At 43.5% G+C, this 144,179-nt stretch overlaps 4 protein-coding genes and 1 pseudogene across 6 annotated transcripts in view; 4 read left to right on the top strand and 1 right to left on the bottom strand.

Annotated features, from left to right (window-relative positions):
• The first annotated feature begins 35,708 nt into the window (after positions 1-35,708).
• On the top strand, positions 35,709-87,023 carry tiam2a (TIAM Rac1 associated GEF 2a). The gene is made up of 26 exons (XM_053433923.1): positions 35,709-35,783; positions 36,564-37,741; positions 41,144-41,597; positions 42,127-42,299; positions 43,249-43,473; positions 49,554-49,739; positions 50,041-50,184; positions 54,291-54,347; positions 59,012-59,188; positions 59,621-59,725; positions 59,820-59,898; positions 60,031-60,120; positions 60,219-60,437; positions 62,390-62,484; positions 74,042-74,269; positions 75,608-75,676; positions 76,661-76,786; positions 77,230-77,338; positions 80,511-80,690; positions 81,470-81,588; positions 82,000-82,108; positions 82,403-82,461; positions 82,578-82,680; positions 82,938-83,031; positions 84,547-84,701; positions 85,052-87,023. The coding sequence occupies exons 2-26, from the start codon at positions 36,566-36,568 to the stop codon at positions 85,753-85,755; spliced, it is 5,235 nt and encodes a 1,744-aa protein (XP_053289898.1). The 5' UTR covers positions 35,709-35,783; positions 36,564-36,565; the 3' UTR covers positions 85,756-87,023.
• Positions 87,024-90,240: 3,217 nt separating this feature from the next.
• On the bottom strand, positions 90,241-116,334 carry tfb1m (transcription factor B1, mitochondrial). Of its 3 annotated transcripts, none has more exons than XM_053435273.1 (8): positions 116,266-116,334; positions 115,096-115,240; positions 114,396-114,547; positions 114,090-114,198; positions 113,848-113,999; positions 113,134-113,253; positions 92,074-92,201; positions 90,241-91,082 (listed from the first exon to the last, which is right to left on the bottom strand). In XM_053435273.1, the coding sequence occupies exons 2-8, from the start codon at positions 115,226-115,228 to the stop codon at positions 90,803-90,805; spliced, it is 1,074 nt and encodes a 357-aa protein (XP_053291248.1). In that variant the 5' UTR covers positions 115,229-115,240; positions 116,266-116,334; the 3' UTR covers positions 90,241-90,802. The 3 variants fall into 3 exon arrangements, with proteins under 3 accessions (XP_053291248.1, XP_053291249.1, XP_053291250.1); XM_053435274.1 differs by having other exon boundaries at positions 116,257-116,321; XM_053435275.1 differs by lacking the exon at positions 116,266-116,334 and adding an exon at positions 115,614-115,834.
• LOC128451442 (claudin-20) lies at positions 99,884-104,964 on the top strand. The gene is made up of 2 exons (XM_053435276.1): positions 99,884-100,212; positions 100,783-104,964. Exon 2 carries the CDS (start codon positions 101,088-101,090, stop codon positions 101,814-101,816), a length of 729 nt encoding a protein of 242 aa, XP_053291251.1. The 5' UTR covers positions 99,884-100,212; positions 100,783-101,087; the 3' UTR covers positions 101,817-104,964.
• A 6,850-nt stretch (positions 116,335-123,184) lies between the features above and the next one.
• The window catches only part of LOC128451498 (filamin-A-interacting protein 1), a 24,242-nt gene continuing 3,247 nt past the window's right edge, over positions 123,185-144,179 (top strand). Inside the window, exons 1-5 of the mRNA XM_053435361.1 lie at positions 123,185-123,396; positions 135,075-135,369; positions 136,225-136,398; positions 136,818-136,996; positions 143,012-144,179. The exon at positions 143,012-144,179 is cut by the window's right edge and continues 1,632 nt beyond it. Coding sequence (XP_053291336.1) covers positions 135,082-135,369; positions 136,225-136,398; positions 136,818-136,996; positions 143,012-144,179 — 1,809 coding nt within the window. The 5' untranslated portion in view covers positions 123,185-123,396; positions 135,075-135,081. The remainder of the gene's footprint in view (positions 123,397-135,074; positions 135,370-136,224; positions 136,399-136,817; positions 136,997-143,011) is intronic.
• Positions 127,267-127,640, top strand: LOC128451100 (60S ribosomal protein L27-like; annotated as a pseudogene).

Genomic DNA, 144,179 nt, shown 5'->3' on the forward strand with positions numbered 1-144,179 from the left:
GCTTGAGGTTGTTAGACGCATGTGATGACTGAAAATAAAGACAATTAATATCGATACTTCATGCAAAAAAAAGTATTTTAATAAACTTTGCTGCACATTAGTGTACTGTTGACACTAAAGCAAAGAAAAATATAGTTTTTGTCCATTTAAAACCAAGGACAGGCAAAGTGATAATAGCAACAAAAAAAATCTAATTTAAGTTTCCCTTTTTCTGTGAACCAAGAACAGGAAAAGTGCTGATACTAAAAGTATATTAAATTTCAAAAATCCAATTTTCTTGTTAACAAAAAGGACAGGGAAAGTAGCATCAACAAACGAAACTACAGTCTTCTTTGGACTAAATAATTGTAATTAAAAAAGACGTTTGTCAGGCACTAGGATAACATTACGCTTTTAAATTCGTAAAAAAAAAAGTTTAAACCATATTTTTTGTAATGAATTCTAGAATCCTGCGCACAGGTATATACCTTTATGTAGCAAGCTAGCTAACAGGCTATTTTACCAAGGCGAGTCTGCATCGTTTACGTTACGATGTCAAACCTCCTCCTCCTCAAATGCGCGTGTCCGCCATCCCGCTCGTCCGGCCCGCCTGTACGCGGGTCCGACGAGCGGACCAGCATTAAGCGGGTCCGGTCCGGTCGTCCGGCCCGGCTGTAAGCGTTCCGACGAGCGGACCAGTGTACAGCGGGTCCGCCGTACACATAATGCAGGTAGTTTTTTTCGGGCCATGTTGAGGGTGAAGTTCTCCCGAATTATGGACTTCCTGTTGCGCGATGCTGTTGCAGCGCACGCCGCCATTGGCCAATGTGTTGTCACTACTGCACATGCGCGACTTTCAGAGATAGGAAGGAAGCGAGATGGCTCACTCCTCAGCGGTTTCCATCAGAACCTCCGATAAAACAACGTTTAGTTCATCGGCACGGCACGAACAACACGCGCTATGACGTAACCAACGACTCATCGACGAGTATATCCGTCGTCGACTACTTTTGTCATCGAATTTTGTCGACGACGTCGACTAATCGTTGCACCCCTAGTGTAAAGATCACAGGCCTAAACATATACACGACCTGACAACCCCCTAAAAGTGAAGCCAAAGCGTCTTGATAGTTACCTGATGGTTGGCTGCAGTATAGTTCATTAACCCTGCTTCCTCCATGTTAGTGAATGGGACATGGGCCAAAATTAAAAGTAAATCTCAAAGACAGTTCCTGTCAATTTAGCTAGTTTTCACCTCACCGATGTTTGTCAAGTGCTGGTTTTCCTTTAAGTTGGGAATCAGTTATTTGATTCTGTAGAAACATGGTGTAACTTCATGATTGACAGCTGAGACTGACTCACGATTGGTCAAGTGTGTGTCAGGGGGACCTCGCTACCGGCTCCATTTCCTGATCGCTACTGCACCTTTAATGTACAAAATACAGACATTCGCTTGCAATCCCGGCAACACCTGCTAACTGCTATGAAGATGTAGGTGTTCAGTTTGGATCAGAGGAGTGAGGCAACGTTAACATCAGAGCATTATGATCCTGTAGCTGAGTCTGAACGTGTGAGTGCTTGAAAGGAAGCTAAATTCAGAAGGAACCAGTAATGACCTTGGTGGGGGGGCAAGAAGACGAGGGTCAGGTATGAGTGTGGGAGTTTTGACAAGGTGAAGGAGGGAGTTGTGACTCATGAGTGAGAGGACAGCCTGCTCCTCCGCAAACCTGTGTGGCCTCCACCCTTTCTCTCTTTTCTTTCTTAATTCCTCCCCTGCTTTTATCCTTCCCCCACCTCTCTCAGTCTTTCACACTCCAAGCGTCACATGGGACACCAGGGAGAAAATGAGAAACATGGATCTGCGGCTCCTTTTGAGTGTAACAGGAGATAAGCGTGGGTTGGGTCGGTCCATACCACTCTGGGATGGGATGGGTGTGGATAACCGAGACTGTGTCTATTAAGTAAGCTGCCAGCGACTGGACTGAAGCCTGGGCAGAGAGAAAGATGTGGTTCATCTGTTGAACTGGCTTTTTTATACACCAGTTAAAGTATAATTCCACTTTACTAAAAACGTATTTTCATGCCATCAATACACAGCGAAACATTGGAGATGTACAAACTCACATTATACATGATGCATATAACTTTACTTATCATATCATCATAATTACAAAGTCACCTACACAAGCAAAGTAATCACTGTACCAATTAGTGGTGTGTGTCGGCTGTAACAGGGTTAATCACCCTTTAATAAGGGCTTTGAGGGTTTTAATACGTGGGTTGCGGATTACATCATTTTTAATTTTCTATAAAAGCCCCATATAGCGGATGTAGCCGCTGTTTATATTTGGAACCGTTTCAAGTCAGTAATGACATTCTTATCTGGTTTTGAGTGCAACCTCTACGCAAACAGGGACAGAACAAAGATAGTTTTAAAGTAGAGCAATATTTGCATCACGCTTGTTTTTTGGGAGGAATTTAACTATATTTAATTTGAGTTCAATTCAAATGGCTTTGTGTAATCTGCTCAAGTGTTAAAAATGGAGCACTGCAACCATATAACTTGAGTGGGAACACAACCCGCGGAGAAACTGCCAAAAGTGCTGCCAGCAAAGATCGACGAGTAAGACTTTATCAACATGGATGAATACGTGTAAAAAAAAAAACGGAGAGTTACTTAAAGGTTATTAGTTCATAACAAAAACAGGTCAAGGCAGGTAATGCAGTGGATTTGCAATGAAAATAATAGGACGGATTAACTTGCAGTGGGGGGGGGGGGGGGGGGCTCAGGACAAAATATTTAGCTGTTGGACCCATAAACCTGCGGTGTTTGTGCAACGTGCGCAGTTTTCTGACCCTAGGTTTGCGGCGAGGTTATTAAATCAAACACATTAGGAATGTGCAAATCTTAGAATCCTACAAAACTAAAACTACGAAAGTCTTCACACTAGACATTTTCTCAAGTGATGCTGAACACAACATCGGATGCAGAGTGAAACCGGGAGCTTTCAAGGCCACGCGGGGCTCTGACGCCCTGTGGCAGTTGGCAATATTGCCCCGTTGGTAATCCAACCTTGGAAATGTATGAGCCATTTTCATTAAACGATAATTCGCACAGCTAAACAAATTCAAGAATCAAATGAACACTTGGATGAACTCAAATTGCTTCCCATGACCTCCCAGACCACCAGACCTAAACGTCATTAAACCTGTCTGAGATGCTCGGTGCTCAGGATTTGTTTATGAAGCCGCCTCTAAAACCTCACTTCATCATAAACTCTTTTCCACTTACTTCGTCCATTACCTGTACATGCGAACCACTCTCCATGTTGTTTGCATAGTTACAAATTGTATACACACACACATACTTTGTTATCAAATCTGACATGCATATGCAGATGCAAACACCCACACACCCACATAAACACACACACAACGCAGCACTCAGGAGAAAAAATCTAATTTCACAGGCCAAATGAAAAGAGTCTCACATGCAAAGATCTATCAGCTATTTGTAGCCCAATAAGCTAATAGGTAAACACACAGACACCCACCCACACAAGGGCTGCTGCAGTGTACCCTAACACCCTAACAAATGTGCTGAGTGCTTTGCTTTTGTTCACAGCTCTGTCGCGCAAATACACACAACAGTCCAGGGTGCACGTCCTCTGAAATGGATCTAAAGAACTAAATGTTGACCCGACCTTAACTTACATCCGTAAAACTGAACTTTTCCAGCTTTTCATTTTATCACAAACTCTTTCATAGGTTCATAATTGTTGTCATTGTATATATATATATAAATAAAATATACCTGTCTCTACACTGGACATTGAACATCAATCTCACTACAGTCCAATGCACAGAGAACAGAAGCTTAACAAACCTGTAATATCTTATTACACTAAAGCTTTTTTCAGATATTAACTTCGTAAAATGTCTGAAAAATTGATATCTTCATTCGCCCTTCTTTTTTTCGACCTGAAATCGTTTGTATTAATTTTGTTATTTAAAATGTCTCACATGGGCTCCCTCTGCCATGTTGTGGACTTTGGGTGCTGGTTTGAAAAGTTCTGGATAATGTCTGGAGCAACCGACTGGGACATTCTCGTTCTCTCATACAGACCCTCAGCACAACTTCATGTCTGAAAGAAGTTTATGAATGGACAAGTTTGGCAAAGGGGTTGAGAAAATGATCAACAAGTATGGAATGTGTACCCAACTGGATCCCTACATTTAGCATTATGAATAATAATTCTACTGAGGTAACCAGATTTCTCTAAGGGATTAACTGAAATGTATTTCCAAGGAAACATTTAAATCTGTTTATGAGCCTCCATCATTGCTATGCCTCCATGCCGCCACGGGACATGTCACCAAACCAGTCAAGACAGTTTGGGGGGGGGGAGTATCAGCTTTCCATTAACAGCTCCAGGTCAGTTATTTCCTGCTTAGTTTAAAACTTGAGCTGCCAGACAGAGAACCGCCCCGCTTTGGTTCTGGTGCTTTCTGCTCCGCTGCATCGTACTGGTGGGTGAGGATTTTGTGGGAAAGACCCGGAGCAGCGTGAGTGTTTCTAATTAACAAAGTGAAATGAGCAGATTTTAACAAGGTCATTTTAACAGCCCCGTGCTCTACTTCCTTCACACGGGTGTGAAAGTGTTTCTCAGCGGGGAGTGGGGAGGTAATAGATGTGTGGGAATGTCACCTTATTGGGCCGGCTGAGGGACAATCCCGGTTCCTGATGGAGCAATAACAGCCCATTTGTTTCTGACACCTCCGATGTCGCAGTTGTAGCTCAAAAGTTGTTGCAGTTAAAGAAGGTGATTAAAGAATGTAATTAACACATTTGTCACTCTCCGCCTTTAGCTCTCCGCTCCGGGTTGTTTGTGTCTGAATCGCCCGGCTTGTTTTCAGTTTGTCCCCCTCATTGAGTTACAGTGAGCAGAATTTATCCTCGGCGTGGCCCAACACAAATCACATTACACTTCAGAGTGAACGATTGCATTTGGCTCATTGGAATCAGTTCTTACCGTTTACTTCACTGAATAGAGCTCTGTGTGTGCTCGTTGGCCTCGTAGCGTGTTCTTCTCATTTGACTCGATTTTAAGCTTCTGATAACTCAATCAGGTGTCCCTCTGTTTGCTGTGGATTCCCCTCGGCTGGCCTCTGGCTGCAGGGGCTGTGGTTGTAGTCATTTGACCAGGAGTGAAGAGATTTGAAGGAGCTTAAACTGTCACGCCAGCCCAGAGCTACACACCGCTTCCTCATTCTCTTTCAGTGGGAGTCCATAAAAGAGCAGACTTGTCCAGTCCTGATCTTTCTTTCATAAAGTAATCTCCCCACAGTCTCTCAATCATTGATGTCCTCCCCTCTCTCCTGTGGGTTATATTTAGCTACTTACATACTCTCTACTTTGTCATTGTCAAACCTGCCCCATATGCCGTTTGAGCAAAGGTAGAAACTTCTTTGTCTGTTTTCTTTTGGTGCATATTTTAGATGGGGGTCTTGTGTCACGCTGACCTCATCTTTAGCTGTCCGCTACCAGTCAATCAGTCACATTTTCTCCCTCCGTGTTTGGACATGGCACGGTGCCTCCGTTTGCCAGACTTGACCCGGCCTGATGGGAAGACAAACAGGGCTTTTTTGGGACAAGCTATTTTCTTGTCAGTCTGCAAAGATGTGCAGCCAAATGTGTTTGACTTAATGTAGGTGGTGAATGTTCTCTGAGAGGAAATTGATAAAAGGGAGGAATTCATTTCAGATAAAACATAAAGGGGGAAAAAAGGGGAATAACAGATTAAACAAAACTGTGACTCACAGGCTGTAGTTTGTAACTTTCTAAATCAAATTTCACTTGTTTCATACAGACGCTCATATGCATGAAAGCTTATCTGAGGGAGAGAGCAATCGGTTATACTGTGAACTGAATTAGCCCCGTGGTAAATACACATATTTTGATTCCTCAATCACCTACCTTGCTTATCATGGTAGAATTAATTATATGGTATAGTGCATATTTGCATTATGTGTTTGTCCTATCTTTTGTCACTTGGCTGTTACTTCACATGCATGTGAGGTACCACAACAACACAAAAACTACCCTATTTTCTGCCACAATAAATGCACATCCTGGCTCATGTCCTGCATGAAATTCGGAGCTAAAGCTGTGCAAACACATGTTTGTCTCGGAGTAGATGAATGAGTGCACATGAGGATATTTGTCATTAAAGTCAAAATATCCTGCGGCAGCCTTGGCTAGTAACTACTATTACACAGATTTAATGCTGCATATCACTTGCAACAATGACTGTATAATCCTCAATGTTAACATCCTGCAGCTTAGCATGGTTTTATTTTGTTTAATACATTGTGCGAACTGATGTTGCACAATTTGGAATTTCTCTAAGCGGCTCAGCGTAATCTGGAGTAATCTTGAACTTGTTTGCCATTTCTCAACAGAGACGGCCGTGAGGACCGAATGGCACCACAGTGCTGTGTTGATAATCACTGTTTGATGGGGTCCGAGAGGTAAAGGTATCCGCCCTCTTAAGCCTCTTGTCCTCCAGGCAGAAAACCTACTTATATGTGGCTTTTGTCTGCAATGGGAATGGATACAACCGGCATTCACTGGTCTAAAGACTCAGCAGCAGACACAAGTTTTCATCGGCTCCAGCTCTGATCTGCAGTGATAGAAACATGAAACTTAGGTGAATGCGTTAATTCTTCTTCTTCCTCTGCTTCTTCTTCCTTTTAGTAGTCATGATGTGATGCTGCACTTTTTCTGCGTGATGTTTCGAAGCACATTGAACTTCGGGACGTTGGCACGTACACATTTTTGTATTTGGTGATTTTCTTTGCCCATGTTTAAAAAAAAGTGTGTATGATCAAACATTTTCATATAAAAGACATTGAAACGATTCATTTGACCTGAAACATTCATCACAAGTGGATTTTGTTGACAGTTGAAGAAACCACACCTTAAAAAATGAGCCTCTTTGTGACAATATGAACTTTTGTTTTCACCTGTAGAGTTTATATTTGATCAGTTCAATAACACGCTTTCCAGGTTAGTCTTTCTAGCAGAGGCCTCATGTGCAAATGTGCTCTTTCATTTACACATTCCCAGATGCACTTCCCACAGGTGCAGCCTCACCTTATAATCCCATTCTTCTCTTTTATCACATCTCAAATCTTTTCCCCAAATGCAGGGACACAAAAACCTAATTCCGCCCCTCATTCTCTCACACCCCTGTGACACTTTCCTCACCTAGAACTCAAGTAATCAACAGCTGAGGCGCATCCATCCCCCGTCCCTGCTCTGTGTTGCTCTCACTCTCGTCTCAGTAATGACATTTCCTCGTGGCAGACGGGCAGCCAGTCAGACGCCCACATGAGGCAACTTGTTCGGAGCAGATCCATCACATACTGTGCATGTGGTCTCCCACACCGATATATCCAAAGGTTTAATATGTCCTTTGATACCGGCGCAGACAGCTGCTCTATCAGGAATCAATCTGCTCCATCAGCCATCACTTTCAGCTCCTACCGCTGGATTGATTTCATCACACGACGATGTTGTTGACGTCTCTGTCGAGTCATTTTCACAGATCGAGGAATTCATTTTGAAAGCTTTTCTACAGAATCACATTAAAGGGACTGACTTTTTCATTTAATGCTAATCAACTCATATGTAGTGGGAGATGAACCTCGGGCTTTACAGTCCCCGTACTGTCCAAAGTCCTGAATATAACTGGCACGAGAGGTTGGCCGCTGTGACACACAGTTCACTCGTTGTCATCATTGATTTCTCATTAGTTCGACCCTTAAGAGCGGGCGGGCTATCGCTTGGATCAGACCTGTCGTGTTCAGTTAAAAGCTTTTCTAAAATAGCCTCTTTATTTCTTACAGCACCTTATCATCATCCGTGCCCTTCCACTGCCTTTCCCTGCGTAAAGATTTCCTTTTTCACCGCTGCCGCAGTCACCTCTTTGTGATGGTGGACGCTTTAATGTTGGTGGCTGTATTTAGAAACAAGAAAGGAGTTGTTTCAGGGTGTGGCGTGAGAGTGTCTGATTATAGCCCTCCCTCTGTCTGTCTCACACACACACACATACACACACACACACCTTAAGACAACTCTGTCATTGTATTCACCGGACGCCGTCACGTGCGAGCCCATCTTCCCGTGCAGACAACCGCAGAGGACCTGCCCCACCGGCCCCCGGGCCTTTCCAAACGACTGTATATGACAATTTTCTCCCAGCTGCAGTGAGCCATTACAGGCTACATGACAAATGAGCGGGATAATTCCATGTGGACACTGGGCAGGCAGCTCAGAACCTAACACAGTGGTAATGATGGCTGGATCACATAGTACAATGGGCGGCAGTAAGAAGGGTGAGAAAAAAGGCTTAGCGGGGGGATCTGCTGAATCCCTCCTATTCTCTCACATACAGTAACCCCCACACTCTCACACATGCACACAATTGCTATGACGACCCTATTAGAGTGGCCATAATGGCAGAGCAAAGTCAGCGTGGCGGGACCAGAGGTGTTGAGAAGGCTCATTTAAGGGACGGAGGAGGTGCTGAGGTGTTGATAAGTGTGTACAAGTGTGTGAGTCCATATCTGTGTGCGCATTTGTGGAATAGTTGTTTAGCGTCAGCACAAAAAATGGAGAAAAAAAACACGAGCTGAGCTCACAGATTTTCTGCTCCCTGTTGTGTTTCGGAGCATTGAACTGGCAGGACTGACATTTCAGCTCTCCTTGGTTCTTGAGTCTTTTCTTTGCAAGTTCATGGGAAAGGCCTGGTCAGTCAGGGCTGTTGTCGTGTGTCAGACCGAGAGACGGACAGAACGGGAAGACGGGTGGCAGGATGTCATTCAGAGTCAATTATATCTAATGAGATGCGGAGCTACCAGAGACTCCTTGTGGTTGCCAGATGACACAGAACCTCAGTGAGGCTTTGAAGGATTCCAGACTGCTGCACTGAACCACATTACAAACATGGCGAGGCTCTGTGGCTCGTCACTCATGCTCCTGATGACATTTGCCCCGTGGATCGATTTCAGTGATGGTTCCTCTGGATGGTTCACGGCCCTCATTCGTATGCATGATCCCCTGACACTCCTGAAGACACACAATTAGATATTTGGATGATTTGCTTTGGCGAACTGGAGTTGAAACCAGAGTTGAAAACCTGCCGAGGGGGAACGAGAGGCTGCTCGTTGTGCAGACAGATCTTGATCAGCCTGTGATGAAGGAACAGAGCGTTACAGTATCTGCTGCTACAGTGGGCAGCAGGCAGATAGGCATCTCCAATCCAACTCCACTGTAGCAGCTGTAAAGAGGCCGATATGCAGATTGCTGTAGATGGGTCTGGCTAAAGCGCCACATTACGGAAAAAACACAAGGTTTTTACGAGCAACGCAAAGGAGATTGCAGGAAGGGAGGCCTTCTTGTCGCAACGGGGAGCACAGAGGCATTGGAATGAGGATGAGAGAGAATGATAGAGATAAAATGAAAGAGAGGAATGTGCACTTTAACGTCAGGTCTGAGAATAACAATGATCTTTGTCTTATCTTGAATGCTGTATGATTGTCTGTGGGGACCACACCTGTGTTCCTATCAGTCTGCTTATCAGTTCAGTCCATGTGACAGACAGGTTTGCTGCTCACCTTGTTCACCTTCAGACAAGCAGCTGGGTGGAAACCCGAGGGCAGGAAGCCGTTCACAGCAAGGTCTAACAAACAGATTCTCACTTGTTGATCTTGAGTAAAGCATTATTCTGTCTAAGGGTATTCTATATTGCTTGAATAACACAATATCACAAAACTTTAAATAGATATAAATAGGTTCCGAATATTGTCTTAAGCTTGATTTATTCTTCCTGCACCTGTATGTCTAAGGGTGTCTGCTAAAGCCATCTGCCCTTAGCTGGCAGAGTTCGCGTGGAACATATGGCACAACAAACATGAGGATGCATCTGTTAAGTAGACATGTAAACACAATTGTGTGTCCTTCAGTCTTTGCTCTATTTCGGTGTCTTAAATGTTTTAAATGTACTCTCAGCGATATAGTTTTTCACCACCGTTATATTTAATGACTGACAAGAGACAGTGAAAAATCTTCTTTTAATTAAAGCCGCATGGATACTAGTATAAGTATGATTCCTTAGAATAACTAACTATAACAGAGTATAAGGAACCTTATTAAAGAAAAATATATGAGATTTTGAGAATACAATTACAATATTATGAAATTAAAGTAAGAATTGAGTAGAAAACTGCAATGCTACAAGAAAAAGTAGTAATTTAATGAGAAAAAAGTAAACATGAGAATAAAGTTATCATTCAATAAGAAAATAAGTCATATTTCCAGAAAAAAAACCTAAAAAATACAATTTGTAATATTATTACTCTATTTTCTTAATATTATGATTATATTTCTTGTTATATTACAGCTTTATTCTGGTAATACTATGGCTTTATTTCTTGATGTACTGCACTCAGATGGCTTTTTTCATTCATTCTCCCCTGTCGCCTAAATGCCCATTATCTCCAGCTCATAAAACAGGCTTTCTGTTAAAAGTAATAAAATAATAAAAGCATCAAGAACACAAAATGAAAGCAACGTGTAAAACCAGTGGAGGGAAAGTGCCCCTTTAACTAGGATGAAGCAGACACATAGATGACCTTTATATGAACAGGACCCTGGACATATCCCTTGGGGACCTCTGTCAGGTCCACGAACCCTGGTTTGGGTGCACGTGCTCCACCTGTTTTACCGTATACATAGATCTACACGTCATTATTAATCCCTGGATACACAACCACCTCCACCCCCCCCTCACTTCTCCTCAGTGTCCGCGGGTAGGAGGAGTTTAACCCCACAGTGTCTGGGAGGAGTCCGCTGCCTCTTGGCGCTTCGTCCCGTGAACATTTGATCCGGAGACGAGAGGAGCCGTGGAACTACTCGCTCCAACAAAGTCCCCGTGTTTTTTACGTTTTCTGTCCCAACGCGACCTCGTTGTATTCCGCGGCTGTGAAGAGGGAAACACGTGCTCACTTGCGCGAGTCCGTCGCGTTAAAGGAACCGTCAGCCGGTAAGTTGCGAGCGAACTTGTTCTCCAGTCAAAGCCGACTCCGCTCATCTCTGTGCGCGCTTTGTCCGCTTTTACGCGTAGACGCAAACCCCGTGATCACCTCAAAGGGGTCCGGCGGACAAAAGTTGTGAGGATGTTTGTGTAGTACGCTGAACGAATCCCACCGGTGTGTAGTCGGTGGTCGTTATGTGTGTTGTAAATCTGTGTGGGAACCTGCGATAGTCGTCAGTGGGTCCGGGGCGCAAAGGGGGTTTCAACAGAGGACCCATCCGTCTTAGATCTATCATCAATTAAAACTAGCAGCCTGGGTGCTTATTTTCACTTTTCATATGTCACTTCAAATTTTTTTGGGGGGGGGGGCTGATTTGCTATGATGAATGAAATAAATTGCGTCCTGTCATTTTTCTTTCACCCTCCATACTAAGGGCACAGGCTTCATTGAGTGTGAGGATGTTCAACATGCAGCCCCCAGCAGGGTCATCGCTCCCCTTTCTTTGCTCTGATTTATGAACTGAGAGATTGCTAGTCAAGACCCTTCCACTAACTGTTGGGGCATGTTCCGCTGCTGTTGTTGTGCTGGGATGTGATTTACCCTCCACTTGTATTATTGTTGGGCCGTGTGCTGGGGTGGAAGGGCTCCTTGGCCACATACAGAAGCAACAAAAGGGACCCTGAGACCCCTGGAGTGAAGGGGGCCCGCCCAGTGCAAACAGAGGAGGAAGGGCCCGGGGAATGCCTTTTGGCACTCGGAGGGCCCTCCTGTCATGGAAACCCTCACGTGAAGGTGTCGGTGTTGTTGCCCCTGCTACCTCTGCCACGCTGCAGGGGAGGGTTGTAATAATAAAAACTCAGGCTAATGTTTGACCTGGAGAGGCTGGCCTGCTCATTGATCTGTCTGAGGGCCGGAGTCTGTCTCATAATCTCGCAGCTGTTGGGGGTTGAAGTTAAGTCTTGAGGAAATGTGACGTGTCAAAACCTCATTAAGGTGATTAACGGTTATTGAACGACAGATTTGATAAGAGGATGCACAGTAAATTCTTAGCAATCATTCACTGGGAGCAGGATTTCGACTCGACCCAAAAATTAGCCTAAGAGAAAAAGACGCCCAAGAATGTGATCTGTTTATGTTTCTGAAGGGGGGGAAGGCATGCTGTGTGGTTGGTTTATATTTCATCAGCCATTTCAGCTCCCCTGCCTGTTTAATGGACTTGTACGTTTACATAATTGCTGTTGTCCTCATGTGTGCACCCTGGCTCTTTCTTTTTCAGTAACAAAATCGCCGGGTCAGAAGCCATGGCCCTGTTTGGATTCTCTGTCTTTTGCGGCTCACATATTTGTGGCCACGAAATCCTCAACCACAGGGAACATTATGTTTTTATTATTCTGTTTTTCCCCATTGGGGCTGGGACGGGGGTCTGTCTTGAACCAAGAGTGATATTGATTCAGTGTGGTCCGTAATTTTCCTTCCCAGTGGAAAATATGGGATCGCTTTGCTGGTTCACTCTCTCCTCCGGTGCCACGAGTTGCACATTTTGCAGGAGATGCCACTTGTCAAAGTTGTTTACGAGTGACAAAAGAGAAGTGTAATGCTACCCCCCCCCCCCCCCCCCCCCCCCCCTTCTGGGTGGCATGGAGTCACTTCACAGGCGTCCTCGGCTCATCGCTCGTCTAATTTAAGATGAAGTGCCCGGTAAAATCATCAGATGGTGACATAATTACCACAGGAACTTCCCCTTTTATGAAACAGTGTGTTCCGAAGTGAGTTGATTGACCGTGTGCATCTTTGTGGAGTAAAAAAGAGGAACTGTCTCACCGATTTGGAAAAACTCTCCTTACTTTAGAATCTAACTTTGATGCTCTGTGTGATCAACTTTTGCAGAGTGAGAAAGTGATTTGTTCTCTTCTCCGGGCCGTGTCGTTATTTCTCAAGTGCTAGAACACTGGCCGAGAATCACCAATGTTTCACGTCTTCTCCCCCGGCAACATTTTTCTCCATATAAGGTGGCGTGCATGTGACTTATCATGCAGGGGTAACATCTGTGCTTATTGTCACACGGGGCTGAAGGCCTGTCTCTAGGTAGAGAGGCGCTGCAGGGGAAACATGACTGCTGCATCTTTCAAGACAAAAGGATTTGAAGTGGATCAAGTCCAGATCAACAAAAAACTTGATATTTTTCCACTTCGCCACATATTCACTCTGACTCTAGATTATAATGAAATGCCCTCTCCCTGCTTCTATTCCAGTTAAAAACAGCCCTGTCAGGCAACTATAATAGTAGCTTGTATGCTTCTATTTTTCACTGCTGCGGTTGAGATTATCTTTGGCTTTGGAAGTGTTTGCTGGTAGTGCGCGGCCTGCAGCGTCTGGACTGTCTGCTATAAAAAGCTTGACAGACTAAAAGCTGGTGTTGACAGCAACTTGGCCGAGACCTTTCATTTGCTCCCGCACTCTGCGAGGCACAGGGCTGGTTTTGACCCCATCCTGGTGCCACCAAGTGCAGGTCAGTGAGCCTTTACCACTACAACGCTGATATTCCCAAATTCAGTCATCTAGTCGCACCTTTCACAAAAAATAACAAAACTACTGAATCAACTGAAAAGAATAATTCTCCACCATGTTTGCAGCACAATTCAGTTATTCTTAATTTAACTTGTTTGTTTTTTTAAAGCCACTGAGCTGTTGGACACACAACAACACAAACCCACTTAGCCCCATCCACTTTGAGGGATTTGTTCACTCCGATGCGTTTTGTGTATCTGCTTCAACACGATGCGTTGCTCTGCTGCACTCACAGGAACTGTCCAGCCCAGCAGAGCGACGTAGAGTAACCAAGATGAACCCATGCACCCATTCACGCTCTTTGTGAACAACCAGAACTCCACTGCCTTTTGAGAAGATTAATGTGTAGGTCTAAATTGAATTGAACCCCTTCTGGGTCCCCTGCTCGAGAATAGCCCACACGAGGTATACACACACACACACTCACACAAAAATGAAGATTAAATGTAGACAGGGGTTTTTACAATGTGTCAAACGGTATCAGATTAAGAGTTACCTAGCTGATGATTGGGGTTTAGGTGAACAAGGAAGCAAGGTGGCTCTTAAGTGCCAGACGACTTCACTATGTGATTCAGATTTTCATTAACCCCGAAAGAAATAACTGGAAGACACACCCATTACCATTCTTTTATTGATGGTCATATAAATCAAATGGCGATTGGTGTACATGAGACAAAAGGCCCCCATGGTAGCTGTTGAGTAGCAGTGCGTGTAATTCCTGTGAGCTCAGACGACATAAAATATTTCCGTCTGGTAAAGGTGCCGTTACAGCACTTTGAAGTAATTTATACGCAGTGGACACACATGAAGTAGTTTGATTATCAAAATATACGGACAATGGCATGGAGAGGACAAGGAGATACAGAAAGTACTCGCTGGTATCCACACATGGGTCTATATCTTGATCTGCCTGCTATGGAGAACTCAGTGTGAGCGCGTCTGATCCTATATTCTGAAGGTGTATTCTTTCAGCCCATAAATCCAGTCTGAGCCTCCGCGTGTGAATTCAAGCTGGTAATTGTCAAATTGCATCAAGCATGTGTGCAATGCATCTTTTTATATATTTCATTTACGACGCCTGCTTCAAACGGCAGCACGTGTTGCCGCATTGTTTTCGGACAATTGGCAGCGCTCTTTGAATGGAACTAATCCATTTTGCACCACACACTACCCCCACTCCTTCCTCCACCGGTCAATCCTTATAACAATAGAAATTGGGATTGATTTGCCCTACCCTGGTCCAGTAGCCATGAGGTCTAGCTCGCAGTCCTTGCTCTATTGGAAAGGCAAACACAGCTGGTACCACAGGCCAAAGTGCTCGGTGCTCTGATGTTCAGTTGGTGCCGTGTGTCTTGTATTGTCCTCCATGATCGATGGAGAAAACTGTGGGTCCACGTTTACTCCTTCACATCCCATCTGCCCATCAGTGGGTGGAGTATTGATCGGAGATTGTTTTTGATGAAAGTTAGGAGACCCACGCTCTTATTTCTTTTGTACAAGTGTGGCGTCAAATGATGCTAAGACATTCAAAGTAAATGTCAAATAATCAAAGCTGTGATTGATCAGCATGGTAAGATGGATTTGCTTTTCATACTGAAATAAGTTTACCCATCTCTCCAACACCGAAGCATGTACAACATCTGATCATAATATGATCTTCTAAGTAAACGATAAATCTTAGTTCAGTAAGTTATAAAGAGCAGATGGGAGAGAGAGTTGTGATGTGCACAAAATCCATTACTGGCCACACATGGATCCAACTGTATCTAATCGTCCATTCATCACTGTCTTATCTTAAGCAGCCATCTCAAAACGAAACTTGCTATAAATCTTTAGTCTCATAAGATATTGATGTTGTTTCCCTTTTTTTTTTGCTTGCGCAGTAGCTCGCTCCAGTGAGCTGTGTGCACACTACTCAACCTTATCCGCAGACTGTCCTGGGCTTTGTGACAGACGTGAAGTGCTTCGGATAGTGTTTGGCAGCCAATGCATTTGTGTTATGTTGAGCGACATTTTCAGGCTCATTAGTACTCCTCTTCCTGTCCAGCCCCATCCCTGCCTCAGCAGTCGGTGGGTTTGATCTCCGAGCAAGATTAGCTCTTTTCTCCATTTCAGTCTCCAGGCTTTTGTCATGTTGGTTCAGTCATTTGGCGCTTGGCCAGTGTAAACAGAGAAGGGGTCCCGATTGCTTTAGGTCAGTGGCAACCCTGGCATCCACTTAGTGAACATGCTCAATTAAAGCTTTCTCCAAAGAAGTAAATGTATCCAAATAACCTGTTTCCCGAGGCAATATAATCTTCAAGGCTTAATCGGCCAACGATCCTCAGCTGTCAAAAGGAAAACGTGTGTGCTATTGAAAGAACTTATTGCAAAACATGTTTAGATAAGAGCAAGGAAACAGTAGTTGCAAGAAGATTTCATCATTCCATCAGTTTTTGCAGTCTATGCCTCTGAAATAGCAGGGAAATGGTGTGAAATATGCATCATGCCATCAATCTAATAGAAGCCGCTTGGTGTACAAAGATTGACAAGCCTTTTCCATTTACCACTACACTTGACTTGGGTTTGCCCCATCTTCCAGAAGCTTCAAGAGTCTACATTTCTCTGCTCTACTATCGCCAAGACATGCTTTCTGCTTGGCTGTTGCTTGAGCTGTTTAGCAGGGTTCACCCTTTCTTACCAAATTGCCCAGCCTGCCTTGTTAGTACTCCATACCACCTTGGCAGCACAGTCCACAGCAGGTGTGGTTTTCACAGTATGATGGAAGCACGTACAAAAATTAAAGAGAAATCTTCCCAACTTATGTACCTCCAGGTTCAGTCATGTAGCACAAGATTGCGTCCAGGTTTTCAAACTGAATCAATGTGATCAAATAAGTTCACCATCAGCACACGTGAGTACTGTATTACAGGGAGCTGGTTTCTCCATGGGTCAATGCCAAGTCAAGCAGATAACGCAGAGTGCAGGTTGGTGCTCAGCTTGTTGCAACCTGAGCAAGTCCTGCAATATTAATGCAGCATTCTCCCCAAACGGTGTCATGGCAGATGTCACCAGGCTCTCATAAATGCCACGTTTTAAAAGTTTTAGCAGTCTAGCCCACACCGGTTCCAAGCCGTGTCAGAGGATTATTAAATCTCGATGAAACGAGACCGAATCTCTGAACCTTACGGCTGCTGGTCACCAGGCTGCGGTTAAAACAGCAGGCACGTGTTTGCTGTGTGTACATGATGATATCAGAGGCTATTAATGGTATTTGACATTCAACTGTCATTGGAGAGGCTGACTCGCAAATTGTCTGCAGCTCAATCCTAATGTTATTAAAGGTGCTGGAGCCAAGAAAGAGACCCCCGCTTAGGTTAAGAGACTACCACTGATCTTTATAAACTTTGCGTACACATCTTTCGGACCCCATCTTGCGTGTACACCAGTTCTCACGCAAACGTTGGGATCGACAAAAAAACTAAATTGACAGGAGAATGTGTGCACTTATACACAAACTCCGACCCATGCGTACAAACATTGTGGAGACGGGATAGTGGTGATGCAGACATGAAGGAAGTGATCTTAAATCAGATTATAGATCCACTTCATCATTAAAACCAACAGCATTATTTTTACTTGTGCGACCTAACTGTTCAATTGTAAAAGAAATATGAAACAAAATTAGGGTAAAATAGCAAAAAAGTTACATTATGGTGATTAATAGTCTTTAATAATATCTTGTATAACACAGCGCCTGTGTCACCAAGTACGACTGTAGTTTTCATGCGTGTGTGTAAAATCGCATTTATTTTACAAAAAAAACAACCGGTGTGTAGGGCTGGGCGATAAACCGATTTTATCGATTAACTCGAGTGTGTAGCTCACGTCGACTTGTTTAAATGAAAATCGGTTTTCTCTTCAACATCCGCGAACGCCCTCTCAGCTCCCGTAGTTCGGAATGAGCTCACCCCTCCCCCCGCACAGAGCGCGCATTTACCAAAGTGATACGCAAACATGGCAGCGAGTAGGGAAGAATATGTTCCTAAGAAAGGCACGGTGTCATCCGTCATTTAGAATTGGTTCGCGTTCGAAAGGTCAGATTTAGAGCAGACAACACCCCGCTGCAAAGTCTGTTTGAAGTCTGTTGCTAGCAAAGGCAGCAGTACGACAAATTTACTGCAGCACCTCAGGCAAAAACATCCCGGCGAATGGGAGAAATGTTGCGCGCAGCGGAATGAGAGAGACCGCGGCACCACAAGCACCACACGCACAGCTAGTAAAATACAGACAACCCTCACACAAACCTTTGCCAACTGCATCCCATATGAGAAGAATTCGCCCCGCTGGAAAGCCATTACTGATGCGATTGCTATGTATATAGCAAAGGATATGGTGCCGATGTATACGGTGGAAAAGCCAGGCTTCATTAATATGCAAAAAGTTGATTTATTCACTGATTTATGCTGATGGATGCTTTGTTGAATGTTATGTTGGCACTTTATCAGAACAACCTCCTATTGTTATTAATATTTCATGTTTACAGAAATATTTTATTTTATATTTTATGTATTTTACATTTTATGTTATGTTACATGTTACACTGTTTACAAGGGCAGGGCCTGCCATAATGCCTGCTTGGCTAGTTGTTCGTGATTGCACTTAAACCCCAAGGGGGGAAATCAAAATAATAAAAGGAAATATATTATTTTGGAACAACTAATTATTTGTCCTCTGCATATGATTTTGGGGGGGGGGGGTGTAAATCGATTTAAATCGGAAAATCGGGGATTTTTTTTTTAGGCCATATCGCCCAGCCCTACCGGTGTGGTCACCTTTTTAAACTTCCATTTCCTAATGATGTCCCAGAGTAGAGGTTAGGATCCCTCTGATACACACAGTATAATTTTTACTTCACTAATTAAGGCCCTTTTGGGAATAGAATGATTTGGTTTAATTTTATAGGTTGGGGAAATCACAGCTGTCTCTAAATTGAATCATTCCTGCAGTTTTGGATCATTAAAAAACATATTGATGAAACAATTATTTTTTGCATCCACCATTAAATCTGAGCACTTATTTATTTCAGACACTGTCCCCTCTGTGGTATTCACTCTCACTCACTGCAGTAACAGCAGCAACACGCTACCACTTAGTGCAATTTCTTTTATTAATGACATCACTGCTGTGACCACCAAACCAATCGGTTGCTTTTTACCCCCACGTCAGGAACAAACACCTCAATGTCGCTGTTAGAAAGTTGAGCTTCTTAGCGTCGCATGATTCACCGTAGAAACCCGTTGGTCAGCAGGCCCATTTAATATTCATTAGTTGCTTTGCATCGACCGTTTATCGTTGAATGTTCTCGTATATAGATCCACGTACGCACGTATGCAGGTGGAGTGTGACTTATATCTTTTTAAATCCTACGTGCTTTTTTATAAATGAGGCCCCTGGTCCTGGTTCCTCTGTCCAAGCACTAAACCTCCAATCCAAGAAAGCTTCTCAGACACAGAGGGAAGAGCAAAACAACATAGGTTTGAAGGAATGGTTTGATTGTTTATGCTAAGCTAAGCTAACAATCTCCTGACTCCAGCTTCATGTGTACCCAAACATACGTCATATCACTCTTCTCATCTTACTATTGGATCAAAAGCAAAAAGTGCACTTCCCACACTTTTGAACTATTCAATTACAAAGATCCATATTATGAAAACTGAAGTTTCCTAAGGGCTAGTTAAGTTTTTTTTTTGGCACACAAAGTAGAACAGTATCGAAGTACATTTTGAATACTGCAAAATTTAAAGCAGTGTGACTTGGCTTTAGGTTTTATGAGCCTTGCTGCGCAGTGATCCCACCGCTTTCTATTCAGTTCTGTTTTATTTGCATTGTACCAAATCACAACACAATGTTAAGCCCAAACTATATTTTGTCTTCCAGTCTTGTTGAGACTGTATGACAGGGTAGGCACAGTAGCTAGAATGGGTCGTCTCACTCGACCCCACAAAGCTCCCTGGTTTGACTTACTCAACTGTTGGTGTTTCCAGATGGATCTCTCTGGATGTGGTTGTGAGAGCAAGTCGTGTACAGTTTGGACTGTCTCTCTGTGCGGCCAAATGGAAACGACTGACTCACAACTCACAATGTGCATCTCCTGTGTGTGTGTATATTACAAAAAGATCACTGCTGAGACATGCGGGGGCCACTGGGGTGCACGTGTTGTATAGCAGCTCTTCTGGTCGCATTCTTTCTAGCTGAGGGTGACGTGTCTCACGGCATTAAACTACCTCATAGCCTTTCGCCATCCGTGTTGATGGAGCAGCTGTGTGTGAGCAGCCTGTTGGCATTTCACACTGTGGAAGATTTGACCTGTAGCTCATCTGCTTTCATGACAGGAATCTTTTTGCCAGCTTATCAAAGGAGAAAAAAATGCCCCCTTTCACCGATGCTTCATTTTTTCTTCTTCTCTATCTACAGCAACCACCCTTTTAATAATACTAATTGATAGTCACCCTGCATGTGACACAATCTGGTGTAAAGTGAATGCGTACAGCGCTGAAGTCATTCATTATAAATCATTTACCATTTTGAAGGGTGAAATCCTTTATTCACAGTTTTATGAGATTAGTGATCCGAGGAGCATGTCCTGACTGGTGACTAATAGGTGGTGGATGTTGTGTCACTCAACCCACTGACCTGGATTGGATAGTATTCAGTGTGTGTGTGTGTGTGTGTGTGTGTGTGTGTGTGTGTGTGTGTGTGTGTGTGTGTGTGTGTGTGTGTGTGTGTGTGTGTGTGTGTGTGTGTGTGTGTGTGTGTGTGTGTGTGTGTGTGTGTGTGTGTGTGTGTGTGTGTGTGTGTGTGTGTGTGTGTGTGTGTGTGTTTTACTGGATTCCATATTCTCCATCAATACAAAATGCTAAAAGATTAATTTCGCTTTTCCTGCCTCAGGTGTCTGCACTCAGGCTTGGCTCCACCATGACACTTTTCGCCAGTGATTGCCAATTTCTCAGTCCTCATGTCTGCGTCTGCCTGGCACACACTCCGACTGTAAAAGAATGACTTTAATAACCTGTCCTACTTTCCTGAAGCTATTTTAAAAACCCACCCTTGTCTCTTTAGGCTCTCGTCCTGCTCCTCAGTAGTAATTTAGTGTGCTTGCGAGCGAGCGGTCTCGTCTCCATCGACATGCCCTGTGGTCGGCTCGCGTGGAGAAATCGACCTCACTGGAAACTTGTGGTTGACTTTCTTTCTAATGCTAATAACGACATTATACAGAGCGTCAGTTCGTACCGCCATACATAATAATAACAATGTTCACAAACGCCAGGAACTGGTGTTTCCTGACAGTTGAGAAGATTGTTGCAGTTCAAGGAGCCGGGGAGCTGCACTTACAGAGTCATGCTGTATTATTAGTCTCATGTATCAGTTCACTCTTTCCTGTGACTCCTTGAATCAAGGGTCCTTTATGTGCTGAGATTTTTTGATTAACAGATATAAATCAACACAACTTAAACTTGTTTTTCTTTGGCTTTTTTAATCAATTTTCAATGGGACCATATTTCTTAAATGATGATACAGTGTGTGTGTGCGTTGTAGACATGCCTGCTGCTTTTGCTAATCATGCTATCATGCAGCGCCGCAGGCTTTTTTTTTCTAAGCCAAGAAGTATTTTAACAAGCTAGAGGACTGCAGTCATTTTTTCCAATCTTTTACCAGCATCCATATCGTAATGCCTGGGCCTTTTCAGGCGGGCCATGTAATACACTCTGGCTAGCCACAGGAGACCAAGGCCAAGACACATCCATGCATAGCGTGAAAAATGTTGAAAAACCTTGCAATCGTCTTCTATGTGCTGTTTAAAGAGGAAAGTTTGAGCCCCTTTGATGTGATCTGAGACAAAACAGTCTCCCAGATGCTGCAGACAAGTCGGATCAGGTTAGATTGTTTAAACCACTATATGCCTCTGTGGTCATTATTGCTGTTTAAAGTGGGTTACAGTGCATGAGTCTTGGCAGCGGGTGTTATTCTTTTCACTTACTATCCAGCCTGGGTGGCAGCGCTTTCTCTTGATCATTCAGGAGTCACATAATCTGTGAATATCTGGGTTTTGAGTGGGTGGACCATTAGCTGCATCTCTACCAGCAATGACAGAAACAGTGGATGAATTGTACAGGGCAGTTTGCCTCACGGGTTAAGTATCCATCTCCATTCCCTCTGGGCCCGTCCCTACTTAGAAGGAGAAGGCTGTGAATAAATACCACCCTTGTCCTCTCATAATGGAACAGCTTGACCCTTCGTGACCTCTGCCGGTCAGAGCATCTGCCCGTCGATTCCTCCAGCCTGTCCTATGGGACATCACCAGCTTGTCACATCTGCCTGAGAGCAGTAATTCAATTGGTTGAGGAATTCATTTTGCAAGATAAAAATTAAGGACTGGCCTATCGGAGCCCGAGTCACAAAAGAAACCCTGTATGATGGAATACCTTGTAGATTTACAGTCTGCAACTGTAAATTGAAAAAGGGCTTGTTTCCTTGTGCATGACGAAACCATAATGACTCCTCATCGGCATTCTTCCGCCTCCCCTATATGGACTGCATAATGATGAGCTTGGCAGGGGCCTTAATTTAATCATGTCGGTAAAAGTGGTGCCCATGTGGCACAGCTGCTAGCGCTTAGCCGAGCCTCGCCATGTGTTTAGGAGAGGTGCCACTGAGTGCCCACACTGGCTTGTTTCGGTGTTGTCACGTCTGTTTGAACCACATTCCTTCATGAAAAGGCTTTTGCAGAGCAGGACAAAGGAGTTTGTTTTGCAAGGATTTGTCTTCGCCGCAGTCGATTTTAGCTCACGTGCCTCTGAGTTCGCGTGACTCGAGAAACTGGTTTAGGTATTTCCCCTCATCCCTCGCACAGGTCAGTCTTTGTCATTGGGTTTATTTAACATTCCCAGTTAAAAGCTAAAAGCCACTCGGGTGCATTGTCGAGCACCTGTGGTAGATTATAGGTCGATAACGGCTCCAGGCTAATTTCTTGTGACGATTCAAAGTGGAAATCAAATCTCGCCACTTTAGCGTGAGCCTCGCACAATATATGCCACGGTGTGAAGATTCAAAATATGACCCTACTCTAAATGACAAATGTACAATTCTCAAACGTAGCACTTAAACACACACTCCCACACGTTTCATTTTTCAAACAGCTTTCATACAACAATTTATACAGGAAGCAGTGAATTGCATTTGAACCTATGGCACAGTTTTTGGACAGAAACTAGGTCAATTGTTTTGCAGTGACTAAGCATCTGCTGGAAAAGAGACAAGTGGACATTCTGTGACCATACTCAGTCACTGCAGGTGTTAAACCTGTTTGTGAGTATTGCGCTCCCTTCTGCAATAAGAGCCTGTGTGTGTCCTTCCAAAAAAAATAGGTCATACGTCACTTTATTCTGCCAGGTGTGGTTGTTTCTTGGCTATTGTAACAGAATGACGACAGCAAAGACTCTTCCAAATCTGTGGTCTGTTGCATAAAAAGGATTAACAGTAATCCAAGGACGCTTGTATCAACACAAATAAAAAAGTGGTTTTGGACAGTGCATTGTTCTTTTGTCTGTGTGATGCTCTTGTATTTACATATAATGGCTTCCCCATATGTTTACAGATAGATGGAGCCTTCTGCATGAGCAGAGTAACCCCAGGCACCAAAAGTGGGGGCTGTGGTGATGACTACATGTTCTGCGTGTGTGATGGTGTGTGTGCTGGTTTTTGTTACCTCTTTAGAACCTTTTCCAGCTCAAACACTGATCTTGTCAGGACCAGTAGACCTCATGGGGAAAAAGCCCAGGCCTAATGAGGCAAAACATAATTCCTGAGGTCCTGGTTAAGGATAGGAGTTTAATGTTAACTGTGGTTAGGTTAGGGTTAGGCATTAGTTGGTCATGGTTAATGTTGGGGATAAGGTTTTGGTCAGACTATCTGCAATGAAGGAAAGTCAACGCAGAGTGTGTGTGTGTGTGTGTGTTTTCCTGGCTCCTCACCAGCTGCCTCAGCCATCAGCAGTGCTTTCGGGATGCAGAGCAGACACTAGCCCAGCCCAGATTTCACTCCCCGTGCTGTGGACAGTACATGGTCACAGATACTGTTATATCACAACCAGCTGGGCCTGAAGCTGCAATAAGAACAAAATATTTGGTTAATGATAAGAGGAGCAATATTGTTTCTGCTTTCCTGTAAATCTGAGATTGCACTAAGCTTGTTTTATTTCGTAACCCGTTTAATGCTTTGGAAGTGTACCCACCTTTGATTAGCGGCCAGCTCAGCAGAGATTGTTGGTTGTATTTTGCTCATCCGTAGAGAGCCAGTGGCCGTAAGAAACTTTAGAAGATGGTTACGTTAAGTTAAGGCAGATTTGGAGTGTGAGGACACTTCTACAGGAGTGTTTCAGGACATCTATAAACATGCATTAGTTTAGACCCCATATCAGCAAGACGTATCTAAACATGGCTGATTTCACCTGATGGATGGTTTATTTAGCTGTCATCCTGTGTTTACAGACCTCGGATGTAGGTCCACAACCTGATGCTGACCACTCCACCGCTTTATCGCACAATCTACAGTCGGCTGGCCGGCACCACTCAGCCGAGTTAGACACGAGGATGTATGCTCGTCGAACAGAGGCTCAGCAGCGTGACGAGAATACCAAAGCTTCAATGGTGAATCGTCATATCCAATAAAATTTTGAAGGGAAACATATGTCATCTGTTGCATTTGTGATGTGATCCAAGCTCACAGCTGAAAAAAAAAAAAAAAATCAGTCAGCCCTAATAAGCAAAACAAGAAATTAGCTTTAAAAAAAGTTAATCCTCCTCTTTGGCAGAGAGGAGGATTATTCTGCTTGTTTGTTAGTTCGTTTTCACTTGTTTCAGGCGTTTCTATAAATGTCAGCGGTTTTGAAGCGAGGAAGAATAAGACTGATGAGGTTGGCTCGCACCAGGTAACGTCAGTCCAGAGCACTTAACAAAAGCAATCTGTCAGTCCTGCTAATGTGAAAAGACAGGCTTTAATGCAAACAGTAATTGCCTCAGGTAATTGCCTCTAATGGCGAGCTAAACATCAGCTCCTTTGTTATATATCTTAACTTTGATCACGATGAGCAAGCCAACCAGGCAGGCCCAGACTAGTCTAACCACCCCTAATAATAGACGTAAAGCACCATCTTGGCTTTGGCCTGTCAGTTTACGGCAATAATTGACATGAGTGTGATGGATAAGTGTTGGCGAAAGTGCTGAGCCAAGCACCAACAATAACCGCGACCAAGTCGATACATCATTTTGTGATTCTTGCCGACTTATCATTTTTATTGGTTTTGTTTTCCAGATCACTGGTGTTATCAGTCTGGCGTTCTGACAGCATGGTCAAGAGAATAATGCTAATGAATTTGATCAGAGCGAGCTGAATGATTCATGTTTTGTTTGGCCTGACTGCGATCTTAACTTGGGCCATAAAAGGATCGACTGTGCCAGTTAGAGTCCTGGTTTACCATGAACATATGCTCTAGATTGGCACAGGGAGACAACGTTTGAATTACCATATCCGTTAGGGGCAACCTGTCCTCGGGCTTCCCTATGTTAGTGATCCGTGAGCTCACAAACACAGATTTCTGAATGAAGTTTTAGTCTAGGCAGACGGAAAAGGTTTGCTCTGGGGGCACAAGGGCAAACTCCCTCCCTGGCGTCAGAGCTCCTCAAGAATGCAGGGAGGGATTACTGCACGTCTGTGGCAGTGATGGATGTGAGTAAGAGCCACACACTCATACACTCCCATACAAACCCAGCGAGCATCTGGATACAGACGGGTTGGCCCACCGCTGCAGCAGTGTGTGCCAGCTGAGCAGGTGTGTGTGTGTGTGTGTGTGTGTGTCTGGGAGGAAGCCAAACTTGCATGTTGGCCCTACTACCCAGATAGAGCTGTACTCACCAGCCGTATGTCATTTGAAATCAGAAGGCGCAGACTTTTTTATGCCTGATCACGACTGGAGCCCTTTGAGAGATTCAATCGGTGCTCTTCAAATCGCAGATGAATCGATTTCCGCTCCCTCGATAGATTTTGGTTTCCCGTTGAGTCCAGTGATCGATGCTGCGTGTGTGTGTGTCACTTCCAATGTGTGTGCGACTTTGATTACTGTACATGCACTCGACTCATCTACCTGCTCCCAAATCCCCAGTAACTCATTGCTTCCTCCTGAAACCTCTGGTGATTCTGTGTGTGACCTCTAGCAGCTGGCTTGCTATGACAGGTATTGTACTGCGGTTGTCAATGATCTCTGATGGATCACCTCAGGGAGCCCAGAGTGTGTCTCTCTCGCGGCAGCTGCAGTACCACTACAGTGGCCATTGCTATTGTAATTAGCTAGGGAGTCGCTGGGTGATTGTATTAATCACTCGAGCTCGCTCCCCGCAGCGTGTGACGGATTATCCCGCAGCACACAAATGACAGCCACAGCCAGTTCCAGTGGAGATAATACAGTTTGCAAATGAGTTTAAAGCAGCTGTGTCACACAGGCGTTCGCGCTCGTATGTGCAAAATATGTAAAGCAACTGCAAACCTTGCACTGATGACGCCCGAAATTTAAACTGACCTTCCCGAAGGTTAACAACTAATGTTTACCTTCTCTCCACCTCAAAGGCACTTTTCTTTGTCTATCTCTTATCGGCAGAGAGATAATTAGGTATCTGTCCTTCCCCCCTTGTACAAGGAAGCCGTCGCCGTGCTTTGCCCCGTCTTCCTGGCCCGGGCTGGGTGTGAGATTGTTTGTCCTGCAGCCTCCGGGTCTCTTATCTGACCACTCTGCTTTTGAAGAATCTGGTTCCCACGTGTTTCGTATGCACGGCCAATAGCTACTTCTATTACTTTTACCTTCGCTTCCGGGTACTTTCCCTATAACTGTGCACCTTAAAGATAGGAGTTTATAATGCTACATTTAATTTGCTTTAACACTGTGTGCTTTATCTCTATGTCATAATAGAGTGAAGCAGATCAACAACAAGGCTGGGGTGTACTGCACAGATGTTGAAGTGTGCCAAAGAGCTCGTAGATTACACTGTAAAACCAATACAGTTAAATTATAGGAATATCAGTCAGTTCGAGAAGCTGTTTTAAAACATGTCCTCTGCAAAATGTCCAATCAGCTGAGTCCAGACTTTTGTGGAGTTGGCTGATTGTGAAGAAGAACATGTGAAGAAAACATGTGAAGATTGCCTGAGTTGTTCACAAGAACAGGAAAATTCTCAGTGCATTCAGGTGGTGCCGAGGATGAAGGAGGCAGGAGGAAATGTATAATTTCCACTGTATAAATTGACATGATTTACAGTACATCGATACAAGAACCGGCCCTTACTGTCAAAAGTTCTCGAATCTTGTTGTCTTTTCAAGTTGACGTATTCTTCTATCTGTTTTCATCCTGAGATATTTGTTTTCTTTTGGAGGTTTTCGAGTTTCGTGTCCGTTGCTATGAGGTTTTAAGGGGGGGGAGAGAGTCTGACAGGAATGTTTGAGAGAACTGATTCAGACATTTGCGTTCTGCAATAACGCCCCTCTGGAGAATTTCAGGAGAATATCCGGAATTCAGTGCATTTCTGAAAGCAGCTCCACTGTGATACTGCAGCTCTGGAACAAGTTCAGTGACATGCTGACTGTGTGTGTGTGTGCGTGTGTGCATGTGTGTGCGCGCGTCTTCACCTCTCTCAGATTTAACCCTGAAATTGACCTTCCTATGCCCATTAAACTGCTTAATTAGCAGAGCAGCTGACTTGTACCTGCAGTCTTCCAGCTGTTTGCTCCAGCTCATACACTTTCCATCTTTTTCTATGAACGCTGCTAACCTATCCCTCCCTCTGCCACTCAAAATACACACATGGTACAGTGCATAAACACAAGAAGGCAGCAGATGGATACCGGCACCCCCTTGAGGATGTTCAGAGACATTGTCTCCTTTAAACAAACCCTCAGATGACTGTTTACACCACATCCACTGCTACTGCCAGTCAAGAGAGCAAACCCTCAGGCGTTGTCCACACACACACACACACACACACACACACACACACTGACAAACAACACACACAGGCACAGTTCACCGCTCTTTTTGTTAGTTTAGAGTCTGCACGTTGTGACACATCTCAGTTAATTTAAAGTCAGTGTTGGACTCTCTCTGTTGTGGGCTGCCCCGTCAGACAAGAGCTCCAAATCTGTAGAAGATGAACTGAGCTGACGGCAGGGGAGGCTGGCAGAGATTTCACTGTATGAGACAGAAGAATGATGAAGCGGGGGATGAGGGATAGAGGTGAGATAGTAGGAGGGATAACCTTTGGAATGATTCAAAGGACACAGAAAATCAGAGACACTTTTAAAATGTTTGCATCCCCATTAGTTTTTGTTTTTTAACCTTCACCGTTCAGATGTAAGAGTACATTTTTTTCTGTTTAGATTAATTAACTCTTTACTTCACCTCAGCCAAGGACATTTTATAGGTTTCTACCCCAGTCTGTTTGTTTGTAAGCAAGTTTACACAAAACCACCTCCACAGATTTCCATTCACACTCGATGGGAAATGACCTATGGAGGAATCAATTCGATTTTGGTGCAGATCAGAATAAAGGAGCAGATTCAAAAATTATTCTTATTAAGATTGAGACATTTTCCAAGTCAGGGAATAATGGAATTCAATGTAAAAATGTATCTGAATACTAATTACCAAAGAACTTGGTAGAAGGATGCAGTATGGGTAAGGGAAGAACCCATTTTAGTCCAGGATTTCATTAAAGTAACATTGCGATAAAGGGCAACTTTCAAGCTTGTGCAATTTGGTGCAGATCCAGTTAAAACTCGGAATGCAGTGAATTAAAATATGGTTTCATAAGGGGACTGGTGTGCCTTAATGGAGAACAGCAGTCCATTGAGTGCTATTATAGTTTAAGTTCAGTTTTATAATGTATTCAGATTCCTCCACAATAGTTTTAGAATTGTTAGAGAGGGTGGGAGGGATTGAGGGTCGAGCCTGGAGACCAAACAAAAGACTTGACCTTTCACCCTGACTTATAGCATCCCAACAAGTGAATTCCATCAGTCTACACCCCTTAATTCCCCGACACCCTTTTTTCCTGATGTATTTCCAGACCCCTATATAATAAGGCTGGGGACTAATCGCGACCATAATGAGCAATTAAGATCAATTTATTTCCTCCCATGGATGTTTTGTTTTCAAATTGCCGCAGACCGCATTCCCCAGCGAGCAGCATAATCGATGTCATCAACCATAAACGGCCTCCAGCCACGAGAGTAGCTCTATCACACTGTTAAGGAAGGAGACAAGAAATATTAGCACACTGACTGAAAACTCATATTTCTCCCTCTGGCTTCTCCCCACAACTCTCTTTCCCCTCATCCCCGGTCCCATGAGCATCACTCGACCAGAAAGAGATTTTCATCAGCGATTGCAAGTACCCTGTCTGCGATTAAATGTGACAATTTATGTACTTTACATTCAAATCGTAATGTAATGGCACCTTCCTCTATCAGTTCAGCACAACTCGAATTCATTCATCTGAGAGGCTGGAGCCAATGTGCTGTATACATGTAGAATCATTGTCTAATTATTTCATCCTTTTAAGTTAAACAGTCCATGTCATTGCATTGTTAACTGCACAATAGGGCTGCAACCCGTGTTTCTTCCCTTTTTCAAAAATTGCTTTTGCTCAACAGATTTATTTATAAATGTCCAAGAAACTAAATTGGCCATGAAAAGAACCGAGAGAGCAGTGTGACATTGTCATATGTAGTTTGAAAAGATTAAAACAGCTACCCACTGTGTCTTAATGAGTACAAGTGTGAGGTTGCATGGTGCAGGAAGACAAAAGAAGTGCTCCAACCCATGAGGCTCACCTAACCTGACTTCCCTTCACTGTCTACTGTCGTCCATATGTTGGTTTAACTTGTTATTGCGGAGGCAAATTAGAGGAACGGATTTGTCTTCAGGTTCATCTGGAGCTTAGTATCAGCAGCAGTGGGAAACCCCGGTGTTTGAGATCATTATCCCAAAGCAAAGCTGTGCTGATAAACTCTTTGTACCCTATGTCAATACACACACACATAGAGTAATACTACTGATTATCTGACATACCCTTTTCATGAATTTCTTGTGCTGCACTTAATGTTCCCGAGTAACTTCACAGAGGCAGAATATGACCCAAGTATTTTGTAGAGCTCGACTGATAAAGATTTTGAGGGGCCAATGCTCCTGGCGAAAATAAGTATAAATTTCCCATGCAGATATATCTGTCAATAAATGTACATATATTAAATAAAATTGCAATGACTCCAAAAATATATTTACCAAATACCTATGACAAAGACATTTATTTTAGGCTTAAGAAGTTAAACTTTATTTTGAATAATTATAAATAAAAGACAAGTACAACCAAATATATAGAACTTGAGTAAAGAAATATATACGGTATAAGCAGATATTGATATGTCAGTGAAAGCCTCATATCAGCCGACCGATAACCGAGCACTAATATTTTGTGAATGGGTCATTATCATGATGTGGAGCACTACATTCACCTTCAACTATCAAGTCTGGCATTAGTTCAGCATTTGAAGACATTTATGGGATCTACGCTGAGATGCATGCCAGACGTCCAGATTTTTGGATATAAAGGGATTTACTTTGGCTCAGGAGATCTTGTTGGTGCCGTAATCGATCCTAATTAGAGGTCAGGCCATTGGCTGGTTGAAATTACACCCACCACCTGCTCTATATGAATATGCATCCCAGTGGTCCAACTTGCTTTTCCTATTATCTGTCTCAGCCTCTGAGCGTGTGCATCTCCAGCCGGACAAAGGGCTTGAGAGCAGCTCAGACTGCGCTACAAGGACCATTGTGTTGTCAACAATGTTGTTTAGCCCTGTTGAACGCTGCTCACATTGTGTCCTGAAGCTGATGTCTCTATGTCAAGCAGAAGGCTGATGAAAGGCTATTCCACAGCTGCTCGTACAGCGTGGCATGGACATGACTTTGAATAGCTTTTCATACCGAGATGGATTTCTAAAGGAGGAAACCCCATTGAGCATTCCAGCTACACACTCCTGTTTTTCCATTTGCACCAGTCGCTGTGTCCCTGAACACCAATAATGTTCACTTGGTTGCTCTGGCTCAACAGGGGCGAGGTGGGAGCAGCTCTTGGGGCTGTCTGGCACACTGCGTCCGTCTCTGCTGCCGTGTTGCGTTCTGGTGTGGCTTTCTGAACTGGTCCAGTTTGACTGTGTGACCACAGCTATGTGAACCATAGACAAATGGAGGCACGCGTGTGTTTTTAGAGAGACAGCGGTCTCCAGTTGTCACCGCTGGGATATAACTTACTCCCAACACTTTGAGTGCGGTTCCGAAAATTCTAATTGCATTTTCCTGTTGTTTTGATTAACTTCTCCTCAGAGTTAGATGCAAATTTGCCCTCTGTGGCCCCTAGAAACTTTCACATAGCTCAACCAATGTCGCCAACCCTGTTTCCTCCTGTGTAGTTTCCTCCGTCGCTCTGCTCTTTCTCACCCCAGCCCTCTGTCTTCACTTACGAGACTTATTTTTTTCTTATTCCCTGAGTCACGCTCGCTCATTAATACACACATATAACAAACACACACACAAACATTCTCTGTCTCCCCAGTAGCCGACTGCCTCCCTGGCCTCCTCCTGGGGTCATTGTGGTATTTAGGGTCAGACAAGAGCTCCAGTCATTGCGCCCTCCCCGGTGCCTCCCAGGCAGCGCGCAGCCAGCTTGTCTTACCCAATCGCTTCAAACTGCTGTGGAAAACCGCCTTGGCTGCAACTAGCCGGCATCCTCCTCCTAGCCAACGGAAAGGCAGGATAAAGGAAAAACAACACAGTCGAGAAGTGGAGCCCTTTTTGCATTGGAGACTGAATTGACGAGAGCTATAAAACCTCCTTGCTTCTCTTTCTGGGAGAACTCCTCTGTTGAAAACTTCTCGGTTTCCCTCGCGGCTCGCTGGCGTTGCCCCTTGGTGCTCCGTTACCCAGGGCTACCCCAGGAGGACTGTGACTTGCTGCTGCCGCAAAGCCTGGAGGGAGTTTCCACATGTCATCCAGTGTGTCTGGGGTAGTGAGTCAGATGCAGCATGTGCTCTGCTTTAAGACTCATCAAGCCTTTACAGGGAGTATCCATTCTGAGATCTGAGAACACCAGCTAGACTTCTCCTGTGCAAGGCTGTTCAAAGAGCTGATAGATTAAAGCCGGGGCCACAGAGGTAAGGGATGATGCTTTGTGTTTTATCCTTCTCTGCCTTTGTTTCTCCAATTTTACTGCAAGAGGAAAGGGTCAGGGTGAAGAGGTTGCGTTGGGTTTCCTGTTGTTTGGATGCACAGGTGTGGGTGACACTGTGTGTTTGCATTTGTTGCACCTGTGTCCACCAGATAGCAGTTTGTGCTTTATTTAGTTTTTTTTTGTAGATGGAACAAAATGACCTCTTACAGTCTCAGCTTTTATCGTCTTTTTCACTCTGTGGTTCAGGGTTGTCAGGATTTTATTTACGACTCACATTCTCTCATGATCGTAACTGAGTATGACGAGCTCACCCACCTTGCCTAAATTTTGTATCTCGTGCTGAAGTTGCTGATCGCTTGCTCTTACGGGACCAATCGTACACATTTTTTTTAAATGCACATTTTATTTTCTTGGCATTGCTCTGGAATGGCATACGTGTATAACTCTTTCAGAGGGCTGCTATGTCATTTTTGGTCAGGAGCCAGGCGCACAGCTTTTAAATGTATTATGAAAAGGCCTGAAAGACACTTAACAAGCACTTTGATGGATGTTTGGTGGTTTTGGGTGAATCCAGCGCACTGTAATATGGGCTTTCAGCAAGTGATTCATACATGGACGTTCCTCCTCATAAACGAACCACTGCTGGATTCTTTGAATCTGGTTCTTCTGTACAAAATCTCAGCAGGGGATGTCTTCCAATAATTGTTCTCTCTTTCTTCCCTTCCTGTTGTTGCTATTATGTTAAACCTTGTTGGTGGTTTTTCACAAGTTTGAATTTAAGTTGCTTAAAAGTGCACGCTGCTCCTTTAAGAGCTCAGTTGTCACAGCGCCAGAGGAAAGTGATAAGAGAGAAGTCCCATGGGCTGTGATTTGACAGGAGGAAGGCAGCGCCATTGTATTAACAATAACAAATTACCTCATCATTTCTAGTTCACAGACTTATAATAAAAAAATAATGGCACCTCGTTGGTACTTTATATTGATGTGAGATTATTTTGGCCAATTTATTTTTCATTTGCATTTTATTTATTTATAATTTCTTCTATCAGAATCTTGTGTCAACTAAATATTATGCCATTTGGTTGGACTATTTAATGAGAATTAATGCTGATTGAGTGTTCTCTGACAGGAATGAAAAGGTCCGGCTAGATTTCTATATCTCAAATTTTTTCTCGTAGTGTTGATAAAAAACAAACTGCACTAACAGCATCATGCTGTTACTGTGGGCCTGCGTTCTCTTGGGAAATCACTGTGCGGCTCACACTGCTGTGTCAATACTTTGAGCTTTCTTCCTCAAGTTTAGATTCAAGGACACAAGGTCAGAACTGCAAGCAGAGTTCTCCTGCCTCTGCCTTTGTGAACAAGAGGCTGTACCTCCTGTTCCACAGATGCTCAATTGCCCTCATGAAGGAAAAATATTATTTCCTTAATGCTTCACCTACCTACAGTGTTTATACCATGTCGAGGTGTGGCCCGTTCCTCACCGTTATCCCGAGCTCCAGACCCAAGACGCGCAACCAGTGCCAGACTAAACACGGAGCTTATGTGGGAGTCACCCAGGGGCAACCTAAGAAGAATGCCAGGTCATAGGGTGTGTCGAGGAGCGATGGGGTGGCAGTGGTCCCTTGGCCCCCGAGCAGATGGTCTGTAGGAAACTCATTGACTAGAGCAGAGGACTGAAGGGGAAGAGGGAGGGAGAGTTGAAACTTGGGCGTCAGTGGTTTGCAGCTAAACGGAAGACTTGTCTTGTTCTCCCAAAAACAGCCACACAATACTCCGGTTCAGCTCGCAGCAGAAGGCAAACGTGTGTGTGTCTCTGGGTTTGTGTGTTGGCTGGCCTTGAAGCCTTTTCATTATCGGAGCACTGCTCTGCGTGAATAAACTGTGCAAAGAAAAGCATCAGTATTAGTGTTAAAAGAAAGCAGTCACTGTGACAAGTTCGACAGTCAGCTTTATGCTGACTCCTGGTGTTGTCAGCAGCTGCTTTCTCTGTCTTTTGCTCCAGAAAGAGCATTGTTGAAATCTCTTTGCATTCATGTGGAGGCGCTTCTCGAATCGTTTTACCTTCACTTTGCTCTGCTTTCTGGATTCCTTGACAGATGCTGATAGAAGTGAAGGGTCTGGTGGTGTATGCGTGCTGAGGGTTTTAAACAGTGTAAGCCAGAAAAGTGGAATTTTTTTCCACATGCAGACCTAAATGCCCAGAATTGGACCAACCAGTAGTTAATCGCGCCTCCATGAGTGCTACTGACTCGGCTTTGCCCAAAGTCCTTGTGAATCGTGACCCAAGCTCAACATGCCTGGCAAAGATGGACACTTTTTTCTGTGTTCTTGGCAAAAAGCTAAAAAGTTGGAATAGGTGTGTTCAGGGTCAGGATCAGTGCTGTATTCAATTGTATTCCATATCCTATCCCTCTGGTTCACCCTGAAACTCGTGACGAGTGAAACAAGTGCTTGGTTAATCCTCTGATCAGCTCAGAGTTAGAGTTCAAGTTCATTGCAGGCCGTCCAAGTTTCCACTGCTCTTTCAACTGCTCCTTTTTTTTCACACTTTGTATAAACAGTTTAAATAATGAGGAAGTAATTCCTTAGTGTGGCTTCTTGTCATGTTTAATTTTATTTGTACCATTAGCCTGGATCTCTGCCCTGCCCTCGAACACCAGGATCCAGTTCCACATGTGCTTTACACTTAAATCGTTCAAGTCCCATGGAGTTTTCTACTCCGCTTCATCTATTAAACAAATGCTTTTACAGAAGTCCATTTACTCAGTCAGCCAAACACCATAATCTCACCTCACAGTCAAGGTGCGTCCAAGCAGGAGCTGATAAACTCTTAATTCTGCAGATCACTTAAGCCTGAAGGTTAGGGCTTTTGGCAGCGGGCTGTTTACACTGTAACCTTATACATGCTGTACGTGTGCTTTGAGGCTTAGTAGAGTTAGCAGCATCTGAAAACCTTCCTGGAGTGTGAGCTAAATGCATTTAGGTAGGTTGTATTACACACACACAGGACACAGTCACACTGCCTCTCATATGATGCCCGGTGCCTCAGAGAGAGTGCTCCTCGGCCGTCTCTGGTTTTGGATCTAACCCCGGACAAATTTTGCTGTGACAAGTAAAAAAAGAAAAAGGCAAGCTAGAATTCCAAGGTTTAAAAATAAACAGACGGTCAAACTGTAGCCTTATTTCAAAAACCTTCCCAACTCTGATCAAAGACGACGTCATTTAGTTGTGGGGAGGTGGAAAAATGTCTGACTAATGTTTGGTTTGGATGCCTGATTGAGGATAGCTAAATTTGGGAGGTGGAGTGATATTTTTAAACTGGTCATACTACAGTGCCAGGGTGGCACTGATCTACTGTGCTGTCTTGTTCCTTGGGACTGCTTGAAACTTAAGGGCTGCATCTTGAGAGGAAATATTTATTTGGCTGTATAATTTTTGCAAACCTGCCAATAAGTTGTTTTCCAGACTTAGGAAAATCTCTGACTACATAAAGTAAGACAATCTCAGCTAGTGGAATGAGCCTTATTTTTGTTGCAACTTCACACTAGCTTTGTTTATCCCGATGAGAAACAAGTAGTGCTGCCCACCAAACACTATCCCCTCCCAAGCGCCAGGGGGATTAAGATCTGCTCTTTAAATGCTCACACCTGTTATCAAACTCAGCGCCCATTGCATGAAGTAAATTACAGTGCTAAATACTAAGTCGACCTCTTTCTCTATGTTTCAGATGAGCCAGACGACGAAGGGATGAGTTTATTTTAAGCAATGAGGCGGAGAGGACCGAGCGCAGGAGCTCCAATCTGAGACAAGACTTTCAGACAGGTGAGTCTGGGTTGTCTCTATTATTATACTTGATTATATTGAACCCACCTTTTAAAATATGTCCCTGTACACGCATTTCAATCTTTTAAAGTCATTGTAGTGTTTGAATACCAATGGGTCTTACTTTATCTTCAAATATATTGGTCCTGTTTTCAATGATCGTCATTTTTAAATGTAGCCACTATTTCCCCCTCCACATAATCTACTTGACAATTCAAAGACTTAAAGACTGTAGAAATGATTTGCCTGGACCTATTATGCAATGTCTTCACAGTTTGTCCTATAGCATCAAACATGTATGACATACATGTTTGATCAAGGCTCTCCAACCGTCTAGAAGTGATTTTTTTTTTTCATTGTCCTAAACTCTGTTGCACATAACAACCATTAAAATGAGAAAATCCTGTTAATCTGACTTTACTTTTCAAGAGAAATAAAGAAAGTGTGCAGCCAACGAGGAGGGGGGCAGACCAGATGGGTTGATGAGCAGATGTGATGGAATAACTCACAACCATTATTTTTGAAAGCCATAAGGAATATGTTAGACCTGCTGCTGTTTTACTCTCGAACCAGCCTCTGCAAATGAAAACGATTATGTGTGTATGTGTGTAGGGTTTTATGGGAGTGTGGCTATTATTGTTTGAGTAATATGTTAATTGTATGTCTCTGGTGACCTGGCATTATCTCATACCATATCATTTATGTTATACTGCCCATATGTATAAGTAACCATTTTTCCAGGATCAAGCCATTGACGTTATGGTTTTGTTTTCCAGACAGAGATGGGAAATTCAGAGAGCCAGTACAGCATCCAGGGGCAAAAAGGCGCCAGCATCGTCTTTCCTGGGAAACAGAAGCCATATTCACTGAAACTCCGCTCAGCCAAAGATGACGCCCTGTCACCACATACATGGTGGAAAAGTGCCCCAGTGGGCTCAGGGTACAAGGCCAGGTGTGTTGGCCGTGGTTGTTTGTCCCCTCCTAAAAGCCGACAGCCATACTCCACTCGGCACTATGACTATGTCTCCAAGGGAGCGAGAAGCAGTCCGAGTGAGCATCGCTGGCATCGCTCGCCTGGATGTGGCATACGAAAGCGTCACATGTCAGATGAGTATGAAGATAATCCGTACGGGGCTGAGCTCGGTGGAAATACCCAGGATAGACACAGTGAGGAACATGAGGTTCTAGAGGAGCAGAGCAGCCCGCGGGTGGTGATCAAGAAGGACGGTAGTCTCAGAGTGGAGTTCACAAACACTTCAGGAAATCCTCTCCTCCTGAACGAGGCCACTGGCCCCGTACAACTGCTCAAGTTCTCCCCCAACCTTGAGTCTGCCTCCACTCCCAGTCTGCCTGGTTCCAGTGGTAGTGGGCTGGATGGCCCCTGCAGTGGTCCTCCGCCGGCTTCTACCTCCTCCACAGCCAGGACCAGCAAGGGAAGCTCGCTGAGCTCTGATGGTTCATGGTATGACTCCCCCTGGGGGCCAAGCACAGAGCTGGGTGAGCAGGAACAATCCTGCTCTGCAAGCAGGACTCTAGTTCACTCGCCAATCCACCAGCTTGACTCATTTACTGAGCAATGCCCCCCTGTGTCTATCACAGACCTCTACAGGGAGCCATCAATAGCTGCTACCTTCCCCACAGCCAGAGACCTGTCCTCCCAGTTACAGAATCTTCCAGCAGGCCAGAGGGGACACCGAGCCTCCTTCGCATCCGTCCTCGATGCTCCCTTGGAGGAAGAATGCCCCGATGTCCGGCAGTACTCATCATACACCCTGCCCTGTCGCAGGCCAAAAGCACACACCATGAGTGAGGAGTTGGACCGTTACCCTGACCAGGAACAGCACCAGGAGCAAGGTGTGCCAGATTTTGGCGCCCCCAAGAAAGACTCCATCAGAAACCGCATCAGACGCCTCAGTGACTGGACAGGCAGCCTCAGCCGCAAGAAGAGGAAGTCTCAGGTAAGTTTGGCTGGGATGGGTTTTCAGAATCACATTCATTTTAATCTACTGCTTTATGGCTTTCGTCTTTACACTGCTTTATCGCTCCCAGGGTTCATTCAGGAATCATATCGACATGGTATGTAAAACATTAGGTCACATAGCTTGTTTGTAGTCACCCTGTAACTTATAGTCCTCTTAGTTTAAGCTCACGGTAGTTACAGTCATATCGTTTTTTATTGTGGTCATCTGTAGTTCTTTCATCACAAGCCTTACATTAACAGCTTATTAGACAGGAGAGGGCCACGCACAGACAGTTGTCTGTCTGGCGAGGCTTATATGATCATGAGCAGCAGTGGTTGTCCTGGCATGGTCAGTGAGCAACCACCGTCCTGTGGTCCTTACCGCCACAACAGCAGCTGTTTGAGGACAGGGCACAGTGGGGTGGCACAAAATGACATTCGTAAGGCCAGGAAACCAGTTCTTGTTTTTATTCAGAAAGAACACAAATACTAAGGGACTGTATCGGGGTGGGTACATGTGAAGTATTATTGCATACTGACTGTGTGCTTTCATAGTTATGAGTGCAGTACCCATATGTCAAAGTTTTGTTAAAAGTAGGGTAAGGCTGGATCAAGAGCCTAAATTTTAGTCTAAGTAGTCATTAGTCCAAGATTTAAATTATATTTAAACGGTTTTGCAGGTTTCAGTCTAGCTGATGACTGATTGAGGTGCATATAAATTTGGAAGTAGAGCAAGCTGCTGCAGTGACGCATCAGGCAGCTGATATACATCATACATATGTTTTCCAAGTAGTAAAACGATACTTGTGATACCTACAGGAAAGGTTCAGAGGAGAGGTTGGAAATAACCACAGCTTGTCTGCATGTTGCCTGCCTGCGCCGACCATGTAAATCTTTCTCCTACAACCACTCCAGTCTTAATAGCTTTAATTTGACACAAAACATTTGTTTAAACTGAACCTGAACCCGTGTCCTCCTCTATCTTGCAGGCTTGAAAGCAGTTGTTTCTGCATTAATTCGTTTAGCTCTGCCTTGTAAAAGTTTTAAGAACAGTGTTTAGGCACTGCCAAGAGAATAGCTCTAAGCCCCTAAGAGGCTCCGTTAGAGAGAAATTAAATCCTAGCCGGAGATTTAACCCCCACCCCTCCTATAATGTTAATGAATGACTTACGGTTGTTCTGGCTGTTGTGCAGTGCACATATTCTGGGCTCCCCTCTCAGTCTTCAGAGAGTAAATCTGCTTATCAGGATTGGTGTTCAGTCAGTTGGGTCAGACAACAAACCAAAGGACAGAACAGAAAAATCATTGTATTCAGATTACATTTTTTCTTCTTCTGAGAATTTGTGAGCTTCGCCTTGTACTTAAATAGCAGATGTTGCTGAGCGAATTATATGACGTACTTTGCCTTGACACTGTCACCTGAGTGTGGAGTGACAAACACCCCTGTAGACAGACAGTAATCATTCTGAGCGTTCCACAGCTTTCACTTTACATTAGTAATGTCTGCCTCTAAATCTCCTGCTTGCCATAATGCCATGCTAATCTATGGCCATTTGCGGGTACTTAGCCAGTTTGGGGCCAGAGCCAAGCAACCACATGTTTACTCGAGTCTGTTTGCTTATTCCGAAATAAATCTAAAAGAGCATTGTTTCTTACCTGAACAAATCCTCAGGAAACCTTTTAAATAAGGTGTGTATTCTGAAGGAAATTAAAATCTAATGCCAGCTCCAGGTTTCGCTGACAAATTCTAACAAGCAGGGCTCCTCACCCCTGACCTTAACCCTAACACTAACAAAAGCTAAAGGATAATTCAAACAAATAATGATACTAATAATAAGCATTTGAGGTAATGACAAGACCTGAAACAAGCTCATATTAAAGTGGTGGTGTTTAAAGTTGCAATATGCAAGTTATCTCACCTGCCATGTCTTTCAGGGATGGGTGGTGGTAATGGTCACTTGCCAGGAGCTTTTATTTAGTAAGACAGAGTTACAGCCTCTGAGCAGTGCTACTTCAGGGCAGCCTGTATGCTAACACTAAGACTGGAGATGTGCATGGCCTCAGCAGACGCATGATGGAAACAGAAGCCAAACCAGAGTTAGCATTGGCGCTGCTTTCAAATGAAGTTTGAAATTTGATGAACGATTGCAGAAACAGCTGTTAATGCTAATGTTGTCTACGTAGCGACAGCAAAGAAGCTTGTCTGCGGAATAAATTTCCTTTTTCCTTTGGGGGCCATTTTGTTGAATGCCAAACCTCTGCGGCATATGTCTCCACAGGCTGGTCAAGTTGCCTTCTTTTCAGTTGGTCAACCAAAATCAGGAGCACCTCCAGCTCTAGTTTCCCTCCACTTGGGCTCAAGGGCTCTGTTGTGGGTTTAAAGGTCAAACTGTGACCCTAATGCCAAAGACCAAGAACCTGCTCTTAATGAAAGGCAGCTGGAGGAGGGAGACGGTGGATAAATTTGGACTGTGCCCGCTAAAGGAAAGTAGACGTAAACCTGCCCTGTGCACAGTGCACATTTTCCTACGGCTGTAGCATACCAGTGCTGTGGCGGCAGTTGAACATAATGATCAAACAAAGGCAGTCCTCAAACTGTGGGCTCACAGGGTTCATTTCACAGGATCTCTGGTCTGTCTGGCCTAACCCTTTTTTGTTAACTATTAAATAGGGGGTGGAAATAGCACAAAATAAGTATAGAGATGGAGAAGACCCGGACAAAGCAGAGGGAGACACAGAAACAAACAAACAAACAAAGATGGAGAATGATTGCTGTCATCACAGCACATGCTGTGCGTCATCACGTTGAGAGCACTCCACTATGTTGCCAGGGGCAGAATCGATGCTGCAATCTACTCAAGTAGTAGGCAGGCTGTCACTAGCCATGAAAGACTGCAGTTCTATCAAGTGTTCATTTGGGGAATTGGGAAGCTTAGGCAGACCTCAAATGACGTGAAATTGTCGAAGCCTGGAGGGTTCCAACCTCCCAGGTGCCATCGCAGGAAATTGTCCCACTTTCTCAGCCTTTTTAAAAAGATTTGCAGACTGAAATGCAGACTTTGAAGTGGGTTCGAGTTTTTTTCCCAAAAGTTTTCCCTGCAATTGTGCAGTGCCCCTGGGCTAATTGAAAGGTTTCGCAGTATGAGCTCATAGTGCTTGTCATGCATATATACAGAGCTGTTTATGTCTATTGACAAACATGCTTTATTTTTGCATAAATATAGGAACTGGAACAATGAATCTGTGAAATAAGTTTTTATATATTCAAACAAGTCCAAGACTAACTAATCAATTAAACTGATCGCTGTAAGGAAAGTCTCATCCTTCCCTTCATCCTCTGTCTTTCATCTAATTAATAGATGGTCCTCATGCCTTTCTTCCGCCTTTTGTGCCTTATCAGGAATCTCGATGCAAGGACTTGAGTGATGCCTTTGACAGTGGAATCGACGGCCTGACTGCAGACACCAGCTCCCCCTCCCAGGTCTCCAGCCTCCTCGGGTTCCCAGGAACGTCAAGGGCCCAATCTTCAGGGGCCATCCCCCAAACAACCAGCGATGCCCTGCGCCAGAATATTTATGAGAACTTCATGAGGGAGCTGGACATGGGCACAGGGCAGGGTGGAGGGGGAGGAGGGGAGAGAAGAGACCCGTCCACTGGCACCGAAGAGGGGGAGAGCAGCAGTGAGTCAGCAGAGGGCTCTCTGGAGGAGCTGGACCTGCTGTTTGAGAAGGAGCAGGGGGTGGTCAGGCGGGCCGGCTGGCTCTCTTTTAAACCCCTTATCACGCTGCACAAGGACAGGAAGCTTGAGCTGGTGACCCGCCGCAAGTGGAAGCAGTACTGGGTGACCGTGAAAGGTAATTTTGAGTCTGCGGATAGAGGAGGTGGTTTTGACTTAATAGTTAGAAGATTATACTAATTTAATCTTTGTTAAGGTCAGGTTTGGGGAGCACAAATGCTCCTGTTTCAATCTCAGTGTTTTTTCCTTGACCATTGCTTCACACCTGACATTTAGTGATTAAAAGCTCACAGGGAATTCTACTGATAAGGGTTAGGGTTCTTATTAAGCCTCTACAAGGTTGCTCAACACAAAATGTCTTTATACCTGTTCAGTGACAATTAAGATCTCTTCATCAAAAACTGAGGGTAGAAGCAAGGACAGCCTTAACGCTTTTATGATTCTTACTTTTGGGAGAATAAATCTCTTTGCTTTTATGTTTCAGTGCTGTTGCAAATATCCCAGTCCCGCTGAATACATTTCTTGGATGTTTTTACGAGGACATGTTGTCTTTAAAACACCCAAACTCTAGAGGAACACTTTCTTTTTGCATCACTTTCTCATGTTAATCTATTGTCGTGTCTGTATCTCCACATCTTGGTTTCCAGGTTGTACGTTGCTGTTCTACGAGACCTATGGTAAAGGTTCTCCGGAGCAGGAGCTGTCGCCTCGCTATGCTCTCTTGGCCGAGGACAGCATCGTCCAGGCCGTTCCTGAACATCCAAAGAGGGAGAATGTCTTCTGCCTTAGCAACTCATACGGAGATGTATACCTCTTTCAGGTAAAGCACATCAGCCGACGTAGCTCTCCATATATAACACATATTTGTGTTATTGAGATTCAAAGGAATGATTTAATCTTTATGTGCATTTAAGTGTGAATGGTATGTGTTGGTGTTTATGTGCTAATACCAGACAAACAAGGGAATGTATAGGGTATACATAGCAGCATGCACTGCATGATTTTGGCTGTATTATTCCTTAGAGACACTTTTTACCTTCTCTTCCAGACATTTGAAATGAACAATGTTGGCTTGTTAGGTCTTGCGAGCAAACGGCCTAAACTTCTCAGACAAGTTGTTCTGAGAGCACAGCCTATTTGCCCGTTGTGCTTACTGACCTAAATATCAGGAGCAATTTTATTGGCTCCTTCCATGTAGACTCCTCCACTCTCAAAATTACAAGTTTCGCAGATTGCACTATATTGCAGTGTCCAGACCTATAAATAATAAAATGGTGTTGAGGTGACGGGGCCCCAGGGGGAAGAATAGAGAGAAATTACCTCTGCAACATAAACATCAAGCCTTGGTTTCTTCCATTTGTTTCTTCCATTTGTTTCCACTTACACGGCCTGTTGAGCATGAGTCATCCTCATTGAAAAATAGGGGCTTCACAACAAATGTTCTGCTTCCAAATGAATCACCCTATAAAGACAGAGATGATCATGAAACGGCTTATTAAGAGGGAAAATGTATGTTTAATTTCAGCAACAGTTCATAACATGTGGTTTCTCAGAGGCGCTGCAAATCACATTTTCTTTTATTGATCCAGCGAAGCCCAAGTTACCACCCAATTATATTATTGTGATACATGATAGAAAAACACAATATTGTTGGACTGGAAATTCTAGGAGATTTCTAAGGTGTCAGATCTTTGAATCTATCTTGTAACAAGAATATTGGTCTTACTGCCTCATCAAATCTTACTCCCTGTGTCTCCCTGCCCCTCCAGGCCAGCAACCAGACCGACCTGGAGAACTGGGTGACGGCCATTCACTCTGCCAGTGCCTCACTGCTGGCCAAGCGTCAGGGGAAGGAGGACACGGTGCGTCTGCTGCGCAGCCAGGTCCGAGGGCTGCTGCAAAAGATCGACATGGACGGAAAGATGAAGAAGATGGCCGAGCTGCAGCTGACTGTGGTCAACAACCCAAAGAACCGCAAAGCTATTGAGAACCAGGTATGGTGGTGATGATGATGGAACTCATACTCAGACATGAGTATTGGTAACTAATGTTGCATCAGTTGCATGTCATATGCTCTAGTCATACTTAGTTTGCATGATACATATAGCGACTACATGACATGCCCTACTTAATTTCCCTGAATTTGTGACTGCGGCGACACACCGTCGCTTTATTTTTGTCTGTGGTTGGGTGAAGTGGCCTAAATGCACTGGTCCCTGAACGCATCCCGAGGGGCCCAGGGGAGCAGCTCTCTTCCCCCAAGCATCAGATTGGGATTCCAGATGTTTCCTGGTAATGGGCTCGCAACATGCATTATCCTCTTCCTCTTCCTCTTCCTCCTCCTCCTCCTCCTCCCCCTCCTACTCACTGCCTAGGGGGGAATGCCAAGCACATAGCACTGTGCCGTAGCCTACATGCAGCAGATTACAGATTCTGATAAAAAAGGCCCATAACCGATGGATAAGCGAGAACACAAATACTTTTACAAGAAACAAGTGTTTATTGAGGAATGTGGGTGAAATCATGGTGCTGTTTTTGTACCTGCAACTCAGATGGTCAGAGACTTAAAAATTTTAATTCACTCATTATATTCTCACCACTATGCAGATAGTAGTAGTAGTAGTAACTAGCTGTTATCCTCAGCTAGTTACTACTACTAACAAGATACTCAAAATCCACCCCTCCGTCTGTATAGTGGTGAGTACATAATGAGTCAATTTAAATTTTTGGGTGAACTATCCGAATTTCTGCTTAGCCACAAGTGTCCACATTTGGCCAGTGAGTTATGCATTTATGTGCTAGTAAAGCCTAAGTGTCGCTGTCCATTATTTGGTTTTTAGTTAAAGCATCCCGAGTGGTAATATATCCATGTGTGTCTAAGTTGGACAGTTCACTGCCGCAATGACCAGTGGAGATGTCTCCTCCTGACTACTTGACGGACTTTTTGGATCTGTTTCCATTTAGCGAGTATGCCAGTTCAGTGTAGACGAGGAGACAGACGGGGGTTTGGAGTCAATGATAGGGTCAGAGGGGTATGGGACAAGACTCTGGTACAGGCGCCCAGAGGCTGATGATAGATTTAAGGTTTCGTTTGGGTTGTCTCGCAACAACAGGGCACTACTTTGATGTCCCCGCCCACCCCCACCCATGTCTTCAGAAATCAGTGCCAGCTGATCCTCTTTTGAAGTCTGCATTTACCTCCACTCACACACACACAAGAACACACACACACACACACACACACTGCGATCGAGTTGCATTGTAAGACTTATTATGCATTAGGGCTTTTACAGAGAGCATGGAGCAGATGTTAAAGAGGGGAAAGAAGAAAAGATGAGAATCTGTTAAAGAAAGGCTTATTGCTGCTGAGCTTAATAGCCCTGCAATGGATGTAAATAAGTGGCGCATGTAGACCAGATGGGTCCAAACATGCCTTTGCTTTTCACTGATATCAGTTGATTGTCTTACTGCTTTGATCCGAACCTGCTTGAGTCGTGAAGCAGTCGACCGCTTAAAGGCTTTGCTGTTCATCAGTGAAACGCCCTGGCATGAATCATTGAACTGAATGTTCTGCTAAGGTCTATTTTCGTTCATGTCTGAATGAAAACGCAGATATCTGACTGTTGACAAACACATCCAGATGGCGTGTAAATCAGACTCATGCTAGGATCTGGTGTGATGGTTATATTTATTATTCTAAAACAGCGACTCTCCAAAATGTCTGTGCTTTTGAGGAAGGAGCTTATCTGATGTGCCTAGTAATGTCTCCCTCCCCACCGAGTCATCCTCAAAGTACTCATTGGAATTAAATTATAATTCAGAACACTGTATATACAAATGGTAAATGTTCTGCATTTATATAGCACTTTTCTAGTCTTGATGACCACTCAAAGCTCTTTACAATACAGTTTTTTACCCATTCACACACATTCATACAGTGCATCTATGTGCAGCAAATATATAAAAGTATAGCAAGATGAAAAATGTGTATTCACAGGATTTGTGTACAAAGTCTTTGAGTTCACAATCAGCAGAGTAACACTGTAATCCATGTCTCTGAGATACATATTTAGTGTGATACTCCGTGTTAACATTGCCGATTCCATATGCGACTACAAATAAGATGACTCAACTTTTGGTTGACAGAAAAAGTTGGCAGATAGCAGTAAGCCAACATCTATATGGGTCAATGACTTATAAGGATTTTCAACAGGCCAATTTTTAAATAATTTTAAAAAATAATAATTATTATAACTATTCAAACATTAAGACATGTTGTGTACACATACAATCATATACAAATTTATAATTATTTGATTTAAGAGTTTTTTCATCTGGAGGAATTGGCCGTGACTTTAAACATTTCATGTGGTGCGACCGTAATTTATCTTTTAATTATCTAAAACACTCTGCAATGGTTGCACCACATTTGGTCGCACCACATGATATTTTCAGACAGAATTGGCCACGGAAAACAAACTAGGTCAGCAAAAAAGGTCACTATGAAATTTCTAATCAAAATGTTTTTTTTGAGGTCATACCACATGATATCCAAACGTGGCAGCTACATACCAGCTGTGAAAAAGGTTATTTTTCTCCAAATTTGAGAGAGAGTTACAAACCTGTTGCTGCTTCCATGGGTCCTTTGCAAAATGGTTTATGATGCAACTTCCTGTCTTTAAATGGATTTCAACATCAAAGTACCTAATTGGTCATTTCTTGATGGTCGCACCACACGATATTTCATAAAGTTGACATGATCGGACAAAGTTTGCTTGTATACTATGATGGAAATATAAATGCAGATGCTTTGAATTGTTGTACAGGACTACAAATTACTTTTGAAATAATGCCAAATATGGCAGAAAATTTATTTGAATAGATTTTGAGTAATTTCAAAGAAGCTTTCACAACAGCAGTCATGACCGGACTGTCGCACTACTTTGTATTTTGACACTTTAAAAAACAGAAACATTGAAATAACTAATGGTTTTTGGAAATGTAAAGTATGTACATATCGGTAGAGGTACTACATATATATATACATTTATATATTTGGTATTTCTTTATGTATTTAAACCTTTTTTAAACAGAAGAAAATGCAGTCAGAGAGAATATATAGGCGTCACGTCAATAACCCATATACATCTACAGTATATACATCTATGTCCTTGTAAAGTTGCTGTCAGTTAGGCTCTGATGTCAAAATATCTATGTCCTTGTTTAAATCTCTGATTTGAACCGTGCTGATTTCCTAGAGATAGATGATGGCACTGATGCCTCACTCCCCAATTATTAAGAGATCTGGCATGACAGAATGCGAGGTCATTTTGTACCCAAAGCATGTGGATCTGAGCTGCTGGTCTCATGGTCTGGATTGGGAATAATTGCTGAATGTCACTGACTCATGACTTGTTAACCAAGGCCACCTGCACAGCTACAGTCACAGGCGCTTTCATGGGTTCAGCACATAATATAGCTCGTCACGGTCCCTTGGTGATCTCTGTGCAAAGATTCTGTTGAAGTTGTTTAATTGTGTAAGTCAGAGGTTCATAAAACAGCAGCCTCCCGGCCCTCCTCAGTTTGTTCCCAATCCTACAGAATGCCATTAACGTGAAAGAGACCTAATGGGACAACGCCATAGGGTGTGTTATTGTAAATGAACTCGCAGCGCAGACGAGACCTATTAAAGTCAGTTGTTATGGAGGGTTGTTTAACTTGAGTGTTCTCATTAAAACGAGTCTCCAGCCAACAAAATAAGCACTTTTTCATAGCTTACATAGTGCAAACAGGGACGGGGGGGCATGGAAGGCAAACTGTAAATTGTGTGTGTATGCGCTCCCTGGTTTGTGTGCCGGTCCGGGTTTAACGGGTGGTGTGCGCAACATCACAATCCTCTCTAGACTTACATAAAAACGGGCACTTGGATTTAATGCATAAACACACACACACACACACACACACACACACACACACACACACACACACACACACACACACACTCTCTCCTTTGCTCGACACACACTCACCCCTCACTATCAAACCACCTCCAATTTATCCCCTCACCTTCCACCAACATCTGCAAGCAATTGCAGCTTGATGGAAAGCACTCGACTGACCTCTGATCTCCCTCGTTGACTCCCCCTCTCCAAGCCATTACCTCCCCTGAATTCTCTTTTTCACTGCCTCCACCAAAACGCGTCCACTGAATTCACTTGGACCCCGTTCAGACCTGGTGTTATCACCCGAGGGATCCGATGAAAAGTGGTCAGCGCTAAAGTACAGGTCTGATCCAGCTCCAATGTGTCCATACTGCATCTGGAGATCTGATCACTGAGACCACATTAGAACGTGGTCTGGGACGCATGTGGTGCAGGGGCTCAGCTGCTGTCCTCTGTCTCGCGACAGATTCACAACAAATTGAATGAACTTTCAGTGTCAAGACGTTGAGTTGTTTGTGGACAAAGCTACAATATCAACAATGACCGACACATTATGATTGATACCAGTGGGGATTTTAGCCTGACATTTCTGGTGGGGCAATTTTGTATGACGTCATGTCACCATCATAAAAATAGAGATAGCTGATTATTATAAGCCATAGGCCTATATAGACCACTAAGATATACTATGGGCTGCATTTTGAGTGTCAGCAGGGAGCAGAAATTCATTCAGTTTAGGAAATAGGTGGTGAGTACGATTAACGATGTAAAAAACTGAATGTAGCAGAAAAGTTTAGTTTTCACTGTAACACGTTACAACACATCAACATCAATACTCTGAATAAAGAGCTTTAGGAGATGTAATGCTACTTTAATCAGCTGCTCTTACAATGCAGATGTGACATTAAATACTCAGATTTCAGTTGATCACAGTAAATCTGTTCTACAGAATAATAAGCTGTGTAACACTGTCAAGTCGAATTGTTTGGTGAGTGAAAAAACTTCACATGACATTAGATATCTTACGTGGTGGAGCTTATTCTCCGGACACCCACACTCTCCTGTCTCAGGTTCATCCTCATAAACTAACGCTTCTCTCTGCTGGGGGGACCGGCTCATGCCGGTTCGTGTCGGTGTTTGTCGGTAATACTCGCGAATGCTCCTGTTAGCATCTGGATTACTGCTGCTATCATGCCTGCGGGCTAGCAGAGCTAAGCTAACAAGCCAGGTACAGGTACCTGCGAATCACTACTAACACATAAATAAAATACTAAACTTTACTTAACACAGAGACGGGAGCGCAGACGTGTTTAGCTTCTCTGTCAGGAGAACAAGCCGAACATCAAACCGTATTATTCATCCGATATGTGAGTGAAACCTCTCCGCAGACTCAGGTCGTGTTCACTGACGGGGGATAGCCTGTTAGCCTGTTAGCTCGGGTGAAGCCGAGCAGGCAACAGGATAGGAGCTGGAGTCGCGTTTCGCATTATTCGAGTCGAGTTGCTAAGCAGATTTCGTGGGGAACATCTGAAAGTGCCCCATCTCCCGGTGTTTCAATGGCAACAGTCTTAAGCTTGGGCCGTTGCCCCCAGAGCAGAGACGGACGGCAAGAGAGAAGCTTTTCACAGAGCAAGCACACAGACAGAAACACACACGAATCAAATGACTCCAAAACAATACTATAAGGCTTGTGAGTCAAGTTTATTCACACACACATTCACGTTTCTTTGCATATAAAATAAAATAAAATAAAATATATTTTGCCACAAAGTACAGATGTATTGAGCTTTCTGGACAACAGCGCCATCTGGATCTGGTGGGGCAGTGCCCAACGTGCCCCTAATGTAGAAACGCCACTGATTGATACTATTTTTCAAATTTGTAAAAACTTTCTTCATAGTAGATCTGTGCACTGCTCATTGACCTGTTCAGTCCCTTCTGACTCCTCTCTCTCTCTCACTCTCGATCGCTCATGCCAACATGTCACACGACACATCTATATACTCAGACTGGGTTAGAAGAACATTTGGTTTTCGCTATCACAAATGGCGTTCATGATTACTAAGTGTGAGCAGGGCTTCGAAAACACCTCCTCCAAACCTACCAAAGTAACCTTCTTCCTTTCTCCTCAGATCCAGCAGTGGGAGCAGAATCTCGAGCGGTTCAACATGGATCTCTTCAGGATGCGCTGTTACCTTGCCAGTCTTCAGGGCGGGGAGCTGCCCAACCCAAAGAGCCTGCTAGCCATCGCCAGCCGCCCTACCAAAACCACCCTGGGGCGCCTGGGGATCTTCTCGGTCTCTTCCTTCCACGCACTGGTGAGGAACTCTTAGACAAATGATTGAATGCTAAATAAATAATCAGAGAACAAACTGTATTTCCTGTTTGTTTGCTCTGCGTGTTCCCTTTTTGTTTTGCAATACTTCACTTTCAATTCCCTGGATATCTAACAGGAACCTTGAAATCCCTTTAATCATTCCAAAACTTGAAAAGCATCCCGATAACACGTCCTTTTTGCATTACTGGAGGAACATGAACTTAATTAAGATGGTCTGATTAGATGACATTTCTTTTGGCGAGCCAGATGATTACAGTCCTGTTCTTGTGCAATCTGTTCAGATCTGTTCCCGAGATGAGGCCACTCTGAGGAGGCGCTCGCTGTCCCTGACTTACAGACAACACAAGAGAGGTCTTTTCTCTTCGCTGAAAGGTCTCGACAACCTCACGAAGAGAGGCCGGGACAAGAGGCCCTCTGTATCACAGGTATTACTGCGCCCACAGTTACATGCACAGAGATGGGTGCTATTATGACAAAATCATTTCAAATGCCACAAAAACTCATAATGCTCATTATCTCTCTCATATGAACAGTTTCGGGGCTGTAGCAAAGCGTCTTGGTTAAAATGTCTAATATCTTCATATTTAATATCTTCAGTGTTCAGAATCGTTTATGCAAATATGTAAAACACTGCAGTAGAAATGCACTGCTGTCGGTGTTTTTCTTTGTAGTCAAACTCGGTACAGCTGTCTTGCCTTAGGATACAATTGTGCACTACATAGCGCTTCATGTAGGTTCAAGATGCTGCCACACTTTGCCGCTACTTCCTTGTCACAACGATTACTGTGTTCTGTCTCTGTGTCACTTTGTAGAGGTGGAAGATTCTTTGTTTTTTAATATGTGACTTGCAGCGAACCCATAAGCAATCGCTTCAATCAGTGCTAAGATCAAAGATTATGTAACAAACTGCACATGTTTTTTTGACTTCAGCACTAACTAATCTCATCTAAAGAGAAATAAAATGCTTCAGGTGGTCTGGATAAGCGGCGGTAGGCGGCACATACACATGATATGAACATGCAGGGTCGATGCCCGGCTCCTCCGGTCCACATGTTAAACTCACCTATTATCCCCAAATTGCCCATGACGCTGACGACAGCAAGTTAATGGTGTGTGATGGAAAAAGTGCAGCATGTACTTAAGGCCACTTTTCAGATCTGGAATTATATTTGCATTCACACAGTGAAAAGAATGTGGCCACCTCCGAGTGAGGTCTGAGTGATCGGATCTCAGGACCAATTGAGGATGCATTTGGGTTCTTTCAGACTACTGTATTTACTGTATTTTTGCCATTGACCCACTCACACATGCATTCATGCGGTGCTTCTATGAGCAACACTTTTTCTATGAGAACGGCACAGCCAAGGTTCAGTTTCTTGCCCAAGGCCACTTGGACATGTGGAAGGGGGAAGACCGGGATCGAACCGCCGATCTTCTGATTAGAGGATGACCCACTCAACCCTCCTTAGCCCCCCGCTTGTGATTGGATGGCTAAAAACGGATGTTGAGACCATGTCTGAACGGGGTCATAGTTGCGCTCTAAGATCGTGTGTGTGTTTGTGTGTGTTTGTTTGTGTAAATAGATAAATGCTGCTTTTGCCTTAAAGCGCTTTGAGTGGTTGATAATACAAGAAAATTTGCACCATATAAGATTCAGCCCATTTACTAATCCTAAAGTTCAAAAGGCTGAGAGAAACTGTCAGATTGTACGTGAACAGGCCTAAAACCATGTCGCCTTATTGCTTACTCACATGTACAGTGACTGCGCCGACATGAAAGACCGTTAGAGTCGCGCAGCGCTTTCAACACATTCCCCCCCAAAGGAGAGTTTATTAATTGGACGCACATAAGCTCATGTCACTCCCCCCCCCCCCCCCTCCCCCTGCTGCTTCCCGGTAAGTTTGAGTGCAAACCTCCCATCATCTTGGAGCACAGGGGAGCATTCCTTAGCCAGATGCAGACGGAGGAGGGGGAGTGGGGGTCTAAAAAGTCCTCTCAGGTTAGTAATTAGGCTCATGCAGGCTATTTATTTATTGATACAGAATTCCACCACTGTGCCCTAAAGGTACGGCCCTGGAGGACGCGCTACTCTCGGTGGTCTATTTTAGGAACAGCCACAGGAAGCACCCATTTGCGCGAGTCTTTTTTTTTTTATGGGCCTGTGTTCATTAGCTGCGACTGTAGGACGAGGAGAGGAGCATGGTTTTGATTAACACAGTTAGCGGTGTTGTCGGTACGGGGCCTGAGCTGTTAAGAGCCAGTCATGTTCTTCCGCTGGTGAGTCCTGATCCCTTTGACTGCTCACAAAATGTTCCCTGTCCCGTTTCACTCGCTCTTATCTGGCTTATCCATGCCACCACCTGCTCTGTGATATTTGTGCATTTGTGCACGTCTGTCAGCTACTAGGTGCTACCTGTGTGTGTGTGAGTGTCTGTGTGAGTGTGTATTCTTTTTCTGGGGAACTCCAGCCGGCCGGCCTTAATGAGGCCCAGTTACATTTCACAGTGCAGAAGGACGAGGTGGCGCTGCAGCACATACATGAATTATTAAAAGCCATATGTGGTAGATGGCATCCTCCACTCTTCCCTCAGCCCTGCAGTCATTAGCAGATGGTCGGTGTAAAGACGCTAAATATTAAAGAGCTTCCCTTTATTTATTTTTTCCCTCAGGTCTCCAACTTTTCTTTTCTGTCAAGCTCTTTTCAGAGTCTTGCCTTTGTCTTTTTTCTTTACAGGGAGGCTAATGAGGAACAGTTAATGGCTGTTAGTGATTTTCAGAGCGTTTGGTGAGAGATCACTCTAGTGCTAGTTTCAATTTTCTATTATTCTTTATGGGGAAATTCAACCAAGGCCATTTTGAATGACATCACCAGCTCCCTAGTTGTTCTCGCACGTAGCCCCGACGAGACATGTGTTTGCTGGCGAAAGGATTTGGACAGCGAGGCCGGTCTTCGTAGCCAAACTCCTCGTCCATGCACTTAATCTGTTTTACCTTCTCAGGTTCCCAGACTGAGCTTCTCTCCAAGATTTCCAAGATAGATCTTCTGACTTTCCCACCCTTTTCTTCTCTATTTATCTCTCTTCCTACAACTCAAATCCACTACGTTTTAGACTCTTTCTTTTTTTCTGCCTCTCTAATCTCTCCTAAACCTAGAGATTCATCTCACTGTCCCCCTCAGTTTTTCTCACTATATGTCCTGTTCATTTTTTCCCTTTCAGCCTTGTCCTCTCTCTCAAACCCCCCTGGTTCTCAAAGCATAAACATCAGAGCATTACCCGGCGGTCTTTCTCCCACAGTTTCCATACTGACTCATCTGTGTTGACTAAAGCCTAAATCCCATTTACCACTATGACGCTGCGCTTGACAACCTTGCTCCTAAATCAGGCCCCCCCCCCCTCATATTCTCATCTCTCATCCGCCTTAGCGCTGCTGTGTATACAGTAAGGGGCTGGCCAGCAGGCTGTGGGAAGTAGGCCAGAAAGGTCTGAGGATTTGTGGGAGAGTTTGTGGAGCTTTCTAAAATTAGTCAGTTTACGGTGAAGCAGCGCTGTTTACAGCCACTTTATAATGTGCTCATGTTGGGGAGGGAGAGTTACTGTAGTCTGCTGATCGGAGGTCAGATGAGGGTTCTTCCATAACAGGAGCTGGAGTTTTTCTGGTTGTAAAGGAGATTTATTTTCTTGGGATTGTTTTTGGAGGAATGGGGATATTCCCTGCAAGGTATTCTCCGTATACCGATTCCTAAGTGTTTTGTGCATATCTTGGAATAAACACCTCTTTGTGCATCAGCGGTGGTGCAGCTTCGGGGTCGACTGAGCTCTGCAGACGCTCTTTACTTGCTTTTCTAACCAGCATCACCACAGGCCAAACAAACAGCCCAGTCCAAAGAGGCAGGTTTAGAATAGACACTGCACTAGTAAAAGGGAAATTAAGCAGGAAACTCGGAACTTTGGTGTGAATCTAATTTAAATTCACACCAAAAAATATAAGCACTTGTGAGCTTGTGTCAGACCCATTTTTAGAACAAAAGGCCCTATTTCTGTCAGAGGCGATGCCACCCATCATGTCTCCGACCGCCCGGTGACAAACTATCTCAAAACCTGATAACTGCGGCCGCTTTGAGTGAGGATTGGAGTTCCACCTTCACATAATGGATAGTTCTCTGTCACCGCTGTGTTATAGAGTTGTTCCTCTGAGAACAGAGAGTTACCTCCAACTCAGAGGGCTCAGCCAGACGCAGCGTGCCGTGCAATCACAAGCCGGGAGGAGAAGGATGGAACGGAATGAGAAGTGAAAGATTTCCCCTCAAACACGCACTGTCCCACATGGGCGCACACACACACACTCGCATATTTCCATGACTGCACCTTCAAAGGCCACAGACCCCTTGTGGAATCCGTATCAAAGCGCTGCACTCGCCACGCATACTTTTTAATTAACTACATAATAGCGCCGTATGTGTCGGATAATGTGTTGCTGGCCACTTAATTGCCTGTGTCTGCAGCTCTGACTGATTGTTCCTTCATTTCAGATCTTTGAGGGCGACGCTGGAGGTCAAACTTACGCACTGCCTCCCAGGAGCACCGAGGTGAGTCATACCATTTGGTAACTCTGTGCGTCCACTATGGTTTTCAGGATCTGTGATATATCCTTTAAACATTCCTCTGCCATCTGTCTCATCCATCCTGTGGTAGCGTTTGACATGCTGAAATATCAGTTTCAGCATAAAGTAGCCCCGGCTGGGACAGGGTCAGCTTTTGCCATGACCTCAGCGGTCTCTCCCGGCTTTGATTCTGGGCCGTGTAACGATATTTGTCGAGGATGAAAGATGGGATCTCTTTCATGTAGATCTGCAGGTGTCTCCAAGATAAGCAGACTTTTACTGCAGTGGGACAGTGTTAAACTTCGCTGTGGACACGGCCCCAGATTCACACCATAATTAAGTTAACGGAGGGTGTTGGGTTGAAGTGTTGGCGATTGGATGTGTGAGTGTATGGATGGTAAAACGTGTTGACTGTTGAGGAGTGTGAATTCTGGCCATCTGAGCAGCCGCACATGGAGACATTAAGCTGCAGCGTGTGCAGTTTATCGTGTATTTGCATGCCTGCATCAAGGAAGCGTGAAATATTTCTGTGAGCTTCCACTCCAAGCATAAAGACTGGAATCATGGGAAACAGAATTGTCCTACCTCTGTCCAAAGGTGACAGACTTTGCCTACTGGCCCCTCGGACGCCTCGTCTCCACACAGCTCTGTGTCTGTATGCGAGTAAACCAACAGTGCATTCATTGCTATGGCAACCTCTGTGATAAATAGTTACTTGTTGAGCCAGTTTAAAACATTATGAATTTCAATAAACGATGTGCTTTAACCGACAATCTTAAAGTTAAACAGTTTTCTGTACGTTCAGCGCTAGGGGGTTGAGTCTGAAAAAAGTAAGTGGAAACAAGGTGTAACTTCCATGCATCCTTCATGATGGTACATCTACTAGAGGGCAGCTCAGAGTTAATAGATATGTTAATGTTTCTCTTAAGAAAGGGACATCAGAGGCTGCTGGATCCTGTGCCTGGAACGTCATATGGGTGCCAGTAGTTTTCTTACTAACTCATAAAGTCTCTCCACAAAAAGAGGTTCCTCCATTGTTGAAATGTCTTCCTCGTCTCCTATGGTCGTTTGCTTGAACTACTGGCTATACTGCCTCACTATGATTTCCGGTGGTACTGCTCCGTTTCGTCTATTTTGTCCATATCCAAAAGCTTTCAGAATACCTGCACACATATGGACACAATGAATGCAGAGGTGATGGTTAAAATGCTATTTTGTTTGTTTAAGCTTTACAAAACTGAAGTGTGAAGAAAATAATATCTTGGCCAGGCAAAGTGAGGGTAAGGTTCAAGAAAGCCTATAGCTCAGCACATAGCCATTCCTAAAACAATAGTTTTGTTACGATAAGCTTTTCGTATTAACTCCAGTCGAACCTTTTCCCCATTTCTCTGTTTTTTATGAAGAGATAAGCTAAGCTCCTGCTGGATGTAGCTATATATATATATAAATAACTAGCAGATAGAGGAATTGTATAAATCTTTTATTGTAAATCTGGCGTACAGTAGAAAAGACTATTTCCTGAAATAGCTAACTTTTCCTTTAATAGAGAATGACTTTGACGTGACTGTCCTCCATGTGAAAAGGAAACTAGAGAATAGCTGTTTGTCCCTCAAAATAAAATCTCATCAAAGCCTCGCCAGAGGAGCAGTGGAAGTCTGGCGCAGACAGATGAGCATAATGGCCACATTTAGACGGAGCAGGACGGGTGTTATGAGGATCAATGTTCCACAGGATGTAGTGATTCATAGTGTAAGGCTGTGGTGAATGTGGCGAGTGTTAAAACTGCTCTCATTAAGGGTTTAGAAAAATGGACTCAGAACAGGAAGTGGTTTGGGAAACAATCATGGCCTTCATTGGGTCAACGCTTAGATTTTGCATCAAATCTAGCAGCTTCCCCTCAGTCAAGTGTTTGGATCCCTCCGAGATTTTGAATGTGGAAAACAGCTTGTCTCATGGGTCTATTTTGATTAGTGGGGATTAGGATTCTTCTGGTTAGGGAAAAGAGGAGTTCAGCACAGCTCTTCTGATTTGTTGGCCAACACGTACATTTCTTCACGTCTTTTTTGATCTGTCCTGAACTGTTGATGCTGTACTTCCTGGTTCCTTGAATCCTGTGAATCTCTCTAATAAGCAGCCACTTCCCTCCAACCCTTTTGAAGTGAAGGGTTTGTACCCGTGCTTTGTTGTAGTGCACTCTCGTATAGCAAGTGACATTGTATGAGCTATACGATTATTAACCATGCAACGATACCAGCAGTCTCAGGAAGTGCCCACACTGTGGCTTTGGGTCGTGGCATAACCAGAGAGACATGAACATCTATAACGGATATGTGACTGTAGCAGCTGCCTTGGCCTCCATGGAGGTTAAAAATAAAGGTCATGCATTTTCACCAATTTCTCATGAAATGATGCATACATCTGAATCAGGCATATTAGAGGATTGATATCTATGAGTTTGTGCATTTGGTGCAGCCTGATTGAATTTATGGGGACTGTTGGGCCTTGGTGGATGTACAGGATCTACTGGCTGCCCTTCTAGCTCAATAATGTAATGAACAAATGCCTGCTTCATTGAGTGTATTCCAGAGGAGAGTTGTGGAGATATTTTATTGGCTCGTGATCTCCACCTCGCTGCTCTCATCGTCCCTGACACACTGATCCCTCTTTCCGTGTCGCCACACTCCACTCTCCACTAATACTCATTCCTTTCTGTGACTTTGAGGTCACTGCTGAGGACCAGGCACTAGTATGTAGCCAGTCTGGGCAGCAGTTATTGTCACCTTGTGTATGTTGTTGTGAAGAAACGGGTGTCACAGCAGAGGAAAGAGGAACCTTGGGTGGAAAGTCAAGGAAATGAACAGTAATTCTCTTCTTAAGGATGTAAGAGAAGGAAATTGTCTAAAATAATTCTGCTTGAGTCAGTGCTGTCATATTTTTTGTTACTCAGTTGCTAAGTGGAACAGAAAGGGTGGATTTGTGCGGCGGCCACCAAACCGTCCGAGTGTGTTCTATGTTTGGAAGCGGCGGGTTGGAGGTTGGTGTGCGCGGAAACAATTTCAACACTCAAAAGGATAAAAAAGGGCTTGAATCATTTGGCCAAATGCAAATGTAAATAGGCTCTGGCCACACAGAGCACTTGTTGAAGACCAGCGCGTGCCTGTTCTGTACTCTTGGCACTGGCTCACGGAACGTTGACCAGGCAACAGCTCCAACCCTCCCTTGACCATGAATGAGTGTACAGTGTTAGTCAGCCGCCAGTCAGGTCAGCACAGGCGTCCAAATCTTAGTTTTTCCAGCCCCGCCATTTAGCTCGAACACAAACAGGCTGGTTTATGCCACCAGTTGCCATGACGCTTTATTTTTTATTTTTTCATCCTCAGTTTGTAAGCATGACCTCACATCCCTGAAGAGGTGGGCGTTGAAGTGGCACCTTGTTTTCCTCCATCACCAACAACTGAGGGACACATTTTGGGATAGGAACATCAGCGGCCTGTATTTCCGCGCTGATTCTAGAAGTTAACGTGTCACGGGGACGTTTAGATGGAAAACCAAGTAAATGTTTGCGCGTCTAAAGTGTTTTTTCTGAACCAACGCGGCTTCTTGTGTGCACTTTTTCTGTGTGGAGCTTAGTGATGCTGTGATTCAGAGACATCAGCTCGTCTCTTTGGGCTTTTTCATCAGGAAGGGGAAAAAGGTTATTCATTAAGAGCAAACACCCGGCTTCAGAATCGGATAGAACAGCCCACACACACACACACTCACACAAACACATAAGCACCAGGCCTCACACACCACTCTCCAGTTTTATAATCCCGTAATGCTTTGCTATATAACCCAGACCTACTCATTAAGGCAATTATTCCTCTTGGTCCTGTCTCTCAGTTTATAACTTTGTCTTTGTCAGAAGTGATGAATCACTGGTTTTTCTCTACATTTGGTGTGATTGAGCCCATTCCTCCAGATCTGGGGTCTTGATAATTGTGGTCTTCTGCTGCACTGCGGCCTCTCCCGCAGCCCCACAGCCCCACAGCCCCACAGCACAGCAGAGGCCCTTTCCCCCTCCAGAGACACAGAGTCGCAACCAAAACCCACCAAATGGCTGCCTGTGAGGCCGAGCAGCGGGCTTAATACCCGGTTCAGACCTCGATGTTAATGCCACCAACAAATAGTTCCCTTCTGTCTGACTGACTTTAAGTAAATTGCCCCTACACACGTCGCTGAAGTCAAAACCGGACTTGTGGCTTTCCCAGATGGAAAAGGTCCCGGTGACGTGCACCGATATCATCTGGATGTCTAGACCTCTGCCAGTCATCTTGTGTACACGGTCATTACAATGATTATTATGTGGAGCAACTGCCGTCTATATTGTCAAATGAATTTCTGAACGGCTAATTGTATGACCTCTTTGCTTTGCTGCCTGATCCACAGCCAAGCATTTAGACTAATGGAACTCTATTGATTTGTGGGCTGTTACTCAAACTCTCCCTCTCATTCATTCACTCACTCTCTCTGTTTATCCACCTTCTTTTCCCCATTTGGTCTCTCCCTCTATCTATCACTGCTCACCCACTTCCTTGCTTCTTTTTGTTTTAATGATCTCTCTTTACCTTCCCTTCCTTTCCCCCCGATTTCCTCTCCTCCTCCTACAGAGGCTGGATGTGCTGACCAGCATTTACTCCATGTCGCCCCCTGAGGTCGGTGCGTGGGACATTATCAGCGGTGGCACAGACGAGCTGACTGGCGTCTACATGCCAGACGGCCTGACAGTGCAGGTTCCCGTCCGGAGAGACCAGACGGCCGCCGACCTGCTCTCTGCGGCCTGCAAGGTGGGTTTGGCGGTTGGCTTCAGAGAAATTATTTCATGAACAGCATTCCAGTAAAAAAAAACAAAGACAGTTGTGTCATTTAGATTAGGTAGATAATCCTGCCATTCATATATACAATTCTGACATTATGTATTTTGTTATGTTGGGTTTGATCACATGTACGAAGTACGAAGTTAATGCCCCAGAAATGTTCAGCCACACCAGGTGTGTCTGACTTCACACAGTCGCCGACAAATGACTACTGATGGACACACACACACACACACGGCTTTTTTTGTTTACCAGAAATTTCTCATCACATGGTGTGAAGTTGGTGAATAATTCACGCTCTGGCCACACAGCAGCTGTCGGACGAAGCGTTGGTGCATGAAATATGTGCGATGACTTTGTGCGTACAGGCTGCTGAACATTCAGGGGCTCTTGTGTAAACAGGTGAAACAGCTGGAGCCGGCTCTGCACTGCCTCCGACTGCACCGGCGAGCGGGGCAGGACGTGGAGGTTCGATGTGTGGCGTCCGGAGAGCTCGTCAGTGACATGGTGAGGAGGGTGTACACGGTGCACAGTCACACACAGATACAGAGTTCTAAACTTTCCTTTAATGGGTATTGATTTGTTTGCTATCACCCTGTAGGTCAATGATCAGCTGGAGGTTTTCGCAGTTAATGTGTTTACACTGCACATGAGCAGGCCGAGCAGCACCGGAGACTTTGGTGAGTCTCAGCTGTGGATGATTTTTTGCGTCTGTAATTTTCTGCACACCTCATGATCCTTTATGTAATCCTTCTCTCAGTTTAACTTTGTTGACTGTCTGTCTGCATCTTTGTTTGTCTTCCGACTCGCAGGTTTCGCAGTAACAGGACACATAGACGCCCAAAAGAACAGTCGCATCTTTGTCAGCGAGGTGCTTCCTGATGGACTGGCCTTCAACGAAGGTGCTCGCTTGCGTAGAAATGAGGAAATTTAACCTGAAATCCCCAGGAACACTGCCATGTGCAATCTGTGACGCTGAAATGTGTGTTTTTGTTGGCAGGTTTGCGTCCAGGCGACGAGATCTTGATGCTGAACCGTCGGTGTGTGTCGGGTCTGGACCTGGCGTTGATCCAGACGCTGTTTGCCGAACAAACTCTGCACCTGAGCCTGAGGCGGAATGGGCCGCTGCCGCCAGCTGTGGCCTGCGCACATTCAGCCCCTCCCACCAACATTGACCAGGAAGCTCGCGGCAAGCACCACCGAGCCAAGTCCTCCTCAGGTGCTTAAATCCAAATGACATAAAGACACACACAAACCACAAACCAGCAACAAAACTGTAGCTCTAGTCATTAGAGGAATAACGGTTGTATCAAGGGGAGACAGAAATAATGGAGGTTCCTATTTCATGGAAACACAATAACAATGAAAGTGAAGTTGATATTAAAAGTTGCAGTTCGTTTTCTTCCCTTTTGTGGAAGAGCACACACACACACACATTAAGGATAGCAGTCAGTGTTTGCTGTGTTTTATTTGAGTACTTACTCTAGAAGACAATAATTTTCTAAGTATCTTTGTCATTGTGGCGTTTTTCTAGCAACGATCAAGGAAGTGTTGTTCGTGTAAAAGATAAAAGGTCATCAGTTGCTCACATTAGCCGTTATTGCTGAGAAATAAGGTCATCTTCTCACGTCACACCACAAAACAACCCCACCATGTCCGGACATTTGACTTCCTCAAACGAGTCAATGTTAAGTTAAAGGCAGCCGAAAAAGAACTGTGCATCCACTAAGAGAGAGAGAGGGAGAAAGAAAGAAAGAAAGCAAGCCAGCCAGGAGGGACTTTCGACAGCAGAGGTCTTGTTATCGCTGTGAATGTACAACGTTCTGTCGGCTTGGTTCAGTTTTAATGTGAACAGCGAGGTGTCAGAACTGAAACTACACTACACGGGCACGGCTGATTCCAAGCTGGTGGACAGGCATTTTTTTTTGTTTGAGACTCACTCTAAAGGTAAGGGAAGTTCCAAGAAGTCCATTCACAGATTGATGTGGTCAGTAAATTGTATTAGTTATCATTTTAATTACGACTCAGTTTATGAGGAACTCACAGTAAGCATTGTTAACTGAGTAGAAATTAAGATTGTGACATATATATATATACACACGATATTTATATGATATATGAACACAGGTTATTATGGATTCCTGATATTCACTTAACCAAGCGTGAAAACATCTTAATAATCTCTGCAGCTGGCAAACACATGCTGCCTTTTTATTGTTTATTCCATTGTTTTGCATCAAAAAACATTCAAAAAGAGAGTTACTTTCAGAGAGAGTTTCATCTTAATGACACAAAGTCATTATTGTTTTCTCCCAGTGCCATCATAATTGAACGGGGGGCTTAATGACTCAAGGGCCTCATTATAAGAAGTAGTGTAATCAAAGTTCCTGCAGTTTTCTTGTATGTCTCTAGAGGGCGTATTATCTGCAGGCTGATAAAGAGGCTGAGAGACAAATGGCGACAGTGGGGGAATTAACGCATGTCTGACACAAAGGACAATAACTGAGTCATTTCATGGTGGTACTCCTAGAAAGAGGCCGTCTGTCATCTGTCTTCATGCAGCCTGATGCAAAAGTCTAAGACAAGGGAGGCAAATACAGATGACTAGATATTTATAGTAGCTTCACATTTTGTTGACTTTATGATTGCCAGTTTCAGTAAGTGAAACTCGGCTCCACGGGAGGTCCAGAAGATTTCTTTTGTTTCCCTGCTGTCACGTTGGCCTGCCTCCCAGGCTACAATCCGGAGAAAAGTATTTTCGTGTGCCAATTGCTGGAGAGTTAGTCCTCGGGTCCTTGGATTTAATGAGGCAGAAAAATCTGGAAAATGTTTTAAAAACAATCGGTTATTGTGACATCATCATTATCAGGATGTCAAAATAAAGAGGGATATTCAGGAACTTTTTATTTTATTATTATAAATATTTTTCTTTCTAAGTTAGTGTTATCTAAATCAGGGTTGGTTTCTTGAAACGACCAAATGCCTTGTGGCATTTTTTGTGTGGAGACATTTAATTTCTGTGCAGCAACTAGCCTGCATTGTGTGTGTTTTGTGGTCAGGTTGTGCTTTAGCAATAAACACTATAGCACAGATGCAATGATGAGTGATGAAAACATCTGTCACACACACACACCACCTAATTCTGACTGTTGCCTCTGTTTCTCCTTCCAGATGTGTGCAGTGCAGCTGACGGTGTTGCATCCCTGTGCGTAGGACTGGAGAATGGTCACTCCCACTGCGCACACAGGCCTGTTCAGCACAGCAAGGTGGGAGGGGTGAGAGAAAGTGTGTTTGTGTGTGTGTGTGTGTGTGTGTGTTTGTTAGAAAGTATTCTCGTCATGTTGTAGACGTACACGTAAAGAACACCTCTGTCCTTTCAGGTTTGTTTGCGTGAATAAAAGTGTGCGAGTCGCAGAGTGCGTGTGGGTCAGTGCCCACTCACAGTGGCAGCTGTGGGGCTGTCAGAAACCAGACTGGCTCCAATCCTCAGCATTACCATAATTAGGATATTTCATCATAGCCACCGGTACAAACACAGCTTATTACTGTCATGCAGACGGGATCCAGATCGCGAAAAGACGATGTGTAACCTTCCCACAGCCTCTAGCGTACACACAAACACACACACACACACACACACACACACACACACACACACACACACACACACACACACACAAGCGCGAAAACCCACACATGTGTGGATTTATGCACATGAATACATGCATCCCCCACAGGCGAAGCGGAATCTCTCATAGCAGAAGCTGTCGAATGTCGAAATGTCGAAATTTCAGTCATCCTCACCTTAACTCAAACACGTATACTAATCAATCATTGTATTGTAGACATGCAGACAGATTTCTGTGACACGTCTGTGTTTGTTTTTGCTTTAAGACTCTCGCAATTAACTCGACCCCTCTGTTTCAAACCAGTTTTATAGGAATATCTCCTCTATAAATATGCCTTTGTTTGTCTTCCATGATTTATGGCATATTGCACACATATTTCTGTGCTGCCGGTCATTGAATACCCGCTCAGGTTTTTGATATGTAAACCAACTTTATTGAAGTCATAAAACTGAGTGGGAACTGGCCCCTTTGGGAATTAACGCCTCAGAGCGGCCTTGAAACGAGATGATCTGCATGCCGGTGTTTATTGTGAGCAATAGTGAATGTGAGCAGTCCCCGTGTGTTTATGGATGGAAGCCTCTGAGCGCATGTGCACGCATTCGTGCATATTCACCCCCTTTTGCATTGTTCGTCTGATATCTCCTTTTAAAGCCGCGTGGTTGTTATCTGCGGCGTGAGTGCTTGTTTGGCATCCTTTTAGCGCGCTGCTCGTTATGTAATATGAGCTCAAATGAAAAACGGGAATAGGCAGTGGTGTTGTGTGTCGTTTCAGCTATGATTCATTGATTGTAAATCCAGGCCAAATAACCAGAAAACGTTTCTAAATGCCGCGGCTTTATTCTAATTGCTTGAGTCAGAAATTGCCATGCAGTGTTTGACCCGAGGTCAATCCAGGAGGTGGATTAGTGAGGACAACTTGCCCTTTTCTCTGCTCTCTCTCTCTATTCTAGCTCTATTTGTCTTCTCTTTTTGTTTGCCCGGCGACATGAGTCAGTCCCACTGCGCTGAGATCTGCACTGCACCACTGCTGCTACTGCTGCTGCTGCTCAGCTCCCCGCCGTTTGTATTTTACTGAGTGAATGAATGGAACATAGGTGTGTGTGTGTGTGAGAGAGTGACAGAGGGAAGGAGGGAAGGAAGGAGGGAGGGAGGGAGGGATGTTATTGAATGTGTGTGCTCATACGTGCACATTTGATGCAGGGAAGGAGACAAAGCCCCTCTCCTTCCATCAGGGAAACTCAGCCACTGTGAAGGCGGGTTTAAAAAAAAATGGTGCTGGTAAATCAGATTTTTTTTTTTTTGACACCATGAAATGAACGGAATTTAATCACCGCACGGCCATCAATTTGTTCTCTGGGGCGGGGAGAAGGGGAATCGAGTCACCAAGTAGAAAATCAGCCATGTATCAGCATATAGGGGCACAACTGTGTGCATGTGGGGTTGTGGAAGTCAATAGAGATGGATGGAGGGGAAGGAGTCATTTCAAGCCTGTTGTCACGCGTTGTAATCGGTCGCCTCCCCAGACTGACTACCTTTTGATTAATTGGTCCATTGCATTCCAATTTGTGCTTATTACACGAGAGAGATTTGCGTGTGTGTGTTTGAGGTGAAATGCTGACTAGGCACAGTCGACAGTGTTGTTTACCATCAGGCATGTGCTGCCTATGTGTACGAGTTACTTAACGATACATTTGGCTGTAGTGCACCATGGCAATTGGTTTGACACAATGTTGTGGTTCCATCGTGAGCTTAACCAATCGATTGCTGAACTCAACTGAATTGGTCCCGGATAACTCCCATGAGGCACCTGAAATTGAATTGATTTCACATGCATGCATTTGTTTTAGTGAGGCGATATGTGTCTTCAAATTCAAAAGCTTCAGCTTCCATTTTGTTCAAGCCCCACCTCATCTCGGCCTGTTTACTGAAACTGAGAGGCTTGGGGGGATTTTTCGTATTTGACTGGCAGGTGATCCACAATTTCTCACGCACACACTTTCTCACGCACACACATCTAAAGTGTAACAGGCGATCGGAGTAGACAGATGGAAGGACAGGGGAAGTAATCTGGCATGGTGTGGTGTCACCACATGGCACCAGTCCACTGTAGTGAAGTCACACTTGTGTATCAATGCACACACAGATGAACATACCAGGATGTGCAGAGAATTACCCTCACAGCCCTGCTTCGGTGAACATTTGCTGTGTTTCTTAATCTTCCATGAAAGTAAACTCAATGCCTTTTGGTTTTTGAATCATTAAATTATATAAACCCAAGACCTTCCTGCATAGCAGTTGAATAATAGTATGAATCATTTTTAAAGCAAACCTTTCACAATCATAGTGATTTCAGCCATAGACCGTAAAGATATTGCGCCAAGAAGTGAAGCCAAAGTGTCTTGGTTGCCCCCCAGTGGCAGGCTGCAGTATAGGTCTTTAACTCCACCTTCTCAGTAGATAAGGGGTGAAACAGCATGATTGACAGCTGAGAAGGACTCGTGATCAAGATGGTGGCATTCGTATTGCGTGATACTGTAGCTTCATCGTGGAAGGTAGTAGAGATGCGTCATCTTTATATACAGTCTATAGTTCTTCTCACTTCTCAGATACAAATATCTGAAGATTTTAAGGTTTTATCTTTTAGTAAACAGAATATCTTTCGGATTGAGACATTTGAAGATACAATTCTTTAATAAATTATTGTATTGATACTGATTTATAATATATATAATTCAGCCTTAGTTTCTTTTGTTTGTCATATGTTGTGAAAGCCAATAAAGCATCATCTTATTTATTGGGCAGACTCATATCTTGTCCTTGCTTGTAGATTACAGCCATGTCACTTTAATGCCAAATTCCATTACGTAATGAAAACTGTGACTTTGGTTTTTGCCCATAAAGAGAAGTTGTATGTTTGGTCGGTCATGTCTTGTAATAAACCAAAGGTTAAACAGTGGGCAGACATTTTAAGCCTCTTTGCTTTGATCCAGACATTTGAGTAAGAGCATTTAAATGGTCTAGTGAAAAAAGACTGGGGCCAAACTTCTCTGTGCAGCTCAGCTTGATTAACTCAAGTGAAACAGTGATGTTATTAGTTCTCTCTGGATGAAAAGAAGGTATATATCTAAGTAGACTGCAACATTTGCGCCTGCTTCCTTACTTCTTCCTCTTTTTTTGGTCACGGCTTTCCATTTTGCTACACGTCTTGGTAGACAAGAGGAATTAAAAACGTGTGTTTAGACTTTATATAAAAAATGTGTGACTAAGAGAGAAGTTGAATTATTCAGTTTTGATTCTCATCTCTTATTTTGGTGCTGGACTTCAAAAAGATTTGGTGATGCCTACGGAAATTCAACTGCATCATCTTCTTCAAACAAGATCCCTTCTTCCTTGCAGCTACAGTCATCCCCTCCCTAAACTTTGCAGAAGCTCCTTTACCCGACTGGAGTGTGTGTCTGTCTGCGGGATATGAGTTGGGGGGGGGGGGGTAATTTGGAATGTGTGTGTGTGTGTGTGTTATGACTAAGCCCATCAGCCGCCATCTGGCCGTGAGCAAGCTAATAATCTGAGCTTACTGTCGTCAGTGCAGTTAATGCTGGCCTGCTGCAGTCAGTCCACTCCACTGTAAACAAGTTGGAAAGGCAGATACAAACTGAAAAGGAAGGAGCCCAGGAGCGACCAAGAGCATCCAACATGACGCAGGTCTGGCTAGAATGACCACAAAGGGGCTGCCTGGAGCTTCCATGGCAGTGGCCATACCTATTGTTGCCCCAACGGTGAACGATGAAGCTCCTCGGTCGTGTCTCTACATCACCACCTTCGTTGAGCTCTTCATGCGGGACCAGTCGCTCGCTCAGGCTCTGTGCTCGCTCCTCTCCATGTGCTGGTTCTGGCCGTCTGGCTGCGAGGCCGAGGAGAAGGACTTGTTGCTGGGCTCTGCGCTGCTCAGTTTGGGACGGCTTCTCAGGGACAAGCTGTCCTGCCTGGCTCAGGACATGGCCGCCTGCTTGTCCTGCCACCGAGAGGCCAAAGGGGAAAAACAACCGGTAACTATTATGGGCTGTGGGGAGGTTTTAGCTGAAGAAGCTGAGACTATTAACACTTGAGCTGCAAAGTTTCACACAACTCCCACAACCTTCTGTGAGCATATTTTTCTTTTAAAGATCTCCATTAATGCGAGTCTGGCCTAGTTTAACAGTCGGAGAATTCATTTGCTTTTTCTTTTGCATTTATTTAGCATTGTATTATAAATTATACAGGACAAAATAATTGTAGTATGCTATGAATGCACAATATATATAAATTAATACCTCATCAAGCAGGGTATGTTGTCCCTGTCTGCTGGTGGGTTGGTTGGTTTGTTTGTGTGTAAGATCGCAAACGACTGAATGGATTTCCATGATAATTTGTGAAAGGACGCAGTATTGGTACGGAAATAAACTATTGAATTTTTGTACAGATTTTGTTGGATGTTTTACTACATTTTCTGATGGAATAATTCATGGTTCTAGATGGGAAGAAAATCTGGCACATTTAGGAAACTGATATTTATGAGTTTGTCAAATTTGGTGCAACTTGATAAAACTAGAGGGGGTTGTTAGGCCTTGGCTGGGGTGTGTGCTCGACTCAGTGCCATTCTAGTTTTTAGCCATGCTAGTAATGACGGGTTGGCGGTGTTGGTCAGATGGTATTGGTCGACCACTTTGTTCCAGATCATGGGATGGATCGCATACAATATGGTACACATGGCACCTAGAGGATGAAGTCTGACCATTTTCATCTGAAACAGTTTTACTAGAAAACTACTACAGTTTTAGTTTTCCAGGACAAGTTTCTATCCAAATACTTGCAGATGACATTCCCATCAGCCTTGTGGGACATTGTTTTTCGTGCTGATTAGCAAATTTTCAAAGGCTAACACCAAGACTGTAAGAAATGTAAACTTCACTTCCTAAACATTAGCAGGTAAGCCCGTTGTTTGTCCCAGCGAACCCTCTCCACACAGCCCTGTCCTGGTGATCTTTAATGTTAAGCGTCCTCTTGCTAGGTTTATGGTGTGGCCAGATGGGAGCAGGTCAAACGGTCACAGTGTTGCAGCGTCTCTTTAGAGTCATGATGTTATCTCCGCAGTATGGGGTCTATAAGAATGAATTGCATCGGTTTGACTAGCAGTTATGGTCTTTATGGGTCTGTATCGCTATCAATAGTCACCTTGTGCGCTCAGCAGCTGTGTTATTGTTTGTGTCCTGTCCCCTTGGCAGTCGTGTGGTGCGGCTCGTCCAGGTTGCATCATTTTTCCCTCTGAACCAGCCAGATCAAGTGTTTTGGGGGGCAGCACAGGAAATCCATTAGTTATTCCAGACTAACTTGTCTTGTCATCTGGGAATGTTCAATATTGCCAACAAAAATGTTCATTTGACCTTTCCTTTACTTTTAGGCATATGCTATTTCAGAAAACTGTACAGTTGCATTCAGTCCTTTGCCTTTGCAGTGGCAGTCGTGCAGGAGTGAGTCTGAACAGCCTAGGGGACGTGGTAGAATGGGTGCTGTTGTCTGAAGCTGGTTTCATTATTAAAAGACACTGCTCTCCCAAAGCCCTCTGAGACTTTGTGGAATAGTATTTGTTTAGGATGAATAATAAAAGGCCTAAATGGGCTTGAGTAGAGCAAAACGAGATCAGCCCTCCCTCTCGTCTTTCTCTCTCCTCCCATCCACTCTGTTTGATTTATGTGCACATGTCTATTTTTATTGGGCTCTCCAAAGAAGATGGCATCGTGGCACGATGGCCCACTAACATGGCAAATTAATCACCAGTCTGCCTACTCTTCTTCATCTTCTCCCTCGTCATGTATATTTGCTTATTACTGCTACGATGTGGCCTCTCCGCTGGTAAAGCGCACAGCTTCTCCTTTGATTTGAGCAACATTTCATCGGAAGAGAAAATAATGTAACATCAAATGGAGATGGAGACTGTCCCCGGTGGCTGACAGTCATCACCGTGTTTCCGACCAGCAGCCTGAGTGCACAGCTTGTTTTTGTTTTTTTCAGGGCTTTTGAAAATAATGTTTCGAAGGCGGGAGCTCTGCTTCCTTGGGAATTCATCGCCTACACTGATATAGGAGCTGCTGTTTGGAGTTGGGCCATATTACAACTGTTGTTGTTGCCCTGATTTCCATCTTTCCTAATGCAATGCAGTGACTAAATGATAATCAAGCTCTCGAACGTAATCCAATCAGTAGGTACAGAAATTGTTTTCAAATCTGGTTTATTAACCAATATAATACCAAATAGGGGGTTCTCTATTTGTTTCGTAACAAGCTTAAGGCCAATAACTAATTTCTTGAAAATAGTATAGGGATTAAGTTAGTACCTAGAGACAGTTGGAACATTTTAACATATCACCCAACCCTTGCATACGAATTGACACTGAACCCTGTCTTAATACAGGAAACCAGATGATAATGTACCTGAGACCAAGTCTTCCCATTCAAATCCGTACACCTTTGCAAGGGAGTTCTTTTCGTGTCCAGTGCACCCTTCTGTTTATTTATTCCATGTGTAAGCACTGGGTAATACATTTCACGTTTTATTCTTGTGCGAGGCCATAGTTAACATTCCTGCCCCGTTACCCCCACCGGCTCATAGCCTCCCATTTTTGAGTCAGCCATTCCTCTGTGTGTTGAGGTAACAAGCCAGAACAGTCTACATTGTACTGCCGCTATTGACAGACTGGAAGCTGATACAGTCCCCGGCCTCTCCATTCAGCTCTCTGGAAACCACACCAGAGGGGTCACACAGAGCCGAAAAGGAGAGGAAGAACCAGCAGAAGAGGAGGTAGGAGTGGAGATATCTGGTGGCAAATGGGCAGAGGGAAGACCGATGGCTGGCAGGATGTGGAGGTAGAGACATGGGCCGACCAGGACTGATGCAAAGAGACAGATACAAGGGGAATTATCCCCCCTGTATTTGCACAAACCAATTGGCCAGACCGTCCACGTCTGATTGATATGCAAAACAAGCCGGCAGCAAGCACTTTTTCTCTGCCTACGCTCACAGAACGGCAGGACGGAGGATCAATGGCTCAATCCCCATCAAAGTCCACTCTTCCCCAGAGGCAGAGGTGTACTCCAGACTAGGGCTTCTGACCCCGGGCCTACGAGAGAGAGCGGGGCAGCTGTGAATTAGAAAGAGAGCGCAGGGAAGGAGGAGGGTGAGGAAAGTTGAAGGAGAGGTGTACTGACCATCAGATGAATAATAGTTGTGGACGGAGCGAGATCTCAAACAGAGTCGAGCCAACTCCTCTTGGTATATCTCCGCCTCAGATATTTTCTCCAGTTTGGTCAAGTGTGTGGAAACGAAAAGCGCCGTCTCTGGAGCCACGATGCCGGCGTCCAGGGGGGGCAGGCTGCGTAGGAAGGGCTGCTCGCTGGCCCGGAGGACCAAGCGTCAGGCCACAGCAGCGTGGAGGCTGCTCTACAGGATGCTCTTCATGGTGAGCAGAGGACCAAGAAAGCAAGTAAATATTTAGGAAGATTGACACTGTGAAATTTGATTCAGTTTTTGGAAAGCGCCTCATCAAGAGGGACGACAGGAAGGCATCTTTACCAAACCGGGTTAAAGTGTCAATGTGGTTTATTTCAGAGGGATGAGAGGCAGGTTTACCTCGGTTTATGTCATGGGAATTACTTTGGTCAGATTGAAATGAAACCGTGAAAACAATTTAAGAATTAGGATTTTTAGTTGACTCTTGCAATGTGGAATGGAACCTTTCACTTTGACATCTAGCTAAAGAACAACGTCTTTGCTTCTATGAAAAATGACTGAAAATTTAAGAAATGCTGCTGGAGACAAATTGACTCAACAGACTCTCAGGTCTCTCTTTTTTTTCACCGTGCAAGGATTGACAAAGACTTATTTTCTGAATCGACTAAAAGGCACGAGCAGTGAGAGGAGGTAGAAGTGTGATGCGGAGCTGACAGCTGTCAGGGAGAAAACCTGAATATAAACCCGCAGCAGCACCGTCGAATCCACTCGTCTTTCCGACGCTCGCAGGCGTTTCTTCAACCTCTGCTGACTCCTGTCCTCGACTCTTAATTGCTTATTTGGGCTAGCTGCTGGGCTGTGTTGGTAGGATTGTCGTGAGGCTATTGCAATTCCTGAGTCATGACAGTTTGTAGTCTTCCCCCCCTGGCCTCCCCCTCCTCTTTGGTTCTGCCTCCTCTCATCGTGCTCCGATGCAGGTTTCTGCAGTTTCGCGCCTATAGCTACATTTAATAGCAGATATGACATCTATCTCCACTGGTCTGTCTCTTCTGTCTTGAGCTGCCAGTGGCCAATTTGATAAATATGTCTATCTGATATCCCTCAACCTCTGTGTTTCCTGCAGGCAGCCCCGTCATCTGCCTGTCTGTCTGTCTGTCTGCCTGCTGCCTGCCTGTCTGTCTGTCTGGTGTAATATGGAGTTTTCCCAGAGCATGTATCAGTAAATGAAGGCTGACTGTCATTGTGTGCATTTGGTTACATTACCTGCAAAGTTACTATCTGGGGATGGAGCCGAGATAGGGAGGTAACGAGCCAGACTCGGGGTCAATCATGACATTTTCAAATAATGAATGAAAACCAAAATTAATGCTAAATTACTACTTGAACATGCATCAGCTTGATAAGAACTCCCTAAAATGACTTTTTTTGTTTGGTCCATTTCCCATCAAGTAATATGGAGGAGACAGAGTTTATTATTATATACTGCAGCCAGCCACCAGGTGGCGATTGAGGCGCTTTGGCTCCACTTTTGGGAGCAGTCATGTTTATACACAGTCACTGTTTTGATGATGAATGGAACATAATGTTTTTTGTGATGGCAGCCTGTGTTTGGTCTTGCTCTGCATTCTGAATGTTGGTCCCCTCCACCAGTGCAAATTAAGACATTTGTCCCCCCCTCTTAATCACCATCCCAGAGATCCCCACAGGAGTGCTGCTGTGGGTGGTGGATCATTTGAAAGAGGCTTAGGCATGACATGCACCGAAGACACAGGAGATGCCCCCCCCCCTCCCCCCTTCTCTGTCTGTTCCTCTATTTTCTGTCTTTCAGTCCATCACTCTCTCACACACTCTACTGTTGCAATGCGGCCCGGTCTCTGGAGTGGCCGTGCTATAATGAGCTAGCTGATGAGTCGCAGGCTTATTAATGGAAGCCCAGATTGTCTGTGGGCTCTCTGGGAGTGGATCAGATGGGAGAGGTTGTGGGTGGGTGGTATAGCTCACACCAGTATTGGAGCTGAGTGACTCAGACAAGCTTTGGAACACATCTCAGCAGCAAGTGTGTGTGTGTGTGTGTGTGTGTGTGTGTGTGCGTGTGCGTGTGTGTGTGTGACGCCTGCAGTGTGAGAATGAAGGGTTTATCGATCCATGTTTGTAACTGTGCAGTTGTTCAGTCTTGCTTGCTCATGCAGTATTTTCAGTAGCAGAATGCCCCCCCACACACAACATAAACACACGTACATTCTTGTATTTCTATTGAGTGAGGACACTCATTAGGATAATGCATTCCCTCCACCCTTATCCTAACTATAACCAGCCCTTACCATAACTCTAACCCTAAAAAAACCACATGCCTTCTCTTTTCCAAAATGGGCTCCCTTCACTTGGTTTCGGCTCAAAATGGCACATTAACACACTTTCATTCTTGTATTTCTATCTTAGTGAGGACTCTGCCCCGAACTCCTTACTCTTAACTAATCCATTACAACGACATGCCTAACTCAAACCTAAACCTCATTCTAAACCTAACCCTACAAGCAAGACTTAACTCTCACTAACACCCCTTTTGTAAAAGTGAGAAAGGGTCTACGCTCAAAATGGTCCTCACAAAGATACACAAAGTTAACATGCACACACAAACTCTCACACACTCACACACACACACACACACACACACACACACACACACACACACACACACACACACACACACACACACACAGAACTATGGAGAGTGCTGAGCAGCTGTTTTGCCTCCTGGTGCATATTGGCTGTCCCACTGCTCTGTGTTGCTGTGCAGCGGATTTAAAACCTGCTATTACTGGCACCCATCAGCCTCTGCTGATTGTAAGGACCGGCCGCACATTATAGCACTACATCATGTTATTTACTTGAATCAAGCAGGAACGGCCATTATGAGGCTTTTTTTAGCGCAGACATTATAATTGACGGAGTTTGTTCCCTATAGTTAAGCAAGGCTTGGGGCAGTTGATGAAGTGATGTGCTCGAGTGTTGTGTCAGTTAAAGAAATGGGGTTGATAAAGTGTACATATACAGTACATTTGCTATAATACAGTCACTAGAGTAGCAGCTTTCTTCACTGCCTTTTTATATGTATATCCCAGAAAGTGAACAGAGAGGCTGATCGTGGTTAATTTTCTGCCACAGTTGCTCACACTACAATTTCCTCCCCGCCACAGGCAGCATCTCTCAGTACGGTGCCCACAGCTGATAGTTATTTCTGTACCCCAGGCGATTCAGCCCAATATAAAATAATGCATTATCTATCTCCAATGAACACCTCTGTAAATGGTGCGACGCTGGGTTTCGTGGTGGGGTTCCACCTTTCAAAGAAGAACAAAGCAGGGCTGGAGGAAGTTTCCCTTTTTCTGAACGAGCAGCTAAATTTAGAAAATGAGATGCTCTTTACCCCCCCCAACTTCCTGGAAATGCACACTATTCCTAACATGACCACCTGGGACCTCTCGGCATGTCACATTTTCTTTAACCGATGTCACACAAAGCCGCATAACTGTCCATTATGGATTTAGAGGAAGAATGTGAGTTGCTATAATACTATCTGCTGGGATATCCAGTTAGTCATTCAGATGCACTTTAAAGTCTTTGATGAAAATCCAATTAGCTTGGAGTGCACAACCAAATCTCCATATTGTCATTAGCATGCCAGGAGAGGGGCTGGCCCTGTACAGTGTAGGAAAGCATTGGTCATTATTTCTTAGAACTGTGGAGCCGGAATCATTAGTGGTGAATGGTTAAAAGAGGAAAATGAATGCATCTTGGAGAATATGTTTGTAGGCACATGCATGCAAGTTCTTAGAACAAGCATGATCCTCATTTTATCCATCTGGCAATTATAATCCCTGAGCTTCCTAACCTAAATACACCTCCCCTCTCTCTCTGTCGCCCCCTACAGAGCGTGGACACTGTGAACACTCTCTACCAGTCTTTTCAGGAAGGCTCAGGTGCTGGAGGACTGATGGAGGCCGCCAAGGAGCCTCGGGTTAGGCAGGGAGGCGAGCCGGGGTCGGGTCCCATGCGGGAGGCCACTCTGGTCAGACCTTGCCCCAAGCACATGAGTGCCACTGAGAGGTTACGAAAGGTCATCCAGGAGCTGGTGGACACAGAGAAGTCCTACGTGAAGGTGAGACCACACATCTCTGACTGCTGTCTTCTTAGAATATATATAATATAATATATAATAAAGGTAAAACATCTGCCTACTAGCAACTCAATAACAAACATGTTACAGCTCTTTTGCTTTTAATCGGATCAAAAACTTAAGTGTTAGAACAACAACTTTAAGAGGTTTAATTATGTGCCTGACTATTTCTTGGCCGAGAGCAATTGAGACCAGAATAGCACTCAGTAGAGCACATACCTCCGCCAAGGCCCAACAGTTCCCTTAAGTTAAAACATAACCGGGGAGACATCACATTTCTCTGCTACACATTAGGGGCAGTTACAGTTTTACTGTCCTATTTGTTACCATACAGCTGATGGAGAAGCCTACACCCTCGAGCATTTAAATCTGCTAGGTCCAGACGTTTATCTGGGTCCGAACAATGTCTGGTCTGCCCCCTGCTCTGGATCGCCACCAAAATGTATTTGGTTCTTCCCTGACCCATACCTTCATAGATGAAGACATAGTATTCTTGTTGGAGGAAAACATTTTTATATTATTGCTCCCGGCACATAACATAGACATAGTCTGGCATATAACCCCCCATAAAACTGCCAATTAAAATTTGTATTCTTCCTTACTCTAAATTAATCTGAATGAATAATCTCCTCGCAAAGTAAATATTGTTTCATTACTCCTTTTAGATATTGTGCTTAGTAACATGTCATCAACAAGAGCAGACCTGAAAGATAGGCTGTTTACTGTGTCACATCGACCCTTATTTATCTTCCTCCCGTAAAATCATTTCGCTACCCTTTTGTTTTTTCCCATCACGACCTTCTCCTCGCTGACGCACATAATGGAGCCACAATCATGATCTCCTTGTGCCTGTAAAACTTGGGATGGCTGACGTTTTCCCCCTTTCATATCTATCTCCTAATTTTTCATCAACTCCCTTCCCTCCCCGAGCAGCCCTCTTCTTCTTCAACCGGCCTTTGATTTGTAATTGAGGGAGGTGATGGTCTCCCCGGAGCGCCTGCTCACCTTAATCTGTGCACCTCTAGTGCCTAAAGGTGTCGAGAAGACGGGGATGAGGCAGAGGAGGAGAAGGAAGCTCATAAATCAACCTAATGAGAATATCCCCAGCGATACCAAGACAAGCTACGGCCCCATTAAAGGGCTGGGTTGGGGGGGGTAGTTTAGGTGGGGCATTGTGGGATGGAGAAAGAAAAGAAGTTATAAAGTGAGACTAAGCAGTGATCTGATGATCAAAAGGATGTTAAATGACACGTGGGCCAAAAGAATGGTTTTGACTCATTTTCACCAACCTACTAATTTAACAATGTTCTTTTGCTGCAGGACCTGGCCTGTTTGTTTGAGATCTACTTAAAACCCCTGCACAACGAGAGCTTCCTCACACTGGACGAGGTAAGTGACTTGTGTGTGTCTGTGTGTGTGTGTGTGTGTGTAGAAAGAATGGAGCGTGTAGCACCCAGAGGCGTGTCCTGGGAGGCGATGAGATGATATAGGACTTTGAATTCATTGAGCGTATATTACCCAGAGGTGATGGCGATGAACCCTCGTAGGCCAGAGCTCCCTCATTACCACCATGACGGGCTGGAGGAAGAATTAGCATCCCCCCCGCTGACCTTCTAGTCCTTTGAGGGACACGCCAATAAAGGCCAATCTTACCAGGAAACCTACCCTTTAAGAATTCAGCTCGGTTTATTTCTTTCCCCTGATTTCAGTGCAAAAAGTGGGATTTAACCCCCCCCCCCCACAGGTTTTTGCGTTGCTTTGATAACACATGAAGAAGCTGTAGTGTGCTAATGACCACGAGTTCCAGTCCATGTGCCGGACGTGACCTCCAACACAGGATGTCTCTCTCTATCTCAATTTCTCCCTCTCTCTCTCTCTCGCTCTCCCAAGATACACTACTAGTCGATAGGCCACTGAGCACTGGGGCAAATTAAAAGGCCATTATGGGACAGTGGGATGTGTCCAGGCACAAAGCTGACAAGGGCGTGTTAGACCCTGAACACCTTTTAATGAAGGGAAGTGTCGACCCTGGGCTTGTGTGATAGAGATGGTGTGTTAGACTGTACATCTTTATATACGTGTGTGTATATATGTTGTTGTGTTTCTAGCAGAGTTATAGTTTGTCCCTGAGGGCCTCTGTCCGAGATGGATCCATCAGATCGGAGGTGTTATAACACTCCAGGGTGCCTTGGCGACTGATTGTTATGAATTACGGGCTATTTGGGCTATTTGGGCTCTGTTTTTTGCTGTGGCTTCATGTTCCCTCTCCTTTCTGCCCCCTTTCTCTGATATTTTCCTCCCTATATCCTTCCTCATCTATCACCTTCCCACAATTCCAAACTACCCCTGTACCACCGTCCCCCTCCTCCTCAGATGGACAGTATGTTCGGCAGCCTGCCCGAGATGTTGGACTTCCAGAGGGTCTTCCTGCAGACGCTGGAGGAGCGGATCGCCTCCTCGCCCGACTTCAATACCCTGGAGACGCCCTCACAGTTTAAGGTGAGTCACACACACAGTGGCACATCAGATGCAGTGTACATTTGGCGAATATAGGTGATACAGGGGATGTTAGCCGCTTTTCCAAACGCACATGTGATGTTTGAGATGTTGTGGTCTATAAATAACGGAAGTGACGTGTGACAGCAGCATCGTTGGCTGATTTATAGCTTCGATATGACAAGGTGTGGGGTCTATTGAGCCAGGTTGTGGTTGAGTTGGTTGGATTGTGAGCTGCTAAAAGCTCATGTTCTCAAGAGGTTAGACCAGAGGGACTGGACAGAGGGGACGTTTGAATCGTCCCCCAGGGGAGAGAGGACAGAGGCTGGGTCACGACTTCACATGTTCTCGCTCTTATTATTTGTTTCTAGCCACTCTGCTTCTGTGTGGCAACACTGACCCCATGTCCTCTTCTTGATTTCCCCTCACACCCTCTGCGTTCACAGAAGTTGCTGTTTTCTCTCGGGGGTTCGTTCCTCTACTACGCCGACCACTTCAAGCTCTACAGCGGCTTCTGTGCCAACCACATCAAGGTCCAGAAGGTCCTGGCGAGAGGTACGAGCAGAGAAATGCTAACAGAGACAAATCACACATCCTGAATAGAAAAGTCTGTAATGCCAGAGATGGCAGCTTTATGACACATATTCTTCCCCTTCCCCCAATAGCCTATTGTCTGCCTCATAAAAGCTGAACAGGGAACCTATCAAACTTATGGTCATGGCAAATGTACTGTGTTTATATAGCACTTTCCTGGTCTTATTAACCACTTCAAGTGCTACACGCCTCATTCATCCATTCACACACACACACATGTATACAGCGCTTCTATACAGAGGGTCTTTTCTATCAAATCATAAGTAGACCGTTGGCACAGCCATCAGGGGCCATTTGGGGTTCAGTATCTTGCCCAAGGACTTGAGGAGCTGGGCATCGAACCGTTTTCAGACATGAACTCCAGAAAATGTTTGCACAACTGGGTCCGGACTTTCTACGTCATATCAGAGACACCTCACACCAGGCGTTTAAGGGTTGGCTCTCTCTTTTGAGAAGTGATATACAAAGCAATGTCCCAGAGTGAGAGAGTGGATAAAAGCGACGTGAGCAGTACTTCTTCAATTTACCGCAAGCCCTGTCCCATTGACATCATGCTCCAACACACACAAATGATCATTCTGACGAAAGCAGAGTTCCCTCGCCTTTCTTTTTCTCATCCACACTTCTCAACATTCACGGCAATTACCTGTTCTACAAGCCGACAAAGTTTAAACAAACACATACGTTTATATACGCGCAGACTTTGAATAACCTTGTCGGCTGGCGGCAGATTTGCGGCCGTAACAACATGAGTGGCCATAATAACTCCTCGTGTCTTCCACGGCGTGTGACAGAGCAGAAGTTTTAAAGTTGATTTACGCCCGTTAAGATGTGGGGCTTTGTGCCACTTTTTTGGGAACGCTGCCCGGTGCGGAGGGAACTGAAAGGGGATTTGCTTCTTTGATGACATTAAGTGGGAAGGGGAGGAGAAAATTGCCCCCCACCCCCTCTGCTGCTTAAATCTGCCCCATTACCAGAATTGCACGGGATATTCCTCAAAGTAAGCTGCAGAATGGATTTTTAATAGGATTAGATGGGAGAAAAATGTCTGATGGGTCAGAATTATCTTGATGAGAATAAAATGCGGTAAAGAAGGATATCAAAGCAGCACTGGGTGTGAATGGGTTTCCTTCACAAAAGTTATAATTACTGATAAATGTTTTATTAAATAGGAAAACAGCTCTGATACGTTTAGATGAGCTGTTATCTGCGATCTGAAAGTAAACAGAAGCCTATAATATTTTTTTTTATTATTTATAATTATTTAGTAACCTCTTAATGTATTATTATTATTATTGTTATTATTTAATTTACCTTCACCCAAGGACGTCATGCTTTCATACGCATTTGTCTTTTTGTTATTTATCAGGATTACGCAGAATCTACTGTACAGATTTGCATGAAACTTAGTGGAAGGATGTGGTGACCCATTCGATTTTGGTGCAGATCCAAATCAGGGGCCGGATCCAACATTTGTGAGAGTATTTCATTTGTGAGATAGGGTTTTTCAACATTTTCATTGATTTCCCAGAGAATCATTCATGGATCATGATGATAATGTCAGACCTGTTTAGGAGACTAATTCTTATCCTTGGTTTAGCTTGATTGGTTTCAAAGGGAATGTTGGGCCTTGGCAGAGGTATGCGCTCTACTGAGGGACATTCTATTATTATAGTGAATAATAATAAATAATGATAATTATAAATTAAATAATAAAATTCTTTAAAGATTTTAATTTAGGACTTTTGGTCATTTGAAGATATCCTCTTTAAGGGATCATCAAGGGTGTTTATTTATATTTTTTAATTTCATTAATTGACCTTTTCATTAATCTCCCAGAAAAAATTCATAGATCTTGATATTTATGAGTGTGTAATTTGGTGCAGATCCAAATAAAAACCAGGATCTATTGAATTTAAATGGTTTCATAAGGGGATTATTGGGCCATTCAAATTTTTTACTTGGATTCATATGGTGAAGAATGACTGGCTGTCCTTTCTGAATCACTCATATGTCTCCACTAATGATTATTCTTAAGTACTTGAGGCTGTGGTCAGCGTCAACTTGAGACAAAATGGCTGCACGTATATATGAGTGAAGGGACAAGATGCCAGCTGCCGGTTCACAGGGTTTATACACCCTGTTCTTTGACCACTAATATTAGATCAACATGTAGCATGATAATTGCAGAGCACAGTGTAACAAAGTGGTGGGTGCACAGTGGACACACACACACACACACACACACACACACACACACACACACACACACACACACACACACACACACACACACACGGAGAGGGTCGCTCAGCATGACACAGAACACCCGGCGCAGTCTGGTCACAACCAGCTGATCCTAGGACACAGAGAAAAAAAAAATGTGTGGGTGTTTGTCAAACCCTTGGAGTAATTATAACCTGTGTCTGCCTGTCTCTGCCATCCTCACCACTCCCCTCCCTTTCCCATCATGCCAACGGCACTGGGTTGCCTCAGCTCCCCTGTTTATTTGTCGACTCGTTAATTGCCTGCCAATTACTCAGGGAGGCGTCGATGCGGCTGCCTGTCTGTGGCTGGGAGTGCTACAATTAATACTTTAATGGCCCCCCCCTTAGTTCGCCTTGTGGAAGAACGCTGCTCTGGGAAAATGTCACCACCTTTACAGACGGCTTGTTCGGTTTTATACCTGCATATTTAACACGTTGCTGTTGGCTTCAGTGGAAACACAACCGCCCCAACATGATCATTTTTTACCAGGTTGCAAACAAAAGAGTATTTAAGTAACTCATCATCATTTTGCTTTAACTGTGTGAAAACACTTCCATTCATTAGAATCCTCCGAGGTGATGCGCTGAGTAAAATGGATTCATTAGCAGATGTTTACGCTTATAAATAGTGCAGCCGTCATGGTAGGTTGAGAAGAAGCCTACACTACCCTCTGCTGGAGACATGTTATTGCACCTTGATTCTGCACCAGCCTGCACTGGGCTAATTCTATGCAATGCAGAGTCAGCAGTTTTTTGACATCACACATCTCTAGCTATGTTACCCTGACACCACAAACATGAAGAAAAAAAAAGGTCGCTGCCTACTTAAAGATCCATATTTATACAGTGTGTGTGTTTTGTTTCAGCTAAGACAGATCAGGCCTTCAAGGAGTTCCTGGATGCGAGGAACCCCACCAAGCAGCACTCATCCACCCTGGAGTCCTACCTGATTAAACCGGTGCAGAGGGTGCTCAAGTACCCCCTGCTGCTCAGGGAGCTGGTCTCCCTCACCGACGCTGAGAGCGAGGAGCACTACCACCTCAACGGTACGGAGAGAAACGCATGTATAATTACATATATGGACGTTTGTTGAGTAATGCATCCACTAGGGGCAGCGCAGAGGCGAACGTTAATGCCTACAATAAATATGGTGACGGTCTAGGAGGTTGTGATAACGTTCCTAATTTGTTTATCACTTTCTTACCAACTCTTAAAGTCTCTACTAAAAACTTCGGCCATTGTCGAAATTTGTTCCTCGTGTGTTATGATAGTCCTGCTTATGATCGTATTGCTTGAACTATTGGCAACACTGCCCCCCCATGATTTCCTGTGGTACTGCTCTATTTCGTCCGTATCTGTAAACTTTCAGAAGAGGTTCACAAATAGGGACTGAATGAATGCAGATTATCGACAGAAGGCTTCCACTGTTTCCGTGTACACATGCATCTCCAAAGAAATGAAATTTAGGAAAATGTAATATATCCAAATATATATATCGTAATTAAAAAACAAAAAAAAGGCTTCGGACATTTCACCTAACGTATAATGAAACTAGGATATATAAAGGTTTCAGCTTTTTAATTGAATTACAAAAAAACGAACGTTTCCATGATGCACCTGTTCACATCTAACGTTGAGCATAAATTATCCTCAAGATGTGATCAGAATATTTACATATGCTCTCAGTTAAGATTTCGTGGGTGAGTGAGAGATCTTGGCACGTAAGATTTGGCACACAATGCACGTACGATGAGCAAATAAAACCTGCCACTGTCGAACAAGGCCGTCTCATGTACGATCCACGCTTCTGCTCTTGTCGCTGCAGAGGCCCTGAAAGCCATGGAGAAGGTGGCCAGCCACATCAACGAGATGCAGAAGATCTACGAGGATTACGGCTCCGTGTTCGATCAGCTCGTTGCTGAGCACACCGGCCACGATAAGGAGGTAGATGCACATTTTTTTACATTTTTTACTCAGGTTTATCAGCTCAACATTTTATTTAATGTACTTTTGTACATTTTGATAAATACGGAACACTTACCACAATAAGTTTCGACTGCTTCTACCCAGCAGAACACCAAGACATCAGAGTGGACCTGTTTGGCTCCTCATGTTGTTTACGCCGTCTTCTGTGCATTGCCTCTAGGGACGGAATACATTTACAAATTGATGGAATATTTAGTTTGTAGGCGCTGGAGTATAAATATTCAAACCGAAAGCTAAATAATGTTGTCCAGGGTGCTGTATGTTTTCAATGCATTTAAACAGGCTCCTAGATAAAACCAGATATGTTGGACATGTTATTCTTCTGTCTCCGCCCCCCCCTCCTCTGAACCCCTCCCGTCTCGTTCTCAGGTCACCGAGATCTCGATGGGCGAGTTTCTCATGCATTCCTCGGTGGTGTGGCTCAACCCGCATCCGTCGCTGGGTCGCATGAGAAAAGACCCCGAAATGACCGTGTTTGGTGAGTCTCACACACACACACACACACACACACACATTTCCCAGTCCCCAGTTAGCAGTTCAAATGTTTAATCCGCACAAACCGAGAGAATTGGGTTTGTAGCGGAGCCTCACAGAATTGCCAGGAGCAACGCTTAAACAGATCTCAGTGAATTTCAATACCCATAGCTGTAGCGGTGATATATGCTTTAAAGCTTCAAGCCAGCATCTAAAATGCTTCTGTGGGTTGGTGTCGGCTTTCCCCAAGAGGCGTTCGCAGTCAGATCTAAGACGCCTCTGTTTTCCCTCTCACCAGTGTTCAAGAAAGCGGTGATATTGGTCTACAGGGAGAACAACAAGCTGAAAAAGAAGATGGTACGTATTGTGTCTGCTGCGCTCACTTCCTCTCAACATACCATTAAATCTTTGTTATGAAACTTATCATTGCTCTTCCTCCTCCCCCTCATGTGTCATTTTTACGCGATGACCAGGCCAACTCTCGTTCAGCACTTTCTCACGGAGATTCAGACCCTTTTAAGTTCCGCTGGCTCATCCCGCTCTCGGCGCTGCAAGTCAGATTGGGAAATACTGCAGGTAAGAGCGCCGCCACATTAGCCCCACTAAATCACTCACATAGTACAGCCACTAAATCGTTTTGTTCTTTCTCCCCCTCATATTTCCACATACACACACACACACCCTTCAGCTCATTGTCTTGGCCCACACACACACACTTTTTCTCCTCTGGCATTTTCATTCAGCGCCCTCCCTCCTTATCTCCTCCTGAAACCATAAACCATGTATGGACAGTGTGATTAAAAGTCTCCCTCTTTATTTCCTCGCTCACCCAGGAACAGGCACAGAGAGCAGCTGCATCTGGGAGCTGGTTCACTCCAAGTCTGAAGTGAAGGGCCGACCAGAGACCATGTTCCAGCTGTGCAGCAGGTCAGAGATTCCACTTTAGGTGCAATCAGTCATGATTAAGTCTAGTAGACGTTCCATGGTCTTTCTACCTGGAACACACACAAGAATAATTGTATTTTAAAGGATAATGAAGGATTATTGCAACTTTGATCTTCTCTTTGTACTTTTGGACACTATTTTGTCATAGTCATAAAAACACTGTACTCAAAGTATTTGCTAAAATCGTGATATTATTAGAATGAAGTCTCACAGGACAAAAAAAACTAAGTGAGCATACTTTTAAGGTTATTTATTATTATTATGAACAATGATAACCCTCTCACTCTGCAGTGGATAATATTATTTACCATTATTATCAGACTTTTTCCAACAAGCATCCAGATGATCATACAGATTCTGTTGTCATTTTTACTCTTTAGAGATCTTAATATAAGTCATTAGTTGAGATAAACTGGAATTATGTTTTCACTTTTCATACCTACTTTACTTAAAGTAAAGTGACTTATTCCCTAAGGTACATCCACATTAAGGTAAACTAATATTAAATTGAGAAGGTGTGGCAGAAGACATTTAGCTTTGCATAAAAAATGGCAACAGCTAGCCTGTCTCCAGGGGCAGATCTAGGTGCAGGGCCAGGGGGCACTGGCCCCAGCTGAAATCTCCCCCTTCCTGTCAGTAGAGATCCTAAGCTTTTTTTGAGCAAGGAATAACTTTCAAAATATATCGAATCCTGTTGGTTTTTGTATCAAAGCTGTGGCACTAACAGTGAACAAGGAATTCATTTTAGATCTATAGTTGGACCCTATTATAGCCATGATTTAGGAAAATCCTTGATCTGCCACTGACTGGCTCTGTCCAAAACCACCCTCTTGCTCCTCTTGCTCCTAACCCCCACATTATCTCTTAGTTTTGTCCAGAATAAACACATAAAATGTATTAGATTTGCTGGCAGACCCTTTTTTTCCAGTTTCCCATCTCAAAGCTAAGCTAATCCACGGTAGCTCCATAGTTGGCAAACAGATGAAAAGTGGTTTCCATCTCAGTCATATAGCTTCTTTCATTGTAAGTGTATCTCCGAAAAGTTTAATCCAATCCGTTAAACATGCCATCAAAATACTCACAAGAGTAATTAATTAACGTTTATTAACGTTTAATGTTTAAATTTGTCCCTTATTGATTAAGCATTTTGTAATTTGTCGTCCAATAATCTTTGGTTTTCATATTATGGTTTCTAAAGAAGACATTGGGTGATTGGCTGTTTCATTTCTTCCCATGAATGTAGTGTTTACTCCGAACTAAAACAGTGTTGTAGCATTTACTCGTACAAAGTGTCTTCATGTGAACAGGGACCAAATTGGTAAGTCTCATTACACAGAGAGAAACTGGGATCACTGCTAATGAATTAAACCACCCATGACATTGGGGGACACAATGGGACTCTGACCAATTTACTTAATTTGTATTTAGCTCCTGAAATCAAGTTTAAAAATACCTGGTGCTCATGTTACTATGGTACCTCGCCTGTGTCCTCCTCAGCGTGCCGGAGAGCAAGGTCAGCATCATCAAGGTGATCCGCTCCATCCTCAGGGAGAACGTGAGGAGGAGCATGAAGAGGGAGGGGACGCCGGAGAGGAGCTGCAAGGATCGTCTGGCCCCTCTGCGCGGCACCGTGCCATCCTACTCCAGGATAGGTGAGTGTTCAGAAGGGTTCTTATGAAAATTATAATGATCAATCAAACACAAGCACCAGACAGACCTTCTGAAAAAGCCAAACAAATTGTATCTTAACAAGAAGGTGGAATATCTACATAAGAGTGTGGATGCCTGGTGGGACCTGATAGACAAATACAGCCTGAGCCCCCGTGTAATCTTTGTGATTCTTCCTGGCTGGCATTTAGCCTTTCCAGTCATTTGGCTTTAAAAAAAACATCAGCAACTTTGTACAACATGTGTTTAAGGCCATTATGCTCTAGAGGGGCCTTTGGTCCAAGTGTTGTGCTCATATAAGAGTTCTAACTTCCGTTTCCACCTCCGTCAGCAGGTTCTTCCAGAGCTTCCTGGTTGTGTAAGCAGCCACTTGGAGATCTCTCCACCCAGCCAGGAAACCTGAAGCTGGGGCCAGACTCCGACGAGGGAAGCCTCAGCAGCGGAACCTGCAGTTTATCTGGGCCTTCTCCACCCTGCACCACCTCTGACTCACATATCCTCCCCGCCCAGCCAAACAGTTCTCAGACACTCGCATCCAAATCCCAAGCCCGCTCCACCTCCGTCAAAGAGTCGGATATTTTGAGTGACGAGGATGACGACGGCTACAGCGAGGGGGCGACGAGGATCGACAGCGGAGACGGCAGCTCCCCAATGAGCAGCATCGAGGCCCAGTTCCTCCAGCTTGACCTCTCGGAGGACGCAATGTCAAACTGTGCGCTAGCGCCCTGTGTTCAACCCGAGGGCATGGGGGACACTCCGGAGACCCAACCCAAAATGGTGCGAGGACACTTCAGTCCCGTAAAGAGGAAACCCAACAGCTGCAGGAGGAGTCCGGCTGCACTGCTGAACATGAAGGAGCACAGCAGGTCACTGGACGACCACACGGATGCAGCGTCGTCGCCAGGGATGGTGGAACTCAACGCGCTGCTGGAGCGGGAGTTTAGCGTCCAGAGCCTGACGTCTGTCGTCAATGAAGACTGTTTCTACGACCCGGCGGAGAGCTGTACCACTGACTCTGGAAATGCCATCTCCCCATAGAGAGCGTTACTTACGAGACTATGCTGTTCCCAAGCCACATGTCCGTGGCCCAACGGTCCGAGTGGCTGACTCGAGGCCGTACACTGCAGCAGGGGAACCTTCTGTAATTCATCGCTTGCTCTATGAGGCCGGATGTGAAGCTGTGCCTCAGCTTCAGAAGTCGGTTTATAACACACTCCCACTGCCTGCTGAAGGAACTGTTTTCTAACCGAAGCTGTCACAGAGAGGTGAAACTAGGTGATTTCTTTCCCAATGATGATGACCGCACACACTGACGCGTACCCACGGCCTCCTCGGCTCTCTGGTCCTCGCTGCCTCACCTCAAACCGTCTGTGGGATGCACTCAGTCCAAGTTTGCCGTGCAGCTCATGCCGAAGAATCTGGGAAAACGTCCTTGGTCCCTCGGTCCCAAAAGCTGAAAGACGGGTCCACAAAAGTGCAGATATCTCTTCAGGATCGCATCACGCTCTGGGACAGTTCTGGCACATTCAGGACTGATGAAGTATTTAGTTTTCACAGAACCAAAGACTGTAGGTCCACACCAACTCCAAATAATATCTGTAAAAAAAATCTAAACGAATGGAGACACTGAGCGACAGAGCTCGAGTCCCAGATAAGGAGGGACATTGAGTTAAATGAAGAGGAAGACAAAGCCTTTTTTTGCGGTACACTGTTTGCCTATATAATTGAACAAATTTTTATTTGTACAGGTTTTTAATGTTATGAGTGCTGTTATTTTTTATTTATTAATAGGTTTGATTATGTATATCTTAGCAGGTTTTGGGTGAAGGCTTGAACGGTAAAGATTTGGTCGACTCTTACAAATAAAAACAGGTTGGCTTTTATACACTTCATTTTAAATGTAGCCTGCTGGAGAATGTCATCTCCAGTGAATGCATTTGAATGTTACGGACGTTTTGAGACATGGCTGCTTCATTGATGAATGATTTGAACTGCAAATACTGTGTAGAACCCAACGTTTCTTTTTCATGTTCATGTCCTGTATATATATATCCTCTTTTTTTATCCTCGACACATTTGACGTATTCTCTCATCCAAACTTGACACTGTACAGACGGGGAGTAAAGGCAGGAACTTGCAATAAAAGCAGCTGATATTGTTTGGAAATCATCCCATTAAAACAACAGTGCTCCTTACTTTCTCAGCTGCCATGCCTTTAATGCTAGGATACCAATGAATGTGAATGCCCCCCCCTCGATTCCATTTTCTTATGGAATTGTTTTTTAAATAAAAATGGTATCTGTGAATGACGTCTGGAGGAACGTTGCTTTCAAGTCGCCCTTCGAAGTCTGTGTTGCTGATGACAGGTGGCAGCAGTGCTGGGAAGTGAGTCTTTTATCAGACTCGGTCCCAGGACACGACTCGCCGCACTCGTCCATGATTAGCTGTCACAAGAAAGGCACCAATATATCCTGGTATAGAAGAATAAGGTATATCCTCTATAGAATATATGATTATTTGACAGAAGTGGGCCAGACAAAGAAAGACTTTTAAAAACAAAGCTATACCGCAGTGCTCGGATCTCGTACATGTGCAGTTAGCCATGCAGCATGCTGGGACATTTTCTGATTACATTTAGCAAATCCACAAGGTCAATTATTTTTTTTAATTATTAATATTCTTTTATATTAAAGTCAGCAGACTGAAAATACCCGAATAATTATTGAAAGGATGTTTTAGTTCTTAGCTCTATTATCTACAAGGTTATCCAGTCTTAATTTGACTAGCATACAAGTAGGTGTATAGAATAATATAGAACTGATTTCATGATCAAGGGTCACTATAACCTCACAAAGCACATTTTAAGGCTATATAGGCTGTGGCTCAGGAGATGGAGTGGGTCGTCCACTAACCAGAAGGTCGGAGGTTCGATCCCAGAAATTGTCTGGCACAAAGCTGCACTGTATGAATATGGGTGAAAGTGTACAGTAAAGTGCTTAGAGTGGTCATCACGACTAAAAATACAGAGTTGGACTGATTCGATTTTGGTGGTTTAAGGTCAGAGGTCGCTGGGATTCTTGAACATTATATCTATAAGTCTGTCTTCATGGAATTCCTTGAGTAATCACCTTGACTCAAAGATGGACCTATTGAATTTCAGTGGTCAAAGGTCACAGCACAAGTCAGGTGAAAAATATCATATAGACTGGAGCAGCACTGGTTACAACCACAGGGAGGTAATTCTAGTTTTTTTAATTGAAATGTTTAATATATAAGATAGTGGATGTGAACTTTCTTCTTTCAATGTCACTTTTCAGCTTTAAAAACATCCAAAACAATTCATCTTAGCAGAAACTAGATTCAGCTCATCAGGACATTTGTGGGTTTTGGATGAAATGGATCTTTCAGACACTTTTTACAACCTGCTGCCAACCCACCACCTGTTCACTGGGACACACTCCACTACACACAGGGACAGCTATATGGAAGGGCCGTGATTAGTATTCTTCCCCTAGTGCAGTTTTACACTGAGTCACTCCGAGTTTTTTTTTCATGATATTGTGATGAACAGACATTTATACATGTGTGGACAGAAAATATTAGCGGGAGCATCTAGAGCTATTTTTCAATATTTTACAATCAGTGCATCTGGGCTACAGCTTCACTTGGAGCTGTCACATGAACAGAGATATAGAGTTGTGCTTGGGTTCGGGTCAGGTGTGATTTATGATGACACCACACACTGAGAGACAGCAGCGGCAGTTGAACGGTGTGAACCACATCAATAAAGGGTTTCCAGGTTCATTAGGATCAGCGGCGCAGAGAGGCTCATTCGTTTTGATTAAAACGTGTTTTATGTGGGAATGATGGACACAGTTAAATGTCCTCTTGTCACCTCTAAGCAAACAGTGTTTCCTCTTGAGTCTGGCTCACACTTGTCAGATAACTCACGTTCCAAAGAGCTTGCACACACACAAAAACGTTTGTTTTTTTAGTAGTTGGAAGTTGGCAAAAATTGGTCAGTCTGTGCCCTTTACAGTTACTTTCTGGATCGAAGATTATGCTCAAGTATATAACCAATTTAAAATGAGCTCCACCACAACCAGCTACACAAACATCACATGACATTTTTATGACATTTTGAACACAGGGCTTTTACTTGTCATCAACATTATGATAACACTAATCTTACGGTTCCATATTTTGTCCCCATATCATTTAGATCCTCACACCAAATTGTCTCTGTCCCCCTTTCCCGTCTAAAACCTAAAACTAAAAGAGACTCTAGAACAGTCTCCTCACATCTTGACCCACTGTATATAATTTGAAATCTAATTTAAAGTACATTTTAAAATGTTGCTTTGAATTCAGCTCGAGTCCATCTTATGATTCTGTTAAAGCCAATCAGTATTTACTTTGTCTTCTTAACTTATCTTCTATGCTTTTTACTATATTTATTGTATTGCACTTTTACTGCATTTCTCTAACATTGAATATCTTTTCCATCCTTTGCTGTGACTGTTAAGCACGCTCAACTCCCTAAATCAGACTTCAATCTAAATTAATTTAATTTGTATAACACCAAAACATACACGCTCTCTAGACACTTTAATTAGAAAGGTCAATACCTTAAAAATAAGACAAACTTTACTAGTATTAAGTATTGTTTACTCTGTGATGCTCAGTTTACAGAAACTATTATTTTTTTAACGTTGGATGGGTTACAAACATATTCAGAGGAAAAAGCAGAGGAGACAGCTGATTTTTATTTCCATTGTAGAATAAAAAGATGCATCTCTGATCAAGTTTCTAAGTCACAGACCTGACGCTGTAATTGACTTGAGGATGTCGAGTTTTGATTTACCTGTAGCTGCAGGACTGAACACATGCTTCTCCAACTAAACAGACAAATCTCCTCTGTGGCTAATTACCTCTCCACCCACAGGGTTTTTACGTCAATTGTCTTTTTTCCCCCACATCTCTTTGTACATGTGCAAATACTTTTCCAAAATAAAAGCACATCATGACCCAGGGTTGTTCAGGGTTATACTTCTGTACGGTCTCGATAACTCAGGCACCTATCCTGCCACGCAGATCAGATGAAATCCTGACTGTGGTTGGAGATTATCGTCCACCAATAATCAAAACTGAGTGAATTCTCCTTCTGGCACGTGAACCCGAGCACGCCATCTGTCACGCTGGCAGGAAACAGCCTCGCCAACGTTCTGCTGGTGATGATCTGTGCTAGTTTTCAAATTTCACACATGAAATAACACGTTGAATGATATGAAAGCCTGAATAATATTAATAATATTATCCGATTTTTTTCAAGATAAATGTCACATTCTGTAGCTGAAACGTAAAAAAACGTAATGGCATCAGTTCCTCAGGCACAGGATTGATTATTTGTCTCGTCTGTGAGTTAAATGGCTGGATTCACGTTTTGAATCCTGAGTGTTTACGTCGTAGACAAACACACATAATCTTACTCAAACATTAACAATTAAAACAACATGGCCAGGCTTTAAAATAAAAATGTTTTAATAGCAGTGCTCTTCTTTTAATACATCAATTCCCAGCACTTTCCTCCTCCCTTTAAGCTCCTTGTCCCCAGAGACTGGCAATCCAGTACGTAGCAACAATGGGAAAATAAAATGGCCTGGATATGGTTCTGCCATGTTGTTCCTCTCTAAATCACCCTGAAAACATTCTGACGTTCCTTTCAGCTCCCAGGGGACAAAGTGGTATGTGAGTTGGAACTAGAATCAGCATTGGGACGTCACTGTTAAAGAGCTATTGTGGGTAACTTGCATGCTTTCTTTACTCTGCCAGAAACGCATAACTCTGCTTGGACTCGTCCCGTCACCAGAACAAGGCTCCCTCCAGGATCTCAAAGTGCCTTGTGGCCCATGTCTCTGTCCCAGGATTTCATGTATACCGATAGGTGACTATCGCTCCCTAGGCACAGGGAAAAAAACATTTTAAAAATGCATGCTGATGCCAGGTGGATATGTCGAGGCTGAGAGCAGTCTGTGGTCTCCCTGCGCTAACAGAAGCTATTAGCGGGCTTCTCTTTTTTCTGTTTTCAGCAGGGTTGCAGAGGGCTTGGCGGTGCGCTGGATGGACTATCCATCAATGTGTCCATCGGTGCGTTTTTTTGCCTGGTGAGGTGCTTCAGCCCGAGCTCCTCTCTGTACTCGTACGTGTTGAGAGAGGGTTCACGGCTGCAGAGATGAGCGTAGGCATCTGCTAAAGCCTTGATGTGAGGAATGGTGAGCTCTGTGGGGCGCAGAATGGGGTCCACATCCGCCTTCTGCATCATCTCCTGAGTCAGCTCCATGCGACACGCCTCCGGGAACAACTTTCTGCGGGGGGGGGGGGGGGGGGGAACAAGAGACGAAATGATCGTACAGATTCCTACACTCAGGTCACTTTGATATCTTAATGATCATGCAAGTTTAATGGCAGTATAAAGCTCATACAGAAAGAAATTCTCCCACAGCAATTATTTCAAATCTGTGAAGTTAATTGAAATCACACAAAGGGCTGGAGCTGCTCATGAATTGTTAATCTGCTCTACTACTATGCAACATCAAGGGACGTAATGGCATCGAGACAAAACTCACGCAGACACAAACTTCCCCGACATAAAAGAGGGCAGCAATAATCTAAATTTCTAATTTTCATTTTTCTTGCCGACTTCAGTACCGGGAAGCAGCCATGTCACATTTCCCTGCCTGAGACCGTGCTCTGTATTCTTCCTCTACAGGTGAGGGAGCAGCCGCCGGCTCCACACACTTTGCTGTGCAGATGCTTTTTAGGCGCTTCACCGCCGCAGCCTCCTCTCCAATTTGGTGCTGCTGCCGCCAACCCACTGCATTACATAAAAATATGCTCCCTCTTCCTCCTATGCACCTCAATGACTCATAATTGCTGCTCTCTTTCACACAGCCAGGGTTCTTTTGTCATCCAGGGCCCACGTGCACTTTCCCAACAGGCAAGGGGGCGATGGGCAGCACATGTGTGTCTGCGTGTGGGTTTGTTTCAACAGAGATCTGCGGCTGCAACGATGTTCACAGTGTGGTTACGGCGAATACTCAAAGAGATGTTTGTTGGAGTGGAGTGCGTGTGTGTTGGGGGGGGGGGGGGAATCCCAAACCTTTCTAATTAATGATTAGATAAAGATGCTGCAGTCAGGAAACAGGGAATCAAAAATGTAGAGGAGTGAATGATAGATGAGGATGAGACAGGAATAAAAAAGTAAAAGACCGAAGGAGAGAGAGTGAGGGAGAGAGAGAGGGAGGAAGGAAGGATAGATGTTTTACAGGCTTCATCAAGTTGTATAATCAGGCTTACTCTACTCCTTTATGGCAGTGCTTCCTGCGGAACTGGAATATGTTCCTGACCACTCTCTCCACCAGCTTGAAGGGCTGCTGGATCTTGGGCTGAACCAGGGGGGTGAAGTGCACGACTCCCACGTCTATCTACACAAACACACACACAGCGGGAGAAACCAACAGCAAGGGTTAAAACCAGTTTGCTACGAGCGCACGCATGGGAATGTAGAGAAATACAGTGTCAAGGAGGAGGAGGCGGTTGTGAGGAGGAAGGAGAATACAAAGTGTGGTGAAAAATGCGGGAGAGAAAGGTTGCCTGACAAATGGTGGGAGAGATACAAAGAAGAGAGAGAGAGAGAGAGAGATCAACAGACTGGGACAAAAGAAAGAGGAGAGGCTGAAAAATAAGATGACGCAGCATGGCTGGCTGGTGAGCTGGTTCCAGTTGCCACAGTAACACCTGTGCGATGGACCATAGAAACCGAGCCTCAGTCTTCCTCTGCCCGTCACTGCATCACCACAGAGTTACTTAATACCGACGAGCCGGACTCACGGTAGCACCCGTCTCCTCATCTCACCGTCTTCTGTCTATCAGACTCTACATATCCACCGGAGCATACACAGAGTGTAGGTGAGGGCGACTCTAAGAGACTCACTGAGCACAGGTAGTGATGAACTGATGGAGAAACTGCTCCCATCAACACTGGCTGTGTAAAGGTCAGCTAGTAGATTCTTTTAAAGAGAGTTTAAGGAATGATGATTTTTTTAAGGTCACCTTAGCAGAAATAGTCCAATTTTACTATATAGTCCTTTTTATTTATAATTTCATTTAAATCATTATAAATTATATAAAGACATCATATTTTAGTCAGTTTGTTCAAGTTTGCAATTCTACTGCCAGGAGCTTGAGAACTTTACTTATATTTTAACTATATTATGCTATTATCTAATTACGTATCCGATAAATCTAGCTAGTTATTCTTTACTTAGCTGTCAATGATTTTCACCATTCATTTATCCTCTTAATGAACTATTATGAGGCTTATTTCCAGTGTTTCATTTCAGATAACAGAGTTTACGCCCTTAAATGTAAATTGTGAGGTATTTCATTAGCTGACTTAAATTGCGGAACATATTTTTTATACCTTCGACTTGTTCAACATAACCTTTTAAGATTAAGCTCACCGAACTCATGAGTCACTCTGGTGAGGTTTCATCTGGCAGACTCGAGCTTTAATTTTCCACAGCATATTTTTTTATATTTCTCAAAAGGTTGATTAAAACTTCCCACATTCCAATAGATATATACAGAATATAAATAGTTGGTGGAAAACATAGTACATATCATGGACATTGTATATTGGCTGGTCTCCACTCTGCTAACGGGTTAATCTATAGTCAGCAGGGAAATAGCTCATCTCAATTCAACTTTTAAATTTCAAAGACAATACTTAGAACTTAAAAAAAATATTATCCATTTGTCTAATCTATAGATTGTATCTGATTACTCCCCATTTAAATTGGTAATTTAATTTAGCCGTTACTACTCATAGTTTGAATTCTAAATGTAATCTGTTACTTACCAACACAACTATTTCATATTCTAATTAACCATTTATCTGATACATTTAGCTATTGCAGCCGTATATTTGTTATTTCACTAAGAATAAAAAAGATTTACGTTAAATTAAAATGAACATTTTGTTAATTGTTATTCTTTAATTCTTTCCTTCTGGCTGAATGATTAGACATGTTGATATTTCTTTCAATCAAAAAGAATAAGGTCTGTTTTCCCCCCAAATGAATATAGTTATTTTATAAGGTGTGCATGTTGCCCCTGGTTGGGAACCACTGAACTCTTGAGGTGGAGGGTGCTGGGAACCTTGGCTCCACTCCCTCACTAGCTGCCGCCTCCCGATCCTCCGTGTGTCAGCATGGTCAGCAGTAAGCTGACATGACACTGTTGGAAGTAATCGTGCCCGACTCAGCACAGCCATGCTCTCGCGCTCTCAGATCCCCACCTCTTAAACTTAAAGCACATATAGATCCACATGTTCTCTCCTCTATTACTTCTTGTAAGGGATCATCCAAATGTGAACACCACAGCAGGATCAAAAGGGAGCAAAATACATTGACTCTATTAAATCCATTTCTGTATCTCTAGATCAGTGTGTCCGTTAAACCCCCCTCCCCCCTCCCCACACAAAAAACGTGCCATCATCTTCAGAGTATGTTTCACATGATGCTGTTTACGCCTGCAAGTGATAGCTTAAGGAGCTGCAGCACAGTCAGAGTGAGGGGAGCACTAGGGGGGGGGGGGGGGGGGGGGGGCTGTACTCAGACTAACTGAGCAGACTTACAATGGTGAGAAAAATCAGCAGTGTTAGTCATAAAAACAATACATTCCATTGCCCATAAGTGCTTTTGGCTCTGAGTGCCTTTCAACATACTCATGTAGAGGGGGAAATCTCGATGGAAAGGTATCGTTTTTTCGAAAAGATAAAAAAAGGAGCAGATCAACAATTACAACATGAATGGAAACAACACACAACATTTAGAGACAAGGAAAAGATGCTAAAACAGACACATAAACAGAGGTAAAAAAACACACCCAGCCCTCCTGTTGAGCGACATGCCCTGCAGAGTGCTCTGTGCATCCTTGAAGCTCGTATTTCTGGACCAAGTGACTCACTCTCGTTCACAGCTGCCTCTCGCTTTCTTCTGGGCTAAGGGGGCTAGCGTTGATAATTAGGGGAGGGAAAAAAGAAAATGGTCCGAGGGTGTGTGCACAGGATTTCTAATGAGCTGTTTAGATTCCCTCCTCCTTGGTGAAACACTACAGGCAGCGCTCAGGGGCACTTGTAAACCGTCGCACTATCTCGTATCACATCCATAGATCCCTGTGCAGTCCAGGGATGCGTGGCTGCTGCTGAGTTTCTTGCCGCAGTGGCTTTTAATGGGACGGCAGTGGAGTGGCGGAGAGCGTCTCGACAGCCCTGGAGGCTACATGTGCAAATAATAAATAGGAGAAAGCTTGTCACTCCTGTGACTGTGCATGTGCTATACAGCTGTAAAGGTGATCTGATGCTTCATTTTAATATCGATTTTTGCCTCGTTAAACGCAGTCTAATATTGGGTGATGTCTTCGTGGTTTATTTGTAGAAGCTGCATCATTTGATTTGGAGCTCAGGTTCGTGTTATGACGATTCAATTGCTCCACCTGTCACGCCGACACGCAAAGCATTTTGGTCGGGATTTTCTATCTGGAGCTGCTTCCCTCTGTGCTTTGGTGATGCAAGATCAGACCACCATCTGTTAGAACGGAGCAATAAAAGGGGAATGCCTTTAATTTCACTCTCTGCTGGAATAATTAGGCCATTTATATTCTGCACTGCATGATTTAGGAGCACGGGGTAAAAGTCGATATTGGGACTATACGGGCAACAGCATTTCAGCCATCAGCTTGTCCAAGTCACTTTGCTATTATGATTTATGGATGGCCTTGCTACACGGCTTCACTAGGCGGCACCACCGTAATATATCCCACTCGCTGCCATTAATCCTCCCCCTGATAACCTCAACATGCAAGGAAACTCCATCTTAAATCATATGGTGTCACCTGGGCCCTCCACCGAGCTGCTAGGAAACATGCTTTCACTCATCCATCCCTCCCCCCACAAAACCCCTAAAATACTCTGAGCTGGGGTAGCAGACTGACTTATTGACCCTATTTGACAAGCTTAATATCCCCCCCCCCCCCCCCCCCTCAGTGCAGACTCCTTTCTCTCACCCCCTAATCCCCCCCCCTCCTATCTTGGGGGTGCAGTAGGATCATAAAGCAGACAGAGGCTAGAAATGCTCAGATGGTAATCAGTTCTTGTGGGCTTGAGCAAGCAATCGTGTTTTGCGAGTGAATCATTACCACTAATTTGGCCACAAAATTAGACTGTTGCGTAAGGACCTATACAAAAGCTCATGATAATTCCTCTTGCTCCGACTCTCGCAATCCAGCTAATATCATCAGAGCTTTGTAAAATGACGACCTCCAACATTCACATGGATTGAGAACCTGCCTCTCCTCCCATGTAGGTGGGAGAAAAACTATTTGACAAACCGACAGTGACTACGTTTACGACAATAATCCAAGCCTGTTTAAGCCAATAGTCTGAATAAGACACTGCGATGTTAACAGCTTTTACTAAATACCTTAAACTGAGCAATAATCAAGGAGTATTCTTATTTGCATTATCTAGACATGTATAGGTCTTGATTACATTATAATGTCCTACTATAGTTCCACAGCATTTTGCGACATGGACACATGGCAGTTAAAAAATACATGATGACATATTCTTCGGTGGAAAAATAAGGAGCTGTACCTTAAGCAAAATTAGAGAGAAAACGGTTGTACACGGTAGCATTGTACATTCAGAAATTTCAGGTTGGAGTTTTACAACTGGCGGTTATAATCAGGCTATGCTCTATAACAGGTAAACAGAAATGTTAATGTAAAAATTCTATTGGGAAGTCAAGTAATAGTCAAAATATTGTCTTCTTGTGAATAAGGTCTATAGTCAGAATACTACTATAAACGTAGTCACTGACAACCTTGCCAGTCTGTTGTAAAAATGTATTATTCTGCTCAATAGCCTCGTGGCTTGAAAAGGGCAAAATGTGACAGATCTCAATCTAAAAGTCACGTAACCACTTTTGTCAAGATCTTTAATGACCCAGTTGAGCTCAATACTTACACATCCATCTTGGGCATTACCATATTTCTTGGGTTTGACCTTCCCAAAGCTCAATGGGGAACTCCATTACCCCAGCTTTGCTCTGTGGTTCTCCCAGCTCCCCATTCCCCCATTCCCGCCTCCGATGTCTCCTTCTCGGCGAGTTCTTGCCCAATGGCATGCGAGCAGTAATTTGTCATGTCCCTTTAAGCGTAACCAAGATGGGATGGCAGGGGCCCTGGGGCACCAGCCACTGCGCTACCTGAACCACCGACACTTGCGCTTACATAATGGGAGGGTTCTGAGAAAGAGCAAGAGGGGGGGATGGAAGAAAGCTATATACGGCCTGGGAACGCAGGACGGCTCAGAACCAAGGGGGGAAGAGTTGCATTAATTATGACAATACCTTGAGAAGACATCCTCTGTTACATCGGAGGAGGGAGACAGCCTCTCAGAATGGGGAAGACAACAGTCAATGCAGCTGAACGCACCAGGCTGATGTTACTTGAGGGGTTTGGGGAGGAAAGGCTTTGGCGTACTTCCCATGAAATCGCCCCCAGCAGCTCCTGGGAGAGACGCTTTCGTCATAGGAAGCTGAATTATGCCCCAAAAATGCGAAGTTTACTGGACCAGTGGAAAAGACAACGAGGGAAACATGGGAAAAATTGTTTTGATGGGATATTTAAAAACTCATAAATGCCAATTCACTATGTTCACTAGGGAGTCGATCTTAAGGGAGTAAGCCGAGACTGTTTCATCAAGCTAATGCCGGTAATTTCACGACATGTCACAAGTGTTTTGCCTGAGACAGGTTCACACCCATTATGTGTGGTGAAACTGAACCCGGGCCTTGCTCCACAACAAGATTGCATTGACAGCCACATCACAGCGACGACACGACACCTTGCATCACCGCTGTGAACAAACCGCCTTTGCGAGATGATGGGCGCAAAAAACAATTATGCAAAGGGAGGACATAAAAGAGAAAAATGCAAATGGCACGATAAAAAAGTCTCTAATGTGGGAAAAAGAAAAGCGGGGCTGCTCCGGCTGTGCCTCGAGAGCTTTGCTGCAGAAAGGGTGCTCTGCTGCGAGGTGATAAAATAAATGGGGACCTCGCTTATAATAGTCCGCAATATCTTCACACATCACAGCGTCACACGTCTGCACTCACCGGGCGCATGTGAACTGCATTTTGCTTTTCTCTCCTTCCGTCTTTTCTATCCCCTCTTCCTTTCATCCCTTCCCTCCATAGTCTATTTATTTATTTATCTTGCTCCCCACAGAACAACACCAGCATCAGCACTTAGGATCTCATCGGTTACAAGGAGATAGGTCACACACGCCATACTGTAGTGTGTCTACAAAGAAACAGGAAAAAACATTTTCCTCTTCCTGCTGCGGAGCGGTCCCAGGAGGAGGTCTGAGGATGTAGTATTGAAGGTCGACAATAACATCCCACTGGAAGGTGTGCACGCTTTCTGCATGCTGGCCATATCTCATTTTGAGAAAGGGGTCTCTGAGGGGTTGTTTAGGGGAATAAATGGAGCGACCACTGGGCCATAGTAAACAAGCAGATCAATAGCTGAACAAATCAATTGCTACCAACCTATCCACATGTAATGTCTACACATCAACGTGGCCAATGCCTGGTCGTTAGATTGCGAGTGGGTGGGTAGGCAAGATTATTTCCCCCAGCTGGCTGTTTTTGCCGATTTGCCCATGCAGCAAAATAATAGCAACACACATCTGCTTTTCCAAGGTTATCAGGTCTATTAGTTCCGTCCGATTTTTTCCCCCTCTCTCCCGTTTTGTCCTCTTTGTCATTCATGAATCAGGGCCATGCTAGCCACTCCCTCCCTTGTTTTGTATGTCCTCTACAGAGAGAAGAGGGAAGACGGAGTAAGACAGGGTAGCAGCTGGGAGTTTTAGCCTCCTGCTGACTGACGCCTGATGAAGATGACGCTCCAGGGAGGGTCCATTTTTGGCATGGTGGGATACTCACGCTCTTCTCGACCAACACGTAAAGAAACAAAGCTTTGTAGAACACAATCTGGTCGCAACGATAGCAGCTTTCCTTCTTCTTGTCTTAATGAGATTACTCTTCCCAGTTGTGTAGTGGGGCTATGTTTGGATATCTTATCCAACTTTGCATCTTGGCAATTTCTTATCTTCATACAGCTTCAGTACTGTGTTATGATTACATAGCAACTCGATGCATGGACGGGGCGGGGTTCCTATGTGGGTTAGTTATTTTACATTACCATGCAAAGGAGTTTTTTTTATCCAAAATCTGAGGGGGCAAAGTGTCAGTATTATTCTACATAATTTATAATAATAATCTTTTCAAAACACATGTGCAAAGGCAGCAAGTTATAAACAACGAAGAAAGCAGGTTCAATTAATTAGTGTATAAATACATACAAATTGTGTAATTTCTATCTTATTATTTGATTAAAAAAATTACAAAAAGGAACTTTTCTTTGATTATTTTTTATAAAAACATATATAATTTATTTTCATTTTATTACTTTCCTTCAAGAACTCAACTCTCCAGATAAAAAAAAATGTTTACTAGAAGTATACTAATCCCTGTTTACATTGCACTGCAACAACTGCATTTGTTTAAATATTATATTTTGGTCTTTCCCCTAGAAAAATCATCACACAGCTGCAAACTGACAGGACACGGCATCATTTTAATACAACAAAATGTGCCTTGAACATAATCACAAGCTGGCTGCAGATGTAAGTTAGCCTATATGGCCTGGGCAATATAAAAATATATCAATAATTGCATGGTGTTACATTGAGTAAACACAGTGGGGAACACTTCTCTTTATATTTTGAATAAAAACAGCTAGGATTTTATCGGTCTAGACAAATTCCAGTGGAAATTTGTAGATATCATCTTTAAATGTTTGTGACAAGGGGATGACATCTTCATTTTCTCATCTGTGTAAACTGGCTCTTACAGCTTTAAAAAAAAAAAGGTGATACTTGAAATGGACTGTTCTTTTAGCTATATCCGCGTTAACTGTTGTTTCTGAAGTTGTAGTGCTGAGACAGAAGAGACACACACACAGACACACACAAAACACACACACCGGCGCAAGAGAGCGAGGGGGAGGGAGAGAGAGCGAGAGAGAAAGAGAGCGGCTCTCGCGCTCTGCTTCATTTCTCTCTGGCTCGTGCCGAGTGTGTGTGGTCCGTCTATGTGTGTGTGAGTGTGTTGGTGAAGATGGGATGTCCTCCTCTCAAACACTGTTGCTAAGGAAATGGACTTGAATGGATCCGTGGCTCGGGCTCAATCCTCCCGCTCGCCCCCCTCGCCAGCCCGCTGCTGCATGTCGGTGTGTGACTGTGTGTGTTTACAGGAATCACTGCGAACAGCGTGACGCGTCAGAGCCAGCTCTGCACCAGCCAGGGTAAGAGATCATTCCAACATCGCTTGCTTTCTTTCTTTCTTTCTTTCTCCCCTCTCCCCCTCCCATCGCACCATAAAGCAACAGTAAACACTCAGAGGAAGCTGCCAGGTTATTCATTCAAAGCTGTAACCATCTATTTGGCCAAGATTAGACCGATCACAATGTAGAAAGTCAGACAAAACGATAATTTAAAAAAGAGCTGTGCATCCACAAGTTTAATTCTAGCGGCTAAATCACAACCAGTGATCAGCCAGAGGATAAGCAGGTATCATTGTTAAAAAGCATCCTCAGTTTGTTGGATAAACAGCAGTGGAATCAAAGTGCTACACGGTACAGTACGTGAGAGAGCTGAGGGCGCTGCAGCTTTAAGTCCACATGAGCATTGCAAATACCACAAACTCATTTCTCCCTCTCCAGTAACACCTCTATGGGGCGCCGGGTAAGGAGAAGGCAGTAAGCACATAGAAAAATGCACACATGCACAGCCACCCCTGGGGTTTTTGCTTACCTGTAGTCAGCCACAGAGCCAGCTCTGATCGCCCCTGCCTCATGCTCCCCCTTTGTTTCCAGTCAGAAAAAGTCTGCGCTCGTATGAGGGTGAATGAGCGGGAGAGAGAGGAGGGACTGCAAGGAGACCCGCTCACTTCAGTTTTCTCATTTCCATCACTCTCCTCCAGTCCAGTGGAGCTGCGGCTGAAGAACTGAGGAGCTGGGGGATTTGACTGGCAGCTGGTACACACCACCACTGAGGGAGGGAGAGAGAGGCGGCTGTGGCAGTGGGGTCGACGAGCCTGGCTGGCGCTGGGTGAATGCTGCCAAGCGAGGACAACGGCTGAGGAGGCGGCATCAGCAGTATCCACTTTTTAAAAAGGAGTATGGCATCCACGGGCATGCAGATATTTGGATTTGTCCTGGCTCTGTTGGGCATCATGGGTGCCATGGTGGCCACCGTGCTGCCCAACTGGAAGGTCAGCGCAGACGTGGGCTCCAACATCATCACAGCGATCTCCCAAATGCAGGGACTGTGGATGGACTGCACATGGTACAGCACAGGCATGTTCAGTTGCACACTCAAGTATTCCGTGCTTTCACTACCTGCGTACTTGCAGACTGCCCGCACCACCATGGTGCTGTGCTGCGTAATGGCTGCCATGGGCCTCTGCCTTGCATCCCTGGGACTAAAATGCACACGTTGGGGAGGTGGACGACGCTCCAAGCGACACGCTGCAATCGCAAGCGGTGGCTGCTTTGTGGCCGCAGGGTTTCTGTGTCTGGTTCCTGCTTCCTGGTTTACCAACGAGGTCATCACCAACTTTCTGGACTCCAACGTGCCAGAGAGCAATAAGTTTGAGCCTGGGGGCGCTGTGTATGTTGCCTTTGTTTCAGCAGGATTCCTCTTTGTTGGGGGGTCCATCTTCTGTATGTCCTGTTCAGGGAAGCGGCATGGTCCCCAGGACCTGGTCCTGCTGCCTCCACCTGACAAACTGCTGCTCCAGCAGCAGCAGCAACAGCTGCTTCAGCAGCAGCAGGAGCTCCAGCACCAGTACTGCTCTCTCTCCCCATTAGACAATAAGACGGGCTACAGCCTGCAGGACTATGTGTAATAAAGCAGCGCTGTGTAGCCACGGCAAAAGGCAGATGAGCCTGAGGGGAAACCATCACGACTTATGTTGCACACTAGGCTCTACTTTACATGGAGGTGGAGAAAAGAAGAAGGAGGAGGGCAACAACTTTGAATTCATTTTCCCCCCTTCTCCTCTATCTGGCTCTTCTCCTTTTCTTTCTGTTTTGCAAGCACAAGCAGTGGAGGTATTCCCTAAGCAGCGGCTTGGAACAAACAGCATGAATGTGTAAGGAGCCAGGATAAGGTGCTGCAGAATCGGAGGACCCCGCTAACCAAATGCAGACATCCTTCATCACAGAGAGAGTTCCCTGGGGAATGGATTAAGCAAATAAGGAAGGCTCCAGAGTAGATTTATTTTCATCGCCAAAGGTTTGAATTGAAAGATAGAGAAAAAAAGCAATCATTTAGCTGCTATTTACAATCGTTTGGTACACTCCCATTTGACGAACATAGGCAATATAATGCCTGAGAGCAGGAGGTGGAAGCCCTCTCATTTGCAAGCCATTGTAGTTTTTTTCGTATACTTACCCACTAGAATGCTACACGGAAATGACTGAAATAAATGGTCATACTTAAGTTACCTACTGATGTTGATATGTTGCCTCTAAAGCATGCTGTGTGGAGCCTGTCTGTGTATTAATACAGAGGAATGCCTGGTTAGAAGACTGAGACATAGCCACACAATGCCTGTGCCTGAAAAGCTGTAGAAACATTACCCTGTTCATAGAGGACTGTCAGGAGGAATAGATGTGGGGTGCCGGGCTGGGACTGAGACCCACAACGCAGACAAACAGATGCCTGCCTCTCTTTTTCTCTGCAGGTGGAAATATGAGAGAGATGGAGAGAAGAAAGATTGATAGAAAGATTCAATCCTCCAGCAGTGGAGCATCTGATATGCTGTTTTCATATTTCTGTCCGCACCGAAATGAAAAAAAACATCCTGCCTTTAAGTGACAGCCACCCATCTCTATCCATTCCTGCACCTCCTCCGTCATGCACGCCCAGCCCGCGCCACTTACACATGCTCTTGTGCGTCTCCGTTTACACAGTAAACACTCAAGACACGCCGGCTTTTTGCATGTGCTTTTCATTCTTGTCATCCTCCTCCACACTGCCATGGAAACAGAATTCTGCCTTCAAATCTCTTTATTGTCTGAGGGTATGTGCTTGTCAGTCAGTGAGTCGAAGTTGTTGTTTTTTTGTGAAGGGGGGGGTGGTCTCTCTTTGTCTAGCCATGGCTCCATAAGCTTTAATCAGAGCCTCTGCTTATGCTACATTTACTAATCCCCCTCTACAAGTCAGGGACAAGAGGCAGCATCCCTGATGCATGGGTTTGAATAATGCTTTACTTTGCTGCCCGCTGCTGCGGTGTCTATACCATAGTCTCCCACACAGGGCTGAGCAGATGTTTAATGGTGCAGTGGCAGAGAGGCAAAACATGAAATGTAGCAGAGAGCGGAGAAGCTTCTTTAGTCATGGTCGGTGTGGCAGGCAGCTAAAAAAGGTTTGAGTCATCCTCCATATGTGACTTGTTTTCCAAGTGCGTCAGCAGTGTGCAGACGCCACCAGCCTGCACCTGCAAGAAGGTCTTCGTGACTTAAACTGGGGCCACTTGGCTGTGCCGCCGTTCCCCTCCATTTCCTAACCGTCAGTCTCATCATCTAATTTTCAACCCACACCCTGTCCCTGCTTATGTCAAATGTCACATGGATGTGATCGCTGACTAGAGAACGCTGATGCATGCTGAAAAGCGTGGCTGCCCAACGCACACATACACACCACGCACGCATAAACAAAACTCACACCTACTCATTTGTCATCAGCACTGTCACGCTCGTAAACGCTCATGCTCCAGAGTGTGTCCGCTTTTCTTCGGAGGGAAGGATATTGGAAGAATATTGTCTTTTTGTGCGTAGTCAAGTGATGTATAGAGGTGCACGTTCCCTCCTTCTCTCTCATAAACATGCTGTTCCTGGGGAAGAGCAGATGGCTAAGCCCAGCTCGCCACCTGCAGGCTGCTTCCTGCACGCCACGGGCATCTCTGTGGGTAACACTGCCAGCTCTGGCAGCCCTATAAGGTTCAGGGTTCCACCCCACCCTGAGCTACACATCTTTGCCCGGCACAGACTTTAGAACTGGCCTCCTGACAATAACTCACTGCCCAGGCACCATAACCAATGCAATAAACAAAGTAAAGAATGTGCCATGTCATCAGCTAATACTGACACGATATGTGTTTTTGAAGAATGTGCCAAATCGTCTCATGATGACAGGTTTTAATATTATCTGGAGTTATTTCTGTTTATTTTTTTATTGCGTTGTTTGTACATGAATAATACATTGGCAAATGTTTTATGGATTTGTGATTTGTTCTGCCAGAATAAGTCTCAAGTCGACTAGATGCTTGTGTATAGTCCAGCGCAGCTTCTGAGGGTTATTTTAAATCCTCTTCATTCCTCTTTTTCTCAAAGCACAGCGAAGACCCCTCTGAATGAGTTTCATCTGGGTGACACGAGTGTGGTATTTTATAAATGAACACATGAAGAAAGTATTTTGTGTTAGGAAATCTGTGACATCTGTACACAAGTATCTAAGCGTTTAGATGTGTTATTGTTTTAACTGCGACTGCCCTCTAGATTATTTCAATATAAGATACAATACCATGTTCATACCATACCTTCTTTATAAGAAGACCTTTACTTGTGTTCCTTTATTTGACAGCAGTTTGTTTCAAAAGGCTGAACTCCCTGGACCAGCAAAAATTCATAACACACCTGGCACTCTGGAGAAAAAAGAGGAACCATCTCTGTCTGCTAGGATTCAGCAGGGAAACAGGAGATAGAGATTTCACTGTTTTTGTGGCTGTGCAGCTTGATCACCAGCAAGCAAATATCATAAGCTTATAAATGGCCAGAGTGCAAAGTGACTAGGTCCTAAAAAGTCTAAAGAGTAACATCTCACCTGAGTCTACTTGTACCAAGACACTGATTTATCATTTTGATAACTGCAGCTTATTTTTGTGGATGCTTTAGCACTTCTTACTTTGCCAGAGCATATTTGTGATGATGAACAGTTCACAAGTTCTGATACAGTTGTCTCAATGTGCTTGTGCAAGTAGTTCTATTTTTTACCAGTAAAACTATTTTGTGAAAGCAACATGTCTGACGTATGTTGTGTTTTTTATGTGTGCCTTATGTGTGTGTGGCTGAAGAGGATGGAGCTGGCCTTCATCTCCCAGCCAAGACACTGTTGGATGGTAGAGGCTGTGCTGAGTGGAGGCTGCAGACAGGCTGCTGCTACGCGTGCAGCACCCAGCAAGAGAGCAGCATCGGTCCAACTAAAATATGTATCTATAAAACATTATTATGTGCAAATGGGTTTTGAAAGAGAAAGAGAGGGATTCTTTTAATACCACAGCCAACCTGTCCCTGTCATCCCTGACTGAGAGGACAGCATTAGACAATAAATTAATTAAATTATAATGGCACCCGTGGGAGCTTCATGGAACGCAAACTATTCCAGTCGCCCAGTTCATCTCGTGAAGCCACGAGTTAAATGACTACATGTAAAGTAGCTGATGATAATATGCAATTAAATTGGCAGAGAAGGGAACAGCTGAAGAATCCACTTTGCCTAGTATAAAAGACAGTATTCATATAAATTAAAAAAGAAATACAAAAAGAAAGGGTCTCTGAGGGAGAACATTCTCACAGAGCCAAATAACGACAACTGTAATTAATAATGATATTAGGTAGAAGCATAGATGAAATGAAAAGCCTGGACGTACACAAGAGAAATTATCGAGAAGATTTAGTTTAAGTCAATATTGAAATTGAGCTGAAACAATAAGTCAGTCAACAGAAAACTTATCTGCAACACTTTTGATTCATTGTTCCATAAACAAAAAAGACAAATATTCTCAGATTTCAGCTTCTCAAATAAGAACATTTCTCTCTTTACTACTGGACTGATTAACATGAAACCTGGTGGAAGGATGCTGTAGAGGTCAGAGAAGAAACCATTTAATTTTGGTATTTTTCTAGACTTTTTTCTCTCTTTCTTTAATGTTGTGGTAAAGGGCCTTTTACAACAGTTTGGCTGATTTTCTATGAGAATAATTAATGGATCTTAATGAAAGAAAATCATGTTTAGAGCTATTAATATTTATGAGTGTGTGAAATGGGGTGCAGAGTCAAATAAAAATGTCTATATATCATGTACTGAATATAAATGTGGTTTCATAAGGGGACAGTTGGGCCGTTGCGGAGGTATGCACTCTACTGAGTTCTATTCTGTTTTATCATCACATACAATGAAAGAGGCAAATTTGTAACTAGGGAAAATTTGGTATTTTTGCTTTAAGAAATGTGTAGGATTAGTTGATTGTTTATTTTTTGATCACATATCATAAGTGTTGGTGTGGCTCAAACAACTACCCGAGCTTGTAAATTAACAGAGCATAACATTTATAACATTTATTTGCAAAGGAAGAAATCTTAGATGTAGGAAAAAATTGTAATAAATTCTCAAAGCACAACTTCTACTCTGAAGAACCTGCTGTATGAAAATGTTGAAAGCTTTAATGCTTCAACCAGAGCTAGTTTCAAATCAGAATACTCCACAGAATGTGCTTCAAATTTAATATCTGTCACATATAACCTGATATACGGTTGAGATGGAGCGCTTGTTAAATAGTTACCTTCCAAGAGAAGATTTGTGGGCTCTCATTACAGATGATTGGACCCTCACTGACACAGGCAGAGTGAGAATGTGCTTTCTTGAAACAAACATGGATTATTCAAGGCTCTGTATCTCTCTTTCTCCCACTCCTCTCCTTTACGCAACAAGAGTGCAGATCAAATAACTACTCCTCTCGTGGGGAAACACTAATAAGATCTGCTCCTCTGTGTATTTAACCTATATTTTCCATCAAAGGCCTTCACCCCGAGTCGCTGCTACGACAGATCTGGAATGTGAGCTTAGATGAGAGGAGGTGAGCGCCTGTCAATTTGAGGCAGGGGTTAAGCATGTGTAAGAGTTTTTCCTTTGAAGCACACTGCCAAAACAGATTTACAGATTATTTACCCTTTTCTTTTTTAGATTAGCAAGCTTTTTGACCAGCAGGTAGCCTTCCAGAATGTCAAGGAAAAGGAAATGGGAAACAAAAAAGAGAAAGACTGCTCACAAAAGGGTAAATGCCCTCCACCACACACGCTCACATGCCGACACAGAGAGGTAGACATCAGGTCATCGCTCAAAATGCAAGCACCCAAATCACACCAGTATATCACCATACTTAAAGTCTCTTTGTTTTGGACGGCTGTTACTCTGGTAAAGGTTCATACTGAAGATATAATGTGGCCGTCAACGCTAACGGAGAATGACCTTCCTTTGTTGGAGCCCCCTCCACTGGACCCAGCGCACATGTGAGGCTGTAGAAATAACAGCAACGACCTTGGCTGTGCAGTAAACTGCTGAGAAAGGCAGTAAAAGCTATGGAGATGACAAAAGGGGAGAGCTTGTAGGAAAACAATACACCCTGACAGTTCAAAGAAGGCGCTTTAATATTTCAGCTTGGTGCACGGGGCAGGAGCGCGTGGCTTGGAGGATTCTGTAGGCTGAAGGTGAGTGAGGCTAAACTGTTGGAATGTGCGGACGCAACGGTGGAGATTATTGTCTTAGATTAGAGATGAGGAAAATGTATTCATGAGAGCAGAGAAACACAACAAGAAAAACGCTGAGGCACAGGCATTTTCACACAGAAACAATCAACTCGATTGTTTCCTCTTCAGTCCTCTGTACAAAACCTTTATCAGCCCACCCACAAAATCAAACAAACATTCTAGGGCTATGCATTATGGCCAAGAGAAAAATCCTCTTATTAGTCGATAATTATCACAATAAATGTCTCATTATAATTTTTTTTACGTTTAAAGACAGATTTTTGCTCCCGAGTGAAGGTAGTTGTTTTAAACTCTTTTTTTAGAGTACAGTGGCCGAGACGTGTCACACAAGTGCAGAAGAAAAAAAAAAAAGCCACACAACGGAAACACAATCACAAGGCAAGTGAGCGACAACAGATAATGACAATGAAACGGCTTATTAAAATGTTATGTCTGTCTATTTGAGGTGTTACGGTAGACATGCTTTGAGCAACCAAAAAGGATGAATGCACCTCTACTGCAACAGCTCAAATAGAGAAGTATCAAATGTTAAGCGGCGGCTGGCTTGTCTAGGTTTTCACAAACGACAGCTCACTGGACCACAGCTGCATTAAGTTACTCTGCTCGTTTCATTTTGTTGTGTTTCCATTCTGTGGGTTTTGTAGTTGTGTTGCCACTTTTGCATTTGTGTTTTACAATAATGTGTGAGGCGTCTCGACCACAGTAGCAGAAAATGACAAACACTTAAAGAACAGCAAAACATTTTTTAAAGTCTTGAGAAGATAAAATATATATTGTTATTATTATATTGCTATTAATGAAAATCATAGTGCTAATTATATCGTTTTAATACCCAGCCAGACTTCAGCCTCTAGGTCTATAAAGCCTGAAATGAAGTCATGAAATCTCTCTGTGACAGGTTTTCTCTTTCACTTCTCATCAGTGGTATCATTGCACCACTTGCAATTTAGTTCATTAGATTTGTTTATTTGAAGCAGGCCGTGATTCTTCGGGACACTGGTTTTAGCTTCGCTCCTCAAAAAACATCTGCGTATTCTCCTGACATGCTCCCTGCTCCCCAACAGAGCTAAATCTGCTAAACTCCAAGCACTGACTCCACTGCACCCGGCACACTTTCTTCTTAGGAGGAGAAACAGATCTCTGGAGATGTTCGTACGCCAACTCCTCCAACCTTGCCGTTTTGTTTCGAAAAAAAGGAGGAGGGGAGTATTTTTAGCTTTTTCTTTTCCTTGGGTCTAGAATACATTGAGATTGAGCCTTCAGGCGCTTACCGCACTGGCTCGAGTCATTGAAATAACTTTCCCTCAATACTCTTGATACCGTGTTTGACCCCGTTTACGAGATAGGCCTAGATGAATTTGTGCGACGGCAGGTGAAAGACAAAGAAAGCAGTAGGGCAGAGCAGATTCCCGCTCTTCACAGTTCAGGCGAAAGCTGGGCCACTTCGGGTCACAGTGAAGGTATCCATCACTGCCAGAGCAGCACACTGGACTGAGGCCGGTCACATTCAACACTGAAACACCCTGTGACTTAAATGAATGGACTTATTACGATACTTGAAAACCCCAGCTGACCCCATAGAAAAAGAAGAAGTAAGACAGAGAGAAAAGTCCCCGGCTAAAATGTGTTTATATCTGCTACATTTTTACAGCACAATCCAAACACTCCCTGACAACTGCCGGCCGTAATGGATGCTCAATGCAGCATTAACAAATTTAATTTAGGCTCCACTCATCTGGCCTGTGCTCTTGGTGGATGATTGTGTAACAAGGCGAGCATCTGTAGGGCTCTCCTCCTGCGAGGCTCAGTTAGTTGGTGGATGATGGCTGATGACTGGCCCAGACAACCATATGCTGGAGGTACGCCTCACTCTCCTCTAAAATCCATCTCTGTCACGAATATGCTGTGCTGTACTGGTGGGGACGAGGCTTTGCTGTGTATACATCCCATTTATCTATTCCTTCTCTTTTCTTTTTTCATTCAATACCTCATATCCAAGCCAGTATACTTCTTAATTTCATTTGCGTTCTCTTACATTCAGTCTCTTATCTTGCCCTTTTTCTTTAACTTCGCTGTGGTTTTAGTCAGTTCCCAGTGTGTCCTCTCCATGCATCCTTTACTTTTATTTTCATCCCCCACCTGGTTATCACTCCACTTTCCCTATTTCGCATTTTCTTTCTCCAACTCATTTTTTTGGTATCGGTTCTTTCAGCCATATCATTTGGTTTATCTGTCTCCCACTACCCTTTTTTCTCATTATCTGCTACAATGAACACCAACATTGCACAATATGGAGCATCCCTACAGAAGAAACAACAGGTCGCTCATGATGTAGCATCTATTGTCTGATTTACAGCCCTCAAATTTACATAAATCACATCCTGCCTAGATACAGAGAGGCGCAGGGGAAGACACACTCTACTCTTTGCAAATTAGCTACTTTCTATGTTAAGAGCCAGTGACGATGTATCTGGATTGGATGAGGCTGATGTTCGTGCTGAAGATGCAAACGCCTTGATGGCAGCGTGCACTCTAAAACTCCTTGACCCCTGCTCAGGATAGAATATAAATTGGAAATTTGTATAATGACTAAAGCAGACGGAGAGCTTGTTTCCACATTCAGTTTACTTCCTCACAGAGATCTTTCGGTTATATATACAGCTGTGAATGACAGAAGGGACTAAAAGATCACTCATTTTGTTCATTTATGTGAGAACTAGAATGTCTCTCAGAGGAACGCAAACCTTCACAGAGGCTAAACAATACTACACTTGATTGTCTAGTTCTTGAAATGGGCTGATAACCTAAACGATTTGTCATAAAAGACAATCCTAAGCAGCGGAAAGATCTGTGCATTAATCCCTGCTGGAGCAATGCAAGGGACTTTGTCAGCCTCAGGTTGGTAAATTTTGCATAATCCTGCTAACAAATAAACTAACAAACAAAAAAACAGACCCGGGTGAAAACATAACCTCCTTGGCGTGGGTAATTAACAGGAGATAAGTGACTAATAAGCAAAGGGAGGAAGGTGTGATCTGCAGCAGCACAGATCGAGGGCAATCTGAGCCTGGGGGGGTGCACACACAATCGAAGTAACCAATTGCCACTCACTGAAACCTTCAAGGACATTCTCAGTCACTCAATGTGACAGGAGCGAGACCGGGGGCGAGAGGAACAAGGCAGACGGATTAAACAACAAGGATAAGAGCCTATCTGCCCACCTTATACGTCAATATAGGCCCCAGCTGCTGCTAATGTAAAATGGATTAAACATTTCCCTTCTCATTATCCTATTAGCCTGCATCGCTCCGGTCCTATAGGTTCGAGTCAACCAGCCAATCAGCCCTAGTCTTCCCCTTCCCCTCCAGCATTTAAATAATGCAATTTTCACATTTTAGAAAGGTTCAGTAATTCCATAGCTTTGTCCGTGGCTCTCTGTGATCTATGTTTGTCTGATTACAAACTACTAGATGAACTCAGATGGTTTTACATGATGGTTATACATGACGAGAGCAGACGGAAAGAAAAACCAACTGGGCTTCAAACTGAACAAATCCCTCTTCATTAAGACAACCACTGATGCCAAAGAGGGAACGAGATATAACGAATAATCAGACTACTGAGCTGATTTATTGGCTATAGGTATAAGGGGCAGTTACATACGCTCCCTGAGAAGACGGAGGAGGAAAACAAGAGATGCAGAGAGGAATCTAGAGGGAAAGACCCTTGTTATTGGCAGTTACTCCAACATTATAATTAACTTCTGCCAACAAAAGGCGCCATTCATCCATTGTGATTTTTATAAGAAGCTTTATAAGCAGCATTCAGTATAAACACTCAAGACAGAATCCATTAAAACGTGCCATGTCCTTTATGTATTCTGACAATATATAGGTCTGTTTGATCATTAACCCATTGCTTAAGCTAGAAGTCTGAATTCATGTGTGTCACAACCTCAATCCCCCCTTCAACCATCACTTTGATGGCTTCCCATAAATCAGGTAGGACGTTTTTATTGTTTATGGAATTGTGTATAATTACTCTGGTGTGCACCAATAAACAATACAGAGCCATAGGGCTTTTCATGAATTATACTATGACACAGACGAGTAAAAAGGGACCTGGACAATGTAGTAAGAGTATGAGAGTCTCGGCACACGATGTGCTCTCTGCTCTTTATTGGACACCAGTAGCAGGAGGCCTGCTCATCAAAGAGCCATCATCTCTCCTAATGATATCAATGCAACCAAGTGCCCATTAAAACATTTTGAGGGGATAGATAGCCTGTGTGGGGACGTGGGTGGCTCTGATTCATCGCGTTTGCAGTGCAAGTCCGCTCTGTTCATGTTTATACTTCCAACATGCATGCGTGTCTGTGCACGATCACGACACAAACAAAGCCTGCTGGAATCCATTAAGCTGCAGTTTGAGATGCGCACAAAAATAAGATTCAAGAGTCAAATAAAAAAACGAAAGGAACGGCAGCTTAGTGTGATTAAATAAACATCGCAAGCCATCTCTTCTAAGAGAATGAACCATGAGCTCTGGTCCTATTCACTCTGCTGAATTTCGGTCCACAGAGGAGATTAAATATTTACCAACTGTGGGTCACCTAAAGAGCCACCACTTCTTCAAGGGACCAGGAGTCCGTCTCTGACATCCACCTAACACCTATCCTCTAATTCGGCAAAAGAAAAACATGGTCTCAGTTGTACAAAGATGGGAGTGAGCCTTTCAAAAGTCTGGCGTGTTTATCCTATCAAAGGATATATCTGCGGAGCTGTCTAATAGCCAAAGACTGATGTTTAAGATTTTGCAGCAGTACTTTTATGTTTTTTTAATGTGGCCCCTTTGTCCGACTACAAATGCTAGCCCCCAAAAAATAAAAGACATTGCATTCTCATGTTACATAAGAGTGAACGCCTTTCTTTCACCGCTGATACAAGCCCACGGGGCCGAACGAGACACACAGAGATATTGGTCCTAAAAAAAGAGCCAGGCCCTCATTACAAGGCGCAGTGTGATCGTGACACATCTGAAATATCCACCAGGCATCGTTACAACCTAGAAAGGGTCCAAAGACAGAACAGACACAACACTGATTCAACACAGTCTTAATGAAGCCTTGAAGCAAGAAGAGCGAGGGAGGGATGAGTGATTGTGACGTGACGACGGACTCTGACAGAACCAGGGGACCAGATGAGGAGCAGAGATGAGGAGATGCAAGTTATCATGGGGCTGAGAGCTGTGAAATAGTAATGTGGCCAATTGGCCCTTCGCCAATGCTAGTACTGACATCCGGATTCAACTTTTAAAGCATTCATAACTTTGTTAACATTTGAATGTGTCGGCAAAAAAGAAGAGAAGGGAGGACAGGGAAAGACCTGGAATAGACAGTAATAGAACAGCTCATGCCAGTACACTGCAAAGTTCAGCACAAAACTAAATTCAAAACAGACCATCACACGTCGGCCGTTATCAGGTTCATGAAAGTGGTCCGAAGTAGAAAAACTATTTATTTTTACAAATGCAACCTAACAAAGTAGAATCCTTGAATTAAAACTGCTTAAATACACTTGAAACACAGCTGGGTTGCTTTATTTTGATTCCTACCTCTGGTTTTGGGACGAAGGCCCGCCCCGGGATGGTAAAGCAGTTGCGGACAGTGCAGAGATACTGAGCCATGACGGACAGACGGCTCCTCTGTTTGCTACCCGTGCTCGCCGTCAACCTCTGGATGGACAGAACAATTACTATCAATTGTTGCTACATATATATTTAGTAAGAGCAGGCAATTTGTTGAAGTCACATGATCTTGGATTTAAGAAAAACCAGGGCCCAGTACATAAAGACAAAACAAATGGAAGAAACTGAATATTTAAGTTGATTAAATCCACCACGGACGTTATGTTTCACACCTACTCATTCGTTTGTAAGATTGTTTGTAAACAAGATTACACAAAAACAACTGAATGGATTTCTATTAACTTTGAAGGATGCTGTCTGAGTTAGGATAAAAAGTCCTTACATTTTGGTGTCGATCAAGACCAGGAAGTGGATCAAGGCATTTATTTGATCACTTTCTTTAACGTTGTGTTTTTTGACATTTTCGCAGTTTTACCAAAGAATAATTAAAAGATCTTGGTGAAAAAGATCCGGCATGTTAGGGGAACTGAAATATATGAGTGTGTGCCGCACAAGACAAAAAACCAGTCTACATAATTAAATCCTGCTCCAAATGTTTTGGACTGACCTAAAGAGCAACATCATGCCCTGTGTAGGCTTCATACTGCATCTCAGCTTCATTGGTATCTAGTTTTCACGCACCTCCGCCACCTCTTTCTGGAACGTGAGTGTGAGTTGTGTGCGTCCGTGCATGAAGGGCCCCGTCCTGTTGGCTATGTCCTCCAGCCACTTGATGATGAGGGGGGTGGAGACGCTGAATGGGAGATTCCCTATGATGTGAAGGTTTGGTGGATCTGTGGAGCCACATTTTCACACTTGTTAGTCACGTGACTTTTTTTCCTTCACACCCCCCAGCAACAGCTTACACAATTTCCAATTCTCACCTCCTTCCCATGGCGTGGAGATGTTTGATGGGAATCCTCGGTCCATCCTGTAGGTGAGTATGTCCCCATGGACGATCCTCAGCTTCCCTGGGGCTGCTTCTGACAATAGCTGTGGAGAGGAACGTGATATGACTGAATGAAAAGGTACTACGTGGTCATCAGTCACTGCGGGATGCTAATGATGCCACAGCTGAGAATAGATTAACTGGTTTTATGCCACTGACAGATGAAGGTGTTAGAGGCTTTTCAGTGGAATGACCTTATGACCTTGTGCGTAAGCGAGTATCGTTGTATCTGCTCGTTTACCTTAAGCCCAGGGATGAAGCGTGTATCCTTCTCCACAACGAGCAAGTCTGTTGCACCAGCGTTGAGGATGGAGCGGGTCAGGCCCCCAGGACCGGGACCCACCTCACACACATGGGCATCCCTCAGACTGCCTGCCTGGCGCACTATTTTGTCTGAAATGATGGACACACATGATCATGCTCGGTGATAAGAAGATATTTACCATCTTTGAGTTCAATCTGTTAATTATATACTCACCTAATTTAACTCATGCATCATATAAACTATATCTTACAAGTGTTTTCATCAGAGTCTCAGGAATCTAAAATGTGATTAATGGCGCGTGAGGTTGCAATACCTCTCTGCCTGTGTGTGATGAAGATGAGATGTAATAATCTAAGAGTCACCTTGTCCAAGGACAAGAGAGCAGATCAGACCTGCACTGCATCACTGGAAATAATATTAAGGTCTGAGCTACGCAGGGGGCTGCAAATAATTGGCTCAGTCCATTCACTTAAGAATGAGATCAACTCAACCTCCCTGTGTAGAAAAGCCTGTAGATTTTCAGCCTTAAAACAAGGCTACCTGGAGCTTTGCAATCAAGTGCGCTGACAAAAAACTGTGTGGTGGAGGGAAAGTGGCAAAGAACACAAGCTCCCAGCGATTGGTGCATTGCAGACCGAGGGAAGGAAAAAGAGTGTGAGGCGAGAAGAATACTAACCTGTGAGCTTCAAGTCCAGGAGAAAGTTCTGGGAGAGCTGCTTCTCAGCTCGCAGGTTGTAGAGCTTTATCAGCTCACCCACAGTTGGCAAGGGAGGCAGACGGAAAGATGCCAGTTTCCTGGAGGCGGACATCGTTCAGGTGAACTGATAATAAAAAAGATACAGACACGCACACACACACGTTGAGAGGAAGAAACTGTGACTGATCAGCTTCTTTCAGAGGTTGAGAGACAAAAAAATAATAAATGTGAGGCATTGATGGTGTTAACAACCTGTCAGTAATAGCATTTTAAAGCTGTGATGTATGGCACACAGCTTTTTAAGTCAAGAGCGACCTTTTGAAATGCATAAACTGAAATTCAATGTATTTACGGTTGAGTAATTTGGTCCTTTTACAACAGTGATTCTACATAATGATAGTCAGCTTTGTTTTAGCCTTTAATCTCACAAACATATTCATGTTTCCCCACAAACACGACACAGGATGTGGAACAGCCTGGCTTCAATCGATAGATACCTGTCAATTCTGGCGAACTGTTATCAATTCCAATTACTTCTTCATCAGGTCATGAGATTGATTTCCATTGAGAAGGCTTATGCTGAGTTACTGCTGAGGGATGATTACAACGAGCCTTATAATAGAATCTCTGGCATCATCTAGTGGACAAGTAGCACAAAACTAAACAACCAGGATTACGACATAAAATACATGTGGCCTAGTTTTAGAGAACATGGTGAAAACACGAAAAAATGATGTGGTGTTTACATTTTAGCTGCTGCTATTGTTCTGTCAGTAGCAAATAACTTAGCACAAAACCTTTAAAACAAAACCCGTTTGTTTTTATTAGGGTTGAGTCACATTATCGGTAACGACAACAACAAGGCATCAGCGTCACACTGACGCGACAAACAATCCTTCAACCCTTCCATGTGCAGCTGAACATTCCCCTTCAAACTCTTGTTGGTGTTTTACACCACACAGTTGTTAGCATTTACAGCTAAGGTTAGCTTAAAGTGCAAACACCCTCAGCACAGCGCGTTGTAAACGACTCAGAAATTAACCTGGCGTCTTCGCATTGTTTGTGAAAACCGACAAAAGACAGGACGAACTAATAAACACAACAGAACACAAAGCAGAACAACACTCATCAGTTACACACGTTTCTCACCGGCACAGCTCTCCTCACTATTACATTTCCTGCTCCGTCACTCAGTTGACGTCCGGGTGTCCAATGAGACTGCGAGAATGTCTACATTGACCAATCAGATTGGAGTAGGCGCGGCCGAGCTTTGCCCTTGAAAAGCCGTTCAGAGTTGATGTAAATGAGGCTTGTTAGCCAGAAGGGGGCGACATTTCAACCTTGATACTGTTGGTTTGTGTATAATAATAATTATACTAAATAATACTAATAATGATGTTGACAGTTACAATAATAATAATAATAATAATAATAACAATAATAGCAATATTAATAGTAATAGCTTTTCTCTCTTGCTTAATGAAACCTTGTTGCATTCTTGTAAAACAATTATATTTTGCATGGCTTTGAAAGGTGCCAGAACTGGATAGAGGTCCTACAATAAACAAAATTCCGTGTTCAATTATGAAAACCTCTAAATATTATTTAAAAAAAAGAAATTCATTAAATGGATGATACATTTATGCACAAAACGAACAAAAAATGCAGCTGATATATCATATAATAACATTTATCTCCATCTTTAAAAGCAGGAACTATGATGGCCATTATAAAGCAATAGGCCCACTCATGTGTGTAAACCCACGTTATCCATTAGCCTCAACTGTTATTGTAAGGCCATAAATTCAGCTTTAGACTTCATCATCGTGTTAAACTAATTGAAACCTCTGAGCTCAACGTGATGGACTTCCTGCATGCCCATAATCCACTGCTGGCCACAGATTCATTGTTCAAGTATTTGTCAGGCTGGGTGATGCACAGCTGCTGAGTGGAATGAACCTTGTGGTCCTGAGGTCATCTGGCTCAGCTCAGGCTCAAAGCTGAGGGGTGTCAGGCCTTTAAATACCCTCCTCCTACTCAGGGGTTTGGCATATGAGTGGCAGCTCTGTCTCCTGGTGGCGGCTGCTCTAAGCAGAACACTCTCAGAAATAGAAATCCTGGAGGTCAAGGGCAAGGATCATCCTGGGTCTCCTCCTTTGGAGTAGATTTCTGCAAAGTCAGATTCTCAACAGTTTACTTACCCAGTAATGAGACCAAGCTATTTTTGTGGTAAAGAGAGTCATGAATAGATCTTCAGAATATCGAGATTTATCACCTGGAATTCTGTCATGGTTGTCATCATTCAGTGGTAATATGGAACACATACAGTTCAAATACACTGATAAAGGAACAATTTCATGTACTCACAAAGTCCCACATCTTTCTCCAAACAGGCTTTTTACAGTATATGATGGTTTCTTGTGACTGTTTCACCATCTTACCAGAGGAAGGCGTCAGCGAGTCACTTCCTCAGAGCAGCTCCACAGTGTGTGATCAGCAAAAACAGGAAATGAACCGTAAGTAATCAACATTTCTGAGATGGTAAGTCATCACTATAACTGAAACACCAGAAGGAAAACAAAGACTGAAATACTTAATTGTATATAATTTCCCAACCAATTTATACTTACATCAACAAATATAACAAAACCACACAGGATGTGATGTCTACAGTGAGGTCAGCAACAACTCATGTTGTGATGATCATACCGAGTTGAGTGGGTTTAATGTTTCCCTGCATGGATGTGTTACTGATGCTGAAATTCAACAAGGTTAACTCCACAAATAGTGTCACTAGTTGGATACTTTTATGAATCCAGTCATTTGGATGAGTCATTTCTAGTAATATTTACTATGCTTCATATTCTAGGGAAAGCAAAACTATTGGAATAAATTGGTGGAATAAACCATAATAGTTGTTCTAATCTAATACATATCAGTGATTGTGATGTATATTATTGTATTAGGTTTAAATGTTGCAGTAGTAGTAGTAGTAGTAGTAGTAGTAGTAGTAGTAGTAGTAGTAGTAGTAGTATTAGTAGTAGTTAGTAGAAGTTTGAAACCACAGCAATAGTATTAAAGGAGAGGTTTACCAAAACAGACTATTTTTTTAATAGTTTTCCTTCAATAATACTTTATTTTGAATTTGTCGACATTACCCTCATCGACAAAAAAAAATCTATATTTTCAACAAAACAAACAGCCAAACTAAACAAACAAAAATCCAATTAAAAAGAAAGAAAATAATTTAAAAAACGAATTTACTCTGAACATCCAACAACCAAGCAGAACTTCTGTATCCTAACATCTGATTGACTAAAATAAAATATATTAAATCTAAATAAACATACATGTACATCATATATAATCATAATATATCATGTCTCTGTCGAGTAACCTCACATTTTATCTCTTAAACAGCAGAACTTTAGTCAGAACTCCAACATTTGTTCCTAAATAACATTATAAGTTATAATATATAGTTATATGAAAACCGTCTCTCTAGTTTTAATGTGTATAATCGTTGGTTCCTATAACCTAAGGTAGAGTCTGAGCTGAACTTTGTTTAAATGTTGTATGAATGTAATTTTCCTTTTTATAAAAAAAAAAACTAAATTATGTTCATTTTTCATTTTGGACAGGACACTATTACTGTGTACGGAAGTGGAAAATCCAAACCCTAATTAGACATACTTGTCTGTCAACCTAGGGCACAGTACCACATAAAAGACGCTGTGGTACTTCAGCATTGGCATTCCTGTGGTCGTCATTGTGTTCCTGTGATACATGCGCTGTGGTGTTTCTGTGGAACTGTGAGATTGGCTGGCACGTTGAGGAGAATTTACTATAAGACGTTTAGTGTTCTGTGGAACTGCAATGTTATATGAGTGCTGACATAGTACTTACTGTGAACTGGGGGATAAAAAAAAAACTGCGAATAAAACTAGTGTTTCCTGTGCGCTGTGTGTTTCATGACATACAAAAGGAACATGTCTCAGGGAAAATCGTCCAAAAGTCTGGAAGTTGTGGTAACAAATAATTCAGGTCATTTTGCTGATGCCACCTGCTATTGGTTATTTCGAAGGGATCATTCGATATTTTGGGAAAAGGGTTTATTTGCTCTCGTGCTGAAAGTTACATTGCCAGGCTCCATCCAAAGGTAACAACATTTATTTACGTTAATCGGATCAAATGAAGGTTTAGAAAAAAAACACTGTATATACAGATGGATGATGCATCTCCACCCACTCACACTATCCACAATTGAAGCCAAAATATCCCGGGCATGAGTGCCACCACCTTGTGTATTTAGAGCTAGAGTCTGCACAGTAGCGATCAAGAGGTGGAGCTGCTCTAGCGAGGTCAAGCCAACACACATGCTCAGCCAATCACGAGTCAATCATGATGTTAGCGTTAACTTAATTAAAACAAAGCTTACCAGAAAAATAAGAACAAAATAAGAAAATTTGATTGGTACACAGTTTGGTCCCATCCACCAACATGGGGGAGGCAGGATTTATCTATACTGCGGTCAACCACCAGGTGGCAATAAAGATACCTTGGCTCCACTTTTGGGGAGCATCATGTGGGCCATTTTTAAATAAAGATTTCAATCTTAATGCTAATCTAAGCTATCTGACTGCTGGTTGTATCTACATATTTACATCATCTTATCAAACTCTCCGCAGAACTCAATAAGCTTTACTTTAAAACAACAAGCTTTACAGAAGTGATCATAAGAATAAACATGGGTATAAAGATCTGCTCATGTCCTCTGACTCCCTGACTTTTCTTCATCATTTTTCTTTGGCCTTCCTCTTCTCTGCTTGAATCCTCTTTAGTACCTTTGTGGCTCTGGACCAGGAACAGCATGTTCCCTGTTGTCTGGTCTAATCTCACAGTGCTTGGACAACTCTGGCTGCTAATGTTGCAGTCTGGAGCATTTTTTAATGTGACCTCTGTCGTTAACTTGCTTTGCTTCCACGCAACTGGATGACAAAGCTCAAGTCCCACGGCAACACTCTATCATCCATCTTGTGTTCATTAAATCTGAGTGCTCCTCATTCTGATCACATCGCATAAGTGTGGGAATGGCAGCGACTTTAACCGACCCACATTTCTACCATGATTCCCAACAACCGCAGCCCCAATGGTCCCGGCCAGCACCAGAACTGTCCTGTGGGCATTATATATACAGAGTGAAATCATAACAAACCTCGTCCTAAACTGGATCCCCACCACATGACTTCATTCTGGGTGTGGGAATCGTGGTGTTCAATCAAAATACACTCATGACCTCAGTTTGGACAGATCTTCCTCTTCGATACCACATGACTTCATATGTGGGGAGGAAGGGGTCTGTCAAACAAATGGGCTTTGTATTTTAGAGCTTATCTTCGCTGAAAATCACCCTGAGTGTCACACACAGGACAAATAAAAAAGGTAAAAGAGAAAAAAAAGTCTTTAAGGTTGTTACAAAGCTGGAGAACTCATGGATGACTCGATCAGGTGCTTGGGAAAGTCAATTGACAAATGAACAAATGAGGTCAAGGACTGTAAAGAGCCAGAAACTGTCCTTTCCTTTTTTTCATGCTCATATCTGGATACGTTTGTGTCTGCTGAAGTGTGTTTTCATTTTACTGAAACATTACGTCAGACCCACACCCTCATAATTCAGCAGCGGCTGAACGTGTGAACAAAAGGTGCTGAATTAGATCAGACATACGTTCACTGCAACACAAAAGAGCTGACAGAGGAGGGAGTGAATGTGTCCGTCTGACATAATTCCTCTGTGAGTTTATCTGCGTGGTTTTGTTTGCTTTGGTTTCCACCTAGTGATAATAGTGTCATAATGTTCGCCAGGCGTCTCCCTTGGGTGACCAGACAAGACTTTGTCTATAAGGATAAAAATATGCTTTCTGTATGGAAATCCCATGACTTCTCCTGCATCATATATGAAACTGAAACAATCATGAGCTAAAAACATGATGATAAACATGAAGCAGAAGCACAGAACGAGGTCCAGCTGGAAACACTGAGATTTGACACGCACATATTTTTTTTTGCTTTAGTATTTTTTAAAGCCATGTCCACAATAAAACTAAAAGGAAAATCCGCAACCAATTAAATTAGAGGCGGAAAGGCAAAATTGTTGTATTGTCTTTTCGGTCTATGATGATGAGGATGTAAAACATTATTTTACCTTGAATATAGAACTCATGATATTGTCGATATACTGTAAATCTCAAAGTTATTTGACTTCACAAAGTAAAAAAACTTTCATTATGATAATTTTGACACAGAATTCAGGGAACTGCAACTTTGTATCCTGACACATCAGTGTTAATGTCTGAAAACGGATACAAATGTTAGCATGCTAACAGTGTAAAATAAGATGATGTAATACATGGTAACCTCTATGCCTGCATCAGCTTGTATTGTCACTGTGAGCATGTTAGCATGCTTACTTTAGCATTAAGCATTTAGCACAATACACTGTTCTTGGCTTGTTGGCCTGCAACATTTTGAAGCTGAAGTGCTGTGTTTGTCAGTATGTCTTGGATCTCTTCCGGACCCTGGAGGCCCCAACATTCAACCGAGTAAAACAATACACTTCATTATCCTCACTAAATATTAACCAGTGTTTTATAGCTTCCTCCATTTTGGACTCTCCAGCTCTCAATTCCCACACATGTCAACACTTTTTCATCAGGCTTGATGACTATTATTCCCTTTTCACCTTTGGTCCTGCTCTGACCTGGAGCGTCCATCCTGAGGGATCTGGTCGCCAGCCGACAACTCCAAGTTACTGGTGTGAACAAGCTCAACATGCATTGGCGACGCATTTGAGATCCGATCACTCAGACCATATTCTGAAGGAGTAGCCTGATACATCCCTGAACTGCTTACATCAGGTTCAAACACAGAAGCAATTCTACTCCTCTGCTATGTCTACTCTTAAAGGTGCTATCCATTTTCTGCAGAGGGGAACCTGAGCCAGATTTTTTCACCACCACAAACAAACCCACTGATTGCAATTTATACTGCACATTTCTGGGATTTTAAGGACGGGGTCATCAGTCATGGTCTTATTTCTCTTTTATTTTAAGGGCCATGTAAGTAAATTTACCTTGCACTGTACACAACTACAAGATTTTTGTTTCCCTTAAAAAGTGGCTTAACGTGATCCCAAAAGTAAAAAGATAAACCAAGATTAGGCGTGTTTACGTCCCTTGAAATCCTGCACATATCTTGCCCAACAGTACCCTGGCAGCAACTGTTACAATTTATGCGGAGCACAATTACTGTACCTCAGCTTTAGCTCCCTGGCCTGATTTAGATTTCTACAAGCAGGGCCAAAAAGCCAGTCTAGCTCCCAAGGTCCACGGGAATTTGGCCACAATCACTCCTTCTAAGTCAGCAACTGGTGGTTCCTTGTACCACTGTTATAGGGCTGGAGTGGCTGCTGTCACCGGACTTTCCCGGCAGGAGAAAATGGTACGGTAGGGTTCAGCTGTCACCAAGGGGTCAGCAGCAGCAAGGGGGAATTAGCTGTGCAGCCGGCCAGCCAAGACATCTAGCATTCAGCTAGCCTCAGCTGCTAACAGCACCCGCGTTGGCAAGGCTGTACAAGTTAAATATAGGGCCATACATTTTTTGGCTCTGTCTGACTCTGGTCAGAAAGAGTTGGGAGGGAGTATGGAGGATGCAGCTGAGTAAAAAGATCTGGCCCCGTAACAAGATCAGACATCACACCGCACCTCTGCTCTTGCACCGGGTAACGGCCCCCTTTCAACTGCTGAGAGGCCGTGGAACAGTGCCTTCCTTTACCTCCTTCAACCCCCCACACTGTTCTGCCTTTTTTATTCTCACACACTCGTCCACTGGCTTCTGGGAAGGATAGAAAGGGCGAAAGAAAATGAGAGGTGTGTTTAGTGCTGGGCAGAGCAGAACTGGATAGGCTGTGGGAGTTAAAGCAGAGAGGGAGGGTGAGAGAGAGGGAAGTTCCAGGGCTGTGTTACTTCTCTCTACCATTCCCTCCCTGACCTGAAGAAGAACTGACAGAGGACAGACAGAGAGAGATAGAGAGAGAGAGAGAGAGAGAGAGAGAGAGAGAGAGAGAGAGATGGCTCTTGGCACCACTCAGTAGCAGACGCCACAAGTGGACCACACAAGCGAGAGGATACTAGTGGATACTCGACTCCCTCGACTGCCTTTTTTTTTCTTGGATTACTTGGTGTGGCTGCTAATTGCTTAAACCTGGGAACAACACAACGGCAGGTAAGTCGGCTTCTCCTGAGTGTCTTAGATGATGCTCCTGTTCTGTCCATCCGGTCTTCATAAAAATAAAGGGCTCAGGTACAGGTGCTGCTGTGGCCAGACTGTCAACAGTTTGACGAACTTGACAAAATCCAACCCCCTGGCTCCACTTGAGCTGAAGTTGAGCCATGTGAATGAAACAAGTCTTCCACTGAAGCGTGTAATCAATTCAGCCCATTTTAATATATTCAAATAGTATGGATTTCTACGTTTTGAATGAATTATTCAGCCACGAGAAGACAAGGGACTACTCTTAGTGCTGTCAATGGCAATACAGATTTGGCATTGTGGCTATGAATGCATAAAAGAGAGCAGTATGAATCACATTTTATATCACTGTATGAATAAGACTTTTAGTACGAGGGTGTTTTGTGCATTGCATGTGGGAAGAGAAACCCACAATGTCTCCAGTCAACATGGGTAATGGTACACTGAGATGATATGATACTGAGCTTATAGGTTGGTTAATATTTGAAAATCATATGCACACACACACATGCAACCTTTGACCTCCCACATCCGCCAACTCCGACAACCTCCGCCGCACCATCCACCTCTCACTGGTGCACTACTACACACACACATACACTAAAGTGCAAAGACACACACCACTGCTCAACATTAGCAGGCATTCGTGGGTTGCAGCGGGATGACATCTTTCATCCTGATTATTTATGGGTTGTAATTACGCCAGAAATTAATTCCATCAACGTGAGGTCATCGCTCTTTCGGAGGAGACACATGACTCCCGCTTTAGCCGCTGTCCGTTTATCAAGGCGAACATCACCTTATACCTCAGTGAGAAGAAAAGAAGGAAATGTGAAATGTGCCTCTCTCTCAAAAGGGGAATGTAGAGCAGGTGTGGTTCGGTCTGCTGTCAGTGTCCAGGGCCTCACCCTTCCTCTCCCCCGCTGCCTCCCACCCTGTCCAGCTGATGTGGCCTCTTAGCACCCGGTGATATCACCGCCAAAACAAGACAAAGAGAGCTGGTGCAGAGATATCACTCATTAACATTTTTGTGCGTGCTCAAGCTTTATCTGAGCACATCCTCTCTCGCTCGGCCGATGTACCCCGCGAGGTCTGCGGTGGAGCGCCGTCAGCGAAATAGCCACTTGAAAAAGACAGATATGTGAAAGTTGACTGGGCAGTTTGTCCGTCTCAGCATGTAAATCAATCAGTCGTACGGTAAATCAATATTACAGCCCCTGTTTAAACTGAAACCAAGCTGGCTGCGCTTGGGGGTTTGCCAAAGCGGCATTGATTTGAGATGCGTTAAATGTCTGACTGGTTACCTCATGACATGACTCGGTCGCCTGACTTGTTGACCGTGCAGATGGTGACATAGTTTATCTATGAGGTGTAGCATTATCTCATCAAACTCAACATATTGTGTTTGTGAGATTTCTTTGGATTTGTTTATTCGGGGGGGGGGGGGGGGGGGTCAATATAGTTACATATATATTCTCTAAAATTCAAGTTTTTACAGAAATAAACACAAATGTCAGATATTTCTTTGCACACCATAGACTGTTTATATAGTTGGATAACATGACAGCTCCCCAAATGTGAAGCCAAAGTGTCTCTGTTTCCCCCTAGTGGCTGGCTGCAGTATATGTCTTAAATCCCTACTCTTGCATGTTCGTGGAATGAACACTAACCAAACTAAAAAGTTACTATTCATCATATAATTATTTCTCAAAGATGGTTGTATCATTTTAGAAAGTTCCTACCAGCCTGATGTGCTTTAAACAGGGGGTGAAGCAACACGAGCTGAGACTGAGTCGCGATTGGTTGAGTGAGACAACACCTCAATACCTCTGCTCCATCTTCATATGGCTACTACAAAGACTCTGGCCACAAATGCAAAAGATTCCAGTGTTCATATCCAGGATATTTTAGATTAGTGATTAGACTAGATAGTGGGATGAACTGAAGACATGTTGCTGATCCTTATATATAGTTTATGGTACACACCATGTTGTTTATGTTTATATAATATCGCCATATGAATGCTTCGTCACATCATTTGGGAATATTGTGTGTCGTGGTGCATTTCTAGTTCGACAAAATCAGTGTTCATGCTTGGGTGTAGTCTGTGCAATAATTTGAAGTGCATCAATCAATGTGTGCAGCACAAAGAAGACGAATGAGCATGTTCTTTAGCCTTTGTTTTGATGAATTGCCCACCTCTTAACACAATACTTTGGACAATATACAAAAGAATATAAGCAGTTATGAAAAGATAAAATTTCTAACGTCAGTATTTTAGTAATAGTCGCAAAAATGGGCTAATGCAATTGCGAAGAATTTTTTCTCCTTTAAATATTATTCTTTCACATACACATTAACCCTGTTCCTTTCTTACTACTGTATACATTTGTGTTGTATGCAGGTGTCTGTGTGTGCCCATAGGCCACTTCCTTCAAGGATATCTCTATGTGCGTGCACAGATACGCACTATAATGGGAGGTGGAGCTGCATCGCTGCCAGCATAGTCGGTGTCTTTCCCATGCGTCTGGTGGGCCTCAACAACAGCTGTCACTGACATATGCACAGCTCCAGTCGTATACAGGCCTCTGGACTTGAATTCCAAAAATGCAGTTTAGGCACATTTGGATGTTTCACAGAACTGCCGCGCGTATAACTCATGATCTCCTGGGTTTAAAAATAAGTCCTCCAACTCAACAGCAACCCAAGTTCTTCTTAAGACCATTTGATATGTGGTGTGAGATACTGGCTATAAACAGTAGATTGGCAGTTAATTAGTTCTTGACATGACTCAAATTAGAAGTAGTGAGGTCATTCACCAAGTTCACGTGCAGGTTTATCACGTTGTGTTGCAAATGTTTCAGGTTCATTGCAGTTTGTATGTTAACAAGTATTTTCCATTCACAGTTTGTGTCTGGCTTTCTCTTAGAAGAAAGGCTTGATATAAATTCAACAAAAGGAAATATGATTTGACATCATTCCCACCCTTTCTGTCCAACACATGCTTTCCTTCTCTTAGCCATGTTTTTTTTCTCAGGGGAAATGACATAATCATGACTCTTCCAGTGGAGCAGTGTGTGATGATGACAGCTACCCAGAGACCTCATCTGTCCAGTGATGACTCTGAGTATGAGATGATAAACCAGTGTATATTTACAGTTAGTCTTTGTGGTTGATTGTTAGTTTGTGTTGCAGATTCAACACCACACTGTTATTTCACACGACTGTCAGTCAGACAGAGGTCCTCCTTTCTATTCTACTTTATAGTTGTTCCACCTCAAACTATGCACTTCATTGTTTTTATCATAACTCATTTTTGTCCAATACGAAAAAGGTAAACAACCAGAGACAAAAGACGAGAGTCACAATAACAACACCAAACAATACAGTGGTTAAGATTTGAAAAAGTGCAGTAAGCAAGAAGTCCTCAAAAGCTCTCATGACATCACTGGTATAATATAATGATTCCAAGCAAAGATGTTTACTGGTTGACCAACAATTTGTTTTAAGGCTGAATGTTCATGCCCTCAGGTTGCTAAAGACATAAAAAAAAACAGCGGTCAAAGATACATTTTTCAACCTTAAAATCCAGCACAAATGCAGCATATTGTACTTGAAATTGGCCAAAAACCGTCTGCGCATTCACATGCTCCTTGCAAGGTCTCATTTCCCAAGTTGTGAAGCCGTTGCTCAAACTTCGTTGTGTGCATACGCACTTTCAAGTTGGAATGTGAGAAAACAAGGAGGCTTAGAATAAAATGTGTTGTAGTTATGTGTTTAAAACATTAAAAAAAACACCCTGTCAATTCTTTCCAGTAGCGGCGGTGGTAGAACAGCATCAAAATGGGTAAGCTTATGAAGCCTCGGAAGGTGGTGATGGTCCTTGCTGGAAGCTACGCTAGGAGCAAAACTGTCGGATATGCCATCGATCGTGACGATGGCACGACTGACCGCCCTCACAGCCACGCTCTGGTCGCAGGTATCGACCGCTGTCCCCGTTAGGTTACCACAACCATGGGCAAGAAGAAGATTGCCAATAGGTCAAAGATCAAGGCCTTTTTCAAGGTGTTCAACAACAACCGACTCAAGCCCATACTCTGCGGATATTACTCTGGAAGAAACTGTCATCAACAAGGACGTCTTCTGGTCTCAAGCTCAAAGCCAGGAGGTATAAGACGGGCAAGAACAAGTGGCTCTTCCAGGAGCTCAGATTGTAAATTCACTCGGTTTTACAAACTCAAACCCCCTGGCTCTGTTTGGGCTGAATTGTGGCTATGAAGTTTTCCCTGAATAATTATTAACATTGGGATACCAGGTTCATTTAATTGTTGTTTTGGGCTCAGTGGTTTGGTTTTACTGAGACAGCATTGCAGCCAGTTGTTAATACTGTATGTGCTTTTCCTCCTGTGACTTCTCAAACTGTCTGTGTGAAAATGGACTTTTATCCGTTGGTCCATCGCCAGCTCCTATAAAACATTTGATAATTAAATTCAGAGTCTATAAAAACATTACAGTATCACAAGGGAAGAGAGTTCCAACGAATTTAGATGCAGTAGACTTGTTTTATTTCCCCCTCATAGGGCCTGTATGGCCACAAGCAGAAAATGATGTCCACACATATGAGAAATTGAGGAAGTGAAACCACAGAGTGACACGATCCAGAGGAACAAAAGTCCAGTTAACCCTCGGATTGAAACAGTGACAGAGATGTCGTCTAAATCTATGACCTCAAATGGCTGTAATATAGCTGTGGCATCGGCATAATATTAAATAACGTGTCACAAAGTCAACAGGCCTTTCCTGTCAAAACACTGCTCTTAACTGAAAAGGGTCATCAATCATAAGCTTAACATTCCAAAAAAGTCACAAAAACGTCAGTCTTTGAGCAAAGACACTCTTTAGCTAAAAAAGTGATTACACTAAGTGGAATTCCGATCATGTAGACGTTGAGACAAGAGAGTTCAGACAAGTGGCTCGCCCCATGACACCGAACCATATCTCAGTCTGTTTCATCCATATGTTGTCTTGCTGCCTCTATTCATAGAAACAACCAGAACTTGATCTCCTACTTGATCTGCATGCTGAGAAGACGATACCCACTCAAGCCGTTTAGTCCAGAAAGGATCTTCATACGTCAGGTTGGTTTTTGGACCCTCCTGATAGAGCAGATAAAACACTGTTGCTATGGGAACCACTCCCTATTCTGAGGCCACAACTCGTCTTACAAATAACGGATGGGTTCATGTTTTCCATTATGTAGGGCTCGCTGTATATGAAACTAATTTTGACAGATGGGGGTGACTCATGTATTCCAGCAGCTGCGGCGATCCATATGCTCGGTGACGGAGTGGCGCTTTAAGAACAATTGCGTTTGCATGTTTGTGCGACTAAAGTCAAACACGCACTCCAATGTTCATAATTCACCGTTGCTCTCATGACAAAATCCTATCCCCTAACCCTATACCTAACACTCAAAGTGAATATTTAACAAGCTGCAACCAGCACAACTGTCATAAACATGTCATAATTAATATATTACTGATTCAGGAACTGCTCAAGAGGAGATATTTATGATGCAAAGAGAGTTTTTTGCTTAGAGCACTATGTAAGTAATTGCACATGGAGAATTACTAACCTTCCTCCTAGTTCACTCATTAGTGAAACCTTAACTGCTGAAGCTCCAGTGAGAGGATCAGGTTCATTTGACATCAGGAGAATACTACAAGATGAAACCCACCACCTCTGCTGACATTGTGCTCCAGTATGCTACGTCATGTTTGAGGTCTTGTCGCCATGAGGTATTTAAAGAAGTCTTCAACAAGCTGTACATTCTTAGGTTCTGTCCATGAATGCTCTTGACACTTCAATTAGGTATGACTGGAGCAAAAAAAGGTCCTGAAAAGTTTAGTCCTGAGGGAATGTGTGCAGTCTGAGTCGGGGTCAGGACAGAAAACACTGTCCTGTCATCCTGTCATCCTTTGCTGTCTGTATTTTCCTCAAACATGGCTGACCTCAGAAGTCATCGGCCGTTGAGTTTGGAATGTGCTGTCCATCACAGTCCTGGAACATTCGGCAGCACTGTACCCGTGCATGGGAAATAGGTGTCTCACACAACTTTCAATATCCAGACGGATTGTCTTGTAGCTTCGGAATCTCATCTGCAGCTACAGCTTTGATTGAAATTCCCATATCTTGGCGGCCGTGCGTGTTTTTCTTGTAAGGACGGAAGAGCCTCTCGAGCGTAACCGCACTTTATCAGTGTCCTCTGGCAGAGCGGGCTGCCAAGTGCTCGCATGCAAAGAACCTTTCTAACACCTTGTTTGGTCACATTAGGTCTGCGGCGTGAATAAGTGGAAGCTCGCTGAATCAAACTAATCATTTTTTTTCCAATGGCACGTTGTTGCTTTATTTGCAGCTGCTGTTCTCATCTTTCATCTCCAGCAAATTAATATGGCTGAACGCCAAAATATTAAGTCCTGACCTCCCTTGTTACTCGCGTCCTCTCTCTACTTGAACTTCACAGACGTGGACTCGAGATTCCAGACCTCATCATGATAACAGAGAGCATTTCTGCTTTTTTAAACTCTGAACAATAAACACACACAGGATTTAAATTCCGACAGCGCAATGATACATTTTTACTTTACTTTACAATTGATGTCAGATTGATATCAAATGATATATCAAAGAGATAGGAATAAACACCTTGGATGATCTCCAAAGTCCCAAAGTGACATATTTAGATGAGCAACAATCCAAAGCCCATGTATACGAAACTTACGAAAAAATATAAATGTAGTATTATATAATCGAATATACTACAACAGTACTCAGTAAAGCACACATCTCTGCTAAAGCCTAACAGCACCGTTAATATCAATCTAGATGCACAAAATTTCTCACACTCAGTTCCCTAAATATGTCTTTTCCATGATTACTCTCTGATAACATAATAAAAATAGGTTGCGATCTCCCAATAGATTGATCCGCCCCCTGATCAGGACCACACCTACATTTTATGGGTTCTTTCAGGACACATACCACATCCTTCCACTAAGTTTCGTGGAAATACATCTTTTGTATCTTTTGTGTAAACTTGTTTACAAACAAACCAACTAACAAACAAATGGACAGGGGTGTAAATATAACCTCCATAGTGGAAACGTAAGTTGATATTTGCATACTTTTCTTGATTAAATAATGTTAACACTTCAATTGATCATCTAAATCATAACAAATTTATCTTCTGTTTATCGACTAATCAATAAATCGGCCAATTGCTTCCATTCTAAAGCTGCGGGACTGTCACTGAAAATATGAGAGCTATCTGCTACATGTTCTTGTTGACTTGCTGACCAATGACAACATTTTATAGCCCCCTTTTTCCTGCTGGGGAATGGAGGCATATGTTTTTGGTGAGACCTATAAATACTCATATATGTGATGTGACAGCTGGACTAGCCCAAACCTTGGGATAGATTTAGGGTCCTGCTTTAAATTTAGACTGAGGTCTTGACTGAGGTCTCGCAGGGTATTAGGCCACCCTTTCATATTAAGACGTCAAGGTATTAGACGGTGGGCGGTCGCATTGTGCAGATGGCTCAGATGCCATGAATATGTGTAGGCATTGTGGTGGGCATAGGGTCAGAGCTCGGTGTAATGGCTCATTGTCTCCCGGCTCTCCTTTATTTTCCATAAATACAACTGGGAATGTCACGTGTCGGACTGGAATTCTGGACGCATGGCTCACGAATCCCAAAACGTTCCTCTGGAGAATTCATTACATCAGGACAGCAGAAACCAGTCAATGTGGATCAAACAGGGACGAGATCATATTGATGCAAATCTCATCATTAATGGAGCCCATGAAACTGAAGGGATTGTGACCATCTCCCACAGCTGTCCAGGAAATGTCCTGTGTGACATGTCAATATGTGCAACTCAGGAAAGTCGGAGATGTATGAGGTCCTTTTGATGACAAAATCTTAAGACTGCTATTATGAGGATTTTTATTTTAATAATGCATCACCTGACAATGTGTGATGTGTCTGCACATTCCCTCAGTTTACAGAGCGTTTCAGTATCTTTCAGCTCATTGTTTAGGTCTCAAAGACCGACCGATACTTTGGGGCTGTTGCCGTTGAAAACGTCCGATACAGATATAGCTGCCAATATACAGATTGAAAATTCTTTGGCAATGATTCCTGAGATGTCGTTATAGAACCTTTAAAGTCAAGGAATGTAATTAAGGCTTGATATCTACTTTTAACTCTAACTCTGCAATTATTGACTTTGTCATAATACATCCCTTTATCATATATCATCGGTGTTTGAGGAGATTTATATTTAATAATTATTTTTATATTCATATAGCTCTCAACTGTATCGTTTGCCCTGGTGAACGTGAGTGACCCTGACAACGAGGTGAGCTGTTACAGTAGCCTTCTCTGGATTTTCATGGCATCAGCCAAGAATTTAAAAATAAACCACGGAGTGCTTAAGTAAGTGTCGCCCATTTTATCAGCTGTATGCCGTCATCTACAGTATGTTTCTAAGTTTCCTCACTGCCTAGCCCTCAGCGGTGCCCGTGTAAATAACCCTCCACCAGACTCGTTGGCACTGTTTGAATGGTGGCATGTAAATTGCAGCCGTTCTGGACCACAACATTAGACTGTGTGACAGTGAGCAGCACAGCTGAAACCAACAGTTATGGGCAGGACAGAAGGCAGTTGAGAACCAGATATGCTTGGAACCAGTGTGCACTCACTGAACTCCCAATTTCAAGACGGAATGTACCTGATCTGTCGGTTTGTCAGATTTTACTGTTTTCTGGTTTGAACCATGAGATGCAGCGTTATCTTCCACTCGTCTCTCTCATGTTTTCCTGGAAACAGGTGGGATTCAAAGAGCTGGTTTCAAGCATCATTAGAATCTGCTTCAGTCTTAACTCTGTTGACTGCTATTACAGAAGAAGATAAACATTTTTTTCTAAGCAAAACCTTTGAATGACTCACATTCAAGCCTCTCCACATTGCACAGAGAGACTCATTCCTCTTCTGTAGCCATTCACTTCTATCACGTAGCTGATCCCAGATTGCACGCTGAATATATTTGGCGGACTTGCTCAGGATGTCTCAAAGCATGAATCAGAGGTGAGGGTGCTATGACATCAGCAGGGTGCTATGGAGGGGATTTCAGGGGCGTGGGGGTGTTTCTCTGTTTGCAATTAACAAGTGCGTTGATGTCATATCTGAAACTGATCAAGTGCAGTTTCTCGAGAGTTTCAAGGCTCTCGTAAAAAATGTTGAAACACACGTGCGCGCGCACACACAGACACACACACAGATGAGGACATACAGCAACTACAACTTTGACAAGGGCGACATGGAAAGACATACATTATCTCAGCTAGAAATGTGTCTGACAAGTATTTGCATATGTCTGGATAACAAATTGATGTGATGCTGACCATAAGTATTTATCATTTGTGAATTCAAACGCTGATGAAGTCATCTGTTACTAACATGAATCAGCAGTAACATTTGACACTGAGAGTAGGGGAGAGTGGGGTAATGTGAGACATCGGGTAATGTGAGACACCCCCTGTATCTAGGCAACGGTACACATTTGTGGTCATGTGACCATTATGTTTTCAAGCCCCTCCCATTCCCCCCTTACCATGAAGGAGAAGTTGGTGCTGGTGCTGTGGTAATTATGTTTTTTCACAAAAATGTTGTCTTTTTTTTGCTTTTTACTTAATCAACTGTATGAACTTCGAACATATAAAACCATGTGATTGATGCCAGCTGAAGATTAGCCTGAATTGCTAAAAGATGTTTTTTCTAAAATGCTGGCTTTGGGGTAAAGTGAGACAAATACTGTGGGGTAAAGTGAGACATGAAGCACAAGTTAAGTTTAGTCTTAAACATATTCATGTGTAATATTACATTACATATGTTTTATTTTTAATGTCATAAACATTGTAGAAAAGCCATCATGCCAAGAAACTATACACCAGGAAGACAACCTGGGGACAAACACCCCTCGCAGAGATGGAGAGTGCAGCTGCTGAGGTCATGCAAGGAAAGAAGTCCTTAAGAAAAGCTGGAAGGGATAGAAATATTGATAAGACAACCCTCAAAAGATTCATAAAGAAAAGAGAGAAAGGGAAAGTAAAATCAGTAGCCTGGGGTGCAGTAGCTGAGGCAAAGAGAATATTCACAGATGAGATGGAGGAGGAGCTTGCCAAACACTTGAAACAACTAGCTGACCAGTTCCATGGCCTTGCTCCAGTTAAGTGCCGTGAACTGGCATTTGAATACGCGGAGAAAAACAATATCCCTGTCCCTGCCAATTGGACAGAGAAACAATTTGCAGGTAATCTAGGGTGTGCAAGAGATCACATGAATCATAATAATCATAAATGTGTAAATTTTACAGATATATCATTTTAGCTCGCCTAGAGGGGAGGAAATGTAAAAAATGGCTCACATTACCCCGCTCTCCCCTACCTAGTTATCAAGCACTCAGTGAAATTGTAACATTTAGATAAAGATAGTGGATAAATAGTTTGCAAAAACGTTATAATATACAGATGAAAGAGTGACATAAATGTAGGACTTGGGAAATACATACATATTGAAATATAATTTTTATCAAAAGCAATGTAAAAAATAGATTCAATTTATATTGCTTGTGCATTAAGGAATTATATAACACTAAACTGATTGACCTCAGGTTTATAAGGTGTTTTACTGTTCATCCTTGAGCTGGGTTGCTGCACGATAAATTATTTAACAGAGTTTATCAAATGTATGGACAATAATATATATTTATATTGCAGACTATCCACATCTGCAATGCTGAATAAAATGCAGCACTTGGAACATAACACATGTGAGAGGTACAGAGCCACACTGATAAGGCTGTGTGAGGTCCTTCAGGTTACTTAAAATTGGAACCACTGATGTATTACATATAAGTGAAGAGTACATATATGCACCGCTGTAGCTCCTCTGTGTTATTCTCCCAGCTCACTGTGTGTTTAAGTAATCAGGTTTACAGCATAAGCTGCCCCCTCAACAGGACCTGTGATGTTATAAGTGATTCATGCGGGGTAATTAAATTTAGAGTCTGTCATCAACAGATTTATGATCAGGTTCTGGATAAAATGTTGGAGTCAGACTTTTTTAACGTGAGCAGAAAAGGTTAGAACACCCAGGGGTGCCACAAATGTGCCTCCAGACCATCAACCCTCAGCATCAGATACACAACGCCTGTGAGGGGACGTGTCAGGAATGCACACACACACTCCCACGCACCCACACAGAAACACAGTGCTATGGATATTCATTCCACAATAGGAATGTTACACAGATCAATATCATGGGTGCAGTACGTTTGTGTCTGGGTGAATGTAGTGGATAAAAGTAGGTCAGTAAAGCGGCTGGGAATTCACTAGATAAGGAAGGTGGTAAAACTCTCTCTAACAATCACAATCTGAACTGCAGTTGACAGATATTCAGATGCCAAACTTTCAACTGAAAATGTTTGTTTAAAACAAATTGTTCCAAAAAAAAGACAAGAAATGAACTATTTGCTCTAAAAATAAAATTAAAACCTTCCTCCTGTTTCCTCTTTCCTTGGTGCAGGTAGAGGATGCGGTCCAAAAACAGCGGCGTGGAGAGAGAGGCCAACGGCGTCCTTGGGGTTCCGCAGGACGACCACGAGAACAGCCAGGAACAGGAAGTGGGTTTGCCCGTGAAAAGCCTGAAGACCAAAGTTCAGCAGAATGAGAGCGAGGATAAGGTGGAGGTGGAGGTGATCACAGATAAAGAGAAGCTGCTGTTTGATTCCTCTGAGGCCAGAGAGAAAAGAAGGGACATCATGGACCTGTCCAGAGAGGATCTGCTAAAACTGCTTGGGATCATGGAGGGAGAGGTTCAGGTGGGTTTCAATGTTAGTCTCACTTTGCATGTGACCTTTGACCCCTTACCCGCTGTAATTTGTATAGGGTCAGAAAAAATACCTGTGAAAGGCATCGTGGAGGAACACAAAAGCAGTTTGTTTAGGAAGTGCATTTGAATGCTTTGGATTGAGTTTAACTATAATTTCTTGCACAATAGCGCTATCTTGTGGTTGGAAATGGCACCATGCAAGTATGTGAGGGCAGATTTGCTATGTGTTTAGAATGTGACAATATTGGAGGAATTGAGAGGCTATTCCCTTTAAACAGGTTCCCGGTTGGAGTGAGTGCAAACTCGTCCTTCTCAATCCAATATGTTGTACCAGAGGTTTTCAGACTGAGAGGTGGGCCTCCTTCAGTGAAAATATATCAGAAAATACAAATCTAATTGAATTTCTATAGCACTTATCCAAAAAAGGTTTCAAATGGAATTAGAAAAATACATGAGAATGAAAACAAGACAAAACCTAAATATATATATTTTTTTTTTAACATTCGCTAAAACCAGCTAAAAAATCTAGCATTTAAAAATGCTTTCCTATGAAAATAAGTTTTAAACATTGAATTAATCCTGAAGACTTGAATTAAGGTGGGATTTTGTGAAAGATAGTTCAGAGATTCAGTGGTTTATAAAACAGACATTTGTGTTCATATATTTGATGCAGTCTGAAGATTCTGTCTTTTCTCAACAGTTGATGCTTAAGCAGGATTTAGACAAACTTGACGAGTAAACTAAGGTGGGGTGAGGGCGGAGGTTCTCCTCTGAGAAGAGGCCCACAGCCTCGGACCCCTGTTCTACCCCATCTATAAGTCTTTTTATGTCTATGTCATTTCAGGCCAGAGAGGACGTCATCGGCATGCTAAAGTCCAAACAGACTGAGCCAGAGACCCTCGAGTCCCGTTACGGCTCTGCAGTTCCCAACTCGGCCCTCCAGGCCCTGCAGAGAGACGGCTTCAACACTGGCACTGAGCCACACAACCACAGTGTCTACCAAAAGCCTATGGCTGAGGTCAGTGTGCAGCTCGGAGTAACTGCAAGGCTCTTGCTTTCAGGAAACACATTAAATCGAAATTTTATGGATGATGATTATCTTCATTGACTGGTTTATGGGCCGGACTGCGTAATTTACAAAAGACTAAATCAAGAAGTCTAAAGAGAAACAATAAAGAAGAGTTATCAGATCTAAAAATATATTACATAGTATATTGAATCAGTGTCACTTTTGTAAAATTACAAAAATGAATGTCTAAAATTTCTTGGAAATGTAATTAAATTATTTCTCATTTATATCTGTTACATTGCATTGTTACATTGCAATAACAAGTAAAATTTATTTCAGAGGGTAAAAGCTTGAATGTGATAATCCTGAATACTTATGAAAAGTGTCCATTACAGCAGATTAAATTTGTCTGGGTCTGTGGTTGTCAGCTGGAGCGTCTGCAGGAGAAGCACAAGGACACGTACCGGAGGATGCTAGGTCAGCTGCTGCTCGCTGAAAAGTGCCACCGCCGCACCGTCCACGAGCTGGATACAGAGAAACGCAAACATGTGGACTACATGAACAAGAGCGACGACTTCACCAACCTGCTGGAGCAGGAGAGAGAGAGGTGAGGATGGAAGAAGAGAAGTGTGGGAATTGGGGCTTAGAACTATATGGTCTTATTATTTAAATGATAGTATTTAATATCTGAGAAGTTCACTGTCGTTTCAGAGATGTATCAAATCAAGGAAACATAAGAAAAGACAGCTTTCACACAGTAGCATATTTTTTTTTGTCATTAAAAGTTTTGTAACATTCATCGATATGTATTAAAACACAGAATAGGTTTGTAGTACTGACATATATTTTCATTGGATTGGATATGTATCAGATGGAAAAACAGTCATTTTTATGTACAGTTTATATGGTACTACACTTATAGATCTTACAATTTGAATTTAAATTGTAAATATAACTTTATTTGCTATACTGATTCAAGCAAAATGTGTTTTTCATATAGAAAGTTTGTTTGCACCCTAGACTGGTAAATTAAGTTTTAGGAGGAAAGAGGAAATGGAAGCAGGAGAAAGCAGTAGAGGAGGAGAGGAGTGGTGAGGGAGAGGAGTGACAACATGATTTAGAGCCAGCATGATTTATAAAAGCAGTGTGGAATATATAAAGTGGAGTGGGGGGGGGGGGGGGGGGGGGGCTGATGGAATGCATCAACTTTGGAGAATGTGTGAAAGACGGACTCATCAACCTGGCGAGAGGACGAGGGTGAGGATGGAGGGAGCTGGTTAGTGAAGTGATAACCTCACATACCATGACAGGGAGAGGTGCATATAGATCGGGGACGGGAGTAGCGAGGCGGAGTGGAAAACTGTAACTGGGGAAGGGGTCAGGGTGTGTATAGAGGATGTGAGGAGGAGTATCGGGATGAAGGCCATTTCACTGGAGCTAATCTCCCATGACCTCATCTGTAGAGTGAAGTCATCGCTGTGGGTGAGTCAGGGCTTGTTGGTCAACAGGGGATCGTGGGGAGGCGGATGGTTGCATCTCGTGTGTGTGTGTGTGTGTGTGTGTGTGTGTGTGTGTGTGTGTGTGTGTGTAGAGGGCCTCACAGGGATGAAACAAACTCAAGGAGTGGATGTGCGCTGAATGTCTATGAGAGAGGAGGAGGTCCCTACTAATTAAAGTCCTCACACATGAAAGGGTTTAATTGGCTGCTGCTTGTTGAGGAATGTATTTCGTTGCAATTCCCAGTGATTAACACATCACTGCCCATTCTCACTCAACAACCCTGAAAGGTGGGGATACTCTGTGCATCAGATGCAAGTGAATACGCGGTTCTCTGGTGAGGTTGCACATGTGAGCGAGGAGGAGAGCGACCTGCAGTAATGTACAGTAAAGTGTATTCACCGCCAGTCAAAGGTGAGGCAGACTGGAAACCACTTACATGCCACATTTCATGAACTGTCTAAACTTCAAACAGCTCATTTCGCAGCACTGACCGAGCCGACACGCAAACACACACACACACACACACACACACACACACACACACACACACACACACACACACACACACACACACACACACACACACACACACACACACAGCTTCTATACCTTGGGCTTTTACTGCAGGACGCAGGAAACAGACCGTGGAAGTTAAATCACAGACATGACAGTTGAGCTGCCATCAGACGCCGAGGGAAACGGCGGGGAAATGAGCAGCAGACTTTCAGCTTCAGTGTTCCGGCTTCTCCTCAGGCTGGTTTCACGGGACGAGGGAACAAGGGCAGTTATGATTTAGAAAGTTTCAATGAATAATTTGTTCTTGAGTGTAAATCAATGCTGAGGCCTAAATTTACTTGTCTTCAGAGTGAAGGTGGGTGTTTTATGATTTCAACAAACTTGCCGTGCCTGGAACTGATACCATTCGGGTTTCGTACGAGAGAACACATATTATGTTCGAGGGAGGATTTGGTTTGACTGACATCCTACTGAACTTTTACTGTTGCATGAATGTGTGCATGAGTGAGTGCAGGGAAGTTAAGCCTAGATAAAATCTTAGGATGAAAGTCAAGCAGCGGGTTTTCCCTTTGATGTGCAAGTAAATCAGTGCAGTCTAGCATCTTTTCAAACGTGGTAGTGACAGTACAGGAGGGCTTTTGGGAAGCTGTGAGGAGAAACATGACAGCACCTCTTGAGGGTGTATTCAGGCACAGTGCTGCTTTCTGTTTAAATTATTACGATCTATATTGAGGGGGGAAACCATAGATAAAGAAATGAAACCAAAATATCATGAAACGCTGCCATGTTGCACATTTGGAGCCAGACTTTGTGGTAGCGATCAGGGATAGAGCGGCTGTACACACCCTCGACCAATTGTGAATAAGTCTTAAATGCATTTCTGCTCAACATTAGAAATGAAATGGATGCAGTCTTCTGTCCGTTCTATCTATCTGTAAATTATGTCAACATTTTTACATGTCTTCTTGCATGTGAACATAATAATAGCCAATAGAAATGGCTGACAGTCAGCATTGACTTCAGTTTGAAGCATATGACACAAATCACGCTCTTCATGAAACCTCACTTCCCTTTCACTTGACTCTCAGTTTGCATTCTAGAAAGAGTTGACTTCCTTCTATTGCCAGGTAGTAACCAGGAGGTTCCTTGGTTCACTCAGGTAGGCCTCTGTCACCAAGGACAGAGGAAAGGGGGTGATCTCTTCTCTGATCTGACAGTGCCTGCAGAGCCCAGGTTCTTCTATTTGTTGCCACAAAAGGACACAAAACTGTCCTGGAGTGTCACAAGAATGAGGGTCGTGGAAGGAGAACAAATATAAAACAGAAGGAGAAAAAATGTCTAAAGCCACGTTTAGGAACTTTAGCCTCGGAAAAGAAACCTTTGCAGGATCTTCTTGCATTTCTACTGGAACAGGGTCTAAATTAAGTAGGGTGGCCACGCAGTGCTAAACATACCTGAGAGCACATACCTCTGACAAGGCTAACACCCTCTGTTATCAGAATGCTGCAATCCTTAGATCCAAGAAAGTTTCTCAGAAAACCTTTCCATTGTTTTCTGTAATCCTGCCAACAAACAAAAAAAACCTGATGAAATCTTAATAGAGCACCTGCTCTGCATGAAACTATCAGCGGCTAACACCTCTACTGGGGTATGCACAAATCCGCCATCACGGGCACCGCTCTGTTTGACAATCAGTCTCTCAGGTGAAATGGAGGCATGTCATCGTCTCGTCCTTATCAGTGTGTATCTCCTCCAGCCATCTGGGCGAGAGCGAAGAGAGAGAAGCCCGAGGTCTTGTGCCAAACAGCTGCAGGAATGCAGAGGATGGGCACTGAAGAAGACGTTTCTGACGGACAGCCACCGGCCATTAACACCCTCTGAGACAACAGAGCACTTTATATGTCAGGAGGTTTAAATATTTGAGGGGCATGGTGGTATGTGTCACAATTGAGAGAAGAAATGACCGCCATTTGTGAGGCGAGTGCATACAGTCACACACACAAAATGAAAAGGTCTGAATGGTTGTTTTCTTTGTCATTTGAACCCAAACTACACATTATTCAAGAATCCGTTGGCGCATTCTGAGCACAGCGCAGTGTGTAGACCTACTGTGAATGCCGGCCTCTGATTTCTCTCTTTTCGCACCATATCAGTCTTGCATTATGTACATTATCACCGACTCTCTTGCTCAACACTTAATGCTTTTTCTCTGTCAAGAAAGGTCATTACAGCTTTGACAGCTTTTTGGCAGCTCGCGTCTCCTTCAGTCCTCAGCTTCCTGATGTGGGGGGGTTGGCTTCAGTGCCTCTGAGCACATTCCCAAGGAAACATGGGATGAAATGTTGTTCCATGATGAAAAAAAAGCCCACTTGTGGATTTTGGGCCTGGCTTGTACATCACACCTGTGTACCTGCGCAAAAAATGTGTTTATGTTTCTCAAGCACTGTTTGTAGTTGTTGAGGATACTAACACCCTCGTTCCAACAATTTCTTAAACCAGGCATTTTCTTCAAACAAGAATGGCGCTCAATAGAGCTTAAGTTTGAACAAACTGCTCCATATTTCACACATTCATAGATATCAGCTCCATAAATGTACCTGTTTCCCATCAAGACCCGTGAATTATTCTTTGGGAGATCAGAATCTCCTTGGCGGAGGCAATTAAGGTGATATATTAACATCCATTTAATTACTATAAAATAATAGGAACAAGGAGCAAGTACTATTATCATAGTAATTAGTATAGATATATATATATTTATATTTATATTTATATTTATATCATATCGCATATAGCCAAGCATCTGTATCTGCCACTGGATGCAGTCACTTAATCCATAGTTATTTCTAAATGAAACTATAGTTCTTACATTACCTGACCACTGGTGCCAAAACCCCCTGACATCATGACTTTGACCTTTGCAGGAAAGTAATTTTGGATTGCCAATTACTAGGGTGTCAGTGACATCTGACTGTGTAAGTATGCATTTTAAGAGCTGGATAGTTCGTTTCTACAGTAGCCAGGCATGCCAGCTAATGCTACTTGGCAATGAATCCTGCAATGAATCCGTGTTGGATGTTTACTGTCAACTGCAAACTGAGAAACAACAGGATTTCAATTTGAATTCATCTGCAGAGATTTGTGAAACTTTGTAGTTTTTTGATTTACTTGATCTGCATAGTTTCATGGCAAGAGTCTGGGCATATAGCACTTCATAAACCTATCGTCATGGATACGCTCAATCCTCCTAGATCTCCCCCGCCTCACGGGAGACATTAGACTCATCCATATCTGGTTTTCTCATCACATGTAGACTTCGCAGGGATACAGGTACAGTGGCCAAACACCAATCTTGAACCAAACCAGATTTTGTCAGAAAGAAATGTTAATATTTATCAGTCTCTCTCATCCATTTGTAAACCTTCAGGATTAAAATAACTGTCCATAGTTGTTTTCCATTAAACAAGACATGTTTTATGAAAGCAGGAAATTTGGAGAGGGGTAGCTTGCCAAGACACTCCTCCTGTGGCAAGGGCCCCACCCCCTTCACAGAGTCCAAACCCGAACAGCACGAACGCTCCCATACACACCTTATATGGATGAGGTGACAACACACACAAGAGGTCTGCTTGTGCTCCACTGTATTTATTCACCTCTCATTGTACTGAGAACCTGCTTGGACTGTGACAGTGGAAGGTCTGTGGAAAAGGAGGCTCCTGGTGCATCTTATGCATCTGTGGATTTTATCTAACAGCAGAAATGTCCATGTGGTTGTTTGTAGAGCATCAATAGAGGGTAAGTTTTAGTTTAATTTATTTCTGTGCTGTCGAACTCCATTTGAGGTGACAGGACATGTATGTAGAATATGCACCTGAATCCTTGTTGTCCTGCCGGTTGCAAACTCATTTGGTTTTTTTTACAATGCAAAATGTTCTGATTGAATATTGCATTAGTCTGAGTGTACAAAGAGACCATGCAGCTTTGCATTCAATCTGCTTTGCATGAATTTGGTCGGAGCAGGAGAGGAGAATGTGCATGAGCAGCATAGAAAGAAGCTGAGAGAAAAGAGGAGCACTTGGTGAGGGGACGTTAAACTTTCACGAGCAGTTTGTGTCCTTAGTTTCTATCCCATCAATGAAAACAATGTTTGAGTTGTGCTGTAGTATAGATCCTTACTAGTTTACCCTCCCAATCTTTGTGTTTGTTCTGCATAGTAACACAGCATATAAGATCTTTTGTGCACGACATGCAGTATATCTGTGACGACATTGCCTCTTTTTTTTTATCTTGGATGGATTAAATTACTTGAGTTACTTGATGTAATTTCAGCATCCTGAATTTCAGTTTTTACTTTTAATATGTACGACATTTTTGTATCTTTGGTTTGTGTCTTACAGTGGTGTGATTTGAGATCATTACTTCCATAAAGAGAGAACACCTTCAAACTAGTCTGAACATAATAAGTAGGATCATTCACATCATTGAAACAATAACTAGAATAAAACATTACATTCTGGGGTAAAAATAATTCATTTTACTTGACACAGATGGCTAATACAGATACAGAGTTCCTGATTTTTGCCTTTTTTTCTCCTCCTAATTTTAGACTGAAGAGGTTACTTGAAAACGAAAAAGCCTACCAGGTCAAAAAGGAGAAGGAGCACTCTAAACGTCTGGCCAAGGTGCAAGAGGAGCTGGTCAAACTCAAGTCCTTCGCCCTGATGTTGGTCAATGAGCGCCAGCAGCACCTGGAGCAAATGGACCAACAGAGCCAGCGGATGCAGGATCTCAGCCAGCAGCTGCAGCAACGGGAACAGGCACTGAGTGAAGCCAGGGAGCATGCCCAGGAGGATGGCCACAGGGTGCTGAGCCTGGAGGCTGAGCTGAAGGAGAAATCAAATAAGCTCACCCAACAACACGAAGAAATGAGTGCCAAGCTGGCCAGTCAGGAGAGCCACAGCCGTCAACTCAACGTCAAGCTTTTAGGGCTTATGCATAAAGTGGAGGAGCTGGAGGAGAGCAACAGGGCCCTGAGGAAATCTGAGGAGGAACTGCAGGAGCTCAGGGAGAAGATTGGCAAAGGGGAGTGTGGCAACTCCAACTTGATTGCTGAGTTGGAAAAGTTGCGGAAGCGGGTGCTGGAAATGGAAGGAAAGGATGAGGAGATTACCAAGACTGAAATTCAATGTAGGGAGCTGAGAAAGAGGCTTCAAGAGGAGGACAATACAGGTAAAGACCTAAAGCTAGAAGTGGAGAAGCTCCAGAAAAGGATGATGGAGTTAGAGAAGCTTGAGGATGCATTCAGTATCAGCAAGTCTGAGTGTGCGCAGTTACACACTGCTTTAGAGAGGGAAAAGGGCCTTAGCAAAGAGCTCTCAGATGAAGTCGTAGCTCTCAGGATCCGTATGAAAGAGCTTGAGTCTTCAGAACTCAAGTTGGAAAAGTCTGAACTGAGTCTTAAGGATGACCTGAGTAAGCTGAAGTCACTGACGGTTGCTTTGATGGAAGAACGAAAGACCCTAATGGAAAGAATGAAGTCAGGTGAGAAGAAACAGGAGGATTTGAGTACAATGGTCAAGGTTGAGCAGAGTAAGGTCATGGAGGTGACTGAGAAACTGATAGAAGAGAGCAAAAAGCTCCTGAAGTTAAAATCAGAGATGGAAAACAAAGTAGGAACTCTTACCATAGAAAAGGGGGAGCTAAGCAATAAGCTAGCTTATGAAATCGATACATCTAAGGATCTCAATTCTAAAGTCAGCCAAATGAAAAAGAGG

The sequence above is a fragment of the Pleuronectes platessa genome, chromosome 11 (genome assembly GCF_947347685.1).
Source record: "Pleuronectes platessa chromosome 11, fPlePla1.1, whole genome shotgun sequence".
Lineage (NCBI taxonomy): Eukaryota > Metazoa > Chordata > Actinopteri > Pleuronectiformes > Pleuronectidae > Pleuronectes > Pleuronectes platessa.

Excerpts from the sequence above, each read along its gene's own strand:
- tiam2a (XM_053433923.1), top strand. The coding sequence starts at position 36,566 with ATGGGAAATTCAGAGAGCCAGTACAGCATCCAGGGGCAAAAAGGCGCC. Across the intron at positions 49,740-50,040 it reads TCTCTTCCTTCCACGCACTG|ATCTGTTCCCGAGATGAGGC; the intron begins GTGAGGAACTCT and ends CAATCTGTTCAG. Across the intron at positions 60,438-62,389 it reads CCGAGCCAAGTCCTCCTCAG|ATGTGTGCAGTGCAGCTGAC; the intron begins GTGCTTAAATCC and ends TTCTCCTTCCAG.
- LOC128451442 (XM_053435276.1), top strand. The coding sequence starts at position 101,088 with ATGGCATCCACGGGCATGCAGATATTTGGATTTGTCCTGGCTCTGTTG.
- tfb1m (XM_053435273.1), bottom strand. The coding sequence starts at position 115,228 with ATGTCCGCCTCCAGGAAACTGGCATCTTTCCGTCTGCCTCCCTTGCCA. Across the intron at positions 92,202-113,133 it reads CCTTCGTCCCAAAACCAGAG|ATAGACGTGGGAGTCGTGCA; the intron begins GTAGGAATCAAA and ends GTGTTTGTGTAG. Across the intron at positions 91,083-92,073 it reads CACTGCCATAAAGGAGTAGA|AAAGTTGTTCCCGGAGGCGT; the intron begins GTAAGCCTGATT and ends CCCCCCCCGCAG.